The 144,179-nt window shown below is 41.9% G+C and overlaps 4 protein-coding genes across 6 annotated transcripts; 3 read left to right on the top strand and 1 right to left on the bottom strand.

The window, feature by feature from the left end:
• Positions 1 to 12,352: 12,352 nt before the first annotated feature.
• Positions 12,353 to 19,312, top strand: PFN2 (profilin 2). 2 transcript variants are annotated; one of them, XM_060242335.1, is made up of 3 exons: positions 12,353 to 12,889; positions 15,771 to 15,963; positions 17,257 to 19,312. In XM_060242335.1, the coding sequence occupies exons 1-3, from the start codon at positions 12,758 to 12,760 to the stop codon at positions 17,352 to 17,354; spliced, it is 423 nt and encodes a 140-aa protein (XP_060098318.1). In that variant the 5' UTR covers positions 12,353 to 12,757; the 3' UTR covers positions 17,355 to 19,312. The 2 variants fall into 2 exon arrangements, with proteins under 2 accessions (XP_060098318.1, XP_060098319.1); XM_060242336.1 differs by having other exon boundaries at positions 12,545 to 12,889; positions 17,551 to 19,312.
• An 8,955-nt stretch (positions 19,313 to 28,267) lies between these two features.
• On the bottom strand, positions 28,268 to 94,525 carry RNF13 (ring finger protein 13). Of its 2 annotated transcripts, XM_060242334.1 has the most exons (10): positions 94,387 to 94,525; positions 72,684 to 72,810; positions 70,545 to 70,625; positions 64,350 to 64,475; positions 54,565 to 54,652; positions 50,268 to 50,358; positions 49,611 to 49,716; positions 46,598 to 46,691; positions 30,390 to 30,470; positions 28,268 to 28,782 (listed from the first exon to the last, which is right to left on the bottom strand). In XM_060242334.1, exons 2-10 carry the CDS (start codon positions 72,795 to 72,797, stop codon positions 28,415 to 28,417), a joined length of 1,149 nt encoding a protein of 382 aa, XP_060098317.1. In that variant the 5' UTR covers positions 72,798 to 72,810; positions 94,387 to 94,525; the 3' UTR covers positions 28,268 to 28,414. The 2 variants fall into 2 exon arrangements, with proteins under 2 accessions (XP_060098317.1, XP_060098316.1); XM_060242333.1 differs by lacking the exons at positions 72,684 to 72,810; positions 94,387 to 94,525 and having other exon boundaries at positions 54,555 to 54,652.
• A 6,061-nt stretch (positions 94,526 to 100,586) lies between these two features.
• ANKUB1 (ankyrin repeat and ubiquitin domain containing 1) lies at positions 100,587 to 127,878 on the top strand. The gene is made up of 6 exons (XM_060240887.1): positions 100,587 to 100,721; positions 106,378 to 106,521; positions 113,117 to 113,333; positions 114,704 to 114,818; positions 116,518 to 117,435; positions 127,744 to 127,878. Exons 1-6 carry the CDS (start codon positions 100,632 to 100,634, stop codon positions 127,826 to 127,828), a joined length of 1,569 nt encoding a protein of 522 aa, XP_060096870.1. The 5' UTR covers positions 100,587 to 100,631; the 3' UTR covers positions 127,829 to 127,878.
• A 6,576-nt stretch (positions 127,879 to 134,454) lies between these two features.
• COMMD2 (COMM domain containing 2) lies at positions 134,455 to 143,925 on the top strand. Its single transcript, XM_060242331.1, has 5 exons — positions 134,455 to 134,711; positions 135,755 to 135,832; positions 138,327 to 138,409; positions 139,777 to 139,950; positions 142,962 to 143,925. The coding sequence occupies exons 1-5, from the start codon at positions 134,645 to 134,647 to the stop codon at positions 143,157 to 143,159; spliced, it is 600 nt and encodes a 199-aa protein (XP_060098314.1). The 5' UTR covers positions 134,455 to 134,644; the 3' UTR covers positions 143,160 to 143,925.
• Positions 143,926 to 144,179: the final 254 nt, after the last annotated feature.

Genomic DNA, 144,179 nt, shown 5'->3' with positions numbered 1-144,179 from the left:
ACATTGCATTGTAGGTTTTTTTACAGGTTTCGTCCAGGGAACTTGCTTTCCATGCAATCACACAGCAGCTGAGGGCACTACTATAGTCCCCAGCAAACTGACTGGGTTCAGGATGACACCTCAGGGGAATAGGGCCTCTTGCCTGCCCCACCTCCCTGCCATATTTTTCTTTATTTTACAAACTTTGGACAGTGAGATAATGCATTCTTCAATGCTTTGCTTCTACTTGTAAAATAACAGTCCTTAATTATGAAGCCAGAAGTGCAGAATCATCATAGTTTTAACTAATATAGCTAATATGCTAATATAATATAATATAGTATATTATAATATATTATAATATAGCTAATATGCCATTATTCTTAATTTTTGCTTGATATCTTATTTACCCAGACTGAAAGACTGAAAGAAGGATTTGTAGATGCTCAAATCAGTTTCACCCTCCACATTTCTAAAACCACAAGTGGTAAAGAGAAAGCCGAACAGGAAAACACGTGGTTAAAAAAAAAAGTTTCTGAAGCAATTCCACAAATGAAAGTAGGAAACAATGAAGCAAAATTGAACATATGCTGGTTTCCAAGTAAGACTGGGAACCTCAAGACCACAGGCCAGACTTGGTGCAATCATAAACAGAACCACACCAGTCTAAGCCCGTTGACTTCAGTGGGCTTAAAAGGGTGTAACTGCTTAAGCTTGCACTGTAGGTGTTTCAGTTGCCACCTGTCTCCTTGTAAATAAGCCATGTTAATGGGATCTTACTATGCCCGCTGGTTTCCTACTGGCCTATCTCCATGAGCCAAGCCACTCAACATGGGAATTTCAAAGTGATATGGGAGGCAGATTGAACAGGGAATGAATCATAATGGTGAAAGCAGGGAGTTAAACTATTACAAATTTGGGGTCGCTTGTAGTTTGGGTCCATCAGTATCCAGTCTAAACTGATTCAGATGCACTTCATGTATATAATGTTATAAAACCTTTTAACCAAAGTGTAATTCCTCTAAAATAAATACAATGATGAAATTTTTAACTTGAGAGAAATTATATCGCTTTCCTTCCACATGCTACTTCCATGCATTAATACTGCAACTTCCAAAATGATACTGAGCTACTGAGAGCACAAAATGGATTTTTCGTATCCAGCTATGCTTTCTACTGGTTTAGCAGGAACAGAAATCAATTTTAAACCATTTCAGGTTTTTTCCTGGTCTATTCCAGCAGGGAAGGAATGCTATTATATAAACCAGCGTATAGCCACATTTACAATACTTCTAGAGTACTGGTCAGTCCATCTTTTTGATATATGTGTGCATATACATACAGAAAGGCAGCTAAAATGTTTAAGTAGTTGGCATGTCTTCCTATAAGGAAAGGCAAAAGAATCTGGAGGCTTTATTTTAGAGGATGTGAAGAAATGCCTTCTTTGGATAGAGCTCTAACTTGAGTAAAACCTTTACCAGGAGGTTTTACAAGTACTTCTGTCTGGGCAGAGGGAGGAGGAAGTCAGTGAATAGCTTTCCAGGCTCACCTCAGCTGCTTCTTAAGAAAAGCTAATAGGTTTAGCTAAAGGCAACAGAAGGATCTAGTCTCCCTGCCCTTCAATCAGGTAACAGAGTTTTGAAGGTGTTAAATACTAGAGAGACTTCAGAGAGGATCTCCCGGAGATCTCCAGGAAAAGTTTCTTTGACCTAGCCTGATTTGGCAGTGGGTGGGGAATAGACAGAAGAAAAAACTGGAAGTGAGAAAGGTCTCTTTTGTGCTGAGTCTATCAGAGCAGACATAACTGTTAAATGAGGCCTAGGAGGTGGCCATTCCCGTTTACCAGCCTAGACAGCTGAAGGAAGCTGTAAGGAAATGGTAACTCTGTAGAGATCTAAAACATTCTAAACTAGGGGTGGCCAAACCATGGCTTGGGAGTTGCATGTGGCTCTTTTACACATATTGTGTGGCTCCTGAAGCCCCCACTGCCCTATCAGCTGGCTTGGAGGAGGCATTTGTCTTTTTAAATCACTTCTCCAAGCCAAGCCAGCTGGCAGCTTGGAGAATGCATTTAGAATTAAAGTTCCTTTCTTTCCACCTCTCCCTCACTCCTCCTAACTTCATCTATTTGCCTTCCTTCCTCCCTCCCTTGTCTCACAGCTCTCAAACATCTGATGTTCATATCTTGTGGCTTCCCGTCTCTTCAGGCAGTTTACCATCCTCAACGCCTCATATAGTGTTGGATTAGCACTGGGGATTATCTGGTTCAATCCCCATCAATTCATAAAGCTCACTGGGAGTCACTGGGGCAATCAGTATCTCTCAGCCAAATTTAGATTACAGGGACATAGGAAAGATAAAAGTGTGTGTGTGTGTGGGAGAGTCAGGATACAATAATAACAATTTTATGGGTTCAGTTCAACTCCACACCTGTAATGATGTCTACAGAAACCATTTAGATAGATCCAGGTGGGCAGCCATGGTCTGAAGCAGTAGAACAAAGTAGACACCATAATCCTAAACAGAGTTATACTCTTCAATATCCAATGAAATCCATGGGCTTAAAAAGGTGTAATTGTTTAGGATTGCACTGTCAAACTGCAGTCCTCTTGACATAATTCCGCTAGGCTAACCCATATCATTATATGGATACGAAAGGTCAGTTAATTCATTCAAGAGCCTGTAGAAACGTGGGTTACTGATACTACTAATGTCTGCTTCTGATGTATAATTTCAGTAACTAAGAGAAGTGGAAACTTGCTTTAGGTTTCAATGATAATTTCAAGGAAGGCTCTAGAAAAAAACTGCTGTTGGAGCTAAACAATGGTTTAAGTTAACACTTACTTCTGCCTGTCTTTATCAGGAAGGGAACTTCTCTAATTACTTTAAAGTTGGGTAGGGCAAAATGCATTCATGTGTATGGCAAATGAATGCAGAAAAGCATTCAGATTTGCATGTCCCTATCTTCATGCATGTATGGATGAGTGTAAAAAGGAAAATAAAGTGTAAAATCAGAGTTCACTGCCCTTACTAGTCATGTAGAACTGGCAAGGAGACCCTAGCTCTAAAACAGTTCCTCTACACTCATCTTTAAAAAACATTTTATTATTAAATGAAAAGCAGTAACAAAAGCAGTTCTATAAGTGTGGAATTTCCTGCATTCCTTTCAGCTAGTGTCTCTCAATTAAATGTCAGAATCTCTAGTTCTCTTTTAACTTTTTTTTTAAGTTGGAACAATCAGCATTACAAGACCATTCCAGAATGGCTTAAACAAACATATTTGTTGACCCCAAGTTAGTAAAAGATAGATTTCTCTGATTTTGATGTGCTTTTGTGCATAGCTTGTTATAGTACATTGTACATTTGCAATGATCTCTCCACTCTCATGAACTGGATCTTGGTATCACTCACAAAACTGCTTCCTTTGTGCATTTCTGTGCTCTTTTGACAAACCACTCACGTATACTCTATCTCTCAGGGCATGCTTGCTTTCTTTTGAAGTAGGTTACTTGAATAGCACACTTGCAGAAGCATGCTTTCAAAAATGATTTTTAGGAAAGACTCTTCTTTTTATTTTAACAATATATAATGACATCCAGAACTAAAATGACTCAAATCCAAGGGAAAAAAAGAAAAACACAAAATGTCCACATGCAATTATCCTAACAAAAGCACCACACATGGTTTTGGAGTGACCAAACATTAAAAATCCTGAAATGTACTTTTCCAATGGCACTGCTGAAATAACTGTGTTGGTATGCTGAATTAGAAAGAACTATCAAGAAAGAACGAACAGTCTCTCCCTCCTTTCCCATGCCACCTTTCCAAAATAGGTTCACGCATTAACTTTTAGAGGACCATTCATTAAATCATTTTGGTATTTTGCCCCCTCCATTAGCTTCCAGTGCTTCCTTTACTTTCCCTTTTCTTCAGTCTCAATAAAAGAGAGAGTAGGTGGTCCCCTTGGTTTGGATTTGAGGTATGACTCTGGAGTTTACAGTTCTGTACATGAAATTCTGGGCCTCCTCCAGCTCTCCTTCTAGGAACATCTCTTCCCAATTATGCTGCAGGGCACAGAGCTATTGCTCAAGCTTCTGTCTGTCACCCTTTTTGAAGAACAGCAGGAGGAGGCAGACAGAGGAAGTCAGCGTTATGCCAGCTACTCTGCAGGAGATGGAAGGAGAGCAAGGACCCTGCCACTGACCCACTTGTCTTTTGCTGATCATCTTGCTTTTTCAACAACAAAATAACTTAAGGCAGCTAATAAAAAGATGAATAAGTGAACGTGGGTCATGAATACAAGAAAAATAAGTAAGGTTCAGTTTAGCTGAGCACAGATGCAACATCCAAAGGGTTCAATTGGGCCATATTTCCCCATCCCTCACACAAGGAGGTGTGTAAGCAGATGAATACATGCATGTGTGCACTTCCCATATCCACATCCAGCCCTTCCTTTGTGTACCACACAACTTATTTGTGACCTGAATGATACATAGAAGAGTGGTTGGTACAGTGCATGTCAAAGGCATACATAGGCTTCCCATTCCTTGCAATGTTTCTGCTGCTTGCCTGCATGCACGCAAACAATCATGGGGGTGGGGGGGGAGACATGGAGAGGCAAGAACAGTGTCTACTAAGACCAATGGAACTCTGTGTAGGGGTAGCTAACTGGATCAAGTCCACAGTAATTAATTGCTAAAACTCTCCCTCAATAGAAGCAAGCAGGAGGATGATATTGCATTTACTTTGGGGTCAATGAAGAGGTAAATCTCACAAACCGCTAAACAAAGCTGTGCTTATTTATCTGCTAAAGCATTCCAGATCATTATCCGCCTGGTGCATTTTGCATATTTCATCAAGGGCAAAAGGTTGTGGGTTTTTTGTCTCCTAGATAAGGCTCTTTCTTTTCTTGTGAGAGAACACTCACCTTTTCCTTCCTGTTTATTCTGTGGTAAAAGGAAGGACATCTATCAAGATGACTGTTAGCAAAGACTGCTAAAGGCAGCCATCCATCCATAGACACACATCCCATGCCTAAGAAATCAGACATAAAGCCAAACATCTTCCAAAGCACCTGACACCTGTGAATTTCAGAGCACTCTTTGTAAATTGTCCCAGTAATCTTTGCAACAATATTGCCCACATATTTCAGTTGGGTTCCTGGGGCTTCCCAGCTCTCACAGTCTTCCCTATTATGCTACTTTAACTCTCAAACAACAATACTTATATCTCCATTCTTAGTTTAAAAAGCTCAGAGTGGCTTACAGAAGGCTCCTGTCCAGGTGCTTATCAAGTGTACATCAGCTTAAGTTGAGCAATGCTATAATGTTAAGTACTCTCAGAACATCCACATTAAACTACAAAGTCACAGGGAAAAGTTATGGGATAAGGATTATAACAGCTTTGTATTGAAGGTAAAAACATTCTAATCCTTTAAAATATTCAGCAGCAAACATTCCAGCTTTATGAACATTATGAAAAACGGCAGGCAGAAGGCAACCATAACCAAAATCCATAAAATCACTGAGCTTCTATGGCTGCTGCCGCAATGAGTGGGCTACTTAGTCACTAGGAATAATTTCAGCTCTAGACAACAGTCAGAACTTCAGAGCTGCACTTGATCATGATTCCACAACATCAATACACATTAATCCTCTACCAAAAAAACCCCCTGTACTATGCAGATGGCTATTATCAGTAGCACTGAAAGTTCAGTAAACTTTGTTATTAAGGTGCTAAGTACTATGTGTGATCACATCTAAGAGTGCCCCAGCTGCTTTTTTTCCAAGAACAAAAAATTATTTGGGAGTAGGGAAACTTAGAACAGCGAAGCAACAGAAGTGGTTAAGCCTTTCCCTGGCCGTTTCTTTACTGCAACTAATCTGTTGGAGCAAGAATCTACATAAACCCAGTCTGACAGCTACAGTATGACAGCTGGTGATCTAGCTGCCAGGCTAGGTCACAGTGACCTGATCAGCAGACCGGCTTGAGCCGGCAGAAGCCAAGTGATGCAATCTGCTGAGTCAGCACGGCCAGGATTGGCTGCTTGGACTATATATGATCTGTGTGTGCATCACACAGGTCTCTCCCTGTGAGATGGTGGTTAGGCGAAGCACTTTGTCCGTGGAGGTGATATTGTATAGACTGCACAAGAGAGCACTTGTCGTGTATATATGTTAATACACCTTTTGGCACTAGTTGCACGTGTCTGCCTGGTTTTCTTTCCTGAAGCCCTGTGTCGGGCAAGTCATCTCCCTCACTCTGCTACTCCCGCTCCGACAGGGTTATGGGCCCAGGGCGGTTCCGCTGCGCGGAGGAGAGAGTTGAGAGTTGAGCTGACTGTGAGTTTGGAAAGAGCCGGAGGCGAGGAACGCCGGTGAAGGACACAGAAGCACCACCGTTCTCTGTTTGAGAGCCAGAGGGACGTCGGCAGCCAGCTGTGAGGAGGAGTCGGCACGATGGCTCAGCAACAGCTTGGAGTAGCCGTTGAGAAGCTCACCTCAGCCAACTACGCGGTGTGGAGCCTGAGAATGCAACACTACCTCAAGCGTGAAGGGCAATGGCTGTTCGTGAGTAACCCCCCTGCTGACTTATCTCCTGCCGAGACTGTGTTATCGGATAAGGCACTGGCCAACATAGTGCTATCTATAGGAGATGACCAGCTGGTTTATGTGCGAGGGCAGGACACTCCCAAGGCTGCCTGGGACGCGTTGAGTGCGGTGCATGTTAGCACCACTGCTGGTTCCCTCATGGCCTTGACAAGGAGGATGTTCCGCACCGTTATGCCGGCTGGAGGGTGTGTGAAAGATCACATCAAACGGCTAACGGACTGTTTCGTTGAGCTGGAGGCAAGAGGCAAGACTGTAGCTCCAGACGACAGAGTGTACATTTTGCTGTCGTCGTTGCCACCTGAGTACACTCCCCTGATAACTTCTCTGGAGACGGTGGACGTAGCGACCCTGACCATGGAATACGTCTGTGCCCACCTGCTTGACTTCCAAGAGAGAATTGCGGCCGTGAGCTGTCCGGGGGTGTCGGCCAGGCAGCGTGCTGTTATCGGTGTGTCCGGGAAGACAGCCAAGAATGAGCCAGCTTTTGCTGCTGGCAGGCGTCCGAAGGTGGAGGAAGTGGAGCCGACTGCGTTTGCAGTCCGTCGCTGCTATGGATGCGGGTCGTCGCAGCACCTGCTCCGAGCTTGCCCTGAGAGGGAGAAGAGGCGGGGGCGTGTGCGGCGAGAGCGGAGGACCGCCAGCCCGTGTGAGGAAGCAACCCGGCTGGTCACGTCTGCAGTAGAGAGCACAGGGTCTGCTTGGATTTTAGACTCCGGGGCAACGAGCCATCTCTGCTGCGAGAAGGAGTTGTTGAAAAACATTGACAGTCCTGAGCATAAGTATGTGAGATTGGCTGATGGGACCACTGCCAATTCTGTTTGCTCAGGCAATGTGGAATTTCCTGCACTGAAATGTATGTTGCAAAATGTGTTGTATGTACCCTCACTGCAGTCTAACCTGTTGAGTGTTAGCACACTGTTTGACCAGGGATACCAGGTGAGATTTGAGAAAACCTGCTGCAAAATCCTGGGAGGTGGGGGAAAGTTGCTTGTGACAGGAAAGAGGGAAGGTAAACTGTATGTGGTCCAGAGTGATTGTGCCCAGGTGGCTCAGGTGTCGAATGAGCCTGTGCACAATAATTGTATACATTTGCTCCATAGGAGACTTGGGCACTGCGGATTTAGGGCGTTAAAGAAAACCCTGGAGCTTGTGCCTAGTTTGAAAGTAAATCCTTGCAAATGTTACTTGGATTGCCAGGTCTGCAAGAAGACCAAAAGCAAGGCGTGTGCTGTTGCTAAAGAAAGCTCAAGGGAAAGCACACGAGCCCTGGAACTAGTCCATTTAGACGTTATTGGCCCATTGCCAAAGAGTCTGTCGGGGAGGAGATACTGCTTGGTGGCCACCGACGACCACACGAGGTACGCGTGGGTTTTCACCATGGTGCATAAGTCTGAGGTGTATAAGACATTCACCAAGTGGGTCAAAGCAGTGGAGAGACAATTAGGGGTTAATCTCCTAGCTGTACAAACCGACAGAGGGGGGGAATTCTTATCTAACCAGATGAAACGTTGGCTGGAGAACAAGGGCATTGCCCACCGTCTGACGAACCCGGCAACGCCCCGAGAAAATGGGCATGGGGCTGTATTGCAGAATGTGATGTATTGCATGTTAGAGGATGCACAACTGCCAATGACCTATTGGGCAGAAACCATACATGCAGCTGTTTTTTTGCAAAATAGGGTTTGGTGTAATACTGTGAAAAATGTGCCTTACAGGTTACTGTTGAACAAGACCCCAGATTTGAGTTCTTTAAAAGTCTTTGGGTCACGGGCTCGGGTTGGCATCCACTCCACGAGTAGCGGGGAGGGGGATGTCCGGGCAGAGAGCCTAATTTTTCTGGGCTACAAGCCAAGGGCCAGGTGTTATCGTTTCTGCAATAGCAAAAGCAAGATAACACTTAGTAAGAGTGCCCAGTTCAATGAAGAAAGCAGCTGGCCAAGGTTGCACTCCTTGCAGAAACAATTTGTCCTGCTGCCAAGTAGCGATAACGATGTTGGAGCGCAGCCCAGAACTCCAGCCCAGGAGGTGGCACCCAGTGGGGCTGGAGAAGGTGAGCCGAATGCTGGCACAGAGCCTGACGAGCAGAGTCAGGAGGCAGAGCCTCAAATGCAGGAACTGGAGGTAAAGTGTGAGAGTCAGGAGGTTCAACACCCAATTACAGGGGCAGAGCAACCAGCCCAGGAGGTGGGAACAGAGCAACCCGAAGAAGACAAAGCTGGTCCAAGCACAGGGCCACGGGTGTCTGCCAGGTCCACCAAAGGCCAACGTCCCGCTAGGTACAAGTGTCCCTATGTCACTCTGACTGTCAATCCAGACCCACCCGGATTTGAGGAAATGTTAAAAGAAAAGGCTAAGAAATGGAAAGCCTGGGTGGCAGAGTGCGAGGCAAGGGAGAAGGAGGCTGAAGCCAAGCGTCTGAAAGAGCTGGCTGAACAGGAACACGATGATGTGTTTTACAATCATGATGAGTTCCTGAACGAATTCCGGAAAGGGTTCCGAGCTACGTAAATATGAACTGTAATGTTGCTGGTGGACATGTATGTAAACTGTGTAAAGTGTTTTGGTGCACTGGGTTTAAATAGATTAGGAGGTGTGTTGGAGCAAGAATCTACATAAACCCAGTCTGACAGCTACAGTATGACAGCTGGTGATCTAGCTGCCAGGCTAGGTCACAGTGACCTGATCAGCAGACCGGCTTGAGCCGGCAGAAGCCAAGTGATGCAATCTGCTGAGTCAGCACGGCCAGGATTGGCTGCTTGGACTATATATGATCTGTGTGTGCATCACACAGGTCTCTCCCTGTGAGATGGTGGTTAGGCGAAGCACTTTGTCCGTGGAGGTGATATTGTATAGACTGCACAAGAGAGCACTTGTCGTGTATATATGTTAATACACCTTTTGGCACTAGTTGCACGCGTCTGCCTGATTTTCTTTCCTGAAGCCCTGTGTCGGGCAAGTCATCTCCCTCACTCTGCTACTCCCGCTCCGACATAATCTCCACTATAAAAGTTTCATTTCACACGGTTCAAATGCACATATGTCAAGAAAACACACACCTGAACACTGGGAAAGGAAATACTGGAAATAAAATGTGATGGGGAGCATTTGCAGCAAGAAAAGCAGTAAGTGCCCTCCCCAATCCAAAATTTACCCTTCCAGAAATAGGTTTTCTTTTTTGAAAAAAAGTGTTTCTATAACATTACATACTATTGAGTAGAATGTGCAATTTGCCCCCTAGAGAGTAACCTGGAAAATTCCCAGTTCAAGTTTCACCCCAGGCATGAATTTAGTAAATGGCCTTAGGCAAGCCACTATTCTTGAACTTCTGGCCCTTCCCTCCTCTGCAACATGAGGACAATTACTTGTCTATCTTACAGACCTGCTGTAAAGGTTACTAAAAGTAATGCTCTGAACCTTTGAAACACACTATTCAATGTTATTAATTTCAATGAAATAGCAATGCTTGATACGGCAAATAATACCTAGTTCTGTTTCAGGAGCTCTTTCTCATGTAGATTAAATAGTTCTTTCTAATACTTTGAGCACTCCCCAAAAATTCAAGCTTCACAGTAGGGAAGCAATGAAAAAACATACATGTAAGAGTAAAAACAGTGTGGTCAACAAAAACATCACTTCACGATTTGCTGCAGTGCTGAACAATAGACACTTAAAAATGACCAACATCTTGTGGAGGGGGGAGAAGGGCTGCTTGAAGTATTACAAAGAACTATGGTGGTGACTGCAACTTAAGCTCCATCCAGTAATGCTTGTGATTATCCTCTGCATGTGCATGTCCTTTCTTTGGATCTGAGCCTTAATCCATGAACTGCAAAGACCAGCATAATTACACCAGTTGGTTTAATCTCACTGACTTCAATCAGACTACAACAGTTTGAGAAAATCTGAATTTGCTTACCACAAGTCAAATGGGATTTCATTTGAGACATCTGTAACACTTACCTTTCTTTCTTTCTTTGGTTGCATTCAGTCATCATGACACTGTAATTATACTCTGATAGGACATGTGGCTGAGTCCTTATACACCTCTCACTAGTTTCACCTCTCTGCACACAGAATTTGATGTAAAAGTCCCAGTTTGATCAAGCTCCAACTCACCAAGAGGTGCCTGAATGCATGTTCCTCAGTTAATCAGAGTCTGCTTACTCCATCTAACCTTGCTTGTGCAGGAAACTATGGTCCACTGAAGTGTCTGCATTTGAATATGATGCTAAACCACAGCTTGATCAAACTGGGAACTTTTGCCATCAAGACAGCACTAAAAGGGAGAAGCATACATAAATACAGCCACAAGCTGTGTTTGTGCCCGAGTTTAATTGCAACTTGCCTGATGTTTGAATGCAAAGCTTATCTGTACATCTGTGAAGGTGCATCATGCCATATAATGTTAGGTTGCCCTACTTCAATATGGTCCAATAAAACTTTGGAAAGAAACAGGGCAGTTGAGGCAGATTATTTTCTTTCCTTAATTTCAGAACTTGAAGACACAAAGTTTGGGGCAAGACAATGGATGCCTCTCTCCTCACTCCTTGGGTTTAATGCAAAATGTTACAAGCATTCAGAATTCTGAATTGGTTTTTGCTCATGTGGATTTTTTTTTACTGTATCAAAACTTATACTGCTACATATTCTGATCCAAGCTTTTCCTCCCATTTCTGAAATGTTCCGTTCAGGATTGCAAAAAGGGTCTCATAGGTAAGGAACCACCAAACTTATTCAGCATGGTACCTTAAGTTCTAGTGCAGTAAAGAAACTATCTGAACCCAGCTAAGAAGCAGACAGCCTCTCAGTTACAAAGCTGCATACTTGAGGAATATCTGTAAAGGCAGACAGAAAGGGCTCCAGGCTGTACCTCTAAATTTAACTTGGAAATAACTGAAATAATTAAACTTACCTCTGAGTACACATATTTAAGGGTTGCAGTGAATGACAGATGCTGACTATTTAACATTAAATCAATTGCTTCCAAATAAACGCACTTAGATCAGGCTAAGTAATGATCAACTAGCAAATACAGATCTCTGTTCCACACAAACTTGCAACAAAGCTAGGAGCCAGCATTCTGGCAAGTCGGATCCTGAGCAGTGCAATCCTCCAGCAGAGCTGGTGAGTTCCAAAGGACTTACTCCCAAGCATTTATGTACAAGATTGCATCCTTCCAGCTAAACAAATGTTAAGCAGGTTTCTTTCCCCTCTCACGACAGGGCTCCTGTGCTTTGAAGGCTGCAGGTGGACAACTCAACAGGTGAAGCTTCCTCCATCGCTGCATCGCCATCCTGCAAAAGTGGGGCATTTCGACTTCCCCCGCAGCTGTGAGGGGGAGGCAGAGTAAAGGAAAGGGGGGCAACCCTAAACGGAACACGGGGCAGCAATCGAAGATGTTGACTTAACAACTTAACCATCACTAAGAGGCACATTCCCCCTCATCCCCTCCCGTCCCACACACATACCCTCGGCTCTCTGCAGCTGCCGCATCTCCTCACCCGCCGAAACCCACCGCGAAGAGGGAACCAGCTGGTGTCCAGCAGCGGCAGCTCCCCTCACAGCAGCGACCCATCCCCTCCTCCTTCCCTCTCCGCGCCTCCCGGCCTGTCACAGGCACGACGCGGCCTTCTAAACGTATTCCTCCGCCCAAGCCACAACGCCAGTAGCATCGGCAGCCGGCGGCGGAGGGATACTCGGCAGTCTTTAACGCACGGGAGACGCGGCCGGTTCCCCCCCCCCCCTCTTCTTTTCGCCGCCCTCCCTCTTTCTAGTTCTCCTCAAGGCGTTCACTGCCGCTGCGGGTCGGTTGGGCGCTGCCCAGTGGCCTGGCTTTTCCTGCAGGGAGCGCCCATTAAAAAAAAAAAGGCAACCAAGCAGCCATCACGGCAGTTGCTGCCGCCAGCGCCTCAGGTGGCCCCACCCCCCTCGGTCCCCTCCCCCGCCTGCCTGCTCGTCGCCGCCGCCGCCACCGCCGCCGTCCTTCCCTCCCTCCTTCCTTCCTTCCTTCCCTCTCCGTCCGCGGGCGCTGCTCGTTCCTTCTCTTTTTTCTCCCCTCCTTCCTCTCAGCCTCCCTTTCCCTCCTCTTCCTTTTTCCTCCCGCCCGTCCTCCCGCCTTCGCCTGCCTGTCGTAGTCCCGGCTCCCCTCCGCCAGGCGCAAGCCGAAGATGGCAGGCTGGCAGAGCTACGTGGATAACCTGATGTGCGATGGCTGCTGCCAGGAGGCCGCCATTGTCGGCTACTGTGACGCCAAGTACGTCTGGGCAGCGACGGCCGGGGGCATCTTTCAGAGCATTACGGTAAGGGAAGCAAGCAAGCAAGGGGGACCGGCCGGCCGGCCCGCGAATCCGGGCGGGGGGGGGTGGCTGGGAGAGAGAGCAGAGAGGCGACTGGGCTGGAAAGAGAACGGGGGTCGCTCACCGGCGGGGAGGCACTGGGAAGAGGGGGGCTTCGTGACCCCTGATCAGGGGAAGGGGTCGTTTTGGGATTGGGGAGGGGGCAGGAGATCCCGGGAGGCGCCTAATCCCGCGCGAGGAATGGCAAGTGCAACCTTTTCTCCCTTCCCTCTGCCTCCTCGCGGAGAGGGACACACATGTGTATGTGGGAAGGGGGTGCTTTTACCCCGCTTCTGGCTTTTGAATCTATCCACCCCACCTCAGTAGGTGGGAATTGCTACCCTGCTGTGGCCTTGTGCGTTTTCCGTAAAAGAACCTTTCTGCAAAGGCAGGCTGGAGGTCCTATCTCCACTGAGAAGCCAAAGGTGGGCGGGGAGTCGAGCAAAGGCAAGAAATCTCGGAGGCTGCAGGAAAAGGAGAGGTATTTGGGGGGGAGGGGGGGTTTGCAAGAACTTGTGCTTGCTTTCCCCTCCCTCCCTCCTTCCCTTAAGGCAGCCCGCCATGAGCCCCAGTACTGCCCCTTGACTCTTTCTCGTCCCCTCTAAAGGGGGGTGGGGGGCAAAGGGAACCGGGAAAGACAAGCTCAGGCGAAACCCCGCTGGGAGAAAAGACGCGGATGGGTGTCAATGGCAGCCAGCTTCTCTCTCGTTGCTGCCCCACTGAAGATTATGACGGCCGTAAAAGCGCCTTTAATAGGAAGGCTCGGGGGGGGGGGGGCAGCCTGCGTTAGTTAGGCCTGGAGCTACTGGAGCGCTCCGCTCCCGCCGCCAGGAATGAGGCCCTTTCTCTTTCCAGACTGGACTGAGGAAGAGCCGGAGCAGGGAGAGGATTGCCTCCCAGCTCTCTGATGCAGGGGTTACCTTGGGGCTCCCTCCTTTGCTTCAGCTGCAGGCTGGTCTGGGACGGGGATGTCCCTAGGCCGGGGTTCCTTAGGGGACCATTTTGCACGCCCGGCTTGGGGCTGCTGCTAATTGCCTGCCTTGGGGAGTGGGGGTGGGACTGAAGTAGTAGCCGGCAGTACGGCCAGAGGAGAAAAAAGGCCGGGCATGGCGAAGGGGGAGGATGATTCTTGGAGAGGCTTGGCGTAGGATTCCCTTTGCTCAGATCCTTGCTGCTGGGTAGGGATTTACGAATCTAGCGTAGGAGGCTTTTGTGAATCCGTTCCTCGCCACTGGCTCCATGTTTTTCACCTCCAAGATGGCGCACTGCCGCTGATTTTTTTTAACCCCTCCTTTTCTCCCTTATTTCCCGCGATATTAATCACCTCTCTTCCTGCACTGCAGTCTTTCTCTCCTTTTCTCCCTCTTCTTTCCATCTCTCCCCCCCCCCTCCACGTGCTTTGGCTTACTACAGTGTGTGATCCGTAAGAACGTTAAAAATAAAAGAAGGGAGACGTTAAGACAGTTCCATGTTAAGCGTTCACTTAGCTATATGGCATTTACAGCCTGTAGTTGAAATGCATATCTGGATTATATAACTTTGCATAAAATTTGCCCTTTTCCTGCCAATACATCAGATGTGTAATTTGAACTTGCATTATAATTGGGGTAGTTCCTGGCAGGCTCCTCTGTCGGCCAAGTACCATTTTGGCCAGCTGCCTACTTGTCTGTTTATGCAGGCAAATTTCGTTTGGAAAAGCAAGCTCTCTGCACTTATAGCTGGCCAGTTCTTGTTGTCTTGCTGGTACTTACCTCTGGGGAGTAACATGGGCACTGCCATGACCAATAGTTGTGTTGAAGCATGGCTCAGCCTGTCTCAACTGCAGCAAGCATAGGAATGGGTTAAAAAAGCCGTGCCCTTGGTAGCTGCTGAGCTAGACTCTCACTACTGCTGGGATGTTGATAGGCAGGCGAGCTTCTGGCTTATGCTTGGGAATGGCTGGGGCCTGCTATGACTCTGCATTTCTACTGGAAGGAGACGCCTCTTCCATCACACAATATTGGAACCCACTTTCTTTGGGCTGCCTTGCTGCTTTTACCCTAATCTAAAGATGTTTGCTGTACAAACATCAGCTTAACTCAAAAGAATTGGGACGAATACTCTTTCCATCTCTCAACTGCTACTATGTAGGAAGTTTCTTAATTTTTCCTTTACTTGTGGATCATTGCTGCCATCCCTAACTGCACTTTGTGAAACCTTTGTTTTCTGTCCAAATAGCCACTATGGTCTTGGAGAAACTGAAATCTGAACTTAAGCTATGCTGTCTGCTTGAGAGAAACAAATCACACAGGATAATCTTAGAACAAAACTGGAGTCTGGTGGCACCTTTAAGACCAATAAAGTGCTTCCGACCAACATGGCTTCCCACTAGGATAAACTTAGCTATACATTGTTTTTGAAGCATAGCAACCCCATGAATATAGAGAGATCCTACATTTTGTGCCCTGTGCCTGTGTTGCACTTCAACCAACACAAGACCTTTCATATTTCCATTACTTGGGCCTTAAACAAGAAATGGTCCTATGCATTGCCTTAGTGTCAGTCCTCTCCCTCAGATTCACCAAATCCAAGGTCAGTACCCTTCTCATCTGTTGTGTGTTTGGTCAGAACATAATAGCTGGCATAACTGGGTGCCCTTTTAAATAGTATGAAGTTGAAGACTGGGTTACACATCACTTTTCTTAACCAACTTTTGAAGCTACTTGTGCTCTTTCTTTCGGCTAGCCAAAAGGGAACAGTAGTCTACACTCTATGCTAGTTCAGTGTGTGCATATTTGTGTACAGACTCTTTAGAATCTATGTAGGAGACTTTGGTCTAAAATTCTCTGGACTTCTCTTTTGACAGCCTGTAGAAATAGATATGATTGTAGGAAAAGACCGCGAAGGTTTCTTCACCAACGGTCTAACTCTTGGTGCAAAGAAGTGCTCCGTGATCAGAGATAGCCTCTATGTGGACGGTGATTGCACAATGGACATCAGGACAAAGAGTCAAGGTGGCGAGCCAACATATAATGTTGCTGTAGGCAGAGCTGGCCGAGGTAAGCTTAAATTCTCCTATTAATGGGAAAACATGTTGGCTTTAAATAATTTCAATTGCTCTTGACTGCGTTAATTCACAATGATCTGGATTGTCAAAGAGCTTTTTGGAAATTAAGGCTCCATTCTTGAAGGGCAGAGTGAATGCAGCAAGAAGTGATTTGGCAATCAAAGCTCATAATGGCTTCAAGTTATAGTTTGGAAGTTGCTGAGCATCAAGAGTGTGTGCTTGATCTCAAAATGTGATGGACTGTTTGACTAAATAGTTCATAAACAACTTCTGCTTAGTTAAAGGGTTATTTTTAATAGATAATTAATTTCTAAATTCAGTGTCTTTTTTCTAATCTTGCACTTCAAGAAAACAGTTCAAACACACTTTTTTATTAAAAGTTAGTCTGACTTACTCTTAACAGTTCTACTATCAAATGTGTAAGCTAGATAATGTGTGAAAGTTATCTAACTGCCTTTGTGCTATATTTATTGAAATTCCCCATTGTTTTCAATGTTGTAACCATTCCAAGAAGTGTAGCTAAGATTGTGCCCTGAATTTGGACAGGTGAGCTTGTCTATTTTTCAGCATACTAACTAGTGGGGGAGAAAGTGGTGTGTCTTGAGAAATGAATCCATTACTCAGATCTTTTTGTTCTTACAGTTGTAATTTTAGTAGATAAAACTTGGTTAACTTTAGTTACAACTGGTGCTTTAAGGGAAATTTGCTTTGTATGTTTAACCCATATGGCAAATAGATATTAACATAACATTGTCTTGAGCACAGAATACATATCTTAGTGACACCTGCTGGCACATTACTGTAGGTGCAGGTGAATGTTTTAATAAAGGTCTTCAGGACATTGCTTATCCTGGCATAAAAATACATTTGGGTTATTTGTATACTATGAATAATTTTTGATTGACATAAAATATTGAATCAAGTAAAGCTGATGTAATGGGTATATTGGATCTCTAAAGACTGTACTAGAACATGAACTGTCATCTTTGCTTTATTCACCTCGCTAGATAGAACCAGAGTTTTTTTCTTGCCCACAATATACTCCATGATGCTTATAAAAAACTTTGTCCTGTTAAACTAATGGCTTTTTTGTTTGCCAAACTCTTATTTGGACAAAAGCCTCCCCTTAAACAAAGGCTGTTTAAAACAAGGCAGCAGTACTATCTTGATCATTGTTCTAGTATGCAGTATTTGAATATGCTTGTTACACTGCTTTATTAAAAGACTGAATAGTTCCTTGTGTAATGCACCCCTTTTTAAAACTTCTTTTTCTTTTCTCTTTCAGTCTTGGTCTTTGTAATGGGCAAAGAAGGGGTCCACGGAGGCGGATTGAATAAGAAGGCATACTCAATGGCAAAATACTTGAGAGACTCTGGGTTCTAGTTGCTAGGCAGACTGTTAAGTATTAGGGAAAAATTGCTATTAAACTTTCCTGGCAGCAAGCTACATTGTGGAAACTTTATTAGCAATGCAGGGTGATGGGGTATGAACCTGTGTCTCCTTTGTATCCCTCTGTTGGTGGGGAAAGGTGTTACTCTTTCTTTAATTATGTTCATCCTTGTTTCCTTGTGTACTCCAGCATTGGTTATGGTCATGGGAAAGGAAGGTGTCCATAGAGGGACACTCAACAAGAAAGCATATGAACTGGCTTTATACCTGAGGAGGTCTGATGTCTAAGCAGCCTCTCCCCATCCACATAGCAACTGTCTTCATCACCACCCTGTTATGTTCACAATGCTACCAGAATGTAGATGGTGGTTTATTTACACATCTTTTCCCTAACGTCATGGCTCCAGTTACCCTTTTTTTGTTCATATGTTAATCACTGTTGTACCCATGTTCTGTATCTGGCACCATTATTGCAGCACACGGATGATATGCATGATATGTTGAAGCCTTGGAAGGGGAATCATGTCAAGTCCAGGCTTTGCTTTGTCTTAGCAATTAAAGTGACGTTGAGAACTAAACCAATCTAAAAACTAAATAAGGTGCAGATTGTACAATCCAGATTGATCAATGCCTCTTCAGCACTTTGAGCATTTACACAGCTCATTAGTCTTCCTTCTGTAGAGCATGATTGGGAGGGAAAAAAGTGCATGCATATCTCTACTTTCTTCCCCCCTTGTCCTCATCTTTCATTTACTTTTTTGTTTGCTTCATCTATAAATATATATATATTATATATATACATATTTTTTTTAATACAGTGCCTGGTTTGTTTAACCAATTTGCCGCTTGAAAGCTGTTTAAAAGTGTTGCTCTAGTTTTGTTGTTGCTCTTCTGTGTAGACTTGCAAAACTCTTCATGGTGTCTGAAGCACATCCTGCTTTTTACAAGGGTAACTGCAAAACTATGAAAGGTGCCGATGCATTTCTCCCCTCACCTTACCACCACCATCACCATCTTGAATGAATCCCCAGGGACATTCCATCACTGCAATAGCTCAGGCACGTAACTTTTTTTTTTTGCCAGCTCCTGTTCTGTAGTTGAACTGTATAAAAAAAGGCTGCCATCATGGACTTTAGATATCCCAGTGTAACCATCTGGAGTGTGTCCGGTTTCAGTTTCTCATAGGACCAATTTTGATTTGCAGCATGGGGGGTTTTATATGAAACTGCAGTGTCATTGTAGAAAAACTACCACCTTCAGCTATGTACTGGTAGGCTAGACAGACTTCAGTCTGGCAGATTATTAACAGGTAAATAAGACTTGCTGCTCTGATACCAATGTGTGTTTTGAGGGTTGGTAGCTGTAAAATAAAATGGTCCAAACGGATACCATTTCAGATCTAATTGTCATTTGGCCTGTCATGCCCTTGCTGCAGAAATTGTGGAGTAACCTGCCTTGTGCACTAGTTATTTAAAACGTGTAACCAAATTGTCAGTTTGAGCACGGTACTAACTTGTATGTCCATTTAAAAGAGAACTGCAGAACTCTGTATACAAAAGAGAAAATGGGAGATGGTCTTGGTTGGAATAACTGAGTTGGCTGTCTTGTGATGAATTTTTAATATGTATTCTGTGCCATACTAATGTTTAAAAACAAAACAATGGAACTGTTGCTATTGTGAGATGGATTTTAACTGACAAGAACGGTTTCTTCAGAATGGCACTACTTTAGGGACACTAGTATTTGCTTCTATTGTTTGGGCCTTGTGGATAATGTACAGACTTAAAACAAATTCTTGTTGCTGATTTGTCCATTTCTTTCCCTGCACTTTGTTACATCTGGGATACAGTCTAACTCATCTGATTTAATATGCATTTCAAAAAATGCCATAACTATTAAACACCTTGTTTACAGACAGATGAAATAAATTTATTCCAACCAAATGAAATAAAGAGTGTGTTTTTGTGATTTGCTCCCCCCCCCCCCCATTCATAGAAAACTTATAGTTAACCTTGTAGTGATTTGCTGTCTGCATTCATAGCAGTGTAGTACTATCTTGTTCTATGGTTTGGCACATATAACCTTGCAGCAGCCCACTGACTGTAATATAGCCACTTTGAATCAAGTCTTTAGTAGCCTTTTACTACTGGGACTGTAGTTCTAAGTTTTCTGCATATCAGGATGGTACATGCAGGTGAAATAATATCTCTGCTACTACATGAAAAGGCTCTCTTAAGGAATGCGATTTCTGTGGCATTGCTTTTCTTTGTGATCAGGTTCTTGTACAACTACTATTCTTGTCCTAATAATTTTTCTGCTAGTTTGACTTTTCTGCTAGTGAGTTTTCTTTTGACCTGTAAATTAAAACACAAAGGTAACACATGCATGAATTGTTGAACTGAAGGCTATCTTCTAGGTTAGATGGGAGGTAGTAAAACCAAGTTTGGGTAGATAGTAAGTTTTTAGATTTGTTGACCACTGGTTGCTGCGGTGACTGGCTTGAGACTGAACAGTTGCCTGTGAAGTACTTCCTCCTGTGAAGTATTTCCTCTGTAAATCTATAAAAACTTTGAATTATTCCTTCCCAAAACTGCATCTTTATCCTTGTCTCTGTGCTGAGAGTGTGCTAGTCTCCTGTATGCAGGGCTTTTTTTGAGCAGGAACGCAGTTCTGGCTGGCTTGGTGTCGGGGGTGTGTGTGTGGCCTAATATGCAAATGAGTTCCTGCTGGGCTTTTTTGGCCTGCATGTATGTAGAGCCTGCTAGTCTTTCCAAGTAAACCTTTCTTTTTCTCCCCAAAAGCTGCTTAGAGGCATCCTTAGTGGCTTGATTGCTTGCTTGAAATACATTTATTAAATACTTTTTTCATTACCACCAAAGTGGCTATAAATTTGCCAGTGAGCTCCTTTCCCTTTCCAGTCTAAGACCTTTGGGGCTGTCAAGAGTTATGTGTGAATTTTTCCAAGTGCAGCTATAGTTAATAACAGCAACACTGGGCTGTGGATGTTTGTAGCTCTATCTAACAATAGACAAGTTGTAGTGCTGCTTGGTCTTCTCAGTGGTTCTCCTTTTCTCTTGATTTATAATTCTTGCTGCTTATATTCCTGTCCAGGCCAAGACATCACAGGGCTTACATCCATTATCGGAACCACTATATACTGGAAATTCCAGCTCTTTACTGGTGTTAAGACCTGTTTCATAAGATGTTAAATTTAGATTGTCAAAGTTGCAGAGTTTTGAACATTTTTGAGAGACCTTATAAAATCAAACATACCTTTTTAAAAAAATAAGCCTTACCCTTGTTTTAAAAGCTTTATTTTGTAGGTATTGATCACGGTCAAATGGAGAGGAATAGTCTAGGCATAAACAACTACAAGTAAAATACTGTTGTCCCCATTTCTATCCCAAATGCCTGTTTTCTCAAGATACCTTTTCTCCACTTCCTTTTAAAAAACCATCTGCACTTGTGTGAAACTTGATGTTGAGCTTTAGATAATGTATACTCTGGCATATCTTGTAGACAGATCCATTGACTACATTCTAATCCTTTGCTGTTTTATGTGTATTTTCCTTGTTGGTGGTGCAGTGTGTTAACTATACCTTCTGGCTAATAGACTGTGCCATACCAATGGTGACCATTCCTGCCAGTGTGGGATGGTTCACCCAGTGCCTGCTGATTCCAACTGAATCTTCGTCTCTAGTATAAGGTGAATAAAGCACCCCGGTGTCCGACATCTCTCGCTACAGCTTGGTTGCTCTCTTTTTTTTTTGTTAAAGACAACTTGAGACAGTCAGTCTGCATTACAGTAGTTAAGTCAATGTTGCAATCTGTTACATTCTGACTAGGGGTGTGGAACATTCTGTGTAGCAGTGATAGTCTTAGAAATGTGTAGGGGTTTGAAGGAGGAGCAAGAATGATCGTGTATATTGTTTTATACTAAGGTAAACAGCTTTTTATCTATTTGTGAATATGTTGGTGATCTTTGCAATGAAGGGTGAAGGTAGAGATAAGGTTGTGCTAGCTCAGATATAGTGGGCACAAACACACTAAAACTGTATTTTAGTGGTGCTGCTAGTGCCTCAGGAATTCACTCCTTGTCACCTAGGCAGGGAACTGGCCCTTTGTGACAAGCTGAATGGTCTGGCATGCTGCTGTTCAGTGCATGTCCTGTGGGTTGCTTACCTCTGTGATGTAGTGTCTTGGCTAGTGCTCATAGTTCAAGCTACTACAGTGCATTTCCCACAGAATTGTTTTGGTGTTCCTTTGCAACTAAGAATAAATGTTATAGCACTCCTGGTCTCTTTTGACCAGCTGTTGTACAGGATTCAGGAGACACTTTATTCTTTGAATGGCCACTTCTTTGAGCTTGCTTGAGTGTCAGCATGCAAATGTACTGTGCAGATCAAAACATGCTGGTTTGGGGGATGGTGAGATGCTACTTTAAAAGAGGACATCCATTTGGGCCAGATGAAGGATGAGCATGGTATGAGTCTATAAACTAAATGCCATGGGATATGCTTGTTTCTTCCCAGCCAGCTGACTAAAAATATTTTATGAATGCTGGGTGGAGAATGGGGAAAGGAAGTCATTAATGCAGTTGGTCATAGGGTAAGGGAGGGTCTCTACAGGCCACTGCATGTGCATCTTTTCATACCTCCATCTGGAGGCTGCCTAGCTGACCAAGAGCGTTGGAATTAGCAGACTGCCTTTGGTGGGCATCTTCATGCAGCTGGCCCTCCAACTGAGGAGACCTCTGATCATGAGATAATTATTTAAAGCGGAATAAGCATATCTGACAATATGTACATTAGAAACAATCTGCTTTAGCACTCTAAAGGTATGCAGATACAAATGCCTTTAAAAAAATCTTTGGGAAAAGCAATCAGATAACACACCATTATATTTTTAAGTACTCGATTTATGGATCAGTTACATTAAATGGTGCTCACATGCTTGCCTTGGAGGATAATGCCTACTGTTGGAACCAAAGGGATGTTACCATCCTCAAGTTAATGATGGTCCCATGCAAACATTTATCCTCTATGTGCCACAGAGAAGTAATTCAAATTAAAGTATATCCAGCTGTTGTTTCCCCCTCATCAAGTCACAGCTGACTTATGGCAACCCCCTGGGGATTTCAAGGTAAGAGGTGTTTTGCCATTGCTTGCTTCTGGGTTGCAACCCTGGATTTCCCGTCCAAATACTAATCAAGGCCAACTGCTTCGGCTTCTGAGATCTAATGAGATTGGGCTAGCCTATCTGGGTCAGGGCATCATATTTACAGCGAAGAAAAAGCCCTGCCCCTTAGCATCTGCTTTAAAAGACATGAATTGTGACACTTGCAAAGTGGTTGTCTACCTTAATTTGGAACCTTCTGATATTGACAGGCTAATGTACAACAAAAGATGCATTACTGAAGAATTGGCACTGAAACCCTTAAAAGGGAATCACTGTAAATTTACAGACTTATTTAAGCAGTTCTCCAGTAACTTCAGTAGAGATACTGTAGACTAAAAGGGTTTTTGTCTTTTTTACAATGATAATGCATGATCATACTTTTTGTGAGGACGAGCTATGTGTGCAAATGATAATGAGGAAAGACAATTTGATGTAATTAGTATTGACTCACTTCACACAAACACATATTCTGCCTGATTCTTCTTGTAGATATAACCTTTCCTCCAATACCAAAAATGCATTTTCATTTCTGCTGGGGTTCAGAGAGTATGGGGGTGGAGACTGGAGTCACTCATGCCAAAGCAGTAGTTACAAGAGTTTGTTGTGTGCAAAACTTAACATGTAAACTAGAGTACAATTGGCAGTTGGGTAGTTTCTAAGTGACAGTGTATGTATACTAGCTATTTTACCCTTGTATATTGGGTATTGCATGTGAAAAGCAGGATCTGTTAGCAATTTGAGTAAAACCAACAAAACATGGCTTCTGTTTTGGTGGGAGGGGGTGTCACGGGAGATTCTTCCTAAGAACATAGAAGCAGCCCTGGTAGATCAGGGCAAAAAAATCAGTATCTTGTTTCTTCAACAGTGTCAGTCAGCTGCCTCCAAGAAGGCCCACCGGCAGGGCATAAAAGGCAGCTGCCTGTCTTTGCAGCTTTTTCCTCCAGAGACTGCCTCCAAGCCATCGTGGAAAAGCTGTTCAGCTGTATATCCTCTGTGAATTTGTCCAGTCAAATCTGATTGTGCCTTGTACTTTTTAGAAAATATATATATATATTATGGCAAAAGCTTATTTTATGTCCAAACTGCTGGTAGAGTATAGCAAAATATTTGGGAAGCTTAGGTACAAAAGAGTTTCAGGTCAGCCAAAATGGTTCCCCAAAGTGTAATACTTCCATGGTGGTTTGCTGCAGCAAGTTGTAGCTTGTATGATACTTTCTTAACAGGAGGGGCTATTTTCACTGAGTTTATTATGCAGACAACTGATTTAACCAAATGATATCACAGAATGAAGTGGCTAATTTTGAGCCACAAGGTGCTGAAGCAACAGCCAGTTGAAGCTGCCAAGTGCTTAGTACCTAGACTACTTCCACCTGAATGCCCAGGGTACTAAGTGTGTTGACTATGTGCTTCTCCTGTATGAACCCATCTGCACATCCCTTGGCCCTCGTGCATTCTGAAATATTTCTCCACATTTCAGTGGTATATGGGAGTCACATAGAACAGCTGCTAAAGTGGAAAACAAGTTTTATTAACATTCTTTCAAACATCCCTATACAAGGCCATATAAAAAATGTCTGCAGTTTGATTATACAGTAGTGTGGTTACTTTCTACATAGTTACAACTGTATATAATTTAATCTTTCCATGATACACTGTAAGTAGAATTCTGTTAGATATTTATAAGCACTCGTTTTCAAACCCAATTGTTGGTCTGATTCTCCGTGTGCATAGTTTTAGTGGACTAATGTATCATCACATGCTCCTTATAAAGAGGTATATGATTTGTGAAAAGAGCACACAATACAACTCAGTTCTCTATATGTGGTTTGACATGGGAGTTGCCTTTCAGTTTTGGTCCCCCACCAGTTTCATGAAGAAGAAAAAAAAATCTAGCTGACTTGATGTCAGTGATGTGTGCCAATGAATACATTCTTCTGATTTTTTGAAGAAAATAAAGTTTGGATTTTATAACTTTGTACTGCACAATGAGATTACTGGAAAAGCTGCTTCAGTGGAGATCAAACGTCTTGTTCTCTGCTGAAAATAATCATGATTGAATATGAAAGAGGGCCCATCTTGGTTGTATAACGGAAGATTGGAAGCTCTTACCGTGAAGCTTCCTTCTCGGTGGTCCTGGAGTGGGACGGTCTGAAACTGTTGGGAGTAGGCTCCTCCTCCGGAAACAGGGTCGTTTGATCCGGCCTCAGGGAGGGGCCACTCCGTTGGAAACTCTCCAGTCCATAGAAAAGCCATGCTCCCCCATCAGTAGAATTCTATAAAACAAACTCTGCATCATGGTAACAAACCACTCAGAGACCATAATGATGCAACGCCATTTTAATAACTGCAACCAATAAGAAACTTCCACTACCAGTGCCCCAGTACCCCCACAACCAAGCTCCCACAGCTACCAGCCTGGAGCAAGGTACAACGCGGGGTGGGATGGACCGTCCCACTCCAGGACCACTGAGAAGGAAACTTCATGGTAAGAGCTTCCAGTCTTCCGTTGTCCGGTGGTCCCTGGTAGTGGGACGGTCCAAAACTGTTGGGAAATACAAAAGTAATATGTACCCCGAGCAGGAACCACTACATTTAATATATAACCTGTTGTAGCACCCTGCGGCCAAAGGCCGCTTCAGCAGATGCCCACCTATCCACCTCATAATGCCTGGTGAATGAATGAGCCGAACTCCAGGTGGCTGCCCTACAGAAGCCTTCCAGGGACGAGAAGGACTTGTACACTGCAGATGTGGCCGCTCCTCGTAAGGAATGAGCCGTAATTCCTCCTGGAGGCTTTAACCCTGATGCCGTGTATGCTGCAGAAATACATTGCCCCAACCACCTGCTCAGGGTCGAAGAAGTAACCAGTTTTCCCAAAGAAGGGGACTTAAAGGAAACAAACAAGGACTCTGACCTCCTAAAGTCCTTGGTTCTGTCTATATAAAAACTCAAGGCACGCTTAACATCTAACCGATGCCACTCCTTTGCCTTCTCATGTTTGGGATTGAGACAGAATGAGGGTAATACCAAGTCCTGAGACCGGTGAAAAACTGAATTCACTTTAGGCATAAATGTCGGATCAGGTCTCAACACTACCCTGTCCTCATGAAAGATACAAAGATCTTTATCCACGGACAGAGCCTGCAACTCAGATACCCTGCAGGCAGAGGTAATCTCAACTAAAAACAGCATTTTAAGGGTAAGATCCTTCAGGCTACAAGTAGCCATGAGCTCAAAAGGTGCATGACATAACACCTTCAGCACCACATTTAACTTCCACGTAGGAAATCTAACACGTGACTCCCCTGCAGCATCTGAAAACGTAACAACCCCAGCCGAATTGCCCTCAGCTCCAGCAGGTTGATGCTCTGACGGGACTCTGTCAGGGACCACTGATCTTGAATCATCATCCCTTGAGAATGCGCTCCCCAGCCAGAGAGGCTGGAGTCTGTAGTTACCACTATCCTCTGTGCCTCCTTCATTGACACTCCTTGCTGAAAACAGGATGGTTCCAGCCACCACTGAAGTTGCGTAGCTTGCGAGCTATCACCTGCTGATAAGGGATCAGGAAGCATTGTAAGGGCCGTAGGTGGAAATGTGCCCAAGACAGTACATCCTGGCATGACACCAGAACCCCTAAAAGCTTTGCTAGAGTCATCACAGGCACCCGATTCAGGGACAATATCTCCTCCAACAATGATCTGAGGTTCACCTGTCGTTCTTCCGAAAAAAAAACACTTTGTGCCTCTGAGTATTGATCAGAACACCCAGATGCACTATTTCTTATGTCGGAATAAGGTTGCTCTTTGTCCTGTTGACCACGAAACCATGGTCCTGCAGTATTTGAATAGTCCGATTGGTGTCCTCCAGGCTCTGCTGGAAGGAAGGGGCCCTGACCAAGAGATCATCCAGAGCCACGCCCCCCATCCGTAAATTAGCTACCAAAGCCACCAGGATCTTTGTAAACATTCGCGGGGAAGACTTGAGCCCAAATGGCAAAGCCTGGTACTGGAAGTGCTTCCTGTCGTACGCAAACCTGAGGAACCGTCTGTGACTTGGTCGAATGGGAACATGCAAATACGCCTCGGACAGATCGATGGATGTCAGGTATTCTCGTTCTTGAACTGCCAATAGAATGGAACGCAAAGTCTCCATCTGAAACTTTTTGGTTTTCACAAATCAATTTACCCATTTCAAGTCTAGAATGGCCCGGACATCGCCATTCTTCTTTGGCACCAGGAATAAAATGGAATACACCTCTTGACCCCTCTGAGTCACAGGTATGGGTTCTATAGCCCTGATGTCCAGTAGATGTTCGATGGTGCCCAACATCCCCTGGTGCATGGCTGGGTCTCGTTTTCTCAGCACTGAACGAAACCGACGTGCTGAAGAGTCAGGCTCTTCTTCCTCCTGAGAAGTATCAGGGAGAGTCCAAGCTCATACCCAATTTTGCTTTCTTTAGGTCTGTAGTAGCTGTGGTAATATCTAGAACTGCTTGCCTCTTCCTTTTCTGGGGGTGAGAAGGCACAGTAGAGCCTCGGGCAGGGGCAAACTCCTTGCTCAATTCTCTTTTTAACCAAGTAAGTTAAGCCTGGCATCCTCTCCAGTTAAATCCGGTTCAGAATCCTCTCGATCTTTTTCGGAAGTGTATCCTGAGTACTTTGGGGTGGAAAAATCACTGGTTGAGCCTGTCTCACTAGTCTGTCCTCGTCCGTCAGCCATCTCAGCTACAGGAGAAGGCTGAAATGAAAGTGAACGGGGAGAGGGAGAAGCCTCGGTTACCAGGCTAACTGCCTAAAATGGCGACCCCTTCTGCTTAGTAAAGAACCGCCCCCCCCCAGGCCACACTAACCGCGCCTGAGTTGGAGAGGCCTGCTACAGCATAAGCCTTTCCCCACCCCTGTTCAGGAGGGGTCTTGGGAAACGCCTGTAAGATACCAGATGGGCTTCCCTCATCCCAGCGGAGCCCGTCCCAAGCAAAAAAACCAGTCCGCGCATCACAACAAGTTTTCCTGCTCTCCCTCGGACAGCTTACCACCTCCTCTTGAGTAGGCATGCTGTCTGAGTGATCCATCAAGTGCTCCCGGCCACGCTGGACCTTGGTCGTCTGCACTACACCTGCCGGCGCTGCGTGGGACCGCAAAGTTGGACTTGCCGCTTCCCCCCCCCCCCGCCTCAACAGGCTTAGGAGGGGCGACCTCACTCTCCGCGGCAGTCCCCAGTTGTTGCCTGCTGCCGTTGCGGCTGAAGAACCAGGTGGCAGAGACTTTCTCGCAAGGAGACCTTGTTCTGCGGATCACTGTGCTCCGACGCACGACGAACACGTCCTGTCTCGTAACAGGGCCGTTTGGACTGCAGAGTTTCCAATGGAGCAGCCCCTCCCCCAGGCTGGATCAAACGATCAACGACCCTGTTTCCGGAGGAGGAGCCTACTCCCAACAGTTTCGGACCGTCCCACTACCAGGGATCACTGGAGAATGTCAGCTTTTTTGTGAAACATTCGCATAGACACACCTATTTGCTACATATTATATGTAGGGGAAAAATATTTACCTTGGCTTGACTCCATTTCAAAAAGATGCTTACAACTGAAGTGGCATCTCTGTGTGTGTGCATTACCTGTAGTGACTGGAGAGCTTGTCGTTACTCATGACTGTTTGTGAAGTCCAGTTAAAATGCTTGTCTTCAAAAGACAAATATGAACAAAACAAAAAAGAACCTGCAATAAGATTAAACTATACAGAACACTATATGAACAGCTGCTTGCACTGAAGCAACCGGAGGGTCACAATGTGCTTCCCCTATGTACAGATACATAAAGGAGAGTTCTCTGGCCAGAGGAGTTCATGTAACACTTTTGTTTGTAGTCCTGAAGTTCAAACAGTATTTGCCACTCTGTAATCTTGTTCAGCACTGGGCTGAAGCTGGACTACTACACTCTCTTCTGTTGCTCCATTCTCAGCATCACTACTGTCAATATCTTCCTCCTCATCTTCCTCCTCATAGTCTGAAGACTCTGTCATGTTTGGATTGGTGTAAGACTCAGACAGTGCCCCGAAAGACTGAGTGCTGACTGAAGCCAGTGGCCTAAGCAAAGGAGTATTCTCGGAGACTTCATTCTCTTCCTGACTGCTGTCTGTTTCAGAGTCCGAATCACCCTGAGAAGGGACAACCTTTTGTTTACACACAGGACATGTTTTCTTGGTTTTAGTCAGCCAGGGATCCACACACTTGCAGTGGTATGCTGTCAGAAAAAAGGAAAACAGGCATTTACCTTTACAAACAGATGAGAAGGGAATGGCTGTGAGTTTTAATTACACTAACACTTTGTGGTAAAACATGCATGTTAAGTAGTGTGCATAGAGAACTGTTGATTCTGGCAGAGGGGAGTTGTGCACGTAGAGGCAGGCTTGTACAAAGGATCTACTAATTAAAACCCTTAAATGCTAAATATTAAACATTTGCTTTTTAGCTGATAATACTGAATAATAACTAGGCTTTATTCAAAATGTGTAAAATTCAAAAGAACATGGGGCCCCTGCCTGTTCTTGTGCTTTCAGGGAATGGCAGAGATTAGGAATAGCTTCATTACATGATGGTGTCTCAAAGTGCTATAAAAAAAACAAAAACACCCCACCCCTACAAGCTGAACCCGTGAAGCTGTTTAGGATTCACAGGTGGTAGACAATATAAATGCCAGTCTAAGAGAACAGTTAGGCACAGACAAGCAAATTACTTGCATATGCAACAGCCAGCTCTGCACTGAAATATGCAACAGGTTAGGTTCAAAGGTGAGGTCTGTGTTCTGGTACAGCTCTGCTGTGATCATGTCCAAATGTAGGTTGTTGGGTGTACAGCTCTTCTAAAAGGAGGTTGAATTTGGCTACAGTCAACTTCTATGAATTCGCTACCAACCTTCCAGCTAAGCCAGTTTTTCATGATGAGGGTGGCTTTTTTGACAGCTGAAAGCAGTTAAGATGGAACATGCTTCCCTCCTGCATTTAGTGATGATACAATCTTAAAAAAATACTTTTTAAAATTTAAGCATATATTAACAGTAAGCTGGCTGAAAGATTGTCACTGAGTCCATGGAACAAATCACACCCCTTTATGAGGCAGGAGAAACATAGAACATCCTAAAGCTGTAAAATGTAGTCCTACAGATTGGTATGAGGGCTTTGGTGAGGACCAAGTTTCTTACCACTGAGGCTGAAGGGTAGGCATCAGGCAAATTACTTATGGAGTTGAATTTTACCACTGTTGCTGAGCTTGACAAACAATGATCTGCCTCTTCAAGAAATTAATAGAAATTGTCCTATGTGGCTGGGATTATGGAGTAGGTATGGTAAACTGCTTTGTATTTGCCCTAAACTGTCCTAACCACAGCAGTTTCCTCCAAGGATTGAAATTCTGAATATTGCAGCTGAAAAGCATCATTACTGGAGTCAATACCAAACAATATTGTTCTTTATAATCTGAAACTTAGCCCAACAACAAAAAAACACAATTTAGCATCAGTGACCTCTTTATTTAAAAGCATCAGCAGTGTGCGTCAGCTGGGCTATTGAATTCCTCCGTGTGATCATACCTGCTCTGGCTATCGTATCATGTGCCTTCGGACCATCCCTTGGGATCTATGCTAACACATGGATTAAAAGATACCTGATCCCCTTAAGACTATGGACTTTGACACTGAAAAGGAATGGTCTATGTTCAGTTTTATTATTCTCTGTTGTTCAAAAGTCACAGTAGACTGTATGTCAGAGATCCCTCAAAAAGGTCACTGATGCTACCAAAGAGTTCTGACCAGTTGGTGTTGTTAACACCAAACCTAATGTGCAGTTACTTTACCATGAGAGCAAGGAAGGATTCTGAGCTTATCCCCATCCTCATATTCATCCAGACAAATGGCACAAACATCATATTCATCTCCTGTAGCAGAAAATGTAGAATAAATTTAGTGTTGAAGTGTGAGGCCACACACACACATATGCAAAACACCCTCTACAGGGAGTTTCTTCTTGAATGCCCCAAGAGTAGTGTTGTAGCAGCCAGGACAATTAATTTGAAGCAGTGTGTACTTTGTTTTTCTTCTTGAACTGTGACTCAACTGCTATTTCTTAAATTTAAGCTACCAACTATTATTTCCCCTCATATTTTCTTATACATTGTACCTTTAAAAAAGGATACCCCCAATGGCTGTTGTCAGGCAACCACAACAGTTTTGTCAATGTTCCAGGCTTATTTTCTGTCAGTAAAAGGCAGAGGGAGGCCTTGTTTTGGCTTTGCAGGGAAGGCTCATTGGGGCCAGCCCCAGCAGCAACCAATGGGTGACTTGCTGCCACCTCACTTGCATGACTCACCTAAGCCTGGCTGCTTGATACTGTTCAAAAGCAGCCACCCTATGAAAGCCAGTGTGGTATAGCAGTAAGAGCTTCAGACTAAGGTCTGGGAGACCCAGGTTCAAACCACCAGTTTGCCATGGAAGTTCACTAAGTGACTTTGGGCCAGTTACATCATGAAGATAAAAAGGAGGAGAGAAGAATGACGTAAGCTGCTTTGGTCCCCACTGTGGAGAAAGGCAAAGTACAAATGAAATAAATAATAAATGTAGCTGAAGATGGAAGGCAGATAAAAGAAAGGTTGGTGAATGCTGAGAGCAAATGTGGCAGGGAGAAGGGAAAGGATCTGGGGCTTTCCAGGAGGAGGGAAAGAGGAAACAGTATGGGGAAGGTGATGCAGAGGGAAATGCAGTGCCCTTCACAAGTCCTTGCAGATCCCCCACATTGGAACTAGGCCACAGTTTTCCTGGATACAGGCTGCCAGGGGTAGAGAAGCAGAGAACACTGAAAGTGGGGGACAGAAAAGTAGGTTGCATGGCAAGTGTGAAGGAGGGGAGGAGGAAGGAAAAGCAGAAAATATATGGAGGCTTTCAAGGAAGGGAAAAAAGGAAATTGGAGGGGTGAATGCCCCCTGCAAGTCTTGGGAGGTGGTTCCCACTTATATTAGTCATAAACTATAAAAGATTTTGCAATCTCTATAAAACCTGCCATTCTGTTCCAGTCATAATACCACATAGCTAGCAAGAAAACCAGAGATCTTGCTTAAATAGTGGAGATTCCCACAGAAAATTGTACAACTGGTTACTGTCAGTATGAAAAACACAATTTTTTTCCTGTAAGCAAAAGTATATCACTTGTAGCCCTAGTTGGTACTTTCTGGTTTTATTTTGATGGTATTAAAAAAATGTTTTCTTGTCTTAGATCCTACTGTATGGCAGAAAGACTTATAAAAGCGTTCAATAAATAATGAATAGAGGGAAGCAGTGGTAGTGGAGCAGCTAACAATCTTAAAAATGATTTTACAATTCTTGGTTGCTGTTTTTGGATCTGGGTGGCAAGCAACTTAAACAGTAACCCTACCAATTATCAATATAGTACAGGATACAAAATAATGTCTTATTAGGTGCAGGGATATCACAGTTTGTGTATGCATTTTTCATTAACTGTCCACACTTTTTCAAGCTTACGATTTGTTAATTGAGATACTAATGATATTTCAAAGCTTTTGAGCATAGGATCTGCATATCTTTAAACACAGAAGTACCCCAAAACCAGCATTTATTTGTGGATGTACAGGCTCTGATACAATTAAGAACTCTACATGTAATAGCTCTCCTTGCCCTTCCTATTAGGGAAGCCTAATCAATACGTGTATGTATTCATGAAGCCCGTTCAGAGATTTACATCAGCTGTTGATTTTCTATGTTACAGCTGAGACTCTGGGAATGCAACCAACTGGGGGCTTTCCAATCAATACATTAGTAAACTCACAAAGGCAAATGGACCACAAAAGCTAGCTTATTCAACATCTCTTTTGAAAAAAGAGATAGCCGTGAAAAAAAATAGCAACTGAGGAAGATTTCTGGCTAGCATGGATATGTAAGTATAATATGTATGTAAACAGGCTAAATATGGGGAAACAATGCTGGAAAGTTAAAATGATGGACTAAACTCCTGTCTCTTCCTGCTATTTGTTTCAAACTGTATATTCTTTGGATTATGATCATGAGTCTATTGGCATTGTCTTTTTTATCTTTTTTTAATCATAAATTATTCTGTGTATCAATGATGTGTTTATTTAGATTTGCAGCTTGCCTTATTCCAAGAAGACCTTCCCACCACTCCCACCAGAATCAAATAAGGTACAAACACAGTACAAATGCCCTTTGGATAATTATTTCATCCTACATAGTAATAATGTCAGGAACTATGACAGCAATCCTAAACAGTTCTGCTCAGAAGTAAGTCAATGGGCCTTATTATTTCCCCTCCTCCCAGCTGTTTTGGCACTTGAAAAGGCATGGGGGGTGAGAACAAGAGCACCTCATCCCACCAAGCTATATGCTTGACTGAGACATTGCAGCATTTTTAAATTGTTCATTTAGCGATGTCCCGAAATCGAACAAGAGGGCCCCATCACATCCAGTGTGCCCTTAGTCTGTTGGGCATAGCCTGCAACAGAAAGAATACGAAAGCCTGAAGACATTTTAACTTAAAGTATAGCAGTACTTGCATGAGCTTTCTTGTGTTCTGCTTCCACAGTAAGGGAAAACAGGATGAATTCTTTTATTTAAAATAGGAGCCTTCTAAACCACCCCTTAGGCACACTTCTTATAAGTGAAGGCTGTTTCCCAATCACATTGCTCATTGAGAAGTCTGTTTTCTGCCATCTCTATGTGTGGCAGAGAGGCATTGCCAACCTTGCTATAATACTCTGTTTTAGGTATATACCTTACCAATCTGCAAAGCAGCTATAAATTCCAGTTATCTTAATGAGATTTCCATCCAGTCAACAAACAGATAATTATACTTACCTTCTTTCTCCTGATGAGTTATAATACTAGTAAACTCTTTTTCTGGCAAGTTAATTTGTAACTAAAAACTGGGCTGCGTTTTAGGAAGAGAAAATGTCATTTTCTGTTCTTTTCTTACAGTTGGATGGCCTGAGCTTGAGCTCATTATGCCAGTAGCATGGGTATCCCATAATTTTATCTGCAGTTTTCTCCATTCTGCCACCGTAACAGCACTTGTGTTAGAACATAATGGGATGGTAGAATAGTACATTATCAATAAAACATTCTAATGGTACTAATTTGTTCTGGTGCTGTTCTAGTTCCAAGGTTAGCAAAACAGGTTATTATGACAGAAGAGCTAGCACAAGTAAAGGTAGTCCCCTGTGCAAGCACCAAGTCGTTACTGACCCATAGGGTAACGTCACATCATGACGCTTTCTTGGCAGCTTTTTACGGCGTGGTGCAAATAATGCATTAAAATTCATTCACTGTTCTTAGTTGCCTGAACAACTGAAATCTAAGATACCATCAATGGAAGCCGATGACTTAGAATCAACAAGATGTTGGTGAATCCGAGGAATGGTTATAATGCACTTTGCAGCCAGGCAGATGGCCTAATAATAAACAATAATTAGATAATGGCCAATCCCATTTGAAGGAATAAATCAATTTATAAATATCTAAGGAACAACAGAACTGTACTAACAATGTATAATAATGCAAATGTTTCACGCATCACTGCCCTTTTCCTTGTTGATATCCTTAATATAATTGCTGTAATGCACAGTAGATTAATTCAGCATTTCTTCAAGTGCAACTAACATTAAACAGACTGTTTTGTTCTTCATTTTAATATATTTGAACATATGGTATCCATCTTCATCTTGTAACCTGAGTTACAAATTACATAGCCGAAAATTAACCAATCGTTAGTCTGACACAGATTATGTAGGGCAACAAACATGCCTTTTTCTGCACTGTGTGTAGGTTTAAGCCATTAACCCAACTCAGAGTAGCCTCTTTGCTGCTTTCAGTGAAGGTAGATGATCTGTACATATATCCCTTTATTGATGCAAAACTACTCTGTTGATGCCTGGCACATGAATGAAAGGCCTGTGTTTTCATGTGGGGCTGCACAGTTCAGTGAATAAGCAATTATAGTATTCCTACAAAGAACACTGGTATACTGATACAATATACATCCCAAGCTGGACTGCTCTTGGTGCATATAAAGACCCCAAAAGCTCAAGATGGGAAAATGTCTTCATATTAGATTTTAGCAACACCTTGAAATCTTGCCCATTTTAAAAGAAACATACCCATTTCAGGACAATGAGAAGCTTGATTCTCCTCTTTCATTACTGATATACAAGGGCCACTTATTTCAGTGTACCTTATGCCAAATATTCTGTTATCAAGTGCAGCAAAAATCATGTTAGCTATGATTTAAAGAGGAAAAAAATTTTTTGGGGGGAATAGCAGGATTCCTCTCCTGTTCTAAAAAGTTTTGACTAATTAGTCTCAACTGAATACAAAGAATCACAAAGCTTTTAGGCAATCAGAGTGAGCTGCAATTGAAAGAAAACTAGCAGTGCCTAATACCAAGATTACAATCCTCTGGAGCTGCTGCTATGTTTTCCATCCAAATAACTATGGGCAAGCCCTAAAAGGTTAATCCTTCAGTATCAACAGAAGACGTTATTATTGGTGCTAATGGATTTTGCATTAGTGCCCTGGGAAATCTTATCTTCCAAAAAGGGCCATCAATCAAGCCATTTTGATTCCTCTCTTGCCAAATCTGACAAAGAACTAATTCAAGAGGAGGTTCATCCATGATGAATTTCTACCAAGGAAGCAACACCACGAACAAATCAAGCTTGGCTTGTCTAGACATCTGCATACTCCAGGCAGGCACTTAATTCAAAGGCACTTTGAAGAATAATTAGAGCAAAATCTTACTGTGCTCAATTTTTACCAGCTTCAATGTTTTCTTTTTCTTTAGCCTTCGTCTAGAAAGTTATTTCATACTGTTTTACAGAGAACTTAGCTGGCTTCTTAGTATTAATAAAGAAAATTACCAGTGAGCTATTAAGATCTGCCTGGATGCTTTTAAGCTAAAGCTATTTGAAGGAACTGAAAATGGTTGTTCTCTAAAATAAGAACTACATCCTTACCTGTTGAAACTCAGAAAAAAATGGCTCACATATCAGTACAGGCATTAGCTCCATAAGTATCCTATGAAAAAAGTATTATTTAAGAAAGATTGTAAAATACAAACTGGTCCTCCTAAAATCCTAGCAACATCAGGAATGTTAAAAGTGGGTGTAAGGCACACCCAATTTAAGCCAAAAGAGAACTTGATCTTTATTTCAAAAATTTAGTCAACCAAAGAACTGAGGAAATAGTTCCATGCACAGAAGTAGACTTTAGACTTGTACTTGTTGAATAGCAGTAGCATGTGCCAGATGGCAAGACAGTTTGAAACTGCACCATTTTCAAAAGATGTTTATGATATGGCATGGAGGGTGGCTGCAAGTCCTTGGACATGCTTAAGGTATTCTTTGGCTGCAATATTTTAAGGAATTAATAGAGCAATCCAGGGACTCTGCATAGCAGTCTTAAACCCACAATTTCAAATGCCTTAGACTGGAGTAACTGCATAGGAATATACTCTGTGTTCGTGAGGTGACACCAGCATCTGTTCCCTAACTAAATCTGACAGATTAGAAAAATATAAACCCATTACTTGACAAGATAACATGTGCTTATATTAATATAGTTGTAGAACAGCAACCCCCCCCAGTGTCATTTTTAAAATAGATATGCCAGTTCTTGAAGTGAACTCCTTGGTTTCAGTCAGTTATTGGCTTTAATTTTTACGTGACCATTTGTTTTGGTTTTTATCCTACCCTTTCTTAAAAGAAGGCAGATTACTATAGTTTATCTTCACATCATCTCTATGAGGGAAGCTAGAGCGACCAGCACAGAGTCACCAAGTAAGGTGAGAAGGTCCCTGAGTGGGGACCTCAGTCTGGAATTCCCTAGTCCAAGCCCAACATTCTGTCTGCTTTACCTGTGGTCTTCAGCCCACAGACAGGCCCACATGCAGGACCCCTATAAGAGCTGTCTTTCTTTATAAGGTCCATGCTGCCAAGGTACATGTGCAGAGAACAAGGATGCTACACCACCTTCTCTCTATGCACACATATTCAGAGAAGGATCGTGAGATGAGGTGACTCCTGTAACCAAAATGCTTCATCTATGGCTCTGACCCCTGGCATAGGTCTGCTGCTCTCAGCTCTGGCTTTGATCTCAGAGGGACCCATCTGCTTGTCACATGTCTGATGCCACATGACTTCCTGTCATGTTATCATAGTTCAGTGGGTGGCATGCACTATACCAGTAGTAAACAGCAAAAAGTGCAATTGCTTCTTGCTATTTTGCCATCTCCAGCATCTCTGAATATATTCAGTAGGCTGGGTTTCAAGTACCATGCCTCCCATGCAGTGTTCCCTCTAAGTTGAGTTAGTGTGAGCTAGCTCAGTTTTTTAGCCTCTGGCTCACACATTTTTGTTTTAGCTCAGGAAGGATGGCCCCAGAGAAAGGTAATTTATGCCTAGCTCACAAGTTTAATGCCAGTAGCTCACAAAGTAGAATCTTTGCTCACAAGACTTCATAGCTTAGAGGTAGAATTGCTCCTATGTTATTTTTAATAATTCAGTGGGCATGGTGCCACTGGTAGGACCTGTGTGCTGTGACCTATGACCAATTCAAATACAATCTTTAACATAAAACTTACTAATGTTTTCTCTGACTGGGTTGTAGGAATGAAGACTCTCGACACGTGTATTGAGGAAGTGAGGAAAGCTTGCTCTCTGCAAGTCCTGGTGTTATTTATACATCTCAGGCAGTTAATGAAACAGGAAGCATGCATGAGGTTATGTCTTCATAGCCCCCAAGATTTGATACAGCCAGCAATTTATCAAGAATACATGTGTCAGCAAAAGGAAGTGAGAATATGAGTGCAAGATGTCTGCGCCCTTTTAGCCTTTCAGACACAACATGGGTGGCTCAGGCTGATATGCCAATTTCTGTCTTCAAGCTTTGTGGGGTCTGGGGGCTCAAGCGCGTGAGCCCCACATTCCACTCTTTTCTTTTTTATATGGCTGCTTGCAAAGGGTAGCAAAATAACAATTTGATCTTGACATTCTCAGGATGGAATGAAATAACATTACAATGAGTTAATAAAAAGGTGTACTAATAATGGGGTAATAGATAAGCCACAGGTGGGAAACAAACAATGATGGATTTATGCATTCACACTGGCACATCTTAGTATTTAATTTTTGTCCGTCCAGAAAAGATGCATGTATAGGGGGAGAAGGGTTATTCAGAGGTGTACTTTTGGCTAGGAAGGCCAGCCTTCCACTACAGAACTGTTTAAGTCTCCATCATGGGGCTGGGTATGCAGGCTAGTGTGGGAGGACCCACCAGGTCTCTCTGGAAACTAAGCTACCCTCTTTATACAATAGCACCCTGGTATCAGTTCTCCCCCTTCCTGCACTGTACCATTCCTGGAGAGTGTAGGCCAAATTGCATGATGTGCTCTCATTTAGGTTTCAAACAACCAAGGTTGAAACACAGTTGATACAAGAGGGGGATGGGAATGTCAATTACCAAAAAGTAAACACTTCATGCATGAGGGAAAACTATGTGTCTTGATATTGAAATTTTTTTATCAATAAACATTACTAGCTATGTTGCAAAAATATAAGATGAATATCTTAATTCCAGGCACATAAGTAATACTGAGGGACATATGTAATTGACATGTTATAAACCGAATCAATTCATGTGCCTTTATGGCAAGCAACATATTATAGCCTAGGTGATCAAGATACACACATTCAGACAGGGGAGAGCATGGCCAGAAATGGGCAGTCCATACTGGCCATATTAACATAGGTGAGAGCAGTGCCAGAAATGGGCAGTCCATACTGGCTTATTACAATATAAAAACCATTTCACTGTTCATTTCTTGTTCCCCTCCTCCCTTAGTCTAACAAAAGGTCTTCTTTCTTGAGTTCATGGAGAGTTTGTGTGCTTTATGCATGACAATCTTTTCACAGGGAAATGTGTTTCTATTGCAGCCAAAAGGAATTCTTTTTATTTGGAAGTACGACTTGGAAGTGGCCGTGGGACTGCTTACTGGGATCTCACTGGGGCCTCTAGCCTTTTGCTAGGCAGAAGAATTTCCCTGGAAAAAAGTGGTCTCCATAACTCAGTTTGGATGGGGTTTTGGGGGAGGCCTTCCTTTCAACATTAATGAGGCATGCCCAGGCAATTACAGGACCCCTGGGTAGATATGGAAGAGCCTGGAAAACATACTTGAAGAAACAAAATAACAATAATATTTTTTCCCTTTTCTTTTCTTTTAAAGCTTTTCTTGGCTGTCCACAAATTGCCATAACTAAATTACCACACTTGTTTTGGACTGGAGACTTTCTTCTCCTCTCAAGAAGTTTTAGTTTGACAATGTCTCTGCCCTTCCAATGTTAAAGGGCAAATTTTATACACCATACATTATGCAGAATACAAACTCACAACATAAACCTATGCATCACTTCTCATGATTGAGGCTAGTGTACATCCATATAAAAAGCATGCACCTAGAGATTCCTGAGAGGCTTTTTACTTTGTTGCAACAGATATGAATTTTTAAAAAAAGAAAACATGAAATTGTGCACAAGATTGGAGCTCCAAAAAAAGATTACCAGAGCTGAAATTACCCCTGGATTATAAAAATGGTCACAAAAAAGGAAGAAAATTTTTTTGCTATAGCTTTGGAACATATGAAGTTGATATGTACAGTTCATAGATGGAAATAACTATAAATGACATTGAGAGCAAATGAAGATATACATTTGAGGAATGCAGAACATTATTAAAGTCTAGATTTCTAATGAAGACCAAGAGTTTTCAGGAATTCTGCCTAGTGAATCACCAACAGATCTAGAAAAGGTATTTTTGAGAAACATGACACTGAGATTGGGTCACTGATAAGACAAGGTATTAGTTTTTCAAGACTTAAAAGAGATGATGCATAGTGAGAGGATAGTTTTATCCAAGGAAGGGTACAGATGTTCTTCTATAACACATGCTATAACTTCAAATGAAAAGAGGTCTTGTAGGAACCAAAATTTGTGAGGTAGAATTTTAAAACACTGTTCTTTTCAGAAAATAAAGATTTAGTACCAACAACAAAAAGAATTTTCAAATTTAAATGAATAAAAATTGTGAAGCAATTCAAAATAAGATGAAAAATTGTGATAAATGTAGAGACTAGTCATGGATTTCATTGTGAGTTGCAAAAATAGCAGCCACCAAATTCTCTGGAGAAGGCTCTTGCCCAGCCTCTTCCAGCATTTGAGGCTGAGATTGAACTTGAGAATCAGATTTGGGAGACCCTGATGCCATGCCATCTTTAGCTGAGCAAATGCAATGTGCCAGAACCCACAAAAGACCCACAAGAGAAAACACAGCAGCATGTCTGCACCCCCCAGGTAAGGGGAGCTGAACCATGCCAAGTTAATAAGACCAAATTCAATTTGAAGCCACATTTAGATAAAAACCTCCATTTTCACTCCTTTTAATTGTTTTTAAAGAGTGGTTTTCAATGTCTGATTAGCATGTTCCACAATAGCTTGACCTGTGGAATTACATGAAATGCCATGCTGGAATTAAATGTTCTATTGTGTACAAAAATCAACAAATTCAGAAAAACAGGTAAAGCAAAATGGAATTCAGCAAAAGAAATACAAAAATATAGATAAAGGCCTTGTCTAGCATGCAAGTGGAGGGATGGGGAATAAAACCCAGTTCTCCCAGATAAGAGACCGCACACTTAACCACAAACTTAACTGTCACACCAAAATAGTGCATAATTGTATCATCCCAAAACCACCACCCCTCCCCCTGGTCCATGGAAAAATTGTCTTCCACAAAACTCGTCCCTGGTGCCATAAAGGCTGGGGACTGCTGCTCTATACAATATGTGTACTGCCTCTGTAATTCAGTTTTAAAAATCTGGGTTCATTGGTAGCTCAGTGTTCCAGAGATTAAGTGTCCTGGCACAATTCAAATTGCTGATTCTTAGGCTTTAAGACCCTAAATGGCCCAGGGCCAGGGTACTTGAAGGCTCTCCTCTCCCCCATTCCATACTGTTCAGCCCACCAACCAAGGCGTTTTTGGTAGGAAGAAGCTGAGCAGGAACTCATTTTATATTAGGCCACATCCCTTGACACCAAGCCAGTGGGAACTGCGTTCCTGTGTGTTCCTGCTCAAAAATAAAGCCCTGCCACCAACTAAAATCTTTCTTATAGGTAAAGTCCTGCTTTCTGTGCCCCTGCCTTTGGAGTTTTAATTTTTAAATGTTTAAAATGTCTTTTCTTTGTAAAAACAACAACAAAGAATAGGGATTTTTTAAAAAAGAAAAATACATAAGGCAAGACAAAAATAGAACAGTGGTGGCAGATCTGTACAAAAGTTCCTATATAAATGGGTTTCAAATATCTAAAAAAATGGTTGATATGCAATTGTCATCTATATGCTATACATTCAAATATTGGCAGAGTTCTAAGGTCCTCAATCCACTGAGTTACCAGAAGTGGGCTTCTTCTTTCCAATGCTGTAATACAAGGCTTAGCTGTAAGTAAGGGCACATAGGGTCCATTTTTGTTGACCATCAGTCAGCCTTCAGGAGACAGGTAGATAGTTTAAAAATAAATCATTCTAATACAATATCGATATGAGTAGTAACTTCTTCCCAGAAAAACTGAATGTCTGCACATGCCCAAAGCATGTTTAAGGGACATGTCCTATGAGTTACAATGGCAACGGTTAGACACTTTACTCAATCCTTTGCTAAAATGTTGCTGTGGTATCCTGTATATTCTAAACATAATTTTTTGCTGAATAAGTTTCCATTTAAGGTTCATGAAGAGAGCAGCTATAAATTTTAAGGCCATATCCAATTGCTTTCGCAAAATATTCCATTCATTTTTTGAGACTCTGCATATCATATTTATTGACATAAAATACTTATAAATAAATATTGCTTTGTTTTCTGCCTTTTCAATTAGAGTTCTCAGGAGCAAAGGGGACTTTGAGACACTGTTGCAGGGCCTTATTTAAATACCTGTAAATGTTGCAACTATAAATATTACCAGTCTGTAGATTGTAGCAAATCATATCCAGACTTTTGGAGTTTAGGTGGGGAGGGGACCAGAATTAGGGCTTTTCCAGCGGTGGCACCTTGCCTGTGGAATGGCCTTCCTCTTGAAGCTTGCCTGGCACTTATGCTACTCTCTTTTTGGCATCAGGCCAAAACCTTAATTTTAACCCAAACTTCTAATTAAGGGTTTGATTTATAATGCCATTTTGTGGCCTGCTTTTTAGTCTGAAAACTCTTTAAAAATCATTTAAAGCTGCTTACTGTCACAGTTATGTGTTCTGGATCAGTTATGACTAATAACTTTTATGGCATGTGATGTTTTAGTTGTTTTATTTTGTAAGCTGCCTCAGGCAACAGATTCCCTAGGAAAGTGTCATAAATGCACTAAACAAACTTAAGTGTATTTATAACTTGCAATTTATGACTGATCTCAATTTTCTTCTGGGAAATACTGTCTTCTTAAGACCATCAAGGAATATTTTCTCTTACTTTTCCCTAGCTTGCTCCACACAAAGACATCCTTTGGACACTTCTTTTTTTCCAGGCTTCTTGGCTCTCTCTTCTTTGTTACTGCATGGACTTTATCTGCCCTCCTTTTCACACCATTCAGACTTCCAGCAAAGCTTTTAATGTACACAATCAATCAATTACCAGAAAAGGAAGGACCAATCACACCAAAATTCTCCCTGTTCTCCATCCAAGAAGAACTACATGTTGTGAATCCCATTTTTACCTTCAAGTGGCAGCCATTTGAGTGGTCCCTAGGGCCAGTTTTGTGCCCCCTCAGTTCTAATCGGGTGGGGGGGGGGGAGAGGAGCAAAACTGATTAGGCTAAAGTGGCTGCAAGCCTTTTAAGCAAACTAGCTAAAAACCTTCTCAGTTATTAGGGTCGCTGAAGGCTTGCAGTGGTCCTTTTTGCTTCCCCACTCAAATGGCTGCTCTGGAGCGGCACTTCTGGGTTTTTAGCCACTTTTGGTTTTACCTGGGAAAACCTCATTTGGGGGTGGGATTTCCCCTCACTGGCCAGCTGGCTGCCAGCAGGGAAGCCCTCCCCAAATCGGGGAATCCCCTGCTCAGATTTGGGGGGGAGGTGGGTGGAATCCTTAATATATTTCCCAGACCCATATTTTTGTTCCTCAATACTTTGTGTTTCCCTCAAGATACCAATAATAATTTCTTCACAACTACAGTATAACAAAACAATACTTTTTTTTAAAGTGAGAGAAGCATACTGAGTAAGGTTAGGTATTACAAACCTCCACATAAATTTATTTATTTACAAAAGTTATAATCCTGCCTTTTTACTGTTCCAATGGCCTCCAAGGTGGCTAACAATTTAAAACATACATGATAAAATTACATTATAAACCCATTAAAATCAACTCTCCTCCGAAACATACCTTATTAAAACAACTTTTAAAAGACTGAAAACAGAGTTAAAAATATACACAAAACAAAAATACTGGTTAGGAAGGAGTGATCGCGAGAAAATGCCAAATAAAACAAAAAAATCTTTACCCACTGGCAGAAGATGGCAACACAAAGGCACAGATTAATCTTTCTTGTGTTGGAGTTCCAGAGCTTTCCTGCATGACCTCTCCTGGGTTGCCACCCACCTAATCTCAGAGGGCAGGGACACCCAAGGCAGGGCCTGTAAAGAGGACCATAATGGCAGGGTGAGTTTGTAAGGGATTAGGTGGTCTTTCAGGTATGTTGGGCCCAAACCATATAGGCATTTAAAGATCAAGATCTTGAGTTGTGCCCAGAAACAAATTGGAAACCAGTGTAGATGGGCTAAGACTGGAGTGAAAAGGTCCCTATGATCCAATTCAGAATGGCACTTAATTATGTTTTGTTTTTCTGGCTTGCGTCCAGTGTGTATTATTACTATGCGTGGTATTTACTTGGCACTTTTAATGTGGAAAGTGCCTTATGATCTTTGTTGTTTTGGCCTTTGAAGCAGATAATTATCTGTACTGCACATATGGGAAATTGTAGTTAAGAGTTACCAAGTATAAAACTGGCATGATGATGCAGATGGATCCACTGTCCAGAAATTCACTGGATGCCCATAGGCAAGTCACTTTTGCCCTAACCTGTCACAGGATTTTACAAGGATTCCAATTTATCAATAAATAAAATCAGACAGAAATGATAGAAGACCCAAGTCTACACTATATTTGGCAGATTTACAGAGCATGAGGGGAGAATAGTAACAGACAGACACCAATATGGAGCTTGGATTGTACTTTTCCTGCTAACGGGGTGCAGTAATTTCACTGTAAAGATTATATTTTGAAGCCTTTTAGCTGACAAAGAAAATTCTGATTCTGCCTCTAATGCAGTGAGAGCTCTGTTCTGCAACCCCATCAATAATGGATTCAACACAACACCTATTCTGTTGTTACAATAGCCCCTCAATCAAATATTTATCACTTTTCCAAAGGTTTCTACATTTAAACAATATTTTGGCAGTGTTATTGAATACAAATGGAACAGAGCTTAAATGTCACACACCAGAGAGCGCCAAGGTAATTAACTAGTAATAGTATTTGCAATAAATACAAAATAAAATATACTTATATGCAAGGTCTGCAAGAACCAGATGAAGACAGAAAAGCAACAGAGAAGCATTAACACTTTCCTTCATGTTAGGAAAAATTCTCAGCTCCTCCTCTCCCAAACTGTAGAAAAAACTATAAAATGTCTGAGCTCAGCATAATCTGGTCTATTGGCTGTTTTTGAAATGCTGTGGCTTAGAACAACAATTTTAAGTATTTTTAAGCCCAGCAGAAACTCATTTGCATATTAGGCCACACCCCCTGATGCCAAGCCAACTGTAACTGTGTTCCTGCTCAAAGAAAGCTCTGTATTGGTGCATTTCTCAAAGTAACACATAGCTAAGAATTGCCTGGAATTCCACAGCTGTGGATTGTAGCAGACCTGCCTGTCACAATGAACAGAAGTACTTCTCTTAGCAGGGAAGAATTTCATCCCACCAATAAGAATGGGCCTGGAGGAGGGGAAAGAAGCTGAATGGGAATTCTGCCATACATCCCCTCCTAGTCAGTGGAAGCAGAAGATGAAACCCACTTCTCCCCTTGCTAATCCAAGGGAAAGGGACTAATCAGAAAGCCTGGGAAATTTACATCAGGTGATGGGAGCAGGGTTAGATAGAAAACAAAGAAGAGACTGGTTTTTTTCTCATATATAGTTCCAACATCCCTTCTACACTTTTCCAGAAGTGGCTAAGAGCATTTGTTTCTTTCATGGAAGTTAATGCATAGGCTTCCTCAGATTGTAAAATACAAATGCACACCCATATGGCTCAAAAAAAACCCCACTTAAAAGTAAATTTTGAACCTGGTTATCATTATATCTTGTGCTTTCTTCCTCTGTCAATTCTTAAGACATTTAGAAAGATCTGCCATTCTATTGTAAGCACTCAGCAGGAGATTTAAAGCTTTTTTAGAGACTTGTCTGCCTGCCTAAATCTGTGCATTCTCTAAAATGCCAGTCTTTGCATGATACTCTCTTTCAAAGCAAGGTTCTGATAGATTACTTCCAATGTATGATTTCATGAAACAAAAAGCAAGGCACGTGAGCACCACAGTGCTTTGTACAGCATCTCATCCACATTCTGTAAAGAAGAGACCCAGTGAAATCGAACACTTAAAAGGAACATGAAATATGTATTTCATTGAGCAATGAACTAATACTTGCTATATTTCTCTTTCTAATTAGTTTCCATTGGAAACCCATAACCAGGAGAGAAATTAACTTTGGCTTCCTTCATGCAGAATCAGGATTTTATGGCCAAGTCCCAGAGAAATGAAAAAACATTCAGCAAAGTTCACTCAACGTTATGGAGGTGAAATCTCATTAATCTGTTTATGAGCAACTAACTTGTATATGACACCATGTGCACTTTTCAGTGTAGCATCTGCTTTGTAAGTAGTACTAGTAGTGATACCATCAATAATGCAGCACTGTTATTAAGGGACACACAGCAGCTCTGCCCTAGAATTCAATCTTATAGTTACATTAATGTCAGTGAAATTCTCCCATCGACTGTTTGTATATTACACAACAGAACAACTGTGTTCTGAATGCTGCAGGAGTTGCAAAGCAAAACCAAGCATTTTTGTATGGGAGCCGAAGTGCTCCAAATCATTAAAAAAAATACTGGAACCAGGAAAAAGGGTTATAGTTCTCCCTGCTTCACATAATCACCGCAAATACAACGAATGGCAGAGGCAGATGGGAAACGTGATCAAATCAAACACAAACCAAAGCCCTAGATTAAGATCTGCAGCTGATTGCTCAAACAACAGGGCACAGGAAGCAACAAAACTATTCTCCCCTTCTGAAGCAACAATCTAGTAGTCTGAAATGTCCCGTTCACTAGCCTTTGTTTCTATTATTTGAAAAATTAAATGGTCCACTTCATATATATTAATAGCTGCTTCATGGGTTACTGTAGCCGGCTTACAAATAACTGCTTGTGAAAGATCTACTTAACACAAACAGTGTAACAGGGCAGGAGGGACTCAGATCACAGCTCGTTTGCCATAATTCATGCAATGCTGATTTCACCGAAGTATCCTCTTCTGAGTGCACAGCTCTTGAGAGTAGATCGTTCTCCTGAATAGCTACTTAAGAGTGAGCCACTTTCAGTACAGTATGAACTGGCTCTCTGGCTAACAGCCCCAAAGAGTTTAGTTCAACTGACAGCAGATCTCCAACTCAGCTACATAGATATTTTCCAGTCTTGTTACTTGAGATGTCTTAATTGGAGAAGCTGGAGACCAAGCACAAGGGCTCATGCATGCAAAATTTGCACTCTACTTCAAAGCTGTCCAGGTTTGGAATCTCAGTGTTTTGGAAACTGTATGTTCTTTTTGGATCTTAGATACCATTTAAGATCAATAGATGCAGACTGTTTAATCAAATCTAAAAAGTCACACTTACCTTTCTTGAATTTATGTATTGGGAGCTTCTTAAGCTGATCTTTTTGAAGTCTATTCCTTCTTGCTCTGTGTCGGTCCTGGACAAATTTTGTAATCTTAAAAGTCCAAAACAGAATACGGAAACATAAGATTAATGGTATATGCCAATTTTCGCTGTTTTCTGAGAATTGCTGTGCTAAAGATTAAAGCATGATATGTATAGATCTCTGCATGATATGAAGAACTCTGCTAATTTGGAGCTTGCCATCCTTGTTAAATCTGGATATTTTTACCAGGAGAGCTGGCACACAAAATCCCTTTGGCTCATAACTAAATAGATCATTTGGCAATCTGCTTTTGTGTCTGAGCTCTATGCACTGGAGATCAAAGTTTGACTTTTTTCTTACTCTGAGGTAAACATGCATATGATTAGGCTGAACAAAGGAGGGGGGTGGTGATATGTTTTATCTGTCTGGCTGCAAACCTGATTTGTTTAGCCAGAGATTTTAGGAGAGAAACTGTAAAGAGATGGGTGCACACTTACCCAAGAGTAAACCACATTGAACATCATGGGACTAACTTTGAGGTTTAATGTGTGCAAGATCAGAATGAACAAAGGGGTAGTCGAGAAAACACAGTTGCACTTACCTGTCACTGATGTTAAGTGGGCCTCTATGCAGGCACACATGGGACTCTGTGTGCACAGGCCAGCCACACAGAAGATTGTCTGCCTTTCCCCCTCTAACTGGTGGTCCCAATTCATAGCTCAGTCTCTTAGCCACTGTACTAACTCACTGCCTTTCTGCACTTTAAGCAGCCCCATAAATTGGGATAGCTTATACTTTTATCTAAGAGCTGATTTATACATGAAAACAAAAATCTCTGTGATAACTTTATCATCTAGATGAAACTTTGTGCATACAGAGTCACGTAAGATAATTTTTCCCTGCCCCACTGAAGTTCCCTATTTCTTCAGTAGAGGAAGAAGCTTTATGCATGCAGTCCTCTACTTAAGGAAATAACTTCTTCATTACAATAAATATGAACACCCAGCAAAACTAAATATAGGTTTAAATAAACTGGTGAATACATAAGGCTCTGGATAAGAACATAAGAGAAGCCATGTTGGATCAGGCCAATGGCCCATCCAGTCCAAAACTCTGTGTCACAAAGTGGCCAAATTTTTTTTTATATATATATATACACACTGTGGCTAATAGCCACTGATGGACCTCTGCTCCATATTTTTATCTAACCCCCTCTTGAATCTGTCTATGCTTGTAGCCGCCACCACCTCCTGTGGCAGTGAATTCCACATGTTATCCCTTTGGATAAAGAAGTACTTCCTTTTATCCGTTTTAACCTGACTGCTCAGCAATTTCATCAAATGCCCACGAGTTCTTGTATTGTGAGAAAGGGAGAAAAGTACTTCTTTCTCTACTTTCTCCATCCCATGCATTATCTTTTAAACTCTATCATGTCACCCCGCAGTCGACGTTTCTCCAAGCTAAAGAGCCCCAAGCGTTTTAACCTTTTTTCATAGGGAAAGTGTTCCAACCCTTTAATCATTCTAGTTGCCCTTTTCTGGACTTTTTCCAGTGCTATAATATCCTTTTTGAGGTGCGGTGACCAGAACTGCACACAATATTCCAAATGAGACCGCACCATCGATTTATGCAGGGGCATTATGATACTGGCTGATTTGTTTTCAATTCCCTTCCTAATAATTCCCAGCATGGCGTTGGCCTTTTTTATTGCAATTGCACACTGTCTTGTCATTTTCAGTGAGTTATCTACCACAACCCCAAGATCTCTCTCTTGGTCAGTCTCTGCCAGTTCACACCCCATCAACTTGTATTTGTAGCTGGGATTCTTGGCCCCAATGTGCATTACTTTGCACTTGGCCACATTGAACCTCATCTGCCACGTTGATGCCCACTCACCCAGCCTCAACAGAGCCCTTTGGAGTGCCCCACAATCCTCTCTGGTTCTCACCACCCTGAACAATTTAGTGTCATCTGCAAACTTGGCCACTTCACTGCTCACTCCCAACTCCAAATCATTTATGAACAAGTTAAAGAGCATGGGACCCAGTACTGAGCCCTGCGGCACCCCACTGTGAAGACTGCCTATTTATACTCACTCTCTGCTTCCTATTAATTAGCTGGTTTTTGATCCACAAGAGGACCTGTCCTTTTACTCCATGACTCTCAAGCTTACTAAGGAGCCTCTGATGAGGAACTTTATCAAAAGCTTTCTGGAAGATAAACATCTATTGGATCTCCTTTGTCCACATGTTTGTTCACCCCCTCAAAGAACTGTAACAGGTTAGTGAGGCAAGATCTTCCCTTACAGAACCCATGCTGAGTCTTCCTCAGTAACCCATGTTCATCATTGTGCCTACTCATTCTGTCTTTGATAATGGTTTCTACCAACTTTCCCGGTATTGAAGTCAGACTGACTGGCCTGTAATTTTCCGGATCTCCTCTGGAAGCCTTTTTAAAGATGGGGGTAACATTTGCTACCTTCCAGTCCTCAGGAATGGAGGCAGATTTCAATGAAAGATTACATATTTTTCTCAGAAGATCCACAAGTTCAACTTTGAGTTCTTTCAGAACTTGGATGTATGCCATCCGGATCTGGTGACTTATTTGTTTTTAATTCGTCTGTCAGTTGTAGGACCTCCTCTCTTGTCACCTCAATCTGACTCAGGTCTTTCAACACCCCTTCCAATATAAGTGGTTCTGGAGCAGGCAAATACTTCTCATCTTCCACAGTGAAGACGGAGGCAAAAAATGCATTCAGCTTCTCAGCCTTTTCCCTATCCTCCTTCAGTAATCCTTTTACCCCTTGGTCATCCAAGGGCCTCACTGGATTGGTGGGACAGCATCATAAGAATTTTGATTTGACGATTTCTGAGAGGGTGATTTACAAATCTTAAAGTTCAGTTTTCACAGTGCCACACAAATATACTTGTTTCATTTTTTTTTAAAAAGCACAAACTTGGGACTAGCATGATAGAGATTGATACCTACCATAAAAATAACAATTAGTATGAGACAGATCCCCACAATAATTAGGAATGGGATTAGATAGTACTCCAAAGGGAGGTTGAACTCTGGGATTAATACAATGTGGCCTCTATAAAGGAAAAAAAAGGAAGATGAATTAATTTTCAAGTGGTTTAAACTCTGTCAAATATATTTTCCTTACAAAGGAAACTTCGGAGGTACCATCAAGAATGAAGTCAACACCTTTAGACACCCAGGAGATACAGGGTTTGATTCTAGTGACTCTGTATCATTAATTAATTACATAATCATTTTCTGACAAAGGAAGCCTACAGAAACACATTAATTAGACTCTTCGCTTAGTAGTACAGAGTTTGGGATCTAATCCAGTGTTATACTTTTAAAATACTCAACCTATTCTTTAAATTAGTTTACTCAATTATTAATACTATATTCACCATGAAAATAACAGATCAACCTCACTGCAGACAAACAACAGGAAAATGTTTTTTGGTGCTAGGCAAGCATCACTTTTGTTGTGCCCATTTTTGATTGCCATGAAAAGCAGATTTTTATATTGGCAAAACAAATCATTCTATTGTTAATGTCCTATATGTTTAAATACTTCAATAAAACTAAGTAAAGATATTCCCCAAACAACAAAAATAAATTTTCACATACCCTTTCTCATATGTGAATTCTTCCTTAAGGGAATTAGCAGATGATTCACCAATAAAGACAGATGGAATGTCAATCTTCTTTAAAACTTCGACTATTTAAGAAGAAAGGAAAGAAAGGACTAACCAGAAGATATAGATGTTTGTATACCACTAATAGTGGCTGCTGAATATAAGCAAAAAGCTGTTCAGACTCCTAACACAGAGGAAGCACAAAGGTATGTACAGTCTAATGTGGGAGTTCCCAAAGTGGTGCCCATGGCTGCCATGGTGCCTGCCAACACCTTTCTTAGTGCCCACCAGATGTTTTTAGAGAGTGGGTGGGGTCAGGTGAGGCTCTTGACCTTCAAGCCTTCTGATTTGCCAATGAAGATCTGATTGGCTATGCAAATTAAAACAACATTGTTTCCGCCGCTACAACCAGTGTTTGCTTTATTCTCTCACTGCTCTTTCCCAATGTATTTTTAATTACCCATCTTCTTCTCTGCATTTGGGCTTCTGTGTTTGAGGCAGCCATTTTGTGGTTGTGCTCACCACCTTGTGTCAGAATTCCAAGTGCGCCCTCAGGCTCAGAATGGCTGGGGACCCCTGGTTTAATAGCTTCATTTATCTGTATGATATGCAAGTTTAATAAACTGTTCATTTAAAAACCCTCTTTTCTACTAATAAAGCAGCTTCTAGAGGCCTCTATGTGCCAAAGGAGAGTCAGAATAGTTCAGAGCACAAAAAAAAACGTTATTTGCTATAGTTTGTTTCATTAGAAATAATGTCCTTTGTACCAGTACATGCTGAGCACTTTAAGGAAATCTAAGTGCCATGCTAAGCTCTCTCTCTTGCTCACAAAACAGCTCTATGCTTCCTCCTTCTGGGGCTCTCTAGTTCATAACAGCACTGTTCCTGTCCACCTTTGACAAGGGGTAGATGTACCTCTTTCAAACAACAGATGTATATTCACACATTGGAGGCCTATAATATTCTGTTTCATCTGTGATGAGTGAGTGGTGGGATAGTGTGAGCACTTGTTATTCTCCTTCTTCCTGAACCAGCATCAAGTCAAAGGCAGTCTGAACATAGTTTCCGAAATTACTGTTCTGTATTGTCAAACTCCCTTTCCAGTGATGATGTTAAGCATGGAAAACATTTCAATGCTTGCCAATCGTGCTGTTACCAGGGTTGTGTTGATGTTAGCCTGCATACTTTGCACAGAGTCAGGCACAGGAAGGAGAGTGTAAGAAGCATTCAAGCATAACTGCTTCCGTGTGGATAAGCTGCTGCAGGAAAAGGGATTTTCAGCAGTCTGCATGCAGGAACAGTAGTTTTGGAAACTGTTTCAAAGCAGATGTGAAGAAAATGCAAGAAGGAAAGTAACAGGTGGCACAACAGCCTCCTGCACTTCCCTGCCATATGCAAAAATAGAACTTTCCCATATCCTTTTAAAGCTCCAGTTTGCATATGCCAGTCCATGGATTTTCATTGTGCCTGGGCAGGCATTTTGGATTTAAAAATAGATTTTTAAAATATCAGTAGTGAAACAAGATGTGAAAAGTGGCCCTAAAAGGACAGTACATACATCACGTTGTAACAAAACATTATATACAGTTATGTCTCAATTGCCTTTTATTGATTTCAATTTTTTTTAGATCAGACCTATACTTCTGGAACAGTGGCTCTCCAGATGTTTTTTGCCTATAACTCCCATCAGCCCCAGCCAGCATGGCCAATGGCTGGGGCTGATGGGAGTTGTAGGCAAAAAACATCTGGAGAGCCACTGTTCCCCACCCCTGTTCTAGCAGCTTCACAAGCTGTTAATTTTACTGTTAAACTAGTAAAAGGAGACTTGGAAGCAATGGCATGACAAAACTTTTCTTTGAGATGGAGAATAATAATAATGTACTGGCCCAAATAAACAAGTATTAATCTATGTGCTATGTACCTAATTTAAACATTCACACATGATTGCTAGTTATTCATCATAAATTATCTCTAATAGTTTAATGGCAATCTATTCACAGACATCACAGAAGGTTAAGCAATGGTTTTGGCATATGGGTTTCATAGTCAGAATCCTTCATGTCAGGAAAAAAAAATCTAGTGGGTATTGTGGCAAATAGTTATGGTACTTTTGGCCCTGATTCTGGTAGTCCTCAGTGCTATGTGCACCAGTAGTCATCCATCAAGAAATTGCATGATGTAGTTCTTGTGCAGCTAGCAGGTATAAAAACTGCTGAATCAGTATATTTGAAATCTAGGTGACAGGGAAAAAGTAGCTGAAAGCACCCTCGGAGAGCAAGTTCGGTGTAGTGGTTAAGTGTGTGGACTCTTATCTGGGAGAACCGGGTTTGATTCCCTACTCCTCCACTTGCACCTGTTTGGAATGGCCTTGGGTCAGCAATAGCTCTGGCAGAGGTTGTCCTTGAAAGGGAAGCTGCTGTGAGAGTCCTCTCCGTCCCACCCACCTCACAGGGTGTCTGTTGTGGCGGAGGAAGATAAAGGAGATTGTGAGCCACTCTAAGACTCTTAAGATTCAGAGTGGAGGGTGGGATATAAATCCAATATCATCATCTTCTTCCTTATACTTTAACACACTATAATGCAATCCTCAAAATAACATCCAATGTTTTTCCTGGTGCTGCTTGCTTCTTGAGTTTTGGGAATAAAGTCCGAAGGGTCTTCAAGGGAATGGAAAAGAACCAGGGACCTTCAGACTACAACTTAATAGCTGGCGAGCAAAGGTACTGAGCCCTTCATAGGCAGGGACATCACAGCTATCTTATATCCATGGAAACCTTCCTGTGACTGTTCAGGAGGCACATGGAACCTGAAACCACAGCATTTCTTCCTCCATGCAAAGACCAATCCCATCTCCCCTCTACCTTCTTGGTACAGAAAGTGCTTCAGAAGCCTCTGTTTTGATTAATTTTGTGAAATAATAATGATTTTTTAAAAAACAAGTGAGCAGTCTGGAAATTTGTTCTCCCTGTTTGGAACTATGACCCTTTCATGGATAATAAAATGATCAATGATATTGTAAAATGATTAAAATTGCTTTACTGCCCATCTTTTACCTTCTGTATTTTAGCAAAATCAAATTAAGCAAAAAGAAGGTAGGCTGAGATTTCACATAGTGCTAACAATGTGTAACAGAGGTCCCTAAAACTTTTTGAACCTGTGGGCACCTTTGGAATTCTGACACAGGGTAGTGGGCATGGTTTCTTAGTTAAGTACCGTAAATGGTCTTTAATGGAAAATACAGCATTCATTCAAACTGCACAGGGGCAACAGCTTCAACAATCATTTTTGAAGCTTTCCTTCCCAGTATCCAAATGTCTCTTTTTTAAAAAAGCAGTACTGATGACCCAGATCAGCGTTTTTTTTTTTATTTGGTATGCAAATAGCATATTAAGAAAGAAAAAGAATAGAGTTCCACAATAACTGTGATAGAAGTTTTCTTACGTTTAAATATATTTTCTAATACATTTTAAATTATTTATTCAGTATCAAACACCCAAAGGAAAAGGGACATGTTACAGTTGAGATGTCCACAGATATGAAAAGGGAAGAAAAATATAAGATAATTTTAGTTTCTTATAGATAACTCCAATTGCCTGAATCCTGTCTAAAATTTCTAAGCGTGCAAGGAGTGAGGGCAATTTTCACACCTCTCTCCTGCAGCAGCCTATAATCCCCCTCCAGTGCTGCTCCTGAGGGACAGGAGATTCCCAAGAACAGTTTGGGGAAAATCAGTGGCTTCCCACAGTAAGGGGGAGTGACACCCCCCCCCCCAGTGCCTGTGGAAATTCTGGGCAGGATCCAAGCCATTATTCAAAACTCACTCACAGGGTAATGTACACAACAGATGTTGAAAGTCCAGCCATTGAGATATGCCTACTATACAAAGAGGTGAGGACCAAGCTTAGGCCACTTCTAATGCTGGGGATTGTTTAAAATATTTTGGAATCTCAGGCAGTAGATAAGTATGGGCATTTGGAACAGTATACCGTTTCAGCTTCTTTACTCTGTTATATATTTAAACTTGTTCTCTGATAGTCTAGAAGAAATTATCATGACTGACATTAGTTCACAAACCATTTACCCCGTTAGCATGCAGAAGTAAGAAGAATGCTTTGTTCAAGAAGTTCAACCCCATATGACACAAATCAAATATGTGAAAGGCAAAATAGATGATGTTGGCTAAATTGAGAGCAGAAAACATTTGACTTCTGTTGGACAGATTTTGAAGCTGCTTTTCCAGGGAAAACAGAATGGTTTTCAAGCACAAGTGAATTGATACCTGTACTTACTGTCTTTGGATCCCATACTAATGAGTTCATCAGAATCAACATTGTGAACTATGGCAGCTTTATAGCCAGCTCTTTGAGCGTTCAAAACCTGCAAGCCAGATGAAAGTATCGGTTAATAAAATAACTTTTTAAATGTCAATAGCATTACACTTTACAGAGGTACAGAAAGATCTCATGCTTTTACAGAAAGATCTCATGGAACTTATGAATCCAAAATTCTTTCCAATCTTTGTGCTTTTCCTTACACAAATGCTGTAGATTAGCACACTATTATTTCTCATGTTACAGAAAGTTCAATGCTACATACAGACTGAGACTTCTGTTCAAACCAAGCCAGGAATCTGTATAGTCACACTAGTTGCCATACTCTCAATGGGTTGCCAAGGGGGGTGGGGCGGAGATTATAATGATTTGTATCTAAGCACTGTTTTTTATAAGTAGAAGGGTACCTGGAAGGGAAGTTGGCATGGTGTAGCCCAATCTCATCAGATCTCAAAAGCTAAACAGGGTCGGTACTCAGAAGAGAGACTACCAAGGAAGCCTCTGTAGACAGGCAATGGCAAACTACATCTGTTTGTCATGTGCCTTGAAAACCCCTTGCTGGGGTGAAACTTGCTGGTGCACACACACACACAGGTACTTCTGTCAGCAGAGGAGGGAGCAATTTTAACCAATTACCCTTTTGTGCTACAGATCCCCCACTCCACCCCCATGCTGTTTGTGAAGGTCCCCTAACTTCCAGATCAGAATTTTTGGGTGCTCAGTAGGTTGCAGTAGGAAAAGGAAAGCAGAAAAAGGCCCATCTGTGAAATCTGCTCCCCTTGTGGTATGCTGAATGCATCCTTAAGTCTTCAAGAATTCTGTATACAGACCAGCAGTGGGTTTTTTTCTTTTAAACCTCCTGTCTCCAGCAACAGCCTCTCTCACAGCATAGCAAAATGGTTTTAGTCTAAACAAGACTGTGATGTGATGATGGCTGCTACTCAAAGAAAAAGAAAAGTCAGGAGTCCCAGATGATGCTACCGTAAGCCTTTGGGTATGGCTAGAGTTCAGTATTATGGCCTATGTTTCAGGTATCTTGCACTGGCTTCTTCTAAAAATCATGTGGAAAAATTTAGAACTGGGAAGAATTTAGGCAGAAGGTGCCAAGCTTTTAAGACAGTCACATGATTAAGTGGAATATGGAACATGCATTTTTAGTTTCTCCATGTAAATGTTGTTAGAAATAAAATTCTAATTAATAATTTAATGAACACATATTGAATTAATTAATTTGAATGTGGTAGACATAAGACCATAGTCATAAACACCATGAATTATAAATGAATCCTATCACTTCAGTGGAATTCTATCATGCCTTTCCAGATGATAGCCCTACTTTTTTTGCTGCTGCTAAATCTGTATAGTCATTGATTCAGCCCTATAAGGCTTGCCAAGTCGAATTCAAGAAATATCTAGAGAGTTTGGGGGTGGAGCCAGGAAACATTGAGGATGGAGCCAGGAGCAAGGGTGTGACAAGCATAATTGAATGCCAAAGGGAGTTCTGGCCTTCACATTTAAAGGGATCACATACCTTTTAAATGTCTTCCCTCCATTGGAAATAATGAAGGATAGAGGTACCTTCTTTTGGGGCCCACATGACTGGACCCCCTGGTCCAATCCTTTTGAAACTTGGAGGGTATTTTGGGGAGAGGCACTGGATGCTATGCTGAAAATTTGGCGCCTCTACCTCAAAAACAGCCCCCCCCAGCCTCAGATACTTGCAGATCAATTCTCCATTATACCCTATGGGAATCCATCTCCACAGGGAATAATGGAGTGCCCAGCAGACATTTCCCTCCCCCCCACTTTCTGATGACCCTGAAGTGAGGGGAGGGTCTCCAAACGAGGGGATCCTCTGCCCCCAGCTGGGAATTGAGCAACCAAAGAGAGTTCAAGGAAAAGTAGAAGTAGGAGAACCCAAGGTTCTGTGAAACCAGCCTCAAGTAAGAAACCAAAGAAGAAATTCATATTATTTTACATCACCAAATATAGAAAATCAAGCCACATATAATATTATCAACTAAAGCCTCATATAAATATTGGAAATCAAGCCACATATAATGAAAATTAAACCACATAATGATAAAGCAAGCCTCATGTGACGATGAAAGAAGGAACTCGATAAAGTGGGAAAGTCACCTTCAATTAAAGTCTATAAAGTCCAATAAATATGAATCCAATCCTTCCAAAGTTCTTTCCAGATGCACTTAAGCATGAAGATCCAAACGCAGCTATGTACGAAAGGTACTTAGTGGATCGGATAGTACTCCATTGTCCCTGTTTCACAATTGCTTCTTCTCAAGCTGAACGTTTAACAAGACATGGCAAGAATGCTTCAAGGCACTTTGGCAAGACTTTAGCCGCTGCACCCGAATTTTGGAAGTGCAATTGGAAATATCATTGGAAGATCTGTCTTCACTGTCATTGGACTGAAATTTTTTGGATTGACATCCTTCATTGGACCTTTATGGACTTTATTGAAAGGTGGTTCATCCCATTATGTGAAGTTCCCTCTTTGTTATTACTTTGATGTGGTTGACTTTCTATTATTTGTGGCTTAATTTCCAGTGTTAATATGTGGCTTTATTTTATCTTATATGAGGCTTAATTTTCTACTTTATTATATATGAATTTTCTACAGTCTTGTTTCTTTATTGAGGCTGGTTACATGGAACCTTTGGGTTTTCCCAGTTCCACCTTTCCGTGTTTTCTCTTTGGTTGCTTACCTCAACTAGGGCCAGGGCTTTCTTGGCCCTGGCCTCTGCCTGGTGGAATTATCCCAAAGTATCACATGTCTCTGTGAAAATCCTGCAGTGTAATATGCTTGGTGAACTGATAGTAAGGGAATAGCATAACTAAACACAGTACTGGATCCACTTGTGCACAGGAGATAATGGTACAAAAATCCAGGAAATGGGAAAATTCCCCGCGGGTGGCGATCAGCTACTGTAGCAGATTGAGGCTTTGCTGCCATTTGTAGGTAAAGTATATTTCATTCTATGGCAGTAAGAATGAGTATGTGTTTACAGGAAATATGACCTTGAACTAATTTTCTGAGGGGTGTGGCCATGCCACCAGCGACAGACCTTTTTAATTATTGGTTGTAGATAAATTTCCACTTGTGTAATGATTGCAAAAATTCAACAAAATCATAATTATAATGCAATCCCTCATCTGCCAGATGTTGCTGATTTGGCATGGAATGACTGTTTTGTAAACATTTAGTTTAGAGGGGGTTAAGAATGAATTTTTTAAAAAAACCTTAAGAAAAATTAATAGTATTTTCACCAACTTTCAGTTTTCTGGAGTCTGTGGAGAAAACCACAGTGGTATAAACTAATGTAAGTTTTGTAGTTGAAGTATGCTCTTAAATTGTCTGATCTCATTGCGGCATGCAAAGATGGAATCTGCTCAGTGTTCAAGTGGTTATCTGGTGATGTTGACAGAAAGGGGATTTTTCTTTTGTAACTGAATATTGACTGCCTTTTGACCCAGGCTTAATACAATATAGTCATTAACAGACATTCTCACATTTTGACATATTACTGCTTTATTGCTTTTGCATGCTCATACTACTCAGATCAAAGGTTTGCTCAATTTGTTAATTTTACTATTCTGTCTTTGAATCTTAAATGTGTACCATTTTGCATTCTAAACACCTCCCTACCAGAAGATTTTACTATACTGTCATTGGATCTTAAATTTGTACCAGTTTGCATTCTGAGCCACTGACTACCAGCTATGTGTGGCTTTGCTCACTGTACTGGAGTCCTTGTCTGATGACGTGTACTTAGAGAGCACACGAAAGCTTACGTTCTGAATAAAACTAAGTTGGTCTTAAAGGTGCCACTTGACTCCTATTTTGTTCTTATTAGTACTGTGCAGAAGAAGGCAATGCTAAACCACTTCTGATCATACAGTTTTCAAGGTAAGAGATTACTGAACCTGAGATTAATACCATAAGGTATTGATGGACTTTAAAATGAAAGGAAACAGATGATTGTATATGTGGACATCACCAGATTGCCAATACAGAACTCAGACAGATTTCATAATTTGAAGCAGAAGACAGAAAGGCTCTGTTCTCTCTGCTAAACAAGACCAGGAACTGACTACAGTTCAGGTCAGAATTATTAATATCAAAAACTAGAATAAAGCTGAAGAAAAACACCAAAATATTCATAGTGCCAAAATACAACAATCCTGAAGGTGGACAATGAAGAAACCAAAATTGTTCCAAGATTTTCCATTCCTTGGTTCCATCATCTGTGAAGAGGAAGACTGCAACGAAGAAACCAGGGATTGAGATTGGAAAGAGCAGCTATGAAGGAGCTAGAAAAGATCTTTAAGTGGAAGGTTGTGTCACTGGTGAGCAAGATCAAGGTAATTCATAGTATTCCCTAGATGCATCTAGAATTCCCTAGGAATTCATAGTATCTCCTCAGAAGCTTAAATGACCAAACTGATTCTATCCATACTGGTCACATTATGAGAAAACAACAGTCACTGGCAAAGACAGTAATGTCAGAAAAGTTGAAGGCGGCAGGAAAAGAGGAAGACCCAACACGAGATGGACTGATTCAATCCAGGAAGCTACAGCTCTCAATTTGCAAAACCTGCACAAGGCTGTTAATGATAGGATGTTTTTGAGGTCATTAATTCATAGGGTCACCATGTCAGAAGCAATTTGACAGCACTTCACACTCACAAATAGCTATGGGACAATTTTCCTCCTAAGTGAAACATCTAAATGTTATGTGTGTCAAGAGACTCTTCCCACTGTTGCCACCACCCTCAAGAATGGACTCCCAGAAGGCTCCATCCATTCCAGCTTTTAGAAAGGAATGCAAATCTGTATTATTTGAGACAGCATTTTGTTAAAGCAGGCAGTTTTCCCTGGGTTTTGTTGTCAATTAAATCATTGTCAGCTTGCTGTGTAAATTTGGTTTCACTGTAAGCCACATGGTGCTGTTGAAAGGGCAAGTCAGTATATTTCTAATAAATTAAAAAAATTAGACTACTCAAGGTGAAATAATATCTAAACAAACCCAAACGTGAACAAAAATAAGGAAAGAAATGGTGCTTTCAGTCCTTATGTCTGACAACAGACCGAGAGCAGCACGAGGAACAAGATGCTCCATGATTCCTGTCAATAAATTCAGAGTGATCTACAGAGCAGTACTACGAACAACTGTGCATCTTCAAATATTAATTTATGCAATACTTTCCAGTGAGGAGCTTGAAATGACTGCAGTTGTTTCCCAGGCTATTGATTGAATTCTAAGATGCAACTTCAGAAACTATTGAAACTGTGTCATCACCAACTGCCTGTTACTTCTCTCATTGCTGGATAATTTTCAAAATGCCTTGGACTTCATAGGCATTCCTCAAGCACAAGTAATCCAACTGCTACTACAAAAATGTCCTGCAAAGTCAAATCATATTTCTTTAGGCATGTGCTGTCCAACTGGATCCATCAGTAGAATCAGCCCTAAAGTTTCTTCTGTGCTGTACTCAGGGCTTTTTTTGAGCAGGAACGCAGTTCCGGCTGGCTTGACATCAGGGGTGTGGCCTAATATGTAAATGAGTTCCTGTGAAAAACAATGGTGATGTCAGGGGGTGTGGCCCAATGTACAAATAAGTTCCTCCTGGGCTTTTTCTACAAAAAAAGTTCTGATTGTACTACTCTCTTTTCCGTTATGGTCTAGATCAGGGGTGTTAAATGTCTGACCTGCGGGCCAGAACTGGTCTGTCCAGGGCTTTAATTAGTCCCATGGGGCTCTTTCCTCCCCCCTCCCCCTCCTGTCCTCTCCCTTTGAAGCTCTGAGGCTGCCTAAGTTCCCTGCTCTTTCTGCCTTGTCTTTGCTGGCTGCAGCAGGAAGCAAAGCTGCAAGGAAAATGTGGAATGGATTTTCCATTACAGTCTTTGTGCCCAGATAGATAGGGCCCAGAGACCTTAATGGAAAATCCACTCCATGTTTTCCTTGCAACTTTGTCTGTGCTGCAATGAAGTAGAGATCAGTTTAATTTTCAGTGTTCCTATACCTAGTTGAAGCTCATGCTTCCACGAGTTGTGTTCTTGCAAATAAAGTGTTGATGCTTTGAGCCAGTTTGTCTCTGCTGAATGGACCTGACCTTGTGAGTACTCTAACCTGAGAACGCACAGCCAAAGTGGGAGAGCCATTGTCAATCTGAGTAGACCGAGGGGTGAAGGGAGGAAAAGAAATTTGCAATGCCATTTCATTGTTTTCCCAGGCTCAGAGCATTTTATATTTTTATTTTGCTATGATCCTTGTGCTTTTTCTTGATGTTTTATTTTAAAAATTGCATTGCCAAGTCCCCCTATTCTCCCACCTTTCCATTTAAATAAAATACTGCAAGAGTTTTAAGCATGTTTGTATTTTAAGTTAAAAATAATATCTTTAATCGTGTTTGTTTGGTGTAGCGGTTAAGTGTGCGGACTCTTATCTGGGAGAACCAGGTTTGATTCCCCATTCCTCCACTTGCACCTGCTAGCATGGCCTTGGGTCAGCCATAGCTCTGGCAGAGGTTGTCCTTGAAAGGGCAGCTGCTGTGAGAGCCCTCTCCAGCCCCACCCAACTCACAGGGTGTCTGTTGTGGGGAAGGAAGGTAAAGGAGATTGTGAGCCGCTCTGAGACTCTTTGGAGTGGAGGGCAGGATATTAATAATAATAATAATAATAATAATAATAATAATAATAATAATAATAATAATAATAATAATAATAATAATAATAATAATAATAATAATAAAAAACAACTTTAATTTGTATCCTGCCCTCCCTGCCGAAGCAGGCTCAGGGCGGCTAACAAGACATGGTTTCCCATGATTTACATAAGACAATTTTAAAATACAATTGATACATACATTTAAAAACAGTTACATAAGGTTAAAACTACATAAAAGTTAATACTACCATAAATTAAGGTGCTATTCAGTAGATATTTTTCGATGGCAAGGTATCGTTTTCAGGACTCCTTATATGCTTGCATAAAGAGGGTAGTTTTGCAAGCCCTGCAGAACTGACTAAAGTCCCGCAGGGCTCGCACTTCCTCCGGTAATTGATTCCACCAGTGGGGGGCCATTACGGAGAAGGCCTGCTCTCTTGTTACTTTCAGTTTGGCCTCCTTTGGTCCAGGGATCCTTAAAAGGCCTTGGGAGCTAGATCTTAGTGCTCTCTGGGGAACATGTGGGGAGAGGCGGTCCCTAAGGTAGACAGGGCCTCGGCCATATAGGGCTTTAAAGGTAATAACCAGCACCTTGTAGCGAACTCGGAATATAATTGGAAGCCAGTGCAGCTCCTTCAGCCTGGGCCGCATGTGTTCCCACCGAGGCAGTCCCAGTAGCAGCCTGGCCGCTGCATTCTGCACTAGCTGCAATTTCCGAGTTCGGCACAAGGGCAGCCCCATGGGCACAAGGGCATTACAGTAGTCTAGTCTCGAGGTGATCGTTGCATGGATCACTGTTGCTAGGTCACTACGTTCTAAGAAGGGGGCCAACTGTCTCGCCCTTCTAAGATGGAAGAAGGCGGATTTTGCAGTGGCAGCTATCTGTGCCTCCATTGTCAGGGAGGACTCCAGTAGCACTCCCAGGCTTTTGACCCTGCGCACTGGTATCAGTGACGCACCGTCAAAGGCCGGTAGGGGGATCTCCCCTCCTAGCCCGCAGCGATCCACGCAAAGGACCTCTGTCTTCGCTGGGTTCAGCTTCAGCCCACTCAGCCTGATCCAGTCTGCCATGGCCTGCAGCTCCCGGTCCAAGTTTATAGGGGTGTCGGCGGTCCGGCCGCCCATCAATAGATAGAGCTGGGTGTCATCAGTGTACTGATGGCAACCCAGCCCATGTCTCCGGGCAATCTGGGCAAGGGGGCGCATAAAGATATTAAACAACATTGGGGAGAGAACTGCCCCTGAGGCACCCCACAATTAAGTAGGTGTCTCTGGGACATCTCTCCTCCAACATCCACCCTTTGTCACCGACCTTCAAGGAAGGAGGAGAGCCACTGTAAGGCTAGCCCCCGAATTCCTGCGTTGGCGAGACGGTGGGTCAGCAGCTGATGGTCAACCATATCGAACGCAGCCGATAGGTCTAGCAACAGCAATACCGCCGAGCCGCCTCGATCCAGATGTCGCCGGAGATCATCCATGAGGGCGACCAACACCGTCTCCACCCCGTGGCCTGGACGGAAGCCGGACTGATATGGATCCAAGGTGGAAGTGTCATCCAGAAAACCCTGCAACTGCAACACCACAGCCCTCTCGATAATTCTGCCCAAAAAGGGCAAATTTGATACCAGCCGGTAATGAGCCAATACGGCCGGATCTGATGTAGCCTTTTTCAGGAGCGGGCGGACCACTGCCTCCTTCAGGGGCGTTGGAAAATGGCCCTCTGAAAGAGATCTATTTATGATGTCCCGTATAGGACATCCTAACTCCTCCCGGCAGGCCTTAATTAACCAGGAGGGGCATGGGTCCAGATCGCATGTAGTAGGGCGTGCAGTTACCAGGATTCTGTCAACCTCCTCCAAGCTGAGTGGGTCAAAGCAGTCCAGGGTCGAATTAGAAGACACGCACAGAGCCTCGAGTTCGCTCACTGTATCTAATATGGCCGGGCAGTCATGGCGGAGTGATTGGACCTTGTCTGTAAAAAATTTCGCAAATGCCTCACAGCCTATTTCCAATTCCTTAACATTTGGCTTGCCTTGTGGCAATGTAGTAAGATTCCGAATTATCTTAAATAATTGTGCTGGGCGCGAGTTTGCAGACGCAATCTTGGTCGCAAAGTAAATCCAATATCATCATCATCTTCTTATAAAGTCTATATCTCTGCTACTTCACATTATATTTTATAATAGTCTGGCCCCACAAAGTCCCATTTGTGTCAGATCTGGCCCTCCTAACAAATTAGTTCAACACCCCTGGTGTAGATCACAACAGTTATCTTTCCTAAAGGAAAGGACAAACATCCCTGCATTGCTGTAGTTCATGGTATAGGCATCCAAACCATTTGGAAGATGCAAAAGTAACACTTCTGCATACAGCACAGAGAAAAAAACCTGTCGCTTTTTTATTGCTATTGCTTAAATTCCTACTGCTGCAGTAAAGCCAGAAAGTCATTCAATGAGTAAGCGATACATAGTTCCATTACTGCAGTGAAAATCTTTGGGGAAACCAGCCCCACACAGCAGCCATATTGTCCACAATTGAACAATATGTTTTATATGGCTGTCTAAGAGATTTGAATTATGAGTTTAACATTAAGGTATTTTGATATTAGAATATAATGAGAAGCAGTTTCAAACATCAGTGATAGAAGAAACAGAAAGGGTGATTTCATCTACCAGGACTTCTTGAGGGGCAAGGACCACAGGAATAATCCATGACCATCAGTCACTTCTGCTGATCTTGTCCTATGATTTCAATTTGTCTAAAAAACCAATTCAGTATCCTAGATATAAATTAATTCAAAAATTGTCTAATTTAGTAAATAAATTATGCTGGGGTTCTTCAGAAGGTTAAAAAAATAGAGATCCATTGAATAAGTTGTGTTTGCTATGTTTATATTGGATTGCTTGTGTCTCTACTGTTAACACAGACATCAAAAATGAATCAGAAATGTGTATGGATAAATCAGATTGTGGAATACTTTTAAAAACAAATTCAAACGTTATTCTGAAACCACAGCAACTCCAAATGTTCAGAGTTTCAAAAAATGATACCTACTTTTATGTCAAAGTTGCAATCAAGTCTTCTGATTAATACAACAAATGTGTGGGAAGAATTGTCTTTCAGAGGTGGAGGAGTTATGGGTTCACATGCATTCTCAGGTTTTGAATTTATCAGAAAACCCTGGAAAAAAGCAGTTTCCAAACACATCAGTTATTAGGTACAGAACACCAGCATAGCAGAAGGTACATGACCCGTATTTTCTAATTCCAAGACAATTTATGAAAATTCTCACAATCTGTGGCCAATTTACATAAGTTGGCTCTGGTCAACAACAACAACAATTTTTATTTCTATCCCACCCTCCCCGCCGGAGCAGGCTCAGGGCGGCTAACAGCATTATTTCATACATTGGTCATACAATATTAAATAAAACTACATTGACAGTTAAATTAAAATTCTGATTCTGATTAAAATTCTAAAATTAATAAAATTAATAAAATATACTAATGCTATAATTACGTTTATGATGGCGAGTTCTTCACCAGTTTCCCTCTCAATCAGTGAAGGCCAATCGGAAGAGGGTAGTCTTGCAGGCCCTGCGGAACTGTTCAAGTTCCCGCAGGGCCCGCATTTCCTCTGGAAGTTGCTTCCATAGGCGTGGAGCCATAGTAGAGAAAGCTCGATTGTGGGTGCTTTGCAACTTCACCTCTTTCGGCCCGGGAATGTTCAGCAGGTTTTGGCCGGCTGACCTCAGTGCTCTCTAGGGTTCATACGGGGAGAGACGGTCCTTAAGGTAGGCAAGTCCTCGACCATATAGGGCTTTAAAGGTAATAACCAGCACTTTGTAACGAATCCGGTATACAACTGGCAGCCAGTGCAGTTCGCGCAGCCCAGGCTGTATGTGACCCCACACTGGGAGCCCCAACAGCAATCTAGCCGCCGCGTTCTGCACTAGCTGCAGCTTCCGGATTCGGTACAGAGGCAGCCCCATGTAGAGGCTGCTGAACTCTTTCATGCTGGTTATTTCAAAGCTGAGTTCACTTTTCTCCTTCATGTTTTACTAGTAAAAATTCATGTCATGATAAACCAACTAATCTATAAAATTCCACAGCATTTTAGCTTTCCTATTGCCAGAAGTGCAGCTGCTCGAAGAATTCATATTGGTTTCTTCAGAAAGATCCTCTTGTACAAGTCTGCACTCCTTCACAGTTTTAGAAGAACTACCATAATAACAGAACTCTGAAATTAATTCAGCTTTGTCTGTTGACACAGAAGTAATGATGTAGGACTATACCAGTTTTTAAATTGTTCAGATTTTTTCTGTGTTAGGAAAGAGACCAAGATTGTTCTCAGCTAGAGGGAAGAGAATGTTAATTTCAAACGACAGTGTTTAGATTCTTTTTTGGTGCAGTGACAGGAAGAGGAATTACTGACAGTGAGGAAGGATCGAGCCAGGGAATAGTAAGAGATAAATATTGGCAGAATCTCCCATCTTACAGCTAAAGTTATCCTAGTTCTGTCTTTTGCAAAGGCAGAAGTGCTATTTTTGAAGAACTAATCTCTACTGCTAGTTTCTCTCTGTGAATTTCTATCATGAACTGATATCTATACAAGAGATGATTTATGATACATCACAAATCTGTCACAGAGCTTTGAAACCAAAGCTGTCGTGGTTTATGCCTTTCTAGACATACTTCCAGGTCATCACATATTAAGGCCAAAAGACTGCTTCTTCAAACAAAAGCATCTTCATGGCTCAGGGGTCGCTAAAGAGAGAGAAGAGTCCAGGCTCTCCCTGGCAGCCCTATGTCTACAACAGTCCTTTGAACATCATCAATAAATCTAAAATTATATGCCACTGCTACACTACCACCTCTGAATTTGACAAATGATTTTAACTGCATTTCAGGCACTGGGTTTTGCATTGTTCTCTGTTAATAAACATTTTAACAATATTTCTCCACTGGTAATCTCTGCCAGCCTAATGCTTATGAACAGCTAGAAACTATGTTAGCAGTTTATCTTGCTGTGTTTAGAATGTCCAGAATGCAAGCACTGTTGTTTGTAAAAAGCTATGTGCTGTACCTATGGCTGAGCACATATAGCTTGGCTCCCAATGTCTGTACTTGTATTATCATAGAAAAGATAATATGGCACCCTCTGGTGGACAAAACTTGGAAGCTTAGTAAAATGTTGAAAAAGGAAGACTGTGTTCAACACATTATGGATTTAAATTTTGTGTATCCAAGATAAATAAATAATCCTTTGCAGACCTGACCCTGCTCAAGATGAGAGCAGGAGGAAAAGAAAATGAGTTTGCTGCTATGAATGGCGGCACCTGGAGAGAGAAAGGCCAACACTTTAGGGAGGCCCTAAAAATTCTCTCTTTTCTGTTACACATACAGAGCTATTAGTGATATTATCTGTTACCCCAAATTATGATACAACCAGGAAAGTGTCCCTGCAACACTAATCAATTATGGATCCTCTCATGAAGTATCTTCACTTTGATATAAGATTCTTTGTTAAGATTCCTATTGTCTTCCTATGGGGAAGGTGGGTGTATGAGTGTGTGACAATTAAACATCTTATCTATTCACATAGGACTATATTAAATTTTAAAAATACATTACAACAGATGTACAATATACAATAAGTAAATTGCTATATTCTGAGTTTTTAATGATTAGCTCTCTGGATAAGAACATTTTAAAAATTCGTTGTAGTGTTAATCACAAGGCCACACCCACTTTTTGCACTTTTCTTCACCAGCTATTTCCGTGTTTGCCAACTACTTCTCATGGCTTGTGGCAATTTAGGGATGCTACCAGATTCCACTTAAGTTAGTCCCACAGATGAAAGCCAGTATTCATTTGCTCACTGGATAAAATAACTGCTTTTCACATGTTAGGGCACAAACAACCAAACTGAACTTCAGGTCTATTTTATTTTCAAGGATAAAAAATGGTAAATTAATTTATCAAAAGCAAACAGAGTGTAGAAGTGACATGTGAGCAGTCAGTTATTGTGATATAACTTTATTGGCCACAGACATCAGGTGAAGAACCTGAAATTCATACAAGTGTCTAAGTTCAAGAGAGATTAAAATCTTCTTTTGAGGCCAAGGTATAGTGTAACTTGTAATGACAACTTGTGGAGTAGAACTGAATTAGATCTACTTTACCAGGGCATTAATCCAGCAAAGCACTCAAGAATGTTCTTAAACCTATGCAGTCTCATGAAAGCAGTGCTTAAGCATATGGTAAAGTGCTTTGTTGGAGTGGAGCCTGCCAATTTTACAATGTCTTAAAGACAGAATTCCACTAATGAATTCACTAGCTCAAAAACTTGTTTTTAAAAATGCTTTAATTCTAATTTCTTCTCTTCAAGCATCCTCTGCTAAATTAAGATTTATATAGGGGTGTGAAAAGCATATAATAAAAATACATTTACCAGGTCCCAACATAGCCTTCAGAAAGCACATAATGGATGTGGTTCTACTACCCAAATTTCTGTATAGGAATCTAACTTATATCAGTAAACAGGAGAAAATAAGGATAGGGTTGCCAGGTCAATACCTGGAGACTTTGTGGGTGGATCCAGAAGAGGGCATGATTTGGGGAGGGGAGGGGCCTCAGCATTGTATAGTGGCATAGACTCCACCCTTCAAAGCCACCATTTTCTCCAGTTGTAAAAGCAGGAGATCTCCAGGTCCCATTTGCGGGCTGGTAATCCTAGTTGAGATGGCAGCTATTGAGGATTTGTGTGTTTAGAAAATATCAAATAGGATCTTAGGCGTGTTATTCAGCTTCTTTGCTAATCTTCTTCACCTAAAGCATGATCACACATATGGGAGACTGATGCAGATAGATGGTAGAACTGCCTGCCTTACTTTTGACTGAAGATGAGGGGATAATGAAGCTTAGTATTTTGCAATTTCTTCAATGTTAATATCCATGCAAATAGAAAACCACCACAGGAAGCAAAGAGGAGGAAAGGTATAAGATTTCCCCCTGCTGCACTAGCTTTCCCCCTGCTGCACTAGCATGGACTTTTTTTTAATGTGAAAGAACCTCCAGAGCTGGAATCTATCATCACTTGCAGTCCATTCTACTGTCTTAAGTGTCCAGCATGTATAAACCAGGCCTAAGTGTAACTGGTCAGCCATTCTGAAACAGTATGACTGCATCTGGCTCTATGCCAGTGCAAATTATTTATTTTAAAACAAAAACAAAAAATAAAAAATCCACAAATGTGTGTATTCCAATGTGATCACAGAGTTCGTACATAAAGCCATGCTTCAAAAACAGGGAAAATGACTTCTACGTGCATTTCCCTATAGGTCTGGGCAAACTCACATCCAGTCCTCTAGATATGCAGACTTTCAGACATCCAATGCAAGCAATACAAAGGAACTGCTGTTTTCCCATTCTGTATTCCAAAGAGTTTGCTCCATTTACAGTGGGGTCAAGACATGCAGCAGAATTTGGCATTTGTCTCTCACATGCACACATACTACATTGCTGAACAATGCTGAAAGCAAGAGAATGGCATTTGACTGCCTGGCTGTACATCGCTGCAATCAGTTTTTAGAGGCAGAGTTCTTTTGCTGCTCCCACTCTTAATACCCCCAATTTGTTTTCATCAATTTTGATCTGTTGCTTTAAAATTTAAAAAAAATCACAAGGAAACAAAAACCACATTTCTGCAACTGTATTTGCAACAGCCTTCCTCACTGCTAGTCACAGGACACAACTCCTATCAGATAAAGCAGCCTGAACTTCTGTATTCCAGATTTCTTCAGCGTTGTCATCACTTTGTTTTAATAATGATTTAAAATTAAACAAACATAGCATCTCAAGCAGCTGAGGTTTGCAAAATTTTGCAGGGATCTAAGCATTTATCATTCACATTGCACCATTAATGGAACCACAGTTTGATGTTTCTAAGAAGCATTTATTAAATTTAACCTTGAAGTAATGACTGCTGCAGCTTGCAGCAATTATATTAGCAGGCAGATCTAAGCCAACATCTAGAGAAGCCAGGAGTCTCTTTGAATGTATGACATTACAAATGCAGGTACAGAATGCCAATGCTTACTCCTTCTGTTAAATATTGTGTATTGGTACTTGAAGGACACACACAGTTATTACAAACATACACACTGTAGTATTGACTTAAAAAAAAGATAAAGTTTTGCATATATTTAATTCACAATGGTAGTTCAGCTGTAGGTAATGCACAAAGCTGTGGAGGATCAACCCTATTGGAAATCTTGCTGGAATATCCATACTGCACACTGAAACAACAACTAGAACACTGCCTTTGACGGTGATTGCAATGCCTGTTCGGAACTGGCAGCCTGTGTTAATTTTCCCTGTTCCCTGCTCTGAGAAAGGGAATCACAAGTGTGGCTGAGGACAATGTATATACTACTATGCTCATGGCTACTAAGAACAAGCTGGTTCACAGGGATCTGATCAGAAAACGTGCCACCTCATTGTTGGATATGGCCTTACACCTCCTGCACAAATCTAATACTCTAGCTGTAGAATTTTCAACCAATTTGTAGATGACAGTGAGAGATAAATTGTGAACACCAAACCAATTCATCTAGGGGTAATGGGGAATCTAGGAATAACTGATTATATAAAAATACTAAGAATGGTTAGTTTAATGGAGATACATAGAACTATCCACAAAACAGACCTCAGACAGCAGTAGATTATAAAACAGCTACAAAGACAAAAGCCCCTTATTTTAAAGGCCTAGATTTTTCCTCAAACAGAAGTTCTGGAAACTTGATTGTCATGCAAAGCTGAGGTTGTCAGCTACAACTCAGAATTATTAAATTATTTTACTTATCCAAAAGAGGAAGTCCTAAAATTGTGAATATCTCTTCCTTAGGGTTAAATATATACAAATGACAGCTGCAGGAGTCAACTGCTTTCTGATAGAGACTGTGTCTGTCTATCTCTGCTCATATGGCTATCACCTTAAGCAGAAGTTAGAACTAAACATTATTTTAATATTTTAAATACCTAAAGCATGTTGGATAGAAGTTCAGCTTGTACAGCTCTTCCCAAGCAACTACATTTCAGAATACTGTACTGTTTGTTAAGCCTGCAGAGCCTTTGTTCAGAAACAGTAAGGAAACTAACACTTCCAGACTAAGATACATGTTAAATACTCATAAGTCTGCAAGTTAAACATTTAATTATCCCTATTTTTCTACTTGCTGTCACTTACCTTTAAGCCTTCTGAGGGCAACCTGTAGCCAAACCTTGCTGGCAGGTCATCAAACGTCTGTGATGTATTTTCAAAGTTATACTGTATATAAAAGAAACACAAATCAGATCTGAAACCTTATGTTATGTACCAACCTAGAACATGATTGTACAAAATAAATATAAAGTTGGGAACTTAAAGAGCAGATGCTTGACTTCCAACATGTGATTCCTCTAACATTCACTAGCATCCTACACCTGATCTTAGGAAGAACAGACTATTATGCCCAAGAATGTATCTCCTTGCCCAAGGGGCTAACAAGGCCTAATGGTGTTCTTTGACTCACCTACTGACCTATTTTCAGTTCAGTTCCTTGCATAGCTCAGTCATATTAAAATCCTCATGACTGCTCACACCCACAGACGTTTGGCATGACCTAAATTCTACAAAGTGTTGGGAAATGCTACAATACTTTTTCAGCACTGCAAATTCTGATCATGCTGTAAAGAAAAAACATTCTCTAATAAAATAGTGCCAAATGTGAGGCGGGAAACACTCTAGACATACCTTACCATCCCCCTCTCAATGCCTCAGGAAAACCAGAAGCGTTGGCAAAATCCTAGAATTGTACAATACATATTACTCTTTTCCCTAGGGTTGGCAGCTTTAGGTTGGGAAATACCTGGAGATTTTGGGGGTGGAGCCTAAAGAGGGCTCGTTTTGGGAAGAACAAGGACTTAAGTGGGATATAATGCCACAAGTCCACCTTCCGAAGTGCCTATTTTCTCCATGTGATAGGGTGGTCAGCCCCCAGAACCCAGCCAGGGATCCCCCCCAGTTTTGAGGGCTTCTCCCCACTGCAGATCAGCTGGCAGATGGGGGGGAACCCTTCCCATTTTCGTGGAAGTGATGCGATTGCATTGTGGATGTTGTATGTGGGACACTCTGGGTTTTGGACAAACTTTATGGCTCCAACCCAATTTAACCATAGAGCTGGCCCAAAAACCAGAGCATCCCCAATGCAATGACATCACTTTTATGTGATGTCATTATGTTGGGAATGTTGTGCAGTGTCCCTGCCCACCCTCAAAATTCTCCCGCTAGACTGGTGATCCCTCATTGTCTGACTGACTGTATAAAGCCTGCAATTGTTTAGTAGTGAGACAAGTGTATGCTCAACATCTCCACTTTCATTCACAACTTCCAGGGCTCAGCCTGGCATTAAAAACAAATCCTAGAGTTTTTTCACATTGGGTCAACAAATGAAGTTCAGGACACAACACTTTCTCTCCCTCAGTGGTTTGTGCTTGTATTTTGAGTGTGACTATATATCCTCAGTGTCCCAGAAAGCAATAACCTAAAAAGAACATGTATATTGAAGGAAAAAGGGAAGTAACACTGACAACTAGTGAGGTGACAGGGCTGAAAGTAAGTATTCCACAATGCTATGGGCAGGCAGGGGGCTGTGGATGTTGGTAACACAGTAGAGTTGCCAGGTCCCTCCTTGCCACCATCAGGGGATGAGAGGAGTGAACTGGACATGCAAAGGACATTTTGAAAACTGTAGGTTAGAAAATCCAAAACAAGCAGAATCCTGGAAAGGAAGCCCTTATTATATACCAAGAAAAAATAAATCCAAACCTGCTAAGGCCACTAGTAAATAGTAACTTGTATATCAATTTATGTACCTGAAAATTAAAGGCAATATACAACTAAACAATATGTAGGCCTTTCTGATACAACTACTTTGTAATTTAAAACACTTTACTTATTTCTATATTAAACAAAACTAATTTTCAAGTTTGGGATTAATTCAAGTGATCTACCTTCTACGTAATCAGTTACTTTGTGATTTAATGGCAAAACCCATTACTAGCTTAAAATATATTTGAATTTGTCTCCTGAGCAAGTATGTGGAAAAGGAGAAAACAAATGTAGACAGCAACTAGCCTACTGAAAACCAGCCATGTATTCATCTTGCTATCTTCCAAACCCTATTGATTTACCACCCCAAAGCTAGCTGAAAATTTCTGAAGAGACCATAGAGAGATTATGTTCTTGTGCCATTTCATTTGAAAGGCCTAATTCCCTACAATACCTCTGAAAACATTATTTCTTTAGGGGGGAAAAATACACACAAGTTTTTTTAACAATACTTACCGCTAAAATGTCTGCCTCCACAGGCAACAGGTTTAAGAAAGCAAACAGCTGAACCGTGAAAATGGTATAAATCTGAGTGGCAGACAGCATTAGCATTCCTATTGACAGCAGCATTTTAATTAAATTCCTGCAAGAAATAAAAGAACATCAGGACACACAGCAGATATTTGCACCCTGATCCAAAAGAAATATACTGCTGCTCTGGTGCATAAAACATCTTAAAAGGTAAAGGTAGTCCCCTGTACAAGCACCAGTCGTTTCCGCCTCTGGTGACGTCACATGATGTTTTCAAGGCAGACCTTTTACGGGGTGGTTTGCCATTGCCTTCCCCAGTCATCTACACTTTCCCCCCAGCAAGCTGGGTACTCAGGGAGCCGCCCTGAGCCACTTCGTGGGAAAGGCGGGATATAAATCATAAATTAAAAAAAATAAAATACTCATTTTACCGACATCGGAAGGATGGAAGGCTGAGTCAACATTGAGCCGGCTACCTGAACCCAGCTTCCGCTGAGATCGAACTCAGGTCATGAGCACAGAGCTCAGACTGCAGTACTGCAGCTTTACCACTCTGCGCCACAGGGCTCTTATAAAACATCTTGGGCCTACCTAATTACCACAGTATCTTGTGAAAAGCAAACAAGGCAAAAGGATCCTGCAGTGACAGTTCTTGTTTGCAAACCTGTTATAAAAACTGATTTACTACAGCAACCCGAGTGTTAGGATTTGGCCATCATAATATGCTCAGCAGAAGTCAAAGGTGTCATTCCTGCCCATCCTGCAACTTCCTTGTCCTCGCTCCACTCAGTTGGAGGAGTAAGTCCAATTGAAATTACAGAAAAGTTAGTCACATCGGGGGTGTTATTTCTTTATACCAACCATTGGTACTTACCGTGAGGGGTCATTCTCCTCTGAATACAGGAGGACATCTTGGGTGCTTTCCACCATCTTGTCAGGGTGGGAGGAAATAGAATAATTCTTCTTCCTCTTCCTTCACCCTGGAGCACCCAGATCTCCTCAGTTGGGATACTCCGAGAAGCAGTTTCTAACCTATCCACCTTACTCAGAAGAATGAAATAGTAATAACATTAATAATAGCCAGTTAATATGCTAAAGGTATAACAGAAAAGGAACTGTGAAGCAGCAAAAAAAAAAGTGAAATAGATATAGAAATGGCAGAACAGACCCTAGTATGAGCAATGCGATGTGGCAGGCAAGATGTCCTCCTGTACTCAGAGGAGAATGACCCCTCACGGTAAGTACCAATGGTCGTTCTCCCTCTGAGTTGGAGGCCATCTTGGGTACTCCTATAGCAGTAGATTAATGACTGGGTGGGGCATCACTTTCTTCTAGTAATACATGTTGTAACACTTTTCTGCCAAATGCTGCTTCTGCTGAACTATAAGTGTTTAATTTGTAATATCGAACAAATGTTGAAATGGAAGACCATGTCACAGCCCTGCACTTTGTCCACTGAGATATATTTGTTAAAGGCCGCATTAGTTGCTGTGCTTCTGGCTGAATGTGCTGTAATCCCTTTGGGTACTTCTAATTTCACTGCTCTATAAGCTTCCGTGATGCATAGCTTAATAGCATAACTGATGGCAGAGGTTGACATCTTCTGGCCCAACCTTGGTTGCGTAATGTTGATAAACATGGCATCCGTCTTCCGAATTGGTTCTGTCCTGACTAAGTATGCCTTCAGGCAGCGTCTAACATCTAAATTGCGCCACATTCGTTCCCTAGGATGTTTAGGGTCTGGACAGAATGATGGCAAATGTAGTTCCTGTGATTTGTGAAATTTAGGTACAACCTTGGGCTGAAAGGTAGGATCTGTACGAAGAACCACTTTGTCTTTGTGAAAAATACAGAGTTCTTTCTTTACAGACAAAGCATTAATCTCCAAAACTCTTCTTGTTGATATGATCGCTATCAAGAAAATGGTCTTCAAACGTAGCCATCTTAGCGAAATGTCCTGTGAAGGCTTGAAGGGTGATTTTGTGAGTGTGGACAAGGCAGTGTGTAACCGCCATGTTGGGAACCTGTGTGTTGTGGAGGACACTTGAGTGTGGCCTCCCGTAAGAATCTTTGTACGTGTGCGTGTCTGGAAACATCTTTGCCCTGTATCAGTCCCAATACAGAGGATAATGTTGCTACTTGCCTATGTAAAGCGGCTGGTTTCAGACCTGATTGTAGCCCATCTTGCAAGAATTCCAAAATGTATTGAATTGAAGGGTTTAGTGGATCCCTTGCTTTCCTTCGGCATCACCTATGAAATGCTTTCCAAGTAGCATTGTAAATCCTGGTGGTGGACTCCTTTCTGGAGGCCAATAATGTATTAGTAATCTCTGAAAAGTAACCTAACTTCAGGAATGTAGACCGTTCAATTTCCATGCGGTCAATTGCAGCCATTCTGGGTGTGGATGCCAGATTGGGCCCTGTGTCAACATGTCTGGAAGGATCTCCAACCGCAGGGGTTGAGCAGTCGATAACTTTTGAATAGAAGAGAACCATGGGCGTCGTGGCCACCATGGAGCTACCAGGATAACTTGTGCTTTCTGGTGTTGTACCTGACGAAGGAATCTTGATAGCACCGGAATCGGAGGGAAGGCATACAGAAGTCCCTGAGGCCAAATCCCTGTCAGAGCATTCACTGCCGCCGCGGCCGGATGAAAAAACCTGGTGTAAAATGTTGGTACTTGATAATTGATGTGAAAAGCAAATAGATCCATGACCGGTTGACCAAACTGTTCGACTATCTGTTGGAACACTGACGTCTTCAATCTCCATTCTCCAGGTTGTATGGTCGTTCGACTGAGACAATCTGCTTGGATGTTGGCAATGCCCTTGATGTGTTCTGCCCTAATGGACAGAAGGTGATGTTCTGCCCAGTTGAATAGTGTCTTTGCGTCTCTGGATAGAGCTGAGGATCTCGATCCCCCCCTGGTGGTTCAGGTAGGACTTTGCAGCCACATTGTCTGTTTGTATTAGAACATGTTGTTTCCGCACTAGATCGCTGAAGAATAGTAGGGCTAGACGGATTGCTCGTAACTCTAAAACACTGATCGGGAGTTGAGCCTCTGACGTTGACCAGTGACTGTGTTGGGATGTTGTGGAGCGTCGCTCCCCATCCTGATAGACTGGCATCCATGAACAGTTGTACTTCTCTGGGAAGGTAGTAAACTTTCCCTTGCCGAAGATTGGAGTCATTGGCCCACCACATGAAGGACTTCTTGACCTCTAGTGTGACCTTGATCTGTGGATTCTGTTTTTCCATGATCTGGTACTGATGGGGACAGAGCAAGCTTTGTAAAAGTCTCATATGTAGCCTGCCCCATTGAACTGCGTCTATGATTGAAATAAGTAGGCCCATTAATTTGGCTAATGTCCATAATGGAGTGTGAGAATTCCGAATGACCAGATTCACGAGCTGTTTGGTTTTTTGGATCTCGTTGCTTGGGAGAAAGAGAGTTCTTTCGTGTGTCTATTATCATCCCCAGATGTTCTAGCCGTTGTGTAGGCTCTAGGGAACTCTTAGCTAGGTTTATGAGGAAACCATGTTCCTGTAAACACCAGATGGTTGTTTGGACATCTGATAGAGCTTTCTGATTGGACACTGACCTGATCAAAAGGTCGTCTAGATATGGATGAACATGAATCCCCTGTTGCCTGAGATGAGCCACCACGTTTACCATCACTTTCATGAAGGCTGTGGCTAGGCCGAAGGGAAGTGCTCTGAATTGGAATGTGGAGATAAGCTTCTGTAAGATCCAATGATGTGAGGAACTCTCCTGGTTGTAGGGCCTCTGTGATTGACTTCAGGGTCTCCATGTGAAAGTGCCGAAGTCGAATGACTCTGCTGAGAAACTTTAGGTCAAGTATTGCTCTCCAATCCCCATTCTTCTTGGGGACCATGAAGAATATTGAGTATAAGCCTCGACCCACCTGATCTGCTGGCATATATTCTATAGCATAGATTTCTAGGAGATGTGTGATGGCCTTGTTTGTTATTGATCTTTTTGCCAAATTCTTTCAGATCAGAGATACTAGGAAACATTCTGGTGGGGTGTTTTTGAATTCTATTGCATAACCGCAAGAGACAATCGCTAATGTCCAGCAGTCTGTCTGGGAAGCCTCCCAGGCATCTTGAAAATACTGAAGTCTTCCCCCTACTGGAATTGAAGTCCAATCACGCCTTGTTAAACTTTGATTCCTGTTCCTGTTTGTCCCTATGATCTGAGTTCTGTTTGGGGAATCTAGGATTGTTGAATCCTTTTCTGAAGGGTTGTCTTGGTTGATTCCAGGATGATCTCTTGTTATCTGAATAAGGTCTTGGTCTGGCCAAGGTGTGTGAGGAATGAAATGGCTGAGAATAAAAACCTCTTCTATCAGTTCTCCGAAGGTTCTTTGGCATGGCCTTTTTGTCTTTCCACTAAAACCTTGTCTAAGGCACTACCAAACAGTTTTTCTCCTTGAAATGGTAAGATACCACGATTTTCTTGGATTGGTTGTATGCGGGCCATGCTCTCAGCCAAATGCCTCTTCTGGCGACTGCCCCTGAGGCCAGACCTCTGGAACAAAAGGTGAGTGCGTCTAAGGAAGCATCGGCCGTGAATTCCGCTGCTTTAAGCAGCCAAGAGGTTCCCTCCATTAACTTCTTATTGTTTTCTGGTAACAGCTGAGAAAGCCTCCTAGCCCAGACTATAGCTGCTCTGGATACAATGGGGTTGGTATCAGTACTGGTACTCTCCTCCTCAGGGGAAGGATCCTGCAGCGCTAGTGCTGCCATAACCCTGGTTAATAAATACTGAAAATCATCAGCTTTAAAGCAACGAACTGACTGTTCTGGGACACACACATCCTCTACGTCCTCATCTGAAATACAACTCGCTTGATCTTTAGATTGAAACTCCACATCTGAATTAGTCTCTTCTGAATCCTCCTCTATGAATCTAGAATTATTAATCTCTTTTCTGGCTGCTTTAGTTGGCCAAGTGCGCTCTCTGGGCAGATTTTGTTCTGGGAGGTGTGAGGAGGAAGGAGAAGCAGAGGGAGACCTGGACCCCACTGACCCCATGCCCATAGCCCCTGATTGACAAGTATTGAACAGCTATGCCCTAATCATTTGCTGGAGCATGGACATAAATTCCTGAGAAAAGGGCTCTGTGGGGTGAAGTACATTACACCGTTGAAGTAGGGCTAGGTCAGTAGTGGAGGCTTGATCCGACAGGGGCTGGTCTCCTGAAGTGGCTCCCGCCAGGAGGTTGGCAACCATCCCATGGGGCAAAGCAAGGGGCTCATGGAGACCCTCAGCAGAAAAGCGCGCCAAAAAGCCTTCCCCAAGATGGCTGCCGTCCATTGCAAGCTTCTGCTGGGAAGGAACATCGAGCCCATCCATTGCCGCTCCTGCGCGCTTTAGCCCACGGTGACTAGAGTCACCATGTCGGGAAACGTTGCAGGGAACCGCAGCAAGCTGAGAAGTCATACTGGTCCCGGGGTCCCTTCCCACGGCATCGGCATGAGAGCTGAGCAAAGCCGCATCCCCCAGGAACTCGTCCCTGAAGGCTTCCATCCGCCGCTCCTTGCGGCGCTCCGCAGAGAGGTGAGAAGAAAAAAAAGTCAGCTGCTTTGCAGCAGACGCAGAAAGCGCTCCCTCCCTGCTTAAAGAGATACAACGAGCCGCTGCCAGTCTGAGAAGACAATACTGACTTTGATGGACCAAGGGTCTGATTAAGTATAAGGCAGTTTCATATGTTCATATGTATGACTGAAGAAAATAGGTAAAGCCTAGACCAGATTTAAAGTTAAAGAGGAGTAAAGGTTGACAGATAAGTCTTAGGTAAGGAAATAAAGAATAAAGACTAAGCTGCTTCCTGTTTTAATAGGAGCTCAGCTAACTAGTTGCTCTCCCTTCAGAGGCAGGAAAGAAACTGAGATCTGGGTCAAGGAAGAGGAAGAAGAATTATTCTATTTCCTGCCTCCCTGACAAGATGGTGGAAAGCACCCAAGATGGCCTCCGACTCAGAGGGAGAACAACCTTTACTATTTTCTAAATTTACTGTGCACTAAATGGAGAAGAATCTTGAGAGTCCCTTGGACTGCAAGATCCAATCAGTCAGTCCTAAGGGAAATCAACCCTGACTGTTCCCTGGAAGGTCAGATGCTGAAGCTGACCCTCAAATGCTTTGGCCCCCAAATGAGAAGGGAGCACTCAATGGAGAAGTTCCTGATGCTGGGAAAGACAGAAGACAAAAGAAGAAGGGGGCAACAAAAGGTGAGATGGCTGGACAGCATTACTGATGTAAAAAACACGAATTTGAGCAGACTTCGGAGGATGGTGGAAGACAGGAGGGCCTGGTGTGACTTTGTCCATGGGGTCGCAAAGAGTCAGACTCGACTGTGTGACTGAACAACAACAAAAAAATGTTTTACTACTCACTTTTTTCTTGAGCACTTATAAAAAACTTCTTGTTGTTAAACTGCACGCCTCTTCACTCACAGAAAGAAAAGGCTTTATGAAGAAGGAAAACAAGGGTTTGGATAGAGTTGCCAAGTCCGGGCTGGAAAATATCTGGAGACTTTGGGAGTGGAGTCAGAAGAGGGTGAGGTTTGAGGAGGGGAGGGGCCTCAGCATGGTACAATGCCACAGAGTTCACCCTTCAAAGCAACCATTTTCTCCAGAGGAGCTGATCTCTGCAAGCTGGAGATCAGCTGTAAAAGCGGGAGATCTCCAGGCCTCACCTGGAGGCTGGCAACCCAAGGTTTGGATGGATGCTTTGGCCCTCCCAGACAGACCCATACTACAATGGTAACAGCCAATAGAGCCCCTCCTTGATCTCCTGCCTATGCAACATTTTTCTGTAGCTTCACTTAATCTGTTTATTGCCACTGCCAGTGACAAATATCACTACCCAACAATTCTAAATAAAGCTGCAGTACTGCAGTCCTAAGCTCGGCTCATGACCTCAGTTCAATCCCTGGTGGAAACTGGGTTTTCAGGTAGCCAGCTCGAGGTTGACTCAGCCTTCCATCCTTCTGAGGTCGGTAAAATGAGTACTCAGCTTGCTGGGGGGGAAAGCATAGATGATTGGGGAAGGCAATGGCAAACTATCCCGTAAAAAGTCTGCCGTGAAAACGCTGTGAAAGCAACGTCACCCCAGAGTTAGAAATGGCTGGTGCTTGCACAGGGGACCTTTCCTTTCCTGTTTAACCCCAGCACCACTGCAAACATGAAAGCTGCAATGAAGTACTCACATATCCGTCACTGTGCTTCAGCCTAAATTCTATTCTGCCAGGGGTGTACAGAAACAAGACGATAAACAACATTTCTTTATGAGCCAGAAGAATTCCACAAGGAATGTGTTATTTTCAATAATATTAAAGAATAATTAATTTTGAATTTCAACTTGTCCTCTGCTTGAACTACTAAAATAGCATCAGAGCTTGATTTACGACGTGTATACAGTCCCACTTTTCTTCTGACACAGTTGAGGTCCATGGCAGGTGGCAACACCAAAATACAAAAATATGATCTACACATAGTTTAAAAGGTAATTAAAATTTAACTGCTTTAATTATCTGTTTAAGCCACAGTTTTTAAGCGGCTTCATAAGCTCTTTAAATAATTCTGTGCCTCACTGGAAGGCTCCGAGAATAGGTGCCTGACTTACTTTTTTGAGAAAGGAGTTCCATAGAAGACAACATTGGATTTATACCCCACCCTCCACACCAAGTCTCAGAGCAACTCACAATCTCCTCTATCTTCCTCCCCCACACAGACACCTTGTGATGTAGGTGGGGCTGAGAGAGCTCTCATAGAAGCTGCCCTTTCAAGGACCTCTACCAGAGCTATGGCTGACCCACGGCCATTCCAGCAGCTGCAAGTGGAGGAGTGGGGAATCAAACCCTGTTCTCCCAGAAAAGAGTCCACACATTTAACCATTACACCAAAATGGTGGGGCAGCAACAGAGAAGGCCCAGGCCAAGCCACTAACAGACTGTAGGGACATTTAGAAAATCCTGTTGTCAAGTGTAATTGCTGAATGCATGGAAGAGATGATCCTTCAATTATATGGGCCCCAGGTCACAGCAGGCTTTAAGCGCCACCACCCTAAATTGGATCCAGAAACAGACAACCAGTAAAGGAACTTTATGATTAGTATAATGCAGTTCTCATATACACAGTCTGAAAGAGAATGGGCCACCACAAAGCACAGTAAACAGAAGTTCTTGGGATTCTATGGCGGGTCAGTAACCCCTGGGCTGCGGACCGGTCCCAGTCCGTGGCCTCTTAGCAACTGGGCTACAGAGTGAGGCAGAGACCTTCACCTATTCCACATTTAAAGATCCCCATGGGGGGCAGGGATGGGTTGTGGGGGTAGCCAAAACTCCAGCACCCCCACTGGTCCATGGAAAAATTGTCTTCCACAAAACCGGTCCTTGGTGCCAAAAAGGTTGGGGGCTACTGCTCTAGGAGATCAAAAGAAACCCTTGCTTCTCAGATCCTGCTAAACACAGCAGGCAAGCCAACACTGGAGCAAGGCAAGATCAGTCAGAACAAGCTACAGCTGTTGTCACAATGCAGCTGTCTAATAAGTAATTATCTCCAGCAGTAAATGGTTTCTCTCTTCCTTTAATACCACACTGTTCCATAGTTTTTCCGCAAATCCAGATCTTGCAAAGGGGCAGCTGTGTTAATGTGTGGTAGCAAAATAATAATTTGAAATTTTAGTAGTCTTTTCCTTTTCCCTCTAAGTCTTTTCCACACTTATCTTCTCCTTCATTTTGCTCTCATCCTTTCATGATTTACCATTTCTCTATCTCCACTTCTTATTTTTCAGTCTTGGTCTCAACTCCTTATCCATCCTGGTTGACAATTTAGAACTTATTAATAGTATAGCAGCAAGCCTTTGTTAATATTATGAACAGAAGGTTAATATTTCCACATAATCCATCAAACCAGTTTAAGGATGCTTCCCTCCACCACACACACACTTTTTACATGCATGATAATAGAATGCTAATCCACCTTAGTGGGAAAAAAGGAACAGAAGTTAGAATTAGTTTAGCTTTCATAGCATGGTGATGGGCAGGAGATAACTTGGGACAGGATATTCAAATTCCTTTCATTTTTGGTCCTAGAAAGCATGATCATCCTGAAGCTGGTAATCAGTTCTGAGATTCCAAGTTTTGTTTTCTGATGAGTTATGCAAGCCACAAATGGACAGACAGATGGACATGCAGATTCTTTTATTATTATAGCTGCATGGTAAAATGATAAATATCAATTGTGTGTGTGTGTGTTTGCGAAATGTTCATTTAGATCAGAAGATATTAAATTTGAGCTCACTTTAGACTGTATTAATTTAAATATTTTCATAGATATTTCTATTGATAACATTGTATTCCAGCTTTTGATAAGCAGCATTTTTTTTCTTTTTAAACATTAAGCTATAGAAATATTTGATAAAATTGCTTTTAGTATTATAAAGCAGAATTTCAAACTCTGTCTTGTCTAAGACTGAATCTTGCTTTTTATTGTCAAATACTTTCTTGGATAACCAGAAGCAAGGAAGACATATATCTTTAACAGATGTATAGGAGAAGAAATGTCAGCAGGGACAGCCTGTCATATAAAAACAGAAGAGCTGAAACAGAAGAGAACTCTGCATATCTACCACTTTGATATTCTTAATCTTTAAAAAAACACACAGTGTCACTGATTAGGGCACAATACAACTATGGATTATGCCTATCAGTGGCTTAAATTCAGGTACATAGCTGTGTAGGTTTGAAGCAGCAGAACAAAATTTGAGTCCACTGGCACCTTTAAGACCAACAAAGTTTTATTCTGGGTATAAATTTGTGTGTGCATGCACATACTCACCATAAAACTCATTAGTCTAGGTACCACTGGACTCAAACTTTGTTTAGTGACTTAAATTGTATGCAGCCAGTCTTCTACTTGCTTCCTGACAAAAATTCAGTGAATATATTCAGCACTGAAGCAGCATTTTGTTTTAAAAAAATAAGAAACCATTTTTTCATTTTCAAATTACCCTTTGTAATGGTTGCATCTATAGGTTTAGAAATGCCAGATGGGAAGATTTTATAGAATTACCAGTTAACATGTTGTAGATATGATAGCCTACACTCACATTCTGGATTAGCAATTTCTGTGAAAACCATTTCAGCATTGGTTAAGTATTTTTGAAAGGATCGTTATCAAGAAATCTACTAAGTCTTGGTTTCAGCTAACAGGAAACTGGCCTCTCACCCATTACTATATCATATTCTGGTGACACCAACAAAACAGCTTTCTTACCGGTAGAAAAAGCTCCCTGTAAGAGTTTGCCTTTGTGAGTCCCACTCACATAAGCAAAGTACAGCGCTGGAAGAACAGTATCTGAACAAACTAAACAATGTTCATTTATGAATTGCTGCTCTAGAGGGGGCAGCCTAACCAGTGCATTTGAGGTGCTGAAGTTACCATCACACAATGTTAGTGTCAGTGGCTTCTAGGGCCGCATTCCCAGCCAACACTACAAGCAGCGCAGAAGATCTTAAGCTTAATGCCCAACTCACTATCTCCTTTCTTATCATCTGCCCTTTAACTCAGTATCCTGTGGATCTTTTCATGCTGATGAAATTATCTATAGAACAAATATTGGGACCCTCTCACAGCGACTTTTGTATCTTCTTATGTTAGAGACTTGTCTGTTAAAGTAGGAAAAGCTAGTACAGACAGACTGATATCAACTGCAGCTTATCTTCAAGCCCCAGAAAGCTGCCTCTGGAAGAGAGAAAAAACCTAACACAAATTATATTCTTTTCGAACGGTTCTGCAAGTCAGTTTTCTAAATCTTTATATCATGTCTCTAGTTCCGTGGCATTAAAATTAGTAACACTGTTGCTTGGTAGTAGTCTTTCTTTACCAACCACACCAGCAATACCAAATACAATAAAGCCAGTAGCTTAATGACTATGGAACCCTGTGGTGCAGAGTGGTAAAGTTGCAGTACTGCGGTCTGAACTCTCTGCTCATGACTGGAGTTCGATTCCGGTGGAAGTTGGGTTCAGGTAGCCGGCTCAAGGTTGACTCAGCCTTCCATCCTTCCGAGGTCGGTAAAATGAGTACCCAGCTTTCTGGGGGAAAGTGTAGATGATAGGGAAGGCAATGGCAAACCACCCCATAAAAAAGTCTGCTGTGAAAACGTCATGATGCAGCATCACCCCAGAGTCGAAAACGACTGGTGCTTGCACAGGGGACCTTTCCTTTCCTTAATGACTCTGTTAAATATCTGAAGTTTCCTAATATGGCTAGAACAATCAGAAAACTAATCCAGAAACTACATAAGAACAGAGAACTGAAATCACATGAATGTGGATCACACAGCAATTCTGTATGAAGAGATTGCTGATGTTATGAATATCTGCTGCCAGTTTTAGCACAACCTCTTTTCAAAAGAAAAAAGAAAAGAGGAACACATAAGAACTCATGGGAATGAAAGAATGGTCAATCAATATAATGAGGCATGTGTTATTTTTGCACTTTCATATCTATAGTGGCTATTTAAATGGAAGGCAAATTAACATTTAACCATGGCTACTATTCATATTACGAGAAGATTTTTGTTATGCTTTCTTTTTCATTTATTTGGTAGACATTATTTGGAGTATTATCTGTTACACTGACACTTTAATCTCCTTGGAGAGGGGACTTGACTTCTTGTGCACTACACCATGCACACTAGCAACAAAACATTACTACAGTAACACAATAACATAGAAAAGTTCAAATGCCAATAGATACAAAGGCCTGGAGGAAAAACAAGAAAAAAATGGAAACAAGTATTTCAGCTTCTTCCCACCCGTTTTTTCAATGGGAAACTTGGGGGATACTAAAGAAAAATCCAGTGAAATATTTTTCTTTTGGAATGTGATATTTTTAAACACCATGTTTGATGGTAATTCTATTTGTGACTGTATAAGACTGTCTAAATAATATGCTTTGTTTACTACAAAAATTGTTTACTAATTTCAGGAGAAGATCCCTCTAGGGACGCTAATCCCCAGTTGGGGGCAGATGATCCTCTGGTTTTTTGGGCTCTTGCCTGACAGGGGAAATTCCACCCCCAAATGTGATGTCCTGATGTCATGCAAAAGTGACATCACCACATCAGCAACATTGCACCATGGCAAAACTCTATAGCTTGAGGGCGATTTTACCACAGAGTTTTACCCAAAAAGCAGAGCATTAAAACCAATGTGATAATGTCACTTCTGCGTGGTGTCAGTACATCGGGGTGCTCTGCTCCCTCTCCTGGAAAATCCCTCCCTCGCCGGCACGATCATGGGAGCTGGCAACCTTAAGCCCCTCTCATCTCCTTAAGGAGCCAGAACCATGATGGATGAGGCCTGGGCTCTGGCTAAAGGCAGACTAGCCACCCTAAGTGACTATATAGTTGGCACACCAAGACATATGGAAGGAAACAGTCCTTCAGATATGTGGGTCCCAAGCAGTGTTCCCTCTAAGCTGAGTTAATGTGAGCTAGCTCACAGATTTTTAGCCTCCAGCTCACACATTTTTGTCTTAGTTCAGAACAAATGGCCCCAGAGCACAATAATTTATGCAGTAGCTCACAACTTTAATGCCAATAGCTCACAAAGTAGAATTTTTGGCCACAAAACTCTGCAGTTTAGAGGGAACATTGATCCCAGGTTGCGTAGGACTTTAATGGTCACAACTAGCACTCTGAATTCTGTTCTGAAACAGACTGGCAGCCAGTGTAACTGTGGCTAGCCCTGACAACAGTTGGGCTGCTGCACTCTGGACTAGTTGTAGTTTCCAGGTTGTTTTCAAGAGCAGCCTCATGCAGAGCATGCTGCAGTACTCCAACCGTGAGGTTACAGAAACATGGATCAGTGTGGCAGGATCAGCTGAATCCAGATAACAAGAGTGTTGGCGAACCAAATGTAGTTGACAGAAGGCACTGCTGGCCAAATGGCTTTTCAAAGCTCTGTTTTTTTAACCTGTTTTGAAAAAGTCAACTCCCCTCCATCTAGGACACATGGATATCCAGAATATCAGCCTTCCCAACCAGCATTACCTTTGTGCTGTCTGGATTCAGCTGCAGCTTGTTCTGCCTTAGCCACAGCCTCAAAACACTTGTTCAGAACCAAAACAAGCTTTCTGTATAAGCCAAAAGGAAAGGCCTGCCAAAATTTTTGTTCCTCTCTGTGGCAGAATGGGTCGGAACTGACCTGCAGGCCCTATTCCACTCTGCTCTCAAAATCTTTCTTCCCTGCTGGAAGTGAGGGGGGATTCACCATCCCATTGTCTAGACCTATTACCATTTGTATGAAGGTGGGCTGAGGTAAGTTTGGAAAGCAACTGAATGGATTTCCCCCTTTTCTGCCTGTTCTCTGCCCAGAGAAGAAGAAAAAAGAAACTTTTAAAATTTCCTAGATAGAGGAGAGTTGGCTTTTCCAGAACAGGTTAAGAAACCAGAGCTTTGAAAAGCCATTTGGCTAGCAGTGCCTTCTGTCAATTTCATTTGGTTCGCCAACACTCTTGTTACCTAGATTCAGCTGATCTTGCCACAATGACCCATACTTCTGTAACCTCATGGTTGGATTACTGCAACACGCTCTGCATGAGGCTGCTCTTGAAAACAACCTGTAAACTACAACTTTTAAAAGGTTTTTGCTTAATTCAAACCTCCAAATTAAGCAAATTAACCTTTGCTTAATTCAAAGACACAACACATTTCTTCATACCCTTTAAAGTGTTACTGGACTCTGTTCTTTTCTACAGCAGCCACTGTGGGTATGGAAGATATTTTCGATGAGGAAAATTATATGAGGGGAAAGGGTTAAAACATCTTATCTTCCCAACCCCAGTCCTGCAGCTCTGATCCAACTTGGAACTCCCTGCAACAGGAGCTTGTTATATATAATGCTATGGCCAGTATCTCACTTCTTCTTTACAGGGGGAGAAAGATATATCCTCAGTGCAATTCAGGTGTAAATTCTAAAAGAACACCAGTTATTATATGGTGTAGCTATCTGGATTTTGATGATTTCAGAATCTTCTGATCTTTGTCAGTTTATATGCAGGATAATGGGAGTCCCTTGTAGAATCTCAGATGTATCCCTCAGAGGTGAACTTGGCCAAAAGTCATTGGAAGCCAGAGCATGGCTCAGTGCTTTCAAGCTAAAGCTAAGGATTATTTTTGCTTTGGAAGCTGAAGGTCTGCTGTTATTTTTTAAACAGGATGCAGACCATTCTCAATGGATGAAAACAACAGATGCTAGATTAAGGCAGAAAGGTCTTATAATGGAAGATATCTTCTTGCTAGGTAAGGCAAAGACCCTTTCACTTGTCCAGGATTGCCTTACAGAGCTGGATCACAAGACTATGGTGATTTGCTCTCAGAGTCTGCTTGAGTCATTGCTTTTGTATTTTACCTCCTTGGACTCTGCCATTATACATGAGACACCTAATAGCCACCCACCTTGTACGGCATTCACTTTAGCTTGCCTTAATGCCATCCTCTCCGAAATATTATAGGGCAGAGTTGTGACCAGAGTGGAGTCGACAGTCTGTCTCACAAAATATTGGAATGTCATGGGGTTTTTTTTACCATTTTTAGGAACTGTTGGATCTCACTGCTTTTAACACACTCTTCATTTAATAAACTTTAATGGGCTAATATTCCTTATCTGATGCTAGGCAGTGACCCAAACACAACCTACATGGTTACCAAATTATTTCTGTCTAGCATATTTTCCTTTAGTAAATAATGTCTTATCTTTTTAGTCATTGCTCAAGATCATCTGATCACAGAAGCTCTAAAAAGTAAGTAAATATAATGCTACTGCTCACTAGTAGTAATATCTGAATGTGGGCATCTTTACCAACTGAGACTTGTTTATTTTGCATTAACTAGGATTCTTAAACCATAGTTTATCCTTTGTTATGAATCCAGGTTACTGAGACAGTGAGGATTTCTGTCTCAGCACACCACACAAGGCATAAAGCAAGTGAGCATGCAAACCTGAAGTCTGTTTATGACCTCTGAACTGAGTCTGAGTAAATGTACTTAGGATCATCATGCTGCAAAGGTAAGGAATAAATTTAGCAGCAAAACAAAGGTTCTCCTGCTGGCAGTAGTCTCCAAAACAGGGGTATTTGCTATTCCATTGCTTTATTCTGCTATAATTTCTTTTTTAAAATACTGTACCTGCAAGTTGGCTGCAGCATTCTAGTATAAAACCTTAACATGTTTAAAATTCAATTCCACTGGTTCATAATAAGTTAATTAATTTGTGTTTGTAATTAGAATATTGCCAGTGTGAGATAGTGGTCAGAGTATCAGAGGTCGGGGACCCAGATTCAAAACCACTCTCTGACACGGAATCTTGCGGATGATCTTGGGCCAGTTGGACACTCTGAGCCTAACCTAGTTCACAGAGTTGCTGAGAGGATAAAGTGGAGGAGAGAAAAATGAAGTGAGTTGCTTTGAGTCCCCACTGAAGAGAAGGCAGGGTACAAATGAAGAATTAAAGGTGTCAATTTTCTGAGGAGTCAGATATCTTTTTTCTTACTCTAAAAAAAATCTTGCTGCAAGAATACCTCACCCATATTTTGCCAGTCCTTTTTTTTTGTATATTTGTGGGGGAGGGAGTTGTGTGTATACCTGGAAGTCATGGCAACCTCTGTTGATTGACCCCTACCAGGGGCCTGGAGGATTTTCAGAGGGGTGGCTGAATAAAGCCTGCCCCTGCCTCTGGTATTCCAAGGAGGTCTCCCATTCAAGTACTTGTCAGAACTTAGCTTCTGAGATCTGACGAGATCGGGTTTGCTTGGGCTATCTAGGTACTCAACTCTAGTGGGAAGTCAATAAAACTGGAAGTATGGAGGGTGACGGGGCGGAAGATGAAGTAGCACAGTTAAGAAGAACAGAGAAAGGCACCAGTCCCTATTTTGGTATTTCAAAGACTTAACTATATAGATCTTATGATCCAAAGAACCAAGGATGGAGACTTTAAAGATTATGTTTATATGATATTTTCTTTAAAGCTGCCAGATGTAATAGTCTTCCAAGTTACTAGCCATTGGTTTAAATGTCATATCAGCCATGAACTCACAAGGTAACCTTATACTAGCTTTTCAGCCTCAGCCCTCAACTTCAGTTTGTAAATAGCACTGCACTTGCTTACAAGATTCTTGAAGAAAATATACATGAAGTAATTCTATATATGTACCAAGTATTATTACTAGGAGGAATCACTGATGTGGAATGCAAAAGATACATTCCTTAGGTTGCTGAGAACTCACAGATGGAGGGTCACAAGCACTTCTTCAGGGCTACACACTCCTGCAAAGGAACAATCCTCACCTTTCTTATGGCTTATGTTCAGGGTAACCATGTTTGTCTGAAGCAGTAGAACAAAGTCTGAGTCCAAGGGCACCTTTGTAAGTACCACTGTCCTACTATACCACTCTACCCAGTTTCAAGCTAAGCTAAGTGAAGATAGCCTAAAGAATGGAGAACAAAGCAAAGACACAGATTTTTTTAAAAAGTAGTAGTGTGGGGGAGACTCATCCAGGGTTTTGAACTCTGGTCCTGAATAAACATCCCCCATTTCCATTTCCCCACATTACCCAATAAATGGTCCAACAAAGGACCAGTTCTCTAAACCAACCAAAAGCTCAGAGCTGTCAACAGCATGGAGAAGGTGGTCCTGCCCCTTTAATAGAGGATTGAATGTGTGGAAGTGAAAATGTGAAGGTTTTCATGGCATGCCCTGACCTGGATGGCCTAGGCTAGCCCAAGCTTGGCAGATCTCAGAAGCTAAGCAGGGTCAGCCCTGGTTAGTACTTGGATGGGAGACCACCAAGGAAGTCCAGGGTCACTTCAGGCAATCACAAACTACCTCTGATCATATCTTGCATTGAAAACCCTATAAGATTGCCATGTCAACTATGACTTGATGGCACTTCCCACAACCAACGTGTATAAGTGAATAGCTGAAGGTCTCCATGGCATAGAGGTAAATACCAAGCTTCTTGGCCACCCTACCCTACATCCAGATTAGCAAAAGCAAAAGTCAGCTTATCCCCAAACACCAAAATCAAGCCATTTTGCTTATATATCTTCCTGTTATCTTATCATGAAGGAAAGGAGTTTTTCTGTTGCATTCTAAATCTATTCTTAATCTTTCAGGTACTTGATGACTGTTCCAAAACCCTTCCTTTGTACATATGTGCCTTGCAGAATAACCAATCAATGCTGACCTTTAATCTGTTTATCTCTGCTGCCTACCAAGGGAAGGGTTTTACAAAACAGACCCCCTCTGCAGCTGATAATCCTCCCATGCCTACAGATCCAATGCCCAGACTTAGGCTGGAGATCAGATGACAGTTGGAGAGGGAATTCATCTTGGTTGGGTTAGTGTTTCATTAATGTCTGGGACATATAAAGCAGCAGTAAGATGAAGTCTGTTCAGAGAAAAGCTGATATATTGTACCAAGACTTTGGAAAGCATACCCAGAGGCAGTAATCTAACCTTAAAATTGTCAAACCTGCTACATTTGGCAAATCAATACTGGGCCTTAAACAGGGTCAGTATATTGAACTTTTCAAATGACTGTGGTGCAGCTTTGTTCTGAAAGAATTTAGTTAAAAAACAAATAGTACAGCATAATTCCATGGCGAGGCAGACCTGTGGACTCTTTACCAATTATTTACACAATTTTTGTGTAAGTCTGTTGATTGTCCCTTATCAGGCTACACACCTAGAAAAGAGCCCCATGGCGCAGAGTGGTAAAGCTGCAGAACTGCAGTCTGAGCTCCCTGCTCAGACCTGAGTTCGATCCCAGCGGAAGCTGGGTTCAGGTAGCCAGCTCCAGGTTGACTCAGCCTTCCATCCTTCTGAGGTCGGTAAAATGAGTACCCAGCTTGCTGGGGGGGAAGTGTAGATGACTGGGGAAGGCAATGGCAAACCACCCTGTTAAAAGTTTGCCGTGAAAACGTTGTAAAAGCAACGTCACCCCGGAGTTGGAAACAACTAGTGCTTGCACAGGGGATTACCTTTACCTTTTTAAGGGCACCCAGCAGTATATGAGCTAATGGCAGTCTAATAACCACTTAACTGCTAGCTGTAGAAATAAGTGCTCAGAGTTCAGGATGGACAAAAAGAAATACTATTTTATAATGAGTGATTAAAATGTGGAATTCACTGCCAGAGGATGTAGTGATGGCCACAAGAATAAACAGCTTTAAAAGGGCATTAGATAGATTCATGAAGGGATAAGTCTATCAATGGCTCCTAGCCATAGTGACTGTGGGGAACCTCCACATGCAGAGACACTAAGCCTCTGAATTCCAGAGCCGGGAAGCAACATCAGAGGAAAGCCTCAGCTTCTATGGCCTGTTGTTGGCTGTCCAGAGGAACTGGTTGGCCACTGTGTGAGACAGAATGCTGAACTAGATGGATTATTGGTTTGACCCAGCAGGCCTCTTCGTATGTTCTTATTTGCTCTCCAAGTTCTAAAGACCTGTGCATACAAACAGTATAGCAAATAAAATACAACAAAATAACTTCACTTCTCTCAGTGTCCACTGCTGTAGCCATACAAAAAATAGGTAATTAATTAGAAAAGGCTGCTATTAAGCAAGGAAAGGATGTTAAACTAATAGCATTACTCCATCACACTACAAATGGAGATGTAATTTTCAGCATATTATTATTATACATAAAGCACAATGTATATTGCAGGTGCTATAGAAAGCAGAAAAAGCATCTCTGTCCTAAAAAGCTAAAATTTCAAACAAATGAGACAATGAAAGCGGGGGTGGGTAGTCTTGTGGCAACTTAAGGCAAAAGAAATTGTTACTGTAGCACAAGCTTTAATGGATGCTTATTGTAAAGCCATCAGACGGCAAGTCTTTGCACTGTTGCCATGATGCAGAACCAGAATGGCATGGCAGTAAGAGTGTGGAACTAGGATCAGGGAGACCAAAGTTTTGCCCTGACCTAGATAGCCCAGGCAAGCCTGATCTCATCAGATCTTGGAAGATAAGCAAGGCTGACCATGGTAAGTACTTAAATGGGAGACCTCCAAGGAATACCAGGGCTGGGACACTGAGGCAGGCAACAGAGTTACTTCCCTGAATGTCCAAGCTCCAGTAGGGGTTGCCAAAAATCAACCATGACTTCCAGACCTGTGCTCACACACACACACAAAAATACAGAAAAAGAATAAGAAGGAGAGGAGGAGGAGACCCAAGTTTCACTCCCCATGGAAGCTTCCTGAGTGACCTTGGGAGAACTATACTCTTTCAGCCTGACCTACCCCACAGAATTGTTGTGAGAATATAATGGAGGAAGGATGACGTAACGCACTTTGGGTCTCCACTGGACAGAGAAGCAAGGTATAAATGATATAAATACACTGTTATCTGTGATATTAAATGCAAAAGAAAGAATTACAACATGTTAAAATTAAGACAGTAAGTGAAAGTATCATCTACACTTCCTGATTTCTGATTAGTCTTATTTTGAGGACATCATAAGACACGTTTCATAGACAAATAATCATACAACACACAGGTTGCCACACCAATGTAACATCACAGGTATGCACAGAGAAAGTATGCTACACAAGCAATGTATTATCTAAGGGAAAAAACAAATAAACAGGGATTCAGATGGAACTTGCAGTGGCCAAATTCTGTTACATTTTTATCCCACCCTTTCCCCAAGGACCTTAGAATAACACACGACTCTCCTAGAAAACATAACAGTAGACAAGACTTTAAATAAATATAAACATTAATATTTTGTATTAACATGCAGCCTTACAGTCAGATTTCTGTTTTTCGGACAATGCAATGGTAGACCAACAGCATAAGTAACATCAGGTCTGCCCAATCAATAGATGGATAACATGGTGTTAGATCAGGAGAAGGTAACAACCTCCATAATCACTACCAGCCTAACTATATGTTATCACCAGAACTGAAACAACACAGGTCAGAAATGGCATCATCAGATATAGAGAAAACCTAGCTTAAATAGCATACTGAAGGATATGGGAATCTCACTACTAAGAAGAATATCTTGTAGATATATAGATGCTATCCCATCTCAAAGGGTCAGGGCATATATCAGAATGTTAAACTAAGATCTGGAAGACCCATGTTCAGATGTCCATTCTGTCACTGCAGCCTGCTGGGTGACCTTGGAACACTCACATGGTCTCAGCATAACCTACCTACCTCACAAGGTCAATGTAGGGGTAAAACAGAACAATAATGTAAACTGCTGTAGGTTCCCACTGAGGAAAAAGGCAGTATATAAATGCAGTAAACAAAGAATGAATGGAAACTATGTGGTGGGTTTTTTTGTGTTATAAAAAAATCAAATGCTAAACAGCCATTTTGTTGGCTTAACTTGAAACTCAGCCACCCAAATCAGCCTGAACCCAACAGCACTTTGGGTGTTACTACATTTCCAAAGATGGGAGCCTGGAATTTGCAAAGCAAACTCATATGTCCTTGCTGTCCATACATTGCACATAAACTGTAGTGTCAAGAAAAACATGGAACAAGGCAATCCCTTAGATATGAGGATCCCAAGCTATTTATACCTGTATAAGTCAAAAGTAGCCTGAAAGAAATACTAAAAGATACTCATCCTACCTGTTTTGGAATAATCCCACAAGCCCCGCCCCCGCATTCCACACCAAGCTAGAGCTCTCCTAAAGTCATCCAGGACAGCAGGGAGCATTTCAGTGGTTTTACTCCCAGCATGCTTTACTATATCAGCTCAAGTCATTAGGCTACTCAAAAATCAAGCTATAGAAAACGAACAACTTGAGTACCTGCCCAGGGTGCTGAAAACAAAACAGAAGGCGAGGAGCCAAGGGAAACCCTCTTAACTTCTGACTCCTGATTCTGGCGGATCAAAGTACAAAACCGGGCGATAAACATACCAGCACGATCAAGCTCCGAGCACACATCTGTGGAGCTCATTTGTTAACATTTAACCCCGCCAGAATGCTCTCAGCCTTTTAGCCTCAGAGAGGGAAAGGATGGGGGAGGCGGGGGCCTGGCGTGTCATCATCACAGGCATCAAACGACATCATAAACACCGTCGGCATCACCTCACCCTATGCGGATTTAAAATCACACACATACATACACAGAGCCACAACGACAACACCACAACACGCCCACGCGTGAAAGTTCGGGAATTCCCAAGGATTAGTTTTGCAACTGGGCATTCACGCTCTTTGGAAACGATGCCTGAAGTCGGCATCTCGGCGGAAGAGGGGAAATCACACAAACTTCAAAAAAGGGAAACGAAGCTTTAAAGGGTTGAAGAGGAAGCAAGCAAGAAAAGGCAGAGGCAGGCAGATCCAGAAACGAAAGTTGCTCAATGGCGGTTTCCCGATTTCTCCTCCTAATCCGCCCTGATCCCACTTGCAATGGACCGAGCTCAAGGAGTCGGGAAGCGATAAAAAGGCAACAAGGTCACGTCGTTAACGGCGATCTTCTGTCCCAAGCGGCCGGCCGATGGGAACCCGGCATCCAGCCAAACTAATATCAGAGCCCAGCTCTGAACGAGGGAGCCGAGGGGGTCCGGGGGTCCTGTCGTGTCTCCCTCCCTCCGGGGCGGGAGGCTCCTCCCTTACCTGAAGGGGAGCTGAAGCTCCAAACCGGGCGCGGAAGGGCCAGATTTCCCCTCACTCGGAATCCATAATACAGCCTTCTCTCGGCCCGTCAGCGAACCAGCCCAAGGAGCGGCGGAAATCCCACCCTCGTCCCGGGCAAGCTCGCACATAGGCGTAGGAGGTTACACCGACAACGTGGATTGGCTCCCTTGGCTTGTCGCTCAAAGGGTGGACGCAGGATGCGCGCAAAATTCGCACGTGACGGCCGCTGAGGAGAGCATGGGCGGGGCGAGGGAGGAGGGGCTCGGCTAGAGATGCGGAGGATGGTATGAGGAGGTTGCGGGGCACCGCCGGGAGCGATGGCCCAGAAAGAGAGACAGCTGAGTGGAGGAGGGCATTGCAGAGCCTAATGCGAGCTGGGCGTTGTCTCCTGAACATGTTTTTCCATACCAAAAAAAATAAATAAATAACCCTGAAACATAACTATACACAGTTCTCTGCTGGTAACAAGGCTTGGTGTAAAAGAATGCTTTTGAATATATACGGAATATATCTCCCCCCTTTTCTGTCCTTGCTCTTAAGGAACAGCAACTAGCACAACCAATCAAATACGTACAGACGTCTGGAATTAGGGTATTGTGTTTCTAGATGAACAATCAAATTGGGGTAAGGAAATACTGAGAAGAAGTAGGAATGCGGAAAGTGGAGATGGTAAGTGGAACATAAGAAGAATGCAGCTGAATCAGACCATCTAAGCCAGCATCCTGTCAAACCCGGAGGGCCAACAACAGGGCATGGAGGCAGAGGCCTCCCCTAATGTTGCTTCCTGACACCGGTATTTGCAAGTTTGCCTTTGAATGTGGAGGTTTCCTTGAGCCACCCTAGTTAGTAGCCACTGATAAATCTATCTTCGCATGAATGTACACAATGGCAACAAATTCCACATTTTAATCATTTGTTCTGTAAATAAGGCAGAAACCAATGTGTTACGGTTAATTTGAGGAGACCCAGGAGAGTTGGGTTCAGATTTTCATTTTGCTGTGAAGCTTGCTGGGTGGCCTTTGGCTCGTCACTTTTTCATCAATCTAATCTACCTCACAGGGTTGTTGGAAAGATAAAATGCAGAAGAGAGAATATATGCTCGCCTTAGCTCCTTGGAGAGAGAAAAAACCACTAGATAGATTTAAAAACAAAGTTAATTTAGTGGGAAAGGAATAAAAGTAGTAGGGGAGGTTCTTCATAGAGATTGGGGATATTAGTGGAACAGAAAAAGAAACCAGAGCTTAGTATCAGGAAAGTGTGGGAGGAGAAATGATGAGAGGAAACAGGTGATTGTAAAGCAGGAGGGCAAATAAGTCTTTTGGCAGGAGAAAAGGGAAAGAGGTAGGATGTAAGCTGTTGCAAATTAACTCTAGTTGTATTTGTAGTTATAGTAATTTTGTGGAAGCAAAGAGTCCTACTGAATTTAGAGTTAACTAGATTACATTTGATTGATGGTCTCTGCCCTGATTATATGTAATTTGTTTTCCCCTTTCAAAACACACCAAAAAATGCAATAGGTCTCATTACTAGTCTGAACCAGTGTTTTTGAATACAAAGCTTTTCAGAATGCTAGTGACACAATTCAGTGGTGAGAAAAAAGATGGATGCAGTTATTAAAAGCCATTAATCCCCAACATTGGGCCAGGGTAATTGGAACAGCAGAAAGACATTTTGTCTCCTCTCAGAGAAAGAAAAAGAGATTGGATTTATATCATGTCCTTTACTATCTGAAGGAGTCTCAGAGAGGCTTACAATTTCCTTTCCCTCCCCACCAGCAACTGATCACTGGTTGGATGCTATCAGATCCTGAGAGAGCTGCAGTACTGCAGTCAGAGCCCTCTGCTCACAACCTGAGTTTGATTCCAGCAGAAGCTGGTTCAGGTAGCCCGCTCCAGGTTGACTCAGCCTTCCATCCTTCCAAGGTTGGTAAAATGAGTACCAAGCTTGCTGGGGGGAAAGTGTAGATGACTGGGGAAGGCAATGGCAAATCACCCCGTAAAAAGTCTGCCGTGAAAACGTTGTGAAACCAGAGTCGAAAACGACTGGTGCTTGCACAGGGGACTACCTTTACCTTTTTACTTTCAACCTCAGTTATCCAGATTCAGTGCATTCTTACCATCAGAGCACATTGGAATCAAGTATAATAGATAAAACACATTTACCCAAATCACTTATTTGGTTATTAGAATACTCAATATATTACTAGAATCATCACCCATGAGCTGAAAGAGCTGCATGCACTGACTCCCCATTTGTTTTCATTCATAATTTAAGTGTTGGTTCTTTAAAGCATAAATGGCTACTATGAGGAACACATCCTTCCCATTTTGTCCAGCCGGCCAGTTAAGCTCTGCTCTCTGTGCCCCCACCTTTAGAAATGGCACAGATGGCAATCAAGGACAATGCCTTTTATTTACTTAATTAATTTACATTATTTATAGTCCACCATTCGCTAGGACTCAAGGCAGATTATACAGAGCGAGCCAATACAATCGCTGGTTGGGTCATTCAACAATGCAATGGGATTAGAGTCATAGAACCAACCAGAAGTCTGAAAACAGACTGAAGCCAAACTTAAGTAATAACATGACACATAATTTGATGCAAAAGTCCGCACCAGGATCCTAGTTTCAGCAAGCTGTAGACAGTAATATAGACAACAGTCCCTAATAATTCATCCAAGAAACTTTGTCAGTCATTTAGTACAGTGCAACCCTATCACCTGTATAGAGAAGTCCTCTTGAATTCAATTTTACATATTTTGTGGAAAGCCATGGGAGTGGGAACCTTCAGGACCTTCTCAGGCAGGCTGTTCCACAAAGTGGAGACCACAACAGAGAAAGCACATGAATGGGCAGTGGCTTATTTTGCCCAATAGCTGGTTGGCACCTGCAGAATACTCTGCTCCAGTGAACAAAATTGTCATAGCGGAGCATAGGAGAGGTGGTCTTCGAGATATGGAGGTCCAAGGCCATGAAAGGCTTTGTATAGGATAGCCAATAATTTAAATTAAGCTTGGTAACTGTTGAGCAGCCAGTGAAGTGCCTGTAGGATAGGATAAGGAGCCATTTTTTGTGCTAGACTTGGTTGGAAGAAAGCCTTTTTCACAACTGCAGTTTTCAGTAGTGGCACCTGACTTATGGAGAGGCTGACCTGGCATCTCTACATTGCTTTCTTTTAGAAGCCAGCCATAACATTTCTGTTTGCTCAGGCTTTTAATTAAGAACTTTATCCTTTAACATGTGTTCTCTCCATCTACATGTGGCTAAAAGGTCACTACAACCCCCAAGGTCTGCTCCCTCAGATGTTCAAAGACAATTCTCAATCTAGGTGGCTCAGGGCTGTTCATAGCCATATTGTCAGAATTGGCTTAGCAACTGAGGCACTTTTATCTTGTGGAATTGACCATGCAAAACAGCTAGTTAAACAGAGTGGAGGATATTGAACACCAATCCGACATCTCCCAAGTATCCAAATCTGGCTTGTTTTTAAATGACAAATATACGGTTGAGCTGGCAGCGTACTTGGCTTCTTTGGAAGTAAATTACTTTAGAAGGGCGTTCTCTTTGGCAAGGAGTCTTACACTTCCTTTTGCAGTTCTTGAAGGCAGGTATAGGAAAAAACCCTAGTTAGAAAGGCTATGTTCATGTTCTTTAAATGAGGTGGAGTCTTTGGAGCACATGTTTTTCAGTTGCACATTTTATAACATGCCACAGTCAGAGATTATTACTCCCTTGTCGGACAAGATCCTTGGCTTCCTCCTATCTGACAAACCCTAAAATCACCTATTAGTTGCCAGGTTTTGTGTGTTGATTATGAGGCTGTGGAAGATGTACATTAAACAGGTTTGAATACTGGACTTGAATAATTGTTTTATTTCATATTTCTTTGCTTGTGTATAAGAATGCATACTTTTAATTTTTAACTTTTGTATTTTTGTAGTTTCTTTTCCTTCTGTACATGGATGGTCTAATGACTGTAATAAATATGACTGACTGACAACACTCTTTTTGTCTGGAAACATATTTTAAGTTGTCAGTGGTCTGTTTTATTGTCTATGTTTTTATGTTTGGCTGGGTTTTTAATGCTGGAATTGAATTACTCTTTTAATGTCTTGTTTTTATAATTTTTTTTTGTAAGCCACCTGATTCCTAGAGTGACAGCATAATTTTTTCTCTGATTAAATAGTATCTGAAGGACCCTCTTCTCCCATGCGAGCTTCTTAATCAAAGTCCCTTCCTACTCTGGGTACTCCTGCCTTTGACAGTGAGGTAGGCAGTTAGTGTGTTTTATATGATTGTAGGGAATTCCCTACTTCAGGGGTGGCCAATGGTAGCTCTCCAGCTGTTTTTTGCCTAAAACTCCCATCAGCCCCAGCCATTGGCCATGCTGGCTGGGGCTGATGGGAGTTGTAGGCAAAAAAATCTGGAGAGCTACCGTTGGCCACCCCTGCACTTGGATGTGTTTTCTAGTGCCATCTTTGTTCTCATTTTAGTGCCAGCTGAAACCCTTTTCTTCCAAGCTTTTGACGGTTAACTTGTTTGATGTGTTACCATTTCTGTAGCTGCTTTTTAAAATTTTTAACACTTAAAACACCTTTAAAGAATTAATTGATTCTTAAATCTTTAATATGATTTGTTGCTTTTTATTTATTTTGTTGAAATCTAGTTGTCATATCATTGTTTCCTACGTTATAATTTTAATAACTCATTCCAGATACCAAGTCTGATGGAAAAGCAAAGTGCGCATTTTTAATATAGAAAATAAATACTCGTTATGTTCCATTATTTCTACACATTGTTGATGAAAGAAAGTTTATATCCCTTTATGAATATCCCATTCTTATAAAGTATAAGAATGTATTATATTAGTATTATACAAGAATATTAGTTTGCTTAATATCACCATTGTAGTAGCAGTAGTCCTGAAAAATCTAATTGATGGAATTTAGTATTTATTTATTTATTTATTTCGCTTTATATCTCACCCTACCCCACCGAAGCGGGCTCAGGGCAGCTCACAACACAGAATTCTAACGATAAAATCAAGAATTAAAATACATTAATAATTTACACAGTAAAAATAAACACGATTCATCAGCGTACTATCCTACAGCTTTCCTTAAAATTCAGATTCAGATGCCGGTTAGTTGTATGCCAACCGGAAGAGGACTGTCTTATAGGCCCTGGGAATTGCCCAAGGTTCCGCAGGGCCCTCACCTCTTCCGGCAGCTGGTTCCACCAACAGGGGGCTGTGATCGAAAAAGCCCTGTCCCTAGTTGACTTCAAACGGTCCTCCTTTGGCCCAGGGATTGTAAGGAGATTGTTTGTAGGAGTTGTTTGTAGAATTATGACACATTAGTGCACGATAAATGCCTTGAATATTTTTATATGTAACTACCATTTTAACTTGATAAGCCAAAAATTATCGTTTCAATTAAATAATAAATCACAGCTCATTCATTCTACAGAAACATTCATTTTATTGGCTCCAGGGAGCTTACTATTTCAATAGCTGCAAGCAACAAGCCTCTTTTAAGATCACCAGTCAACTCTCTGTATCTTACTCAAGAGAAAACTGTATGTTAAATAGCATGGTGCTATTAAATGGCAGTGGGAACCCCTAACTCCTCCTCCTCATTGTCTTGCTTATTGAAATGTCAACTTCTCAAGCAACCAGCCTTTCTGCTTTTTGTGAAAAGTCCAGTTGGCTCCTAAACTAAAGTGGCCAGGCAAGCCCTGTTAACAGGCTTAAAGAGTTGTTATGGTAACATGAGCACAGAGACAGTTTGCAGAGCACAGAGAAAGTTTGCAGAATGCCATAAGGAATCAAATAAACAATAGCGCTTATTTATGTAATGATGCCAAATGATTTCTAAGTGCCAGTTGTGCAAAGAAAACTGGTATAGTTAGCTGGAAACGTGAATGTACACATTGAAAGCTTGTTCCTGCTTGCCACAATCAATACGTGGTTTGATGGTTTAATTCAGCTTGGGTTGTGGGGCATTTTTCCTGTGCTGCTCAATTTAAGGAGGTCAGTTTATTGTTTTAGAGTCTCCCCGCTGCTTCAGAAATCTGGGCCTTTCCTGTCTGCCTTTGGCTTTGAAGACAAATCTACACATTTACATTGGATATTTACAGTTTCCTAAGGACGGGTTATTCTATGGCTGCCATTGTGGTTTGAGTAGAAAAAGCTCCAAAGAGTTTCTAAGGGCATTTTGGAAAATGAAGATTTTTGTCACTTTTGAGGGACTTTATGAATCTTTTGACATTTCATCTGAGGATACTGTGAAAGATGTAAAACTGATGATAAAGGTAAGAATTTGACCAGGAGCCAAATTGCCTTGTTCTCTATAATGTTGACATGGTTGTCTTAGCATTTCACTGCATGTGAAAATCTGAATGGGATCATATCTGCTCTCCAATGGTGAAATGTTATAGAAAAGCTTCACATTGTTGTAAAATAAGGAACTCATTTGTCACTGGATTTCATTGCAAACATTTTGTTAAAACGTATGTTACCAGTTTATATCACACAAGAGTTGTCAACAGGATTGTTTTAATTCTAGTGATGTAGTGTCTTTTTTGCCATCTAATTTTTTTAATGCCTGAACAGTTTAAAATTTGTATATATTTTAATGTGAGTAGGGCTAGTTCATTTTTACTGCATGTTGTAAAATAACTGGGATTTTTATTCTGTTTGAGGTTTAGCTGAACCCCTTGGTTCTAGCATGCAGAAGAGGAATCAATACAAAGATTTCTTTTAAACATTACCACCAGACTCATAACCAGAAACGTTGTGGCATCTTAAGTTTAAGTATAAATAGCAAGTGCTGAAGAAGAAGAGTTGGTTTTATACCGCACCTTTTACTAACAGAAGGAGTCTCACGGTGGCTTACAATCACCTTTCCTTCCTCTCCCCACAACAGACACCCTGTGAGGCAGGTAGAGCTGAGAGAGTTCTGAGAGAACTGTGACTGAGCCAAGGTGGCCCAGCTGGCTTTTATGTGGAGGCGTGGGGAATCAAACCTGGATGTCCAGATTAGAATCTGCTGCTCTTAACCATTACACCAAACTGGCTCTTGTAAGATGGTTCAATATGTTTGAGGTTATTTATGTTGTTAAATGGCTTGGGGCCAGGATATGTGAAGGACTGTCTCCTTCTATATTGCCTGGTCCACCAGTTAAGATCTGCCACCCAAACCTGGCTCTCTGTGTCTTCAGAGGTGAAACAGGTGGCGACTAGAAGAAAAAGAATGTACTGTTAAGTCCCAACCAACTGATGGTAGTCCAAATCATCGGTTGTTTGGGGCAAGGGACAAGCTGAGGTGGTTTGCCACTGCCTTCATCTGGGTAGCAACACCAAGTCTTGCCTGGTGGTCTCCCATCCAACTTCTAAACCTTGGCCAGTCCTGCTTAGTTCCCAGACTCTGATGAATTCAGGCCAGGTTGAGCTATTTTGGCTGCTGTGGAGATTAGTGATGAAGCATCCTACCTTTGAACACTCTCCCCTTTGAGGGCCTCTGGGCACCTTCTTTACTGTATTTTAGGCACCATGTCAAGACATCTATTTTTATCCAGGCTTTTAATTAATTTTATCTTTCCAACTTTTTAATGGTCTGCTTCTGAGGTTTGTTTTATGTACACTGTTTATGTCCCTGGTGTTGTTTTAATGGCTTGTTGTTTTTATACTGATAATTTATTCTTTTAATTGTAAATTGCCTCAAGCGGGACTTTTAAATATCCTTAAACAAATATCTTTAATCTGGCGGCATGTTAGTAAAATTAAAAAGAAAATTCCTAAGGACCTGTCACTTTCCCCTCAGTGACCAGAATCCTGAAAATCCAAAGTAGGTTTTCTTTTTAATAGAGCAATTTAATGAAATCCAAGTCCAGTTCAGTTACCTTTATTGGCATTAAAAGAGAGATAAAAGAGAAAATATATTCTGTGTAATGCAGGAGTCTGAAGTTGGTAAAAATAGCTAGTAGGAAAGCCCACGGAAGGTAGAATCCCATGACTAAGAGGGGAGCATGTCTTGTTAGCTGCATTGTACAGTTCAGATAGCTCTATCTAAAATAATCCATCCCTTATTGTTCGCATTGCCTTTGATTCCGAAAGGGAGAGGAGATTTAAAGGAGATATTCAGTGTTCTTAGTTTGTTTTCAATATTGACCAGCCATGGGGAAAAGTTAGATTTGGTCAAGAATTGGGCACAGTAACTAGAAGGCTCAAATCTATAGTGCAATTGAAGCCAAAAATGTAAAGATCATAGAACACGCTTGTGGTCATAAGATTTTGCCCACATTCCAGGCATAAGGCCACATAAGGAATACAGGATAGGATGTCTAAGATCTTCCGTAAAAAGCCTGAGTGTACCTGTTTGACTGCTTTATTAATTGAAATGATCCAAATAGGGGCTCCGTAATGTAATTGAGGGCCAATTTTTGAATTTTAAACTTTTAGTGCAGCTGGAACATATTGGTTCCCTCTTATAGAGAAATAAAAGAGCATAAGTGCGTTAACATTTGCTTTAGCATTATTGTTACTTTGCATTGTTGGGTCTATGATATGGTAGCCTGGAAATGCAAACGGAAGTACTTAAGTGTTTTGCTTGTTCGAGCTCATGATTGCTCACCCTCCAAGTACATTGCTTCTTAGATTTGGAGAAGACTAATACTTTTGATTTTTCATAATTAAATTCTAATTGGTTGATTTTACAGTACTCTTGGCAGGACAATAGGACCACATCGTCCAGATAAAGCAAAATTGGGACATTGGTGGTACCCAATTTAGAATTGTGGCCGTCCACTTGGGTCAAAAAGGAGGCAAGATCACATAGAAAAAAATTTAAAAGAAGGGGTGCAAGAGCATGGCCCTGTTTAACTTCTTTGCTGGTTGGGAATTTTGGGGTTAGTCTCCCTGAGACAGAGTATCTAATTTGGCACGAAGTGGACATATGGAGTCTACTAATTAAAAAAAAACAAGCCTCTTATCTGGGATGTGTCACAGCTTCTCCCAAAGGCAACTTCTGGGGATAGAATCGAAAGCTCCTTTGAGGTCCAGGAATGCCACATACAATTTAGATCATCTATGCCCTATATACTTATTAATAAACAGATTTAAAAAACCCCAGATAATTGACAAGGTAAGAGAGAACCAGACAGTGGTCCAGAGTCAATTTCCCCTGGCTAATGTGAGGAAATGACCCCTCTTTTCCTATATTATAGTCACAAGCACGGTTGCCAGGGCGCCTGGAGAAGTGAGCTTGCACCCGTCTGGCCAGAGAGTGCGAGTAAAGCCATCCAGGAACTAAATAAGACTCATGTGTACAAGCAGCATTATTGTGCTGGCATTCTAAACAGGCACGAAGTGCTTGCCAACATATACGAACGTTTCCCCCGTCACTGAGCGGGCCCGCCATGGTGAGGAAGAAGCTGCGCCGCCACGGAGCTGTCCAGGCAACCAGTGTTGAAGCGCTAAGCATGGAAACCACTGTGTTTCGTTAACACCATATGTAGCCATCTTCCTGCCAGGCTAGACTTCATTCCTTCTTAGTGGGAATCTCACGTACACACCCTGAGTCAGTCCTAGCCCGCAAGCAACCCATCTGTGTTATGAATGGATTAACAGCCCAACTGTTGATCCCAATTGCTCAGCAATATCCTGAACAATAACTCTTGCCCAGTAAATGATGGGAAAAGAGGAAGGATCTCTCCTGTCACATCCAAGCCTTTTGTCTACACCGGGGATACCTAGGCCAATATTTGATTCCCTATTGTCACCCTCCCAGATAATCCCATCTCATCCCAAGCACCCAGCCATTTCCATACTGATATCATCGGAGCCGCCTCAGGCCCTGTCGCAACCTGGAAGTTTCCAGGATGCCCAGGATGAAGGTGATGTCCATTGGATAAGGCAAACACCCAATCAGGTGTCACCAAAGACTCACCATTGGTTCAGCCGATGTCCAGCCTTCATGGTCATCAGCAGAACCTCCCATCTCTCCTCCCTGTTGCCTCCCATCCCCTAAGGGTACAAGTGAGGCTTTATAACATGTGGACTAGCTACCCACATGTGTGCTTCTATTCAGCAACCCATTTACTGCTGTGTAGATACATCCCCGATTCCTGATCAGTTTTGGGCCCTTCCCCCATTCCCTCAACTGTCGCCTTCGAAGTCTTCCTTGGAGTCTGCGAGAGGTAATATCGCCCTGTATGTCTACCCTTATATGTACCCCTATCGATCTATCTATATTTCTTAGACCTGTGTGAATGTGTGATTGTTTTGTATTTTTATCTTGTGTGAAAGAACTATTATTCTAAATAAATTACAATTGATTTTACTAAATTAGAGTCCCTTTATTGAGCATTCACTCTCTGGATGATTGAGCCTGGTATACATTTGGTAAAAAGATTCCTATTAAAGCCGGGTGTCCATCAAACTAATTCCCCAACCTCATTTTGAGGGCATTTGGCTTAACACTAAAGCCTATGAAATCCATGTTTCCCCTTATACTGCTGAATGCAGATTTTTTCACACATACAGGGAATTCTGTGGTTTAGGTGCCGACCTGCAGCAGTTTTTCTCTGCAGTTTCTTAAATCCTCATTTCCCCTTTGTTGTTCTTCCACTGTGTCTTTGCCATTTCTCCATGCTTGCTCAAATAGCCTGTGATCTAATTTGAGGAAGCATAGCAAAATGACGAATCCACCATAAAAGAACAAGAAATGGGAAAAAAAGGACATAAGAGGTTCAGGGAAGAAGCACTGCAGGTCCACCCTGAAAACTGTGGGAAAACCTCAGAGTGAAAATACTTTCCGATTACTAGAGGCTGAGCTTTTTCTTTTCTTAAATGAAAGCTAAAAACTCAGAGGGAGACCTGGAATATCCTTGGGGATATCCTGATCACTGATGCTCCATAGATGCATATACTTCTGATTAATTTGATGCTATATCTGTTTTGACAGCTTGATCTTTAAACACAATAGAACATCATTTGGTGATTATGTTGAGTCACTTAAGAAAACATGATTTGAAATGTGATGTTGGAGGAGAGTTGTACGGATACCATGGACCACCAAAAAGACAAATAAATGGGCTGTAGATCAAATCAAGCCCGAACTAAGCTTAAAATTGCTAAATGCAGGCTACTGTATTTTAGTCACATTACAAGAAGGTAAGAGTCAGAGGAAAAGACAATAATAGAAAAAGTTGAAGGCAGCAGAAAAAGAGAAAGACCCAACATATTAACTCAGTCAAGGAGACCATGGCCTTCAGTTTGGAAGACCTGAATAACACTGTTAACAAAAGGGCATTTTATTTATTTATCCCTTTATCCCTCACTACTCCCACAAGCACACAATAAAACAATTTCATAAAAACATCAGTATATTAAAATTCTAACAGAGTTAATATTTAAGAGACCAGTTTAAAATACCTGATGGCAATACATTTCATTGGTCATTTGGAGGTCATTTGTTCATAGGATTGCAATAAGTCAAAAGTGATTTAATGGCACTTAATGTAACAAGGATAGCATCAAGAATAGTTTCAAGAGGACATAGAGTCAAAATGTGATCACACACTGGATTAGTCATAAAATTGTCCATATGGTAACTTATCACATAAAAACCAGTAGTATGAATTGCTCCCTACTCTTCCTTGTAAATATACTTCCTGAATTAATTTGGAGTAGTGAGAATTAGGACCATTTTGCTTAATACTAAAAGAAGTTAAACTAAAACCTAATAGGTACAGCCAACTATAGTCTTTTGCATGAAATACTTATGGAAACAGGTGGGTCTTAACCATTGTAGACAAGCTCTAACAATTCAGACTAACCAAACCCAACTCTATGCTGTCTTTTGTTTATAAAGGTAACAGTTATGGAATGGAATTCTAACTGGTTATTTATTCTGAATGTTCACTTATTATTTCAGAAGAATCATCTATTGCATTTTGTTTTCTTAAGGATTATTTTCATGTACCTGTCTCTGAAGATAAACAAGGCAGGAGATATTTGGAGCTTATATATGCAGGAGCAGTACTCAAGGACAGCTGGATTCTTGCTGATGTAGGAATATCAGTTTCTTCCACAATTAAATGTGTTATTAAGGTACTGTGCAGTTCTTTATTAAAACGCACCACCACCATGCTACCTAATTAGCAGAGAAATTTTCTGTGCATGCTGTTTTCTGTCTCTAAATTATAGCCTTTGTGGTAGCAACACTCAGCAGTAATCAAAAGGATCTGACCTTAGCCTGAGACTGGTAACCTTCAGATAATGACTGCTGAAAGGTGTTAAGACAGTATTAATGAATTCTTATTCTTAACTTTTCTTTGCCAGAAAGTTCTATAGTTCTAATTTTTTAAAAGTGTATTTTAAAGGATAGCATAGTACTTCTCAACAGAAACAGAAGCTGCAGAAGGAAAGATTTCTGTGACAGTGAGGATAGATCCAATTAGTAAGCTTATTGAAAGGCAAGACTCTGATTTTAAATTTTATCTGTGACTGAAGCGCTAGGAAAGATGCTGCACCTCCAGCTGTAATTCTCAGCCAGTTCTCTTGCTTAATCTCCTTTGCTGCCTGCTGCAGCAATTAGGAGAGGTCATGGGCATGTCTGCTCATCTTCTGCATTTTCACAGTTGTGGAGTCAGTTCATTCTCTTCCACACCTGCTTTAAATAATCAGGATTTCATGGGAGGGTGCTGTTGTATATCAATATCATGGCTGCATTTTTAAAAAGGCACTGAAACATAGATACAATGATACTGTGTTGTAATGATAGCTCAAGCAGGTTCTTGCATTCCCAGCTTTCCTTTAAAAAGTCTAGTGTCTTCCCTCACAGCAAAGTAGCTAGCAGTCTGTAATTATAATAATTAATTAATAAGTACCTGTATTTGCCATCTGTCTTTTAAAATGTGTTCTTAATTTTGTTTACATTGCCCAGAGCTATTGGGCGAGTCATAAATCTAAATAACAACAACAATAACTGTAGTGCCTTTAAAAATCAGAAATGAAACTACTCATCTTTAGTGCAGGGGGAAGTAGAGGGAGTGGTTTGATGATGATGACAGTCCAAGTGATCAAAAAGTGGGCTGGAGGTAGATAGGAGTGGGTGGGACAAAAACCTGTCAGAAACATTACATATGAGGGAAAAGGCAATTAAAAATCAGCTTCCAGGAAAAGATTGGGGTAAAAGTGATCTCAAAAAACCATGAAAAAAGGAGGGGGACACCAAAGCAAAAACTGAAGGAACAAAAATTCATGTGGAAATCAGGGGATAAACTAAAGCAATATGGGGCCAGAACCAGTGAAAAACACTGTGTGGGAAAGCCCTCAGTGATTGAGCATCTGATTTGCATATAGAAGGTCCCAGGCTCAATCCCTAGCATCACCAAGAAAAAGGACCAGGAAGCAGGTGATGTGAAATAACTTTACCTAGAACCCTGGAGAGCCCTTGCCAGTGAAATTAAAGATTATTGGGGTAGCAGAGTGCTCAAGGCACATAATACAGCAGTCTATCTGGTTTGTGTGTACTGACAAGAAAGAACGTTACAGATGGAGCCTCTTTATTTTGCAAAAGCTAATATGAGTCTTTTATTGTAATAAACTCCATTCTAGGCAGAATAGAGTAGAGACAGGATTCTAATCTAGTCTAACTAGCTAGCATGGATAGAGATACAGGAAGCATGTCCTGCCCTCATGGTGCCAAGATGGAGAAGTACAGCATAGTGTGGAGAGAGAAGGTGTCAGTCCGGAAGGAAGAAAGATTCCCTGAGAGTAGCAATCTACATGTCAAAGGGATAGTATCAGAGCAGTAGAAGGAAGGATGATCAGAGTCTGGCCTGTCTTATCTCTCTGACTCTCTACAGTTCCCCTCTGAAGTCCATAGCTAAGAGACAATGCAAATTCCTTCACTTCCAATAAGAGACAGGGTTGCCAGCCAGTTGTGGGAGAGCAAGTGGGCAAAGTTAATGGCCCAACATCACTTTCACTGCAGACTGAGGAGTGATGTCACCACACTGGACTGATGTTTTAGGAATGCCCCAAACTCCATGGTTTTACTGTTGGCATAGTGACTCTTTCCCCATCAATGCCATTATTGTAATTACTCTTTACTCCTAATTTGTTTCATTACCATCATGCCAAGTGGTGATGGGGACAGCAGGTGAATGACGGTAATCCTAGCAAACAATACTGACTGGAATAGAATTATAGTTTGACTCAGGAACACAATAGTTGAAGGCACATATTGAGCCTGATCCCAGGCATGTTTTCTAGGAAGTCCAATTTAATTATTGGCTTATTGGGATGTTCCCAAGTAAGCGGGCATCAGATTGCTGCTTTATTGAGTGCATTTTTGAGGAAACGACTCCTGACATGTTTCAGTTGCCTTGGATTTTTTTACTTCCTTCAAACCATAGACTTGAAACAGAACAATTATAGAGCAGGTCCCATAAAAAGCATAACAAAAAAATCAGGTGGGTATTGGAATACTGTTTTGTAATGCAATGCAATATATAGGAATAGATTTTTTTCTGACATAACATCTCTAAAGAACAATATATTGGTATAGTATTTAAACCATATAGTGATTGTATTGCAATGCAATTAAACTTGAAATATATTTCCCTACATAACACTGCACCCTACCCCAACAAAATAAAAAAATGCTGTTTTGTTACCTTGAAACTTAAGAAGAGACGAATGGAGTGTCATAAAGGGTCTCAGTTAACTTCCCACAATTAGAATGGATTCTCTTACACATTTTGACATTTATTGCTTGAACTGTTGCTCCCCTTAATTAAATCCATACAGCTATTGACTCTATGCCTTGTTATTCCTGTTTTGTCTCAAAATATCTTCATCATGTTTTATGCCAATTAGCTGTTCAATCTCTGTCTAAAAGTTTGAATGGTTTTCTTCCATTTCATTTTGTCTGAAGAAGTGTGCATGCTCATGGAAGCTCATACCTTAAATAAAACTTCGTTGGTCTTAAAAGTATAGTGGACTGTACATTATTCTTTAGCATAACTCTAGAGTGAGTGTTACACTCCATGGCCGAGTAGCAATAATTACTCATTCAGATAATTCCCTTATTTCTCCCTCTTCCCTTTAAATACATTGTAGCAAACTAGTGCTCTGCTTCTTATTTGCAGATTGCACAGAAGGATTCCAGCAGCAAAATGCATTTAACTCTTCCTTCTACTATTTGTCAGATGACAAATAATTTATAGCATAACATCCTATACACTTAATTTTCTGGCAATATACTATCAAATATGAAGGGGAGGATGGGAATTCAGCTTTAAAATTCTATATGTGGGGCAGCAGATGGATTTAGGCCTGGGGCCTAATTTCAGATCTTTGTTCGGCTATGATTCTGAAGCTTAGCCTTAGCAGAATCATACTCTCTTGGAGCCTTGCCTATTTCCTTGGGAAAACTAGAGTATCCTTTAACACTCTCCTAAACTTAGGGTTTCCAGCTCCTCCTTTACAAAGAGAGTGATTAAAATGTGGAATTCATTGCCAGAAGATGTAGTGATGGCAACAGGAATAAACAGCTTAAAAGGGGCATTAGATAGATTCATGGATGATAGGTCCATCAGTGGCTACTAGTCATGATGACAGAGGGATAGAACCTCAAAATCCTAGAGCCACGGGGCAACATCAGGGAAAGGTCTCAGCCACTCTGCCTTGTTGTTGGCCACCCAGAGGAACTGCTCGGCCACTGTGTGAGACAGGATGCTGGACTAGGTCTGATTGGTCTGATCCAGCAGGGCTCTTATGTTTGGAAACACCTGGAGATTTGGGGAGTAGAACTTGAGGACGGTGGGGTTTGTGGAGGGTAGGGACTTCAGTGCCATAGAATCTATCTTCCAAAATGGCCATTTTCTCCAGGTGAGCTGATCTGTCACCTGGAGATCAATTGTAATAATTGGAGATTTGTAGCCCCTCCCTGGAGGTTGACAACCTTATCTCAACTCCTTGTAAAAAAACCAAGATACAAACCCAGATAAAAACCATTTGTCTCCTTTACCAAGAAGAAACCATGGGTTTAGTTTATCTTGACATTTACATTCTACAAAAATGGATCTTCACTGGAAAGGGCCAAGAAATGTCTAGCATGTAATTTATCTAACTGCCACAACTTATTTCTCAAAGGGGGGGGGGATTATTGTGCCACATTGTGAGAGCTATTTCAGTCCAACTGACTAGAACCAAATGTAAAGCCACTAATCAGAACACAAATAGCAAGGCAGACCCTTTTCTGTACTAATAGGCCTGGCTCCTCCTTGAAGCTGATATGTAAAATGCTGAGACACAGCTTGGCTGTACCTTATCCAGACAGAAGCAATACAGAACATTATTCATCCTTGTGTACTTTATTTTCTACATTCTAGAATTAGCTAGCTAGGATTATGGTTGTTGCTGGCACAGCATCACTAAGGCCACAGAACATGAAAACAAGGAATGGAAGCCAGAGAGCTGTCATCCTTGGCATTTTTAAAACTCCAGTGGGACCATTTTCCTGAGAAAGCTGGCAGAGAACAGAGCTGGATGTATTGTTATATTTGTAAACTGCCTTTTTTTTTTTGAAAATGCAGCATATGCCTGTTAAAAAATAATAATTTATTTTATTTTATTTATTTTATTCCATTTGTATCCCGCTCTCCTCTCCAAGGTGGGCTCAGGGCGGCTCACATAGACAGGTATGTGCATGAATAAACACAATAATACATTAAAACCATAAACCACAGAATAATATAAAAACATAAAATACATAAAAATATTTTGGCGCTATAATCTTAGTTTCTGATTCTCTGTATGCCGATCTTAAATTGTCTTCTCCGCAGCTGCTGTACAGCGGATTTCAAGGGATGGTTCATATGTTACCTAGGACTGTAGCGGCCAGCAGTCTAGTTTACAAATGCCTGGTGGAAGAGTGCCGTCTTACAGGCTTTGCGGAACTGTATGAGCTCTCACAGGGCCCTGACCTCTTCCGGCAGCTCATTCCACCAGCGTGGAGCCACTACAGAGAAGGCTCTGGCTCTAGTTGTCATGAGCCTGGCCTCCTTAGGGCCGGGGATTGTAAGTAGATTTTGTGATCCAAACCGAAGTGCTCTCTGGGAAACATATGGGGATTACAATAATTTAAAAAATAACAACAACCAAGCAGTGTTATTTGTTATTGTTTCTGTAGCACTCTTTAAAAGTATAAAGTATGCTGCAAGATCTTATTTGTGCACAACTGTCTGTGAGGTAGCGATCTTTTGTTCCATTTTATAGGTGAGAACTGGAGGTTACTGAGGGCTTCCAGAGTTGAATAGCTGCTCCCAGATGCAGAGCACACAAATTAAATCTGCCAGCTCCTAGTTGGGAAATACCTGGATTTTTTTGGGGGGGGGCGCAAGAGGAGGGAAGGGGTTGCAAGAGGGTATAATACCATAAAGTCTACCTTCTAAAGTGACCATTTTCTCCAGGTGAACTGATCTCTGTCACCTGAATATCAGTTGTAATTCTAGGAACTCTCCAGGTACCACCTGGAGGTTGGCAATCTTAACTTTTTATCATGGTAGCACTGATAAGCAGCATGGGAGCAGGTGGCATCAGCATCCATTTGCTTCTACTCTCCACTCCCTGCTGCCTCCTCCCCTCCCTCTTTCTTGTGGTGGTTGCACAAAAGTGGAGACAGAGTGGGCAACTGAGTCAGGGCCCTTCCTAGCCCTTTACCCTGCTTCTTTTTCTCTGCTGAGGGGTGCTATGTAGGCTTTCCAACCTCCAGACTACAGTGATCCATTCTCCTGGACAAAAGGAGAATGCTTTAGTGGGGGAACTCCATGGCATTCCCCACTGAGGACCCTCCCCTCCCCAAACCCTTCCCTTCCTAGACTCTAACTGCCAGATGCCCAGGAATTTCCCAGCGTGGAGTTTGCAGCTGTAATGCTACAGTGTACTTTAGAGGCTCTTCCAATATTTACTTCTTCTTTTAAGTCGTGCAGTACCATTGTTTTATTTTGTAACTACTCTAACCAACTTTGCTGGGTAGTCTGATACTCTGCTTGAAGGGAATGCCCCAAATAACCCCCAGTTAGCATCACATTCCTGACACCTTTTTACCAGCTCCGTTCCATTTGCCTTTTAAATATGCTTTCTTCTCCATTTGGAGAGAGTAAACAAACAGAAAAATTTCCCCACTGATTTGGAACTCCACACCCCTCCCAATGTATCAGACTTTAGTAACTTCCATTTAAGAATGAGATTGGCACTCTCTACTCCTAGGTTGCAATCTGGATTGCTGGACCACATTTCATAGGAAGACGATAGATGCCCAAACGTGTAGCACCAGTATTCTGCATAGTTCACTGGCACAGTTATCCATGCTCTGATCACATTCAGGTTGGATTACTACAATGCAGTGTACCTGGGGCTGCTCATGAAGACTGTTTTAATTGGGTGAATGTGTGGATTTTCTCCCCTTTGCCTTTTTTTTTTTTAAAAAAAATCTTACTCCTGGTTTTCAGTGTTAGAATTTTAAGATTTCCATTTTATAATATGGATAATGTTTAAAGTGTTTCAAATATCTTGTTTATATTCCTTTATAAAGGTATTTTTAAATTTGTTCTGAGTTCTTTTGTTTTGTTCAGCAGGACAGAATTTTTTAAAATCAAGAAAGAAGAGCTTAATTGTTGGGGTTTCCTTTCAGGAAGAAGAGAAGCCAATTTTCTATGTCTACAATACTGTCACCCATGAAAAAGTGCCCATTATGGGAAAGATTTATCTTCTTTCGGCAAAGGTTTCCCAGCTGAAAACCCTGGTGACTCTGAAGTGTGGCTTCCCAAACAGTATTTATTGTCTCAGGACTCCAGAGGGCAAGGAGATGTATGACTGCAATACTTTGAGTGATTATCAGTTAGATATAGGTATGACTGTTTATGTATTTTACCTGTTTCTAAGATAGCTTGGATCGTCTAGTTGTTCCTAGAACTATCTGAAATGAAGAAATTGTTATGAGTCTGGATCCAAAGGAGCTGTTTCACTAGGATTGCCAATGTCCAGGTGTAGCCTGGAGATCTCCTGGGATTACAGTTGAGCTCCAGACTATAGAGAAAAATTCCTCTGGAGAAAATGTCAGCTTTGTAGGGTGAATTCTATGACACTGTACCCTGCAGAGATCCCTTCCCACCCCAAACTCTGCCCTTCCCAGGCTCCACTGTCCCAAATCTCCAGGTGTTTTCCAACCCAGAACTAGCAACCCTGTGTTTCACCAATGTAATGGCCTTTCCATTGACAAAAAAATGATTTCTCTCCTCCCAAGCTCCCACTTTGCCACCCATATTGTTTTTTAAGGTCCCTTGACCACTAAGAATAGAACTGGTGGTGGAGGAAAATGCCATCAAGTCACAGCCAATTTATGGTGATCCTGTAAGGCAGGGGTGTCTGCTAACACCTTTTCTGGTGCCTGCCAAGTGTCTTTAGGGAGTGGGTAGGGCCAGGTGGGGTTTTTGCTCAGGAAGGGTTTTGAATGGCTGCTGGAGACTTGATTGATTGTGCAGATTTTTTTTTTTACAACTGTTGTTTTTGCAGCAGCTGCCACTGTAGCATAAAGATTTTAACTCTGTGAGAGTTTTTAACTCTCATTTTATGGCTGGCTCCACCTCCTGGGTCAGCCATGTTGTGGTTGTGATTGTGATCACCACCCTATGTCAGATTCTGAAGGTGCCCACAGGCTCAAAAAGGCTGGGAACCCATGCTGCAGGATTTTCAAGGCAAGACACAAACAGATGGTTTGCCATTGTCTACCTCTGCATCAGGGCTTTTTTAAAAGCAGGAATGCAGTTCCGGCTGACTTGGTACCAGGGGGTGTGGCCTAATATGCAAATGATTCCTGCTGGGCCTTTTCTATTAAAAAGCCCTGCTCCGCATGATGTCCATGGTATTTCTTGGAGGTCTCCCATCCAAACGCTATCCAGGGCTGACCTTCAAAGCAAACAAAAACAGGTTAGGCTGGACCATCCAAGTCAAGACAGTAGAATGGAGGAGGGGGTGCCTAGTAAGCTAATGCAGGAAGGAGAGGTCCTACTCTGCCACCAGCTTCAATGGTAGTTCTTGAACTCCAGTCAAAAATTTTTACTGAGGGAAACATTCTAACATAAAAAATGATCTTCATCTTGGCTGGCTGGCACTGTATTATTTTTGCCACATTACTGGACTAAGAGGTTTATGCCAGTGCAAATGTTATCACAAATAGAGTTAGAAACTGAGATGAATGTCTGTAACTTTCTGTTGGCAGGTACTTTACTTCAACTGGATGTTTGGGATGGATGGAAAGAATTCCTCACTGGATGTCTCTTAGGAAACCAACACAAGGTCCAGCGTTATCTATCAATGGAAAAACCAGTAATCAAGTATGGTGACTCACTACTCCTTGAAAATATATTTCCCCTTTTTAGACTGAGCACTTCTGCTCCATAATGCCTCATATAAAAGTCTTTGCATGCTTGGCCTACATTAGACAACAATTTTGACACCCTCATGTAAGGTACCACTCAGGCAAGCGGAAATGTCCCCAATGGTGGATTACAAAAAACCAAACCAACCTCCCTCCCCGCAAAACTAAAACAAGTCTCATGTGTTTAAGAGCAGCTTGATTGGTAGGTTTTACAACCCTAAGGGATCTACTGATTGCTGTCTTTAAACACCCAAATATCTGTACATCTAATAGCTAAGGGCTGACCTCAATACAGTTAGGTAAATCTGCATGCCAGGCTATAATATAGCCATGGCTATAAAATATAATTCTGCAATATTGGGGGAAAACACCCATATTTTCAGAAAAATCTTACTAAAATGACTAAAAGCCCTAATTTGGGGGTTGTCCCCACCCAAGTTAATATCATGTATGGATTTCACCCCCCAAAATAACTCAGAGCTCAAGCAACAGCCAGTGGAGCCAGGAACAGCTCTGCCTTGAACTCCATGGGGTGGTGTGGGGGGCAGAGAATGTGGTGGAGTGGGCAATCAAGCAGGGATTGCACAATCCAGCTAAGTGAGCCAGAATGGTGAGAGGCAGGGGAAGGACAGGAAGACACAGGGCGGGAGTCAAGTAAGAGCCAGATATGGGGTAGGGGTAGTGGGAAGGGGCGAAATGGGATTTCTCCTCCTTGACAAGACTTCAGAATTACGTTTTTGTGTCCACGGGATATTATGAAATATCCCTCTAGTACACTTGGTTGAAGCACATGTCCCACTGTTCTGTGAGATGCCCCATTTACAATTGTGAATTAATTGTATAGCATTGCCATCGTTTTGCCTACCAATGTTTGGCCAGAAAAATGTATGCAGACTCTACCGTGTCTCCTTTTACCATTGATAACTAGTGATGCATGGAGCCAGCATGAATGTAGTGGTTAAGAATGGCAGACTCTAATCTTGAGAACTGGGTTTGATTCCCCATTTCTCCACATGAAGCCTACTGGGTGAGCTTAGGCCAGCTACAGTTCTCTCAAGAGCAGTTCTCAAAGAGCTCTCTCAGCCTCACCTACCTCATAAAGTGCCTGTTGTGTGGAGTAGAAGGGGAAGTGATTGCAAACTGCTTTGAGACTCCTGAGGGTAGAGAAAAGCAGGGCATAAAAACCAACTCCTACTCCTCATCAGCAAAGACTTTTTTTCCTGCTTCCCATTTCCCTACTTCCCATGTGCAACTTTGGTGCCTGCAAGTCACTACAATGTTATCCACCATTTTTATTTAATGCAGGATGGGAAAACTTGCAGGTCTGAGCACTACTGCTCTTTGTATTTTTCGTAACTGAATAGATCCCTGCCGGGAGAGTGAGTTTACCTGATAAACCTGGCATCAGATCTATGCAGAATGACCTAAACAAGTCCTTGGATCCCATCAGCTATCCAAACCAAACTCCATCTCCCATTTATCTATGTTACCTTTGCAAAGAGAGCTTTCATTGATGTAAAGTTATTATTATCCAAATGCCTCTGGGGCCATTGGAAAAAGTGGAGACAACACTGCATGTGTGCTTTTAAGGCATAGTTGGCTAAGAATTATTATTTTTTAAGCTGACTTATTCATCATGTCCTTCTCTCTTTCAGTTATCAAAAGAGGGTAGCCCTTTATATGGCAGCTTTTTTTGGACACCTTCAGCTTTCAGCCTGGCTCCTGAAACAGGGAGCCAGACCCACTGACGCAGTCGGTGTCCACCCCTACCGTGCGTGGTGTCAAGGCAACCACTATCCAGATGTAGCTAAGTGTCCAGTCCATGCGGCCGCCGAAGCTGGCCAACTCGTGATGCTGAAAGCCTTTGTTAATTATAGCATCCTCTGTCTTGAGTGCCAAAACTCTGCTGGGCAAACGCCACTGCAATTATGTATCCAATATAAACATAAGGATTGTGTATTGTACTTAGTCACCAAGCTGTGGTCAGTGGTTTCTTACCCCAATTTTTCCCTTCCCGCGAAAATCTACATTAAGTTAAAACTGTGGCTTCTGAAGGCTCAAAATAACATCCGTAGGATAAAGCGACGCAACCAGACTGCCGTCTTCAGGACACGAGTCGGAGACATTGTCCTTGTGGATGGTTTTACAAAGCCAAAGATGACCTCAAAAGGTTTTTATCAAGCCACAGTCAAGGATACTGGCAGCAAACAGCTAAATTTAAATAATCCCTTCCAATGCAGACAGGGGGCATGTTACTTGAAAGCTTCAGAGGGGGACCAAGAAGGGCTGCGTCTTAAATTTCCTCCATTGGGGGATGCAAACAAGAGCACAAACAGACCTCAGCAGAAAAAGAGAAGCAGAAAGAAGACTGTGACTCCTGGCAACGAAGAAAATATGGACCAAAATATGTGCTTAGCAAGAGTTCCCCTGCCCCCTATTTCGATCCTCAAGCCTCCTCACTATTATTCCATCCCTGATGCAAAGTTTCTGCTAAACCCTTCTTTGAAATCATTCTCAGAACACAGTGGAAGAACTCCCAGAGAGAATGCAATCTACTACTTAGCTCTTGCCAGGTATTTCTTTATCTTTACCAAGGGTGGCGATTTGTTTAAGTACAATCCAAATCAGAAAGCAGGCCAATATCTCTGGGAGGTTCACAGTTTACCTTTTCTACTGAAAACCCCCTGTCAACCACAAGCCCCACTGGGCAAGGGCATTGCCCACTTTTCTGAAACGTGGCAGGTGCCACATTGGAGAACAGTGCTGAGATTGCCAGTGTCCTGGTGGGGCCTGGAGAATTCCTAACATTACAATTGATCTTAAGATGACGGAGATCAGTTCTCCCAGAGAAAATGACTGCTTTTGTGGGGTGTTATATCTATGGCATTATACCCTGCTGAGGTTCCTCCCCTCCTCAAACCCCAACCCAGATCCCAACCTGAAATCTCCTGGAATTTCCCACAGCAGAGTGGGCACCATAAACAATGCTCAGAAGAGGAAGAGCCACATGTGGCTCCCAAGCCACTGATTATCATTGAACTAGTACAAATTATTGTGGGTTTTTTAAATGTTGTCCTCAAAAGCAGTGATGTGGGGTGGAAAATTCCCCAGTGCTATATTTTCCCATAGAATGTACCACAATATTCAGTTGACCACATATATCTTAGTGTTTACACATTAAATTGTTTTTTAAAATGAAAAACATTACAGATCAGATCTAGAAACTTTCAGCGAGTTTCTCCTTAGGTAGTCCCACCCACTAAACACCTAATCTACTTTTTAAATGTCTCAGGGTGTTAAAAACAGCAGAGGGGCTGGGTGCCAGAGCTGCTAAGAAACCCACTCAGAAGGTACTTCATTAGCAATCAGAACAATGACAAGCACTAAGTAAGATTCAAGACCTTTCATGACTTAACCTCCTACAACCACCATTAGCAGCTTTTATTATTTTTTACTTAATTTATTTACACTATTTGTAGCTCACCCTTCTGACCAAGACTCATGGTGGTTATACAGTGTAAATCAGTGCAATCAACAGGATGAGACCTCTGAAATGCAATTTAATAGGGCTAGGATTACAGCAATCTGAACAAGGCATAGAGTATAAAATGTGATATGTTGGACAGTGAAGAACATTGTATTACAGAAGCATAAAAACAAGTACTGAAAGTAGCATAATCAATACAGCAAATGGATGATACATATGATTCACAGAGGAATAATTTACAATTCTGTTATTTTCATAAAAGCACCTTTCTGAACCATTTTGTTATAATATCTCCCAGAGCTTTTTTTGCAGGAAAAGCCCAGAAGGAACTCATTTGCATATTAGACCACACCCCCTGACATCACTATTGTTTTGCAGGGCTTTTTGTAGAAAAAGCCCAGCAGGAACTTATTTGCACATTAGGCCACACCCCCTGATACCAAGCCAGCTAGAACTGCATTCCTGCTCAAAAAAAGCCCTGATATCGCTTTTTGTTGTTGTTGCTGTCATCACAGCTGACTTATGGCAAACCAGTGAGGTCTTCAAGGCAAGAGATGTTCAGAGGTGGTTTTCCATTGCCTGTCTGCATCACAACCCTGGTATTCCTGGGAGGGTCTCTCATCCAAATACTAGCCAGGGCCGACCCTGCTTCGCTCAGAGATATGATGAGATCAGGCTAGCCTGGTCTATCCAGGTCAGGGCACAACCCCATTACCTTGATAAAAAATGCCCTCCTTTTAGCATGGGACTTAATTTGCTTTAACCCTCCCCCAAGAAAAAAGCCAGATGCCTTTGTGTATTTTTAAAATGAAAACAGGATTTTTAGGTTTCCAACAAACCTGTACAAAAGATGTGCATGTCTCATGCATAGGCTGTATAATTTATGCCTGTCCTTCCGTCTTGGTGATGCTATCATTTCATTGTGCAGGGGAAGGGGGGATACAAACTGCCCTTCTATTTTCTTCAATTTTAATTTTTTTTTTTAGCATATATCTATGTGAGAGAAGTAGGGACACAATAATTGGATCTTCTTCTGTAATTAGAGGTTTACCAATTATAATTCACAGTTGGAGAGAGTTCTATAAATAAGCAGTGGGAAGACAAAAAGTGTTACTGATGAGTGGATGCTGCCACCATGTGGCTTTGATGGTTTAAGACTTCAAGGAAAGGAAAGGAAAGGAAAGTTCCCCTGTGCAAGCACTAGTCGTTTCCAACTCTGGGGTGACGCTGCTTTCACGTTTTCATGGCAGACTTTTTACAGGGTGGTTTGCCATTGCCTTCCCCAGTCTCTTACAAATAATAATAATAAATTTTATTTATATCCCGCCCTCCTCGCCTAGGCAGGCTCAGGGCGGCTAACAACATATTCAGATAAAAAGTTATACAGTAATATACAGTAATTTTAAAATGACATTAAAAGTTATACAATACTTTAAATCAACAGTGTCTTAAAAACCATTCCAGTTTACATAATTTAACAGCAACAATGATGTTCCTGGAGCTATTCTGTCTATTTGCATAATGGCAAAGATAAATAGAGTCACTTTGATGGGTCATCGGTTCGGCCATCCTTTGTCAGCAGTCTGCGAAGGCCTGCCTAAAAAGTATGGTCTTGCAGGCCCTGCGGAATTGGTCTAGGCTCCGCAGAGCCCGCACTTTTACACTTTCCCTCCAGCAAGCTGGGTACTCATTTTACCGACCTCGGAAGGATGGAAGGCTGAGTCAACCCTGGGCCGGCTACCTGAATCCAGTTTCCGCCGGAATCGAACTCAGGTCGTGAGCAGAGAGTTCAGACCACAGTACTGCAGTACTGCTGCTTAACCACTCTGTGCCACGTGGCTTCAATAAAAGCTTAAATCCAACACATGGTGTTTGGTCAGCAGCTGAAGGAAGTTGCTGAATAAAGACTGTTCTCTCTTTTACTTGAGGACCATAGGCAACAAATTAGGAAATGGCAATGCAGACTGACAGAACTGTTAATCAGGAGTAAATCTAAAGAAAATAAGTAAATGAACCAGGTTGCCATCTCTGATGTGGGCCGATCCTAGAGATTAAGGAGCATCGTCTGGGAAGGGTGGGATTTGGGGAAGGCTCAGCAAAGGTGGGATGATGCCCATACAGCCCACATGCCAAAGCTGCCATTTCCTCCTGGAGAACTGATTTCTGTAGCCTGAAGATCAGCTATAATTCTGGAAGAACTCCAGACTCCACCTGGAGGGTGGCAACCCTAGCTAGGTAATAATTTTGTTCAACATTTTAATCAGTGATTTGGATGAAGGAATAGAGGGAATGCTTATTAAATTTGCAGATGATACTAAATTGGGAGGGGTTGCAAACACAGAAGAAGGCAGAAACAGGATACAGGGTGACCTTGACTAAAATCAATAAAATGAATGTTAACAGGGATAAATGTAAAGTTCTTCATTCAGGTAGAAAAAATCCAGTGCATGGTTATAGGATAGGGGAGACTTGTTTTAGCAGTAGTATATGCGAAAAGGATCTAGGGGTCTTAGTGGATCATACTCTGAACATGAGTCAACAGTGTGATGCGGTGGCTAAAAAGGCAAATGCCATTTTGGGCTGTATCAACAGAAGTATAGTGTCCAGATCACGTGATGTGATGGTATTGCTTTACTCTGCTCTGGTAAGACCTCACCTGGAGTACTGTGTTCAGTTTTCGGCACCACATTTTAAGAAGGATATAGACAAGATGGAACGGGCGAGAGGAGTGCGACGAAGATGGTGAGGGGTCTGGAGACCAAGCCCTATGAGGAAAGGTTGAAGCAGCAGGGCATGTTTAGCCTGGAGAGGAGGCGACTAAGAGGTGACATGATCACCTTCTTCAGGTACTTGAAGGGCTGTCATATAGAGGATGGTGTGGAATTGTTTTCTGTGGCCCCGGAAGGTAGGACCAGAACCAATGGGTTGAAATTAAATCAAAAGAGTTTCCGGCTCAACATTAGGAAGAACTTACTGACCGTTACAGCGATTCCTCAGTGATCTGAGGAATCAGGCTTCCTCAGGAGGTCTCCTTCCTTGAAAGTTTTTAATCAGAGGCTAGATGGCCACCTGACAGCAATGAGGATCCTGTGAATTTAGGGGGAAGTGTTTGTGAGTTTCCTGCATTGGGCAGGGGGTTGGACTAGATGACCCTAGAAGTCCCTTCCAACTCTGATTCTAAGCTGTCTTGGCCCCCTTTATTTGTGTGACAGATGGGAGGAATAACCACACAAACAAAGATATAACTATAACAATTAGAGCTACTCTTGTAAAATAGTCTTAGTTAATTAATCACATCACATAGGGTTGCCAGTCTCCAGGTGAGGTCTGGAGATCTTTTGGAATCAAAGCTGGCGCATCTATTAGGCAACATTTGGCAGTTGCCTCGGGCGCTGGCTCTTGGGGGGGGCACATTGTTTCTGGGCGCTGAGGGATCGGAGGCCCCTCAGAGCCCAGAAACAACGTGGCACTTTCAGTCCTGGGTGCTCTCCGAACTCAGAGAGCTCCCAGGACTGAAAGTGCCATTGTTTCTGGGCACTGAGGGGTCGGAAGCACTCTCCTGGCCCCTCAGCACTCAGAAACAATGCAGTGGGGCACTTGAGAGCACCCAGGACTGAAAGTGCTGCATTATTTCTGGGCACTGAGGGGCCAGAAGAGTTCCTCCGATCCCTCAGTGCCCAGAAACAACACAGCACTTTCAACCCTGTTGTTTCTGAGCGTTGAGGGGTCAGAAGAACTCTTCTGGGCCCTCAGTGCCCAGAAATAATAGCACATGATCATGTCACTGTGTGACATCATAATGCCGTGCATGCACAATAAGTATTTTGGGAGGGGGGGATTGGGTGCACTTTGGGGTTCTGCCTTGAGTGGCAGAACCCCATGCACTGGCCCTGCTTGGAATTACAACCGATCTCCAGATGAAAGAGATCTATTGCACTGGAGAAAATGGCTGCTTTTGAGGGTGGGCACTAAGGCATTATATACCAATGAAGTCCCTCCCAACCACAAACCCCACCCTCCCCAGGTTCCACCTCAAAAATCTCGAGGTATTTCCCACCCCAGAACTGGCAACTCTGCAGGGGTGTCTCCGCCCAATGAGGTGCATGTCTACTGAGAGGTAAACCCAAATTGGTTCAGTGGGTAAGCATTGTACATTGCAGCCTACTGAGTGATTGGTCCTTGACATTGCAATTCCCCTGTAGAGTTACTCTAAGATATGCCCAGAGATTTAGATCAGAGTAACTGCAGAGAAGTGCACTGGAAGTCTGCATAAATGTATGACCAAGAAAGGAAGTACTAAAAGGGAAATAACATTGTTTTTTAGCTAATTCAAGTGGAAGGCCCATGAGACTCTTGGGAAGGGGAGAAGTCCATTTCTCTCCCCACCCCCCAATTGTGACTCTAGACCCCACGACGCACCTGCGGCAAAAGTAACAGTATCTGAGAGTGGCTTCGAGCCTAGAGCAGCTCCTAGTGTCTTCCACCACTGTGGCTGTGCCCAGAGGCTCTCCAGGAGTCCTCCACCATGCAGCTGGGCCTGGAGTGGCTCCCCGAGTATTCCACCATGCAGCTCTCCGAGTGCTATGCCGGTGTGGCCGGGCCCAGAGACTCTCCCGCATCTACCACAGCAGTAGCCAGGCATCAAGCCAGTTATGGAGTCCATTGCTGCGGCAGCCAGACCCATAGTCTCTTCTGTGATTGCGCCCATTGTCTTAGCAGAGCCTCTTCTAATTGCTTTACTGTTTTTATATGCATCTGTATGCTATGCAGAGGCACTATATTTTATATATAAATCTTGTTGCCCAGTAATCTTTGGGGGTTTTAAGTCCATTAAAACTTGTTATTGATTAAAAGTACCCCAATTAATGAGGCAGGAGAATTTTTAAAATTACTTTTTAATGGATTAACAAATTAATCACCCAAGTGATGAAGCTCTAGTGTAAATTGTATTACCTTTTGTTTTCTGCACAGTGATTCATCTCTGAGATCGGGACTGAGCACCACCCAGAGATCTAGCTTGGATCCTTGGATGCAGCAGCAGCTTCTACAGCAGAACAGCTTACCCCATCTGCGGAAAAGGGGGAGGGATATTTATGCAGACTCCCTCTTCTGCTGCAGAAGAGATTCCACTCCTGCTGCTTAGGGTCCAACCCCTTATGTTTCATTTGAGTGTTTTTAACAGATACCTGCAGTTTTTTTTCCAATTATAATATTTTGCAGTTTGAATTTCCTGTTTCTGTGCTTTTCAAATTTCTAGTGCTTCAATTTCAGAAAGAGTTTTAGGTGGGGTTCAAGCCTCTTTAAATGCCACTCTTTTTAATTTAGTGTCTTCAAATGCTATACTTTTGTTTTTGAGCTCTACAACAAGCTGAAGAGTAGATCTCCTTTATAGGTGTACCTTTGTAAAAAAAAAAAGGAATCTGTATTCTAATGTTTATGACTTCCTAAGGAGTGGACACAGCTTGTACTAACTGCTCCTCCTGACACCCGTGTTTCCTTGATTTCCAGAAGGGCAGAAAAGATTGGCAATAAAATGTGGGGAAAGTAAAACAAACAACTAAAAAGCTCCATTTATTCTATGCCAGAATTCTCTGTATGTTTAGTGGGCAGCAAATCCCACTGATTTCATTAGGATTTCCTTTCAGTCCTGTGTGCCTGGATTACAGTGTTAGACATTCAGCCCCTTTCCAACAATCGTTCTCAAAAGTTTATAAAATAAAATCATTTGGAGGAATCACAGGACAACTGCCATATCGTTTGATATGCTGTCAAAACTGCAAGTGTTGTTAATTACCCTCACAACAGCTGGAGCTTTGAAGCTCTATCATTCTTGGCTTTGGCAGCAGAACTAAAAAACTTTTCTAGCCACATGAGGCAGCAGCCAGTGTACTGGGAGGAACTCATAAAGAGTTCAACAAAAAGAAGTTGTCAACAATTTTTCCCACTGATTTTACACTAGAAGAACGTAAGCAAAAGAAATACAAATTTTAGTGTATGTGCTTTGAGGACTGCTATTTCTGTCTGGGAATTTAGAGTAGTTTAAAATTTGCCTCACTGCAGTGGCTTTCCTTTTGGTCATAAACTGACAAAAGGTGTTGTAAAGTGTACGAGCAAACATTTACAGAACTAAATTAGCTCAGGCCAGTCACATATTCTCAACCTAACTCACCTCCCAGGCGTGTTGGGAGGTTAAAAAAAGGAGCTGCTTTGGGTTCCCATAGGTGAGAAGGGCAGGGCAGGCTATACATGAAGAAAACACATAAATAAATGTTAATGCAGCAATCAAAAGGGAGGGAAGTTGGTGATCTAGTTTGGGCCCTGCTTATCGGTAAGTAAAATATTTTTGCATTTGTGGTCAACTTTGCTTTCCATGTAGCTAAGAATTAGCTTGGCCCAGGAAGCTAAGCAGGGTTGGTCTTGGTTAGTACTTGGATGGGGGATCACCAAGTCCAGGGTTGCTCTGCAGAGGCAAGTAATGGCAAACCACCCCTGTTCATCTCGTCTTGAAAACCCTACAGGGTCGCCATAAGTTGGTTGTGACTTGATGGCACTTTCCACCACCAAGAATGAGCAACCTTTCAGCCTTATAAAAGTCATTTCACAATGCATTCCACTAACTAATTTACTGGAACGATCGTCTATATTTAGGTTTAGTTCCACACATAAGTCAATGACAGCATGATTGCAGTGCATTATTCACTCACTCATATTATAGACCATTCCAGCCCTTTCTCGGTTTCAGTTTTTCATTTGTGTTTGTTTTTCTTGGTTGCAGAACTGAAGTCTCTCTCTCTGTCTGCCCATTTTGAGGCAACTGCATTGTTATTATTCCACCATTTCTGTGAGAGAAACAACCCTGACATGTGGCACTACATGCAGCCACAGCCAGGCAATCCAGGATGGTTTCCCTTCCAGTTCAGTTTTGCTTCCTTGCCATTTGGCTTTTCTTCCCAACAGGGTGGTTCCATCTCAGAGCTTTGTTTTTTATATTTTAAAACCTTTATCTTGCCTTTCTCCCAACAGAAATTCAAGGCAACTGGTGTACATTTTGGGTCTTCCTAAAGTTGCTAATGCCACAATAATGACTTTGCTGCCTTGCATTCTATTGCTCTTTTTTAATGTCTCATTTTGGCACTTTGATGTTTGTTAGGGAATTACATCATTACATCTTATAGTACCTTTCCTAGCCTAAGATACCCTCTTATCAGGCAACTGTCTTGCAGAGCATTCTGGGGCCTGTAGTCAGTAAACGTTGTTTTGAGTGCTTTAAACAGTAAGTGAATGTTTCAGTGAATGGATGTTTCATAAAGGAGCCAATCTTTATGAAATTTTCCCACAGCATTGTTTTATCTCCCATTTAAAATCATGGCTCACAATCCTGACTGGGCAGGTAGCAGAAAGGGAATTGGCATATCAAGGAGACCCCAGGATTCCACAAGTGGGCAGTCTTGAGAACTCATGACAAAAAGAAAGGATGGTTGTTAATGGCATCATGACAGCATGGCAGATTATAGGATGTGAATGGTGAAAACAGTGCAATATACACAATGTGTGGCTCCACCATTGTAAATCGACAGCTTTGCAGAGACAAGTTCATGTGTGGAACTGGCACTGGCACAGGACTAGTCACTGTGTTCAAGGAAAAGGCAATGGCTGTATTGTGCACTTTAATTGTTGTTTGTATAAAAGTTATTAGAATATACACATTTTGAGTGTGAGAGTTAAATAATTTCTGGTGAGTTATTGCTATTCCAGTCTTCTCCAGAAGAGCTGATCTCTGCCAGCTGGAGATCAGTTGTAAAAGCGGGAGATCCCCAGGCCCCACCTGGAGGCTGGAAACTCTGAGATAGTTTCAAATGGACTGCCATGTTGGTCTGCAGTAGAAAGGTATGATTTGAGTCCCTTAGAGACCAACAAGATTTTCAGGGTTTGAGCTTTCAAGAATCCAGATTCCTTCATCAGATAGTTACTCTCGACTGTGAGAATGAAAGCAATTGACTTTGTACACATAATTAATTCATTCTACATCATTAATTCTACTTCTCCCATACATGGTTACCATTAGCAAGCACTTTATGCCAAACAAAAAACAGTAATCCAAATCTAGTATGATTTGAATGTTGCCAACATTGGCTAGGCCATGTCCTATTTGTTTCATATAAAAATGAGAAAATATACTCGTTGCTAAATCTCCCACTCAAATACATTAGGGACCTTTGATATGGGGGAAATTGTACAGGGACTGCAGAGCTCAGAGAAGAGGGTTAACCTTCTCCCCCCCCCCCAGTACCATTTTCCAAGTGTGAACTGCTACTGCTATCTATCCTGACAGAAAACATCTTGATTATATAGATCCCCCCTCTCCTTAAATTCTATCTACCTACAGGTTTCTTGCTCTTCTAAGAGCTCTGACCATCTGCTGCCCTTATGTCATGAACACTGCCTAAGCACATCTATATGGTACAACACCCCTCTCTTCCTTTGAGCTCCAGTTCAAAAACAATGCCCAGCTCTGCCATGACAAGTCTGATTTTAATCTCTTCACTTTTCTTCCCAGTCAAAATGAAGCCCAAATGCATGCCAATACTTTGGCTCACATTCCTGTGTTATCACCTTTGCCTTCTTGCCTCCCTTCTCATTCTCCCCCTCCCCATGAATTCAGATTGCAAGATCTCAGGGGCAGGGACCTGACCATTCTTTGTGCTATTCTGCACAGTCCTATGTATGCTTGTTTTGCTTTAGAAATACATGTTATTGTACTTGGAATAGCTAGCAGCTTTTCAAGCTGGCTGTCATTTTTACTGACTTTCTTAATGGACTGCAATTTACCACCCGGGAATCTAGTAATATGGGGTACAAAAATGTAATAATAAATAAATAATATTAATAAAAAGAGACAAAGAGATTGGATTTATACCTCACCCTTCGCTACCCGAAGGAGTCTCAGGGAGGCTTACAATCTTCTTTCCCTTTCCCTCCCCACAACAGACACCCTGTAAGGTAGGTGGAGCTGAGAGAGCTCTGACAGAAATTGCTCTTTCCAGAACAGCCTCGGACAGAGTTATGACTGACCCAGGGTCACTCCAGCAGTTGCATGTGGAAATCAAACCCAGTTCTCCCAGATAAGAGTCCACGCACTTAATCACTACACCAAAATAATTGTGTAATTTATTGAGAAGTCATCATCCTGACACATTATTATTACATATTGATTTTTAAACTATATTTTATAGGCACAAGGGACTGACAATGCCATCCTGAACACATTCCAAACCCCTTGATTTCAGTGAAAATTGCACCCTTCTGTAATTCTTCTTAGGATACCACTGTTAATCTCTGCTCCAAGAACAACTAGGAAAAGTAACAAACATTGTATCTGTTTTATTTCTTGCAGTGCATTTAAAGAGAAACCTTGGCTTCAGCAATTAAGCATTGCAAGGACCCTAGCAAAGAAAAGTATCTGCAAACCTGTGTGCTGAAATGAACCCAGTTTTAAGTGAGCATATCCAGGAGACGATCCATCTAGAAATCAAAATGGAATTTGTCCACATTCAAAGAAGCTGTTATCACAAGGACACTTCCCTGGGAGCAAACCCCATTGCATAAATGTGGACTTACTTCTGAGTCGACCTGCTTAGGTTGGCTCCCCCAGAATTCCTTTGCTTCCATGAAACAATGTCCAGAGAGCACTTAATAAACATTACTAATAAATCCAGGTGGGCAGCCATGTTGGTCTGTGCAAGCATGCTTCTTCACTTTGTGTGCTTGCGCACAATAATAAATAAACTTTTGTTGGTCTTAAAGATGCCACTGGACTCAAAATTCGTTCTATTATTAATAAAGTCACACATTTTCAATGATTAATATATAACACAAGACTGTGCATTGGGGGGTTGTTATTCAGAAATCTGTGATTATGGTTCTAAAACAAGCTGCTATTAATTTAGAATGCTACTGAAAATAAATTTTGAGTAACAATGTAATCTGAATATGGGAGAGTCATCTTTATTGCATTTGTAGAGAAATGCACAACATGGCAAGAGAACACTTGAAAACCTAGGCTTAAGCAGAGCCTGGAGATAAAAACAGTATGTGTAACCCCCAGGACCTGGGCGGTTTAGCCAAGCAGGGCCAGAAAATGAAGGTTAGCAGAGTCTGTTTGGCTGGAGAGCAGGATAGGTTTTTCTCAGCTCATCACCTTGTCTAAAGTAATTGGAAAATTATGTATCTGAAAAGTTAATTAGTAAAAGGGAGGAATTAAATTTTATATAACTGGTATTACTGTTGTAATTAGATTGTTATTTAAGGGCTATATGTCTTTCAAGCTGCAGACTGTAGCCTGGTTTCTGTGTTGCTTGACATGTTGGAACCGAAATTCATTTTTTAAAAAGGAGTGATCCAGCATATTGTTGGACTGGATAAGTTGGACTCACCAAAAGTTTTTTCAAGCAAGAACCAGTTGTTTAAGTAAACTTGGAGAGACTGTTGCAGCTCTTTGCTCACTGTTATATCAGTGTGGTTAACAGCAAGGTTTTTTTTGTAGGAAAAGTCCAGCAGGTGCTCAATTTCTTATTAGGCCACACCCTGACATCATCAGAACTGTAGTCATCATGGTAATTTCCATATGAACATGCAGAAACTTGCAAAAAATTCAATTAAACCTCAGTTAAAAGCCTGTGTGAAAAGGGAATGTTTTGGCCTTTTATACCCCACCACTAAGGTGCCAGGTAGAGCTGCCAATCTTCTGGTGGGACCAGGAAATCCTCTGGAATTACAACTGATAGCCAGATAACAGAGACCTGTCCCCTCAGAGAAGCTTTGGAAGTCAGGGCCTATGGCAATATACCCCACTGAGCTCCTTCCCCTCCCGACCCCACCCCCCCAGCTCCACCCTCCAAAACTCCAGGAATTTCCAAACGCAGAGCTGGCAATCCTAGTAGCCAGGTGAATCTCTACTCAGAGGGAGCGCACCACCACGAAAAATGTCCTTTGTAGTCACTCACCATATTTCAGAAGGTAGGGACATTAGGACAGGGGCTTAATTCAAGATTTTCTGTTGGACAGGACATTAAAAACTGGCTTTACCCAAGATAAACCTCACAATAGTATTATCAGCTTTTTTGTCATTTTTGTACCATTGGGGGAGGGGGGTTATACATCTTTGAATACAAGGGTGTTGAACTCATTTGTTATGAGGGCCGGCTCAGACATACATGAGACATTGCCACGGCGGGCTGGGCCATGTGTGTGCCTATTTAAGATTAGATAGCAGATATATAAACTCTATAAAGGGCACAGACAAACATAATTAAAGATTTTTTAAAAACCCTTAAAATAAAACATGCTTAAAGCATTAGCCCTTGTTGGTCTTAAAGGTGCTTTCTTTGTATTTCTTCCATGGGATCCAAGGAACTGGGCAAAGAAAACTCTGGCTCTTTCCTTCCTTCCTCAGAGGACTGGGGGAGGGGATCTCAGTCAATAGAAGGAAGAGAGGCTTGGCTCAGTAGCTCTGCTGTGTGATTGAAAGAACCTGGCAAAGCAAGCTATCCCTCCCCCCTTCCTCTCCAAGGGAAAAGCCTCAGCCAATGTAGAAAAAAGAGGCTTTGCTCTGTAGCTCCTGTGCGATTGAGCAAGCTTGGCAAAGCAAGCTGTGATGCAGAAGGAAGCAAGAGAGAGGGAGAAGGAAGCAGATGACAGCCAGTTGCTTGAGGGCCTAATAGGAGCTCTCCAGGGGCCTGATTCAGCCCCTGGGCCTCATGTTTGACACAAGGATTTAAAACATCCTACAGATACATGCACATCATCTCTATATCCATACTGGAAGAAGTCTCAGATGAATCAGAAAGAATGTTTATTAAAAGGAATACTACAAGTATTTGGAGGAATGAACATGGCAAAAAGCTCACTACTGTGGCAAATTATAAGATTTGGTGATCGCTGATTGATCTGAATGCCATTTCTGGATGAAGTCTTCCCCCCAAAAAAGGGAGAGAATGCAATTTCCCTTGATGCTTTCAATCCTATATACCTTTCCCTGGGAGTAAGCCCCATCAACCAGTATGGGGATTACTTCTGAGTAGGCTTACACTGTATAGTCTCTTTCCCACCCGCCCACATATGCACAGCTACCCCGCCAGCCCTTAGATTAAGTCAGTGCAGTAGTGGCAGAAGGTGGGCTTGGTGAGAGTGACCCTCTTGAAGCTGTGCCTGGGCACGGTCCCACAAGGCTACAGTTTTGTCTGAGGCTGTTTGGGTGATGCAGACAGCATTTGCTGCCATTGCGCCTACTAAGGCAGCACCAGCAGCTTGGTCAACGACCAAGAAATTTCTCTGCAAGTTAAATGGCCAGTCTACCCCTGTTATCGTAATACTCTTCTGTATTAGTTTACTTGTACTCATTTAATAAAAGGAGTCAATTCAGTTGCTAATAAAAAAAGTTTCTGAACAGTTCTTATTCAATGTTTCTGATGCCTACAGTCAATAATTACTAAAATACACATACACACTTGGGTATGACAAAATAATTTTAACGGTTCCTGCTGGTTAAGGAAGTTATTTCCTAATTATTTCCTTGAAGCACCATTTGGAAACATAGTAGCCCCACCTAGTGAGGAAGGTTAAGGGTTTTGGGGCCTGCCTGATCAGCTGGATTTGGCATGCTGGACAAGAAGGATCTAGCATGGTCCTTGATTCTCCCCCACCCCTCAAAAAATATAGTCCTATGGCTGTCTTTTTTTCATTCACTTCATAAATAATCCCATGAAAAAAGAAGAGATTGGATTTATAACCCACTTTTCACTTCCTGAAAGAGTATTAGCAGTTTACAATCTCCATTCCCTTCCCCATCCCACATCTGACACCCTGCTGTGAAGTAAGTGGAGCTAAAAGAGCTCGGATAGAAACTGCTCTTGAGAGGAATAACTCTGTGATAACTTGCGACTGACTCAAGGTCACATCAGACAGTGCATATGAAGGAACGGGGAATCAAACCTGGTTCTCCCAGGTATGTCTACACATTTAACCACTACATGAAGCTGGCTCTCAGAGAGAAATTAAAAAATGAATCAGTATTCATACGGAAAAAAAAATGCTGACATTCAGCACAGCTTGCTTCATGCCTAGAATTTCCACAAATATTAGGGGGACAGATTTTTGTCAATTCCCCCATGGCAGCTCCAAATGCTTTCCACAATGCTGTTCCCCCAGAAATAGCTGGGGGGATCAGAGGCCTCCTGCAAGGGGAGATTGGCAAAAATCCCCTTCCTTACACCTGAGGAAATGCTAGGCAGGATCCAAGCCCATATCCAAGTCATTTCCTGCAGGAATATTAATGAGACTCACACAGGCTGAATGTAGTTTTCCTGGGACTCAAAGTAAAAACATATTAAACCTATAAATATATATTTTTACAGTAAGCCATTTAAACCACAACTATGTCACTCTCTCAGAAATAGTAAGAAACAAAATATTCATATGAAGCTGTTGACTTCAGATCTTCCCACACAGACCTTTGTCTCAATCTCCTTTAAAGCACCACATGCTTGTCTGGCATTCCTGACAGCAGAGAAGATAAAGGAATGAAAAAGCATTATTTATTTAGATTACTTCTTGGCCATATCTCCAGAGTACAGCCCAAAGCAACAGATGTTCACAGCCAGGTTCAAAAAGAGTGTCTGAGTGGATCATCCTTGCAATAATCAAGGCTTTTTGATGTGCAGCTAGTCCAGCCATGGTACTGGCATTTTTACAACAACTAAAGTGTCATACCTGACATGTTGTCTACATAAAAATGGGGGGGGGGGATTCCCATATAATCTGTAAATTACATGCGGATTGGACAAGTGGTGCAGTGGCTACTGTGAAAGACAAGGATGTTGGGGACACAGGTTCTGATCTCCACTCTGTTGTGGAAGGGTGACCCTGGGCCAGTCACATATTCTGAGCCTAACCTTACCTCACAGGGTTTACAACAACAAGGATGGAGGGGGAACAATGATATATGCTTACCTCTATTGGAAATAATGAAGGACGGGGCACCTTTTGGGGGGCTCATAGAACTGGAACCCTGGTTCAATCTTTTTGAAACTTGGAGGGTGTTTTAAGGAGTGGCACTGGATGCTATGCTTAAATGTTGGTGCCTCAACTTCAAAAAATAGCCCACCAGAGCCCCAAATACCCACAGATCAATTCTCCATTATACCCAATGGGAATCAATTTCCGTAGGAAATCATGGAGTGCCCACTATATATTTCCCTTTCCACCCCCTGCTTTCTGATGACCCTGAAGCAGGGGGAGGGCCTGCAAACTGGAGGATCCCCTGCCCCCACCTGTGGATTGGCAACCCTATGCCCTTCTGTGAAAGTTAGTAACTTCAAAACTGGAAAGTGTGAGTTGGGAGACTGGGATGCTTACAGGGGATGCTGTTGTCTGGATGTAAAAATAGGGTTGCCAATCCCCAGATGGGGGCAGGGGATCCCCTGGTTTGGAGGCCCTCCCCCCCCCCTGCTTCAGGGTCGTCAGAAAGCGGGGGAAGGGAAATGTCTGCTGGGAACTCTGTTATTCCCTATGGAGATTTATTCCCATGGAATATCATGGAGAATTGATCTGCGGGTATCTGGGGCTCTGTTTTTTTGGTGTAGAGGCACCAAATTTTCAGTATAGCATATAGTGCCACTCCCCAAAATACCTCCCAAGTTTCAAAAAGATTGGACCAGGGGGGCCAATTCTATGAACCCCAAAAGAAGGTGCCCCTATCCTTCATTATTTCCTATGGAAGGAAGGAATTGAAAAGGTGTGCCGTCCCTTTAAATGTGATGGCCAGAACTCCCTTTGGAGTTCAATTATGCTTGTCACAGCCCTGATCTTGGCTCCACCCATAATGTCTCCTGGCTCCACCCCCAAAGTCCCTAGATATTTCTTGAATTGGACTTGGCAACCCTATGTAAAAACCACCACAGTCCACCTGGATATATGGCACATCCTTTAAAAATATTGTGATTTATCACTGGTGGGGGATGGGGGGGTAGGGTTGCCATATCCAAGTTGGCAAACTCATGGAGATTTTGTGATGGAGCCTGGGAAGAACCTAAGTGGGGTACAATTCCACAGAGTACACCCTCCAAAACATCCATTTTCTACATAGGAACTAATTTCTGTTGTCTGGAGAGGAGCTGTAATTCTCGGGATCCCTAGGTCCCACCTGGAAGCTAGAATCCCTATGATCAAAGCATAACACAATTACCTTGTTTCTGAACAATGAATCAAGCCCTGTGTATATATTACAGTGAACATGTGTACATCCTACCTGCCTATGTGTCTATCAGTGTTCCCTTTAAACTCAGTTGGCATGAGCTAGCTCACAGATTTTTATCCTCCACTTCACACATTTTTGTCTTAGCTCAGGAAGGATAACCCCAGAGCACACTAATTTATGCAGCAGCTCACAACTTTAGTGCCAGTAGCTCACAGAGTAGAATTTTTGCTCACAAGACTCTCCAGCTTAGAGGGAACATTGGTGTCTACCTATTTGTAAGAATGAGCCAACACAAATTCACTTTATGAATGAAACCAGGAACCACCATCTGGGAAAACGTGGAGTTTGTAACACAATTTAGGGTTGCCAGCTCTGGGTTGGAAATACCTAGAGATCTTGGGGTGCAGCCTGGGAAGAGTGGAATCTGGGAAGGAACCTCAGTTGGAAATAACCATTCAAAGAGCCATTTTCCCCTAGGAAACTAATCTATGATACACTGTAATTCTGAAAGATCTTCAGCTCCCAACTGGAGGCTGGCAACCTTAGGAACTGTTCATGTGTTCACTTGGCTGAAGTCGGGGGTAAGTGGCTTACCCGAGGCCACTCATTTGGAAAAGTGGCGAAGCTGGGATTCACAGCGCAGTGCTAATCAGAAATACTCCCTACTAAATCCTTCACCTTCAAGAACTATGCTTAGAATTGCATCGTTATGCTACAATTCCAACTTTTGCTTACTAATGGTTCGCATTTTTAAAAATCGTCTCCCCGCACCCCTTCCTCCTAGCTATTACGGAAGTACTAACCCCTCATAACAGGTGTGTCGTCAATTCGCAGTCCACTAAGAGCAGCTTTATCCAACCGTGAGCATTTTAGTGTAATCTGGAGGACAGATCCAAATTAGGAACCTTCGGTGCAGGCATTATTTCACCACCGGAAGAGTAATCCCTTTCACTCCCATTGGCTAAGGGGGGGATTTTATCTGGCTGCGCACGGCAGTTAGGAAGCCGAGTGTTTGGAAGGCGAGGGGAGCATAACCTAAAAGATGTTGCTTGTACTTTCGGAGGAGCACAAGGAGCACCTGCGCTTTCTTACCCAGGTGGAGAGTTCAGGTACTGACTATTCCCCTTCTGCGGCTCGAGCCCTACTGGTGCCAGAGAAGAGCTATGCAGAAATACAGATACACAGTTATATGCTGTGAATTAGACCCGAACGTCCTGAAGAGCTATAAAATATTTCGGCTGGGCAGTCCATAGTTTGCAGGGCTCCTGGGCTGGTATAATTTCCCCTCTGAAATAGGGAAAGGCCCCTTATAAACTTCCGCTTGGCATGAAACTGTTAGAAAGGGAATCACAGTTTTGGTTCGCACATGTAGGAGGGCGTGGTGAAGGAAGAGTCCTGACATGTTGGATACACGTCGGACTGAGGTGGACGACTTCAGTTTGAGATGTTTCTTCACACTGAACGGAGAAAAACCAACAACCCGTGCGAGCAAAAAATGCACTACAATGGGCTTTGCTTGCTGTAGCTTTCTGTTCGCAAGATGCTATTAATATGAAGTAGTAAGGGTCTGCAATCTGTGGTCGCAAACTTGTATTAGTACAGAACTAAATAAGGCTCTTAAAAAATCTTAAAGGTACTTCGGACATGTAGGAAGGATGCTAGAATAACCAGTATGGACAAATATTTTTTTTGGAACTAAAGGGCATTCTTACATAAAAAGAAATGATAGAGGTGAATAGTTGCTAGTAATCCAAGTGTGTGTAAACCATATGCAGAGTTATGCTAATGCACTAAAGCAATTGTGCAGGGCGCTTCTGTGTATATTTACTTGTTATGCAACCTAATCTTAAAGGGTTTGGTCTATAGAAACTTTATAGATCATTAATCAATGTGAAAACTATCCATAATATTACACTGTGTATTAGTGATAGTGGTCGTATTAATGTGTTGTGGCTTTCTGATAGTCATTTGCTGGAGCAGAATATGTACACTGCTGACACTCTTGTCCAGTTATCCTGAAATTCTAAACTTCAAAATGAGTGTTGTTGTGCTCTCTGTATGGTTTCTAAGCAAGTCCTGTGACCAAACCATAATTTAGCCACTGAGCTCTGCCAATGATTCTTCTCTTTTTTGTTTTGGGTTTTTCTGGCAGTTGTCAGTGAATTTGGCCGGATTGTGATGGAGTTCTTAAGGAAAGGCAGAAACCCAAAAATCTATGAAGGAGCAGCAAGTAAGAATAAAAGGAATGTTATCAAAATTACTTTTGGGAGTTAAAAGCAATTGTGATATTGATTAAGTTGGTACCTTGGTATAGACATGGTATATTTTGTGTGTTACAGATTCGGGTGGGTAGCCATGTTGATCTGAAGCAATAGAATAATGTGTGAGTCCAGTGGCTTACTATTCCACACGAAAGCTTATTTCCAGAATCAAACTTTGTTGGTCTTAAAGTTACTGCTGGACTGAAACCATGTTCTTTTGTGTGCCACAAAACATCAAAATAAATTATTTAAATTTATTTGGAGCAAATAAAACATTTTATGTGCCAAAAGGACAGAGGCAGCTTGAAAATTTGGCCATTCTTTTTTTAAAAAGTCTTGCCTGTTTCCACATCTTTTGCACTTTTTGGAAAATATTTTATTTTCTCCTCTATAGTTAAAGGAGTTAAGATGTTTAACAAAAGTCAGATTAAACTTGATCCCGACTCTCTTTGTGTATATGCATAAAATAAGGAATACAAGATTGGATATTTAATTTAATTTATGTAATTTTGTGTTGTTTATATTCTGCCTTTCTCGTTGAGACTGCGGATTACATAGTTGCAGTGTTGGTCTGAAGAGTCCACTGGCACCTTTAAGACCAACAAAGTTTTATTCAGGGTGTGAGCTTTTGTGTGCAGGCACACTTCCTCACATAATGAAATTGAATGCAATAAACAGTACTACATATAGCAGATTGCACAGTGTAAGTCAATGCAGTTAGTAGGATGGAGCATCCAATAAGCAAGTAATATGATTAGGATGGGTAAATTAAAATGATTAGCTTCCCTCCCCCCAGTTATTTATGATGATGATGCCTATTGTTTTTCTGATTCCAGAGAACTGCCAGATTATGAAATGGTCTTTCTTTGCTGAGTTGTGTTTTAGAAACAAAACACTATTTATTACTGCCCCAACCCTCCAATAATTCCACACCAAACTGGGGGATTTGTGGCTTTTTTTCCTTGTGTAAAAAGCTTTAGTGCCCCCAAACATTGTTAAGCCTATGGACTATTTTGAACATTCTGTGGGTGCTGCCACAGAATGGCTGCTGAGGAGAGCAGATGGCTGATCCCACAGATCAGCAGCCACTGGGATAGGGGTCAGTCACAAATGTAGAAGATTCCAAGACAAGTGTCTCCTGTGAGGAGCAGGCCCGTATCTTTGGGGGAGGGCGGCGGTGGGGAAGGCCTCTCCACCCAACCCCCACTTCGACCTGTATGCTCCCTCCTGGCAGCTCTGCTCTCCCCACCGCTCTTGCGGCTCCCGCTCTCTCTGCTGCCACTTCTCTAGTGGCCCCTGATCTTCCCACTGCTCTTGCGGCCCCTGCCCCCCTTCACAGTGCCTCCCCCTCCCACCCACCTGGTGAAGCGCCAGCTCCTGGGGCTCTTTCAAGGCCCCCCCCTCACTGATCAGCTGATTGGTGGGAAAAGCGCACAGAGGCTGGTGCTCCTATGCTGGCCTTCCGGTGCTCTCCAGGCCTTCAGCGTGGGGCGGCGGCAAAAGGAAGGACCAGCAAGCCACTGAAAAAGTGCCCACTGCCTCCGCTGCTTCCTCCCCACGAGAGCGCTGACCTCAGCACAGCTTTTCCTGCCAATCAGCTGAGGAGGTGCTGTGGAGGGAGGCGGGGCCCCGAGATTGGCGGGGAGAGTGGGGGGGGTCCTCCAGAGCAGTGGCAGAGGAGAGAGTGGGGGCTACCAGAGTGTGGGGTCCCTGCTTCCGAAATTTTATTCCGTGGGCCCCTCACCTAACATTTTCTGACTACAGGCCTGGTGAGGAGTCAGCTGTTTTTAAATGGGTGCTCCCTACAAACACAGTGGTGATGCTTTGTGGGTTCTTCTGAAGTACCTCCTGTTCCAGTGAGATAGGAAAAAGCTACAGTTTTTTTCTCCCTTTGCTTTGGGGAAGAAGTATGTTGGCCCCAGGGGACACATTAGCAGGCATCAGTGTCCCTTGTGGGTGCCATGTTAGGGATTACCACTATAGAGACAGCAAGGCCGATCAGAGCAATAATGTTGAGTGTTTTCTCCCACTTCCACCTTCAATGTCTCTTACGGGCAGTCTGAACACTGGGGATGGGAAGCAGTTTGGATCTGGAAAAGTGTAAGGGCCAAGGCATAAACAATTCCTCCACCACCACACCACCTTCTTCCTCTTCCACAAAATAGTTGGCTCTTTGTGTGCGCTTAAGTGAAATATTGCCAGATGGAAGTCTGAATCATCTCTGTGTCTGTAGGCCTCATTCTGCCTCTGTTTTCCATTATAAACAGTCATTTAAATGGGCTTAAATATATGCTAACAGTACAATCATATGTTTAGTTCATTGGGACTTGCTTCTAGTTTGTGTATTTGGGTTTGCAACTGAAACAGTTTTGATTAGCTATTTCTTATTCTGTGTATGCTAATAGATCAGTCTCTTCTATAGCTGATTCAAGTGTTGTAACTTTTCTGATTCTTTTTTTTCAGGAAAACTTAATGTTAGTAGTGAGACAATTCAGCATGGAATAGAGGGATTAACGTATCTTCTTACAGAGAGCTCAAAACTCATGGTAAGACTCACATAACGCAGTTTAGCAAAATGCACATGGTTTTGTTTCTACCAAATGATCTCAACTTCAGACTACAGAGCTCTGTGTTTTGCGGCAGCCACAATGTAGTTGCTCACTTTTTTCCTGGCCTGTATTCTATGCTGTTAACAGCCTCTTAATCAGAATATTGGTGTGAAAAGTGTCACTGGAGGATACAGGTCAAGTGTGTTGGGTGATCTTGGACCCAGCTATACACCTCTGCAGCCAAACCAACCTCAGAAGGTTGTTGCGAGATAAAATGGCAGAGTGGAGAATGATGTATTGTAAGTCATTTTGAGTCATTCTTGGTAAGAACGGTGGGCTATAATGAGGTAAGTAAACTGTTTTAAAAGACACAGGAGCAAGCTGGAATAATTTTTTCCTGTGCATTTAGCAAGTTTACTGCTAGGATTACTGTTACTCTCTTGGTCTTCATTGCTGTGGACTAGACATATGATTAAAATAGTCAATGAGAGTCCCTTTGGTTATGTATTTATTTGCTCTTTTTATACTCTGCCTTTCTCACTGAAACTCAAAAGGGATTACACCATGTATATCAATACAATCAATATGAAGAGATCTCTAATAACTATATACTAGGAATATAGACATTTTAATAAGCATAGCATATTTGGCATGATACTGAGTAGAAATAGAATGAAGAATGGTATTTAATAAAAACTATGCAGTGGCAACAGTGTAATACATGCTGCGAACTGATAGCACATTATGTTTGCAGAGGTGTAGTCCTCAGTCTCTAGAACTCCTTTTGCCATTTCGTATTAGTATCTTTCAGCCAGTTGGCTGAATCCAACCGACTTTTTGACTGAAAGAAAAGGAAGGATGGTCCCTTTTAACCACGAAAAAGGCTATGATGGGGATGCAATGCTATAGAATCTGCCCTCTGATGCAGCCATTTTGAATACAAATGAGTATGCATGAAGTTGCCTTATACTGAACCAGACTGTTGGTCCATCAAGGACAGTACTGTCTACTAAGACTGGCAGTGGCTTTCCAGGGTCTCAGGACCTGATCCTTTTACCTGGAGATGCAGGGGATTGAACCTCAGACCTTCTCCACACTAAGCAGATGCTGTACCACTGAGCCATGTCCTATAATGGGGATCATTGGATCTGGATGGACAAAAGCCATTTGGAGATGGGGTGGTAGATGAGGGGGAATTGGGTGGGGATGAGTGAAAAAACCCCTAGATGGAGCCAATCCAGTAATTTAATATTTCCTTTCATTAAGGCATAGTTTACAGTAAGCCAGAGCAAGTGATGCAGAGGTTATAAGAAAAATACCATTAACGCAGCTGAGAGCTAATATTGCTTGTAATTAATTTCTAGATTTCTGAGATAGATTTCCAAGACACTGTATTTATACTGGGATTCTCTGAAGAACTGAATGCCTTACTACTTCAGCTGTATCTTGACAACAGAAAAGAGATCAGAAGTATTTTGAGTGAGCTGGCACCAAAGCTTCCTAGTTATCACAGTCTTGAATGGCGTCTAGATGTACAGGTAAGCCTGCCTTCTTAGTAAATATTCACAAGCTTCTTTTAGTTAGTTTTGTCACAATGAAGTGCAAGTTAAAGGTTGCAGCTTCAAAGTGATTGAGGCAGTATTGTTGCTTGTACAAGTTTTTGCCTATGATTATAAAAGAGCACTTAGAAAGCGATCAGCTTAATTGGTTGTCATGTGACTTGCCAGTTCGAAGGAGCACACTTAGTGCAGGCTTGCCTGTATTTGAAACTGGTCCAATTTTTAAGGAGTTCTTTTTAATCCTCTCGTGAATTTTCCATCCCTGTCTCCATACTACTTCTGTCAGCACAACAACCATCTGGTTCTGTTGGGACTGCTGTCTCATGTTGTGTTGGATCTAGCACATCTCTTTTGAGACAGTAATTTGTCACTGCTGATACACTTCATGCAAAGCAAACTTTTAGAAAGCATATAAGAGCACTTAATAAGTTGCTGCTAAAAACATTGTATAATAAAAATTCAGAAACTAAATTAAGAAAAAAGATTGGTTGTAACAAGAGCAAACCAAAGGTCCAGCTTGCAGACTACTTTTTATTTCAACCAGGAAAAAGAAGGGATTGGTGACTAAACTGTTCAGGCTATTCTAGAGCCAAGCATGTATCCACACCTCACCCATACACATACATAGTTGTGTGCCAGGAGAAAATCCACTCCAAGAGGCACAGCCGTTGTGCCACAAGCAGTTCCTTGCCAGCATGACAATTTTTTTCTAAATAAGGAAGCATGATTTCCTTCCGATCCTCTCTTCCCCTTCTACTTCCTGTAGAAGGCCTCATAGTAGCATGAAGCCAGTTATGAAGCTATGATAGCTGTAGCTGTCCAAACAGCGAACTATGGATCACAATAGATGAGCAAGTCCTTTTGTAATCAGTTGATCAATTCATAGTCTTCCTTAGGGTGGATTTAGTCATTAGTAGAGAGGCTGATATAGACAGCCAGTTTGGAGTAGTGGTTAAGAGCGTAGACTCTTATCTGGAAGAGCAGGATTTGATTCCCCACTCCTCCACTTGCACCTGCTGGAATGGCCTTGGGTTAGCCATAGCTCTGGCAGAGGTTGTCCTTGAAAGCCCGACCCACCTCACAGGGGTGGGTTGTTGGGGGAGAAGATATAGGAGATTGTAAGCCACTCTGAGTCTCTGATTCAGAGAGAAGGGCAGGGTATAAATCTGCAATTCTTCTTCTTGTAAGCCTGTGGCTTGGAGTACAAGCTTAAACAGTTCAATGTGTCTGTCTTCAGAATGAGATAAGCAGCTAAATTCGTCTCTGGCATCTAAGCTAGATAAAAATTCCCCTTTCCCCTCCTTTGCATTATTGCACCACCTAAGTGTATGTGACCTGCTTATTATTATTTATTAAGTTAGAAAGACAATGGGGATACAGAAAAGAGAAAGAAAGAAAAAGGGGTTATACAAAGAAAAAGGGTTTATACAGCATAATTGTGTTTGTCAAAGACAATCATGTAGTGCAAAGTGTAAAAAACAGAAAATATTTTCCCTTACATCCCCTTCATTGTAATTTTAAGGTGTTTTCTATAAAATACAATAGTTCGTAGATCTTTTGGGGTACGATTGTATTCAACATTTATGTTTCAAACTTCATTAACTAATCTACTTCGACTACATCATTAGTTTCATCATTACTGTGTATTCAGTATTACATATTTTTGCCACTACTGCATATTCATAGAACCTTTAGTAGATAAGTAACATATCAAGGGACAAAATAAAGTCTATTATATATACCAAGAGCCCATTTGTATTCATTACATTTGAAACAGATTTTAATTCTACTTTTACATTACCATACATTTGTATATATTTTCTCACTTTGTCTTCTACTAGCATAATACACATAATGTATCTATATCTCACCCATACACATATATAGAGTGTGCTCCATCTCTTCTGCAATTTTGCAATAGACCTGTTTTTCAGATAAATTGTTAATGTTACCGTTGCATGTTCAGCAAGTTTATTTTCCCATTTTTCTAAACATTTCCATTTTGCTGTGTAAACAGTTCTAGCTGCTGTCACCCTGTATTTGAATATCTTTTCTTAAAGTTTTTAAAGCATACTCTTGGCTTCCATTGAAAATTTAAACTTTAATATGTTCTGCATTTTTTGCGTATTCCTTTCCAATATATTTTTGGTTTTTTACAAGTCCACCACATATGAAAGTTGCATCTATGTCTTCGGTCAAGGGTGTACGATGGCTTGACATTTCTAGCATTCTCCTTTGTAGTTTTTAATCTCCTTTCTCAATGTCCTTTAGAGTCATATACCATCTAAAATATATAACCTGTTGATGGGTAGTGACGGTGGTAGAAAGCAGTTAATGGGAAGAAAAATTCTTTTAGCACTCCTCTGTTTCTTTTTGCCCTCCTCTTCTCCTCTTTGTCTGAAGTACCTTCCTGGAAATTAATGCTTTAGTGTCAGGCGTTCTGGGATGTCTGGTATGCTGGGAACATAAATTTTCCAGAAATCACCAGCTACATATAATGGAAATTACAACAATTTAGAGGATGATGAGATTTGATTTATATCTAGGGCACTTTTAGCCCATCTTTCACCCACAAGGGAGGACATAAGACAGAATACAATAGGTTAAAACATATCTACAAATTTATATACTATTAAAAAAACAATCAACAATAGCTAAAATGCAAATCTACAACTTTTTAAAATCTGGCTTCTTAATAGATTTGAATTACAGATTCAGTGTCAGCTGTTTAGTGGATATCTTTTTATTGTTATCTGCGGTTTTAAATTTTTTTTTTATTTTGTAAGCCTCTTTAAATTTTGGAACAATGATATATAATGGTTTGAATAAATGAATATTGTGCACTAATTTAAAATGGAGAAGCCGGTACATATTTTTCTATAAATACTGTTGAATTCTGTATGCCTTGAATTGCATATATTTCTGTTTTATTGTGTTCCTTTTAAATCTTTGTTTTTAATCCCACTGCTCTTACTTACATCTCCAAACAGCTTGCCAGCAGAAGTCTAAGACAACAGATTAAGCCAGTTGTGACTTTAAAACTGCACCTTGAACAGAATGGAAGCCAGACTGCCCAAATATTACAAACTGATCCTGCTACATTGCTCCATCTGATTCAGCAACTGGAACAGGCTCTGGGGGAAATGAAAACAAATCATTGTAGGCGAATAGTTCGTAACATCAAATAGTGTTTGTCACCTCAGTAAACATGATGGAGTTATGGACAGCACCATTCAAAAAAACAACAGAGCATCTCAGTCAAAACTCTTTCCTGTGCCTGGATCTTGAGGCAGTGTTTACAGGCTGAACTTGCTTGGGTGTTATCCTTATAATGCTGTCTAATGCTAGTTAGCGTAATTGTCATCTACTTTAGCCAGATGTAAATTAATTAGCTGAGCACCTGAGTTTTTCTAACTATGAAGAGCTGCCTTCTGCATAATATTTTTGCGACACTTTTATTTGCATTGGTGACCAAAATGTTTTCCCTTTTTCCCCCCTGATCCATAAGGATCAAGAAAAACTTACACAGTATATATGATTTCATGCCATTTCTGGGTAATCCTTGAGCAATCTGCTACTCCATTATGTGGAGGAAACATTCCTCATTCCATAATTGCTGGTTGATGCTGATGTTTATAAGCAAGTAACAGGAGCCTCTGGTGAAAATTGCTATGTTAAACAAGGAGCATGATTTTCTGGTTCACACAACCTCCTTCGCCCAAACTGTTCAGTGGATGTCCTCAAATAGTATAACGTTTAGACAGGGAACCTGCAAAAAATGCCTCTGTGGTGGTAGGAGTTATTGCCAGCTTTCTATACAAATGTACTTTTATATATGCTGTTATTCATGCAATGCGTGGCCAAAACAAGTTGGGACTGCTCGAGTAGAGGAAAATGCCTTGCATGAGTCAGTCATCAGAACAGGTAATAAACAATTATGTGCGATCTGTCTTACATTGGATTGGTGTAAATGAGGCAATTGCATGACCTGCATTAATTATTTGTATGTAATTCTCTACCTTGTATAGTATTACATGCTGCAGATGGACCTGTTCTAGTTCCTTACACAGAGAATCACGACTGAAAGATTTATGATGGGATTCACACTAACATTTGACTGGTCAAAGTCATGTGAATACATCTTATTGAGACCAGCAAACCGCCCCCCCCCCCCACACCTTAAAAAAAATCTGGCATGATGAAGACTC

The sequence above is a fragment of the Heteronotia binoei genome, chromosome 6 (genome assembly GCF_032191835.1).
Source record: "Heteronotia binoei isolate CCM8104 ecotype False Entrance Well chromosome 6, APGP_CSIRO_Hbin_v1, whole genome shotgun sequence".
Classification (NCBI taxonomy): domain Eukaryota; kingdom Metazoa; phylum Chordata; class Lepidosauria; order Squamata; family Gekkonidae; genus Heteronotia; species Heteronotia binoei.
Note: the sequence above shows the minus strand (reverse complement) of the source record. Positions and strands in the feature narration are given on the sequence as shown.

Excerpts from the sequence above, each read along its gene's own strand:
- COMMD2 (XM_060242331.1), top strand. The coding sequence starts at position 134,645 with ATGTTGCTTGTACTTTCGGAGGAGCACAAGGAGCACCTGCGCTTTCTT. Across the intron at positions 134,712-135,754 it reads TACCCAGGTGGAGAGTTCAG|TTGTCAGTGAATTTGGCCGG; the intron begins GTACTGACTATT and ends TTTTTCTGGCAG. Across the intron at positions 138,410-139,776 it reads CAGAGAGCTCAAAACTCATG|ATTTCTGAGATAGATTTCCA; the intron begins GTAAGACTCACA and ends ATTAATTTCTAG.
- ANKUB1 (XM_060240887.1), top strand. The coding sequence starts at position 100,632 with ATGAAGATTTTTGTCACTTTTGAGGGACTTTATGAATCTTTTGACATT. Across the intron at positions 100,722-106,377 it reads ATGTAAAACTGATGATAAAG|GATTATTTTCATGTACCTGT; the intron begins GTAAGAATTTGA and ends TGTTTTCTTAAG. Across the intron at positions 114,819-116,517 it reads ATGGAAAAACCAGTAATCAA|TTATCAAAAGAGGGTAGCCC; the intron begins GTATGGTGACTC and ends TCTCTCTTTCAG.
- RNF13 (XM_060242334.1), bottom strand. The coding sequence starts at position 72,797 with ATGCTGCTGTCAATAGGAATGCTAATGCTGTCTGCCACTCAGATTTAT. Across the intron at positions 49,717-50,267 it reads GAATTCACATATGAGAAAGG|AGGCCACATTGTATTAATCC; the intron begins GTATGTGAAAAT and ends TTTCCTTTATAG. Across the intron at positions 46,692-49,610 it reads TACTAATTGTTATTTTTATG|ATTACAAAATTTGTCCAGGA; the intron begins GTAGGTATCAAT and ends TGGACTTTTAAG.
- PFN2 (XM_060242335.1), top strand. The coding sequence starts at position 12,758 with ATGGCAGGCTGGCAGAGCTACGTGGATAACCTGATGTGCGATGGCTGC. Across the intron at positions 12,890-15,770 it reads GCATCTTTCAGAGCATTACG|CCTGTAGAAATAGATATGAT; the intron begins GTAAGGGAAGCA and ends CTCTTTTGACAG. Across the intron at positions 15,964-17,256 it reads TGTAGGCAGAGCTGGCCGAG|TCTTGGTCTTTGTAATGGGC; the intron begins GTAAGCTTAAAT and ends TTTCTCTTTCAG.